Raw genomic sequence first — 144,179 nt, 5'->3', positions numbered from 1 at the left:
GGTGGGGAGAGGAGTTAGATGGTCTAGATGGTCTATATTATGCTCTCTCCTTCTCATTTTGATGGTTGGACTCTTGTGTAAGGAAGCTTTATTGTATATTGTGCATCTATTTCTGCAATTGAAGGCAAGGAAAGCCAGGGTTTTACAGACATCTTTGAGGATTCTTGTGGATCTGATTGTTGATGGTGTGTTCTCTACATGTTCTTGTAAGTTTGTTTATGTGTTTCACATCTCTCTTATGCTTCTAAATTGGACAGATGAAGTGGTAAAGTTTGAACTCATGTTTTGACATGCTCAGCTTTTTAGTTTGTTCAATTTTAATGTTTTCTACTGTCTAGAGAGGATTCGAATTGTGTGTTTGCCCTCTTTAGCTTCTCCTCTATCATCTCTGATCATCCATCTCAGATTAAGACATCAGCACTCATTCCTACCTTTCCCCTTAGATCCCCCTATGAAAACTGTGCTCAATCCCCGCACCTTGAATTGCACTTCCACCAATTGCCACCAAAACCCCCACAAATCATCAAATCAAACCCCCTATCAATTTACTAGCCTAAAATCTTTATTTTTAATTGGTCAGCCTAAACATATTGAAAGATCTATCAAATCTGACCCGAGAGAGCCTTCTCATACCTCGTAGGGCTAGCTACGAGGTGAAATGGTTTGATGTAGCCTTGATGATTTACCTTTTCAGCCTAGGGTGAAATCTCAAGCGCTAACATAGTGGCGACCATACTGGGGAGAACAAAATTGTTTGTTGATTGATGTGTTTGTTTCATAAGTCTTAGACGGAGCCTGAAGTTACGCCAGCCTTCGAAAACGCTCTTGTTTTACATCAGCGTTAGTAGATAAACGCTGCTTCAGTCAATCTCCGTGAGCTTGTGAATACGACCACTTCATTTGCATTTCACCCCAGTACATGTATCAAGTTCAGATCTGATTGTTGATAGTGGACAACGATCAGACACTTGAAAGGCTGAAATCATTCACTGGCGACTCCTTTCACTGAAGAATCCAACAACCTGTGCTTCATGGTGACTTCACTGCAGAGAGATCAGTAGCTTTGAGATTTCTCAAGATGGATCAGATTGCAAGAAGATATGCTCCCTTGAGCCGAGATCACATTCCAGGTTTTCCGAATAAGATGCCCAAGGTAGATTGGTCAAGGAATCTGCCCACATTTAACGCTGATGGTAAGAAGGATGCTGCTTTACATTTGATTAGATTTCATATGCATGTTCGCAAGTTAAAGATCAATTTTCCTGAGGACTGTTTGATGAAAATGTTTATGGCTACTCTGGAAGATGAAGCCCGATTCTGGTATGAAAGTTTGCCATCTGCTTCAATTTATTGTTTAAGGGATTTTCATACTGTGTTCTTTGAAAAGTATAAAGAATCATATCCATCTTTGATTTTAGTTCAGAACTGTTGTAGCCATGTACATAATTTTATTGAAAGCCTTGAGAAGTATTATGAAGATGATAATTTTATGGATGTTGAGATCATGGAGGCTTTGTATGAGAATCCATTTCAGCAACATGAAGAGAACCTAGAGGATTCCCATAGAGACGATCATGAAAATTTGCAGCAGGACCAAGATCTTAGTATGGTGGAAAATGAAAAAATTTCGCCTCTTGACAATCAACAGAAATTGCATGAAATGGATCAGCAGTATGAGGAAAATCTGTATACTCCTTCACTTGAAATCAATGAAGACAATCACTGTTTGAGCAGAAGAAAACAAAAGGCATTATCTCCTTTGTCCGAAGAGGAGATAGATCAGCTCTTGAGAGGTCTTGCTCCAGCTCAAGTTAATGCAGATTTGCAGTGCACACATGGTCAAGAAGATGATGGTGGACCTTCTTCCTCTTCTGAAAAGGATGACAGTCTTGTAAGCAACATTATAGATCAGCAGGTTGAAATTTGTTATATGGCTGAAGATGGTGAAAGAGAAGAGCTCATTTCAGATCTGCCCACAGAAGAAGACAGCATGCAAAGCCTGCATGAGGAGGTAATTCAGTCAGTTCATGAAAATCAAGATGAGATCTTCATTCAAGTAAGTGAAACAGTTCCTTTGGATGAATTTATGGTAGATGATAGAACTGTCATTTTTGCACCTCAAGAATCAGCTGAAGTTTCTTTCCTTATGATTGAAGAATGTAATAAGGAACTTGATAATTTGGTTGTGATATCATATGAAGATGACCTACAGCACATTCACACCATAGAAGATCATAGCATTCAGGATTTCCATTCGGATTCTTCATATGTTTCATGTGCTGAAATGTTTTTTCAAGAAGAGATCTGCTCATCCATTTGTTCGGAGTTTTTTGAAGCCCATGAGCATACTTTCACCGTAGCACATGAGGAAGGCAGATCAGAATTTGAAACAAAAGACACCTTGTTCTTTCAGCAGGAGGTGGCAATGGCAACTCTTCATGTTTTTCATGATCCTCTAGCAAGTTTGTTGCAGCCAGCAGTGATAGTGTTTATTGCAGTGTTCAGTGATGAAGGAGATCATGGTCAGCTATGTTTTTGGATGCCCGGTTACCGGTATCTATTGTTGCTCATGAGATCTGATTGGGAGAATCAGTCAAAAAGGCATTTGATTGATTGGTTACATTGGCATTATGATATAGTTTGATGTATATTGTCTTGTAAGAAACACAGGTGGTTGTCATCATGATTTCAAATCTTGATGGACTACTGCCCTTCAACAAGCTTTGTAAGTTCTTGTTTTAGTTAAGTCAGTCATGAGTCATTTGTGTTGGTCTATTGAGTGAGTTTTTCAAATTATTTCAGCTTGTCATTGAGTCGGTTTGAGTCAAGCTTAAGTTAAGTTGCAGTCAGTGTTCAGTCAAGCTTTTCATCTAATAAATGTGTCAAAGTGTTGGATCACATGTGTAAATAATGACTCCATTGCCCAATGATTGTAAGGCACTGGTCTGCTCTCCCAGAGGTCTAAGGTTCTTGGCACCTCAAAGGAGCTACCATCCCCATTGGAGCCAATGTTAGTGTCAGCCTTTCCAGCCTTCCTCCAGTGATCAAATGTGCTCTTACAAAGTGATTTTGAAGTGTCAAGGTCAAATTTTGTCATTTCAGTGAGTCTTCAAGCAAAATTTGGTCACTAGGCATTAGGTCTAGGCTTTGCCCAAAAGTCAGTCCATGTCATCATTCAGCTGAGCCTATCATCATTCAGAGGGTTTTCATTGTCATGTTAGTGTCTAATGAGTCATTTCACACCTTGTTCATGCTTCAGTTGCCACCCAGGCAAGCTCATTTCCCTCTCCTAGGGTTTTGAAGGCAATTTCTCTTGGGCGGCTAAATAACCGGCAAAACTTGTTTCCAGATGTTCATACACCTTCCCCTATCCTTAAAGTACCTTATCAAACACTTCCCATCCCTTAGATCCGCCAAATTGCTCATTTTTCCACAAACCCTAGTTTCTAGCTACAACCTGGCAATTTTCTAGGTTTGACCTGTGTTTTGTCCTTTTCGACCCCTTCCCCTCACTCAATCTCTGAGATTCCACTTTCCCTGCTTCCTAACATCCCTCCCCACTCCCAAAAATTTCCCCAAGAATTTAGAAGCCCTCTATCCCCTTCATTTCGCTCCATTTCGACAAAATCCCTTGTTTCACACATCGGGACAAGTTTCACTCAAAAGCTGTTTCTGATCAATCAAAGATGAATTTTGCAAAACTGAGAGAGGTTTTTGTCCACAACATGCCAAGGAAGAAAAACCTCTTTCACTTTTTACATAGGTGTCATGGTTTGAGAGCAATGTCAAAAATACCGGCGAGAACGAAGGTGCTCCAAGGACGGTTGGCTAAAGCACAAAAACGAAGGAAAACGCCCAATCCACTCCAAACTTTGGCCAAAGCCTCTTTGACTGAGCATGGTACTTGATTGGGGACTCCCAGCCCAAATTTCAAGAAATTTGGAGAAAATTTTGTCATTTGTGAATTTTTTGTGCAATTTACAGGTTTTGCCCACGGTTTGGTCTCACCCCGGGTGAGACCATTTTGGAGGACTGCTCGGAATTTTGAAAACTTGGCATTTTTGGAAAGGGCATGCAAAAAGAAAAATTACCAATGCTTGGGAGAAGCCTGGTTTTGAGTTTTGAGCCTCCAAAAGCTCAAAATACATCAAAAAAATGACTTTCTGCCCACTTTTTGAGTTGCAGAAAGTGACCTTGGGAGAAATGGTTTTTGAGGGGTCAAATCAACACCAAATTCAGAAATTCCACTTGGGATGGAAAGTAGACAGGCCAAGCTTTCCAATGAGCCATCTTGCACCTGATTTTGATCAGTGGAACCCACTCAAAAACAGCTGTTAAGGGGCGCGACCAGAACTTCCAGGGGCGCGACCAAAACTTCCAGATTTGCCAGAATTCACATTTTTGGTCAAAAAAACACTGTTTTGACTATGGTTGACTATTTTTACTTGTAGATGATGGATAAATGTAATATGTTCATGGCACTTTGGTAGATTTTATCTTTCTTTACCCTTCTAGAAGCTTCCATGATGTAAAAAGTGAAAAATTAATGCATGGATGAGTTAGCTAAGTAATAGAGGCAAGTTGTTTGGCTGCCTATTTTCTAGTTCTTAGTTTAGAATTTGTTCAAACTGCTCCTAGAAAGCTGAGCTCGACCCCTAGAGGTGGGGAGAGGAGTTAGATGGTCTAGATGGTCTATATTATGCTCTCTCCTTCTCATTTTGATGGTTGGACTCTTGTGTAAGGAAGCTTTATTGTATATTGTGCATCTATTTCTGCAATTGAAGGCAAGGAAAGCCAGGGTTTTACAGACATCTTTGAGGATTCTTGTGGATCTGATTGTTGATGGTGTGTTCTCTACATGTTCTTGTAAGTTTGTTTATGTGTTTCACATCTCTCTTATGCTTCTAAATTGGACAGATGAAGTGGTAAAGTTTGAACTCATGTTTTGACATGCTCAGCTTTTTAGTTTGTTCAATTTTAATGTTTTCTACTGTCTAGAGAGGATTCGAATTGTGTGTTTGCCCTCTTTAGCTTCTCCTCTATCATCTCTGATCATCCATCTCAGATTAAGACATCAGCACTCATTCCTACCTTTCCCCTTAGATCCCCCTATGAAAACTGTGCTCAATCCCCGCACCTTGAATTGCACTTCCACCAATTGCCACCAAAACCCCCACAAATCATCAAATCAAACCCCCTATCAATTTACTAGCCTAAAATCTTTATTTTTAATTGGTCAGCCTAAACATATTGAAAGATCTATCAAATCTGACCCGAGAGAGCCTTCTCATACCTCGTAGGGCTAGCTACGAGGTGAAATGGTTTGATGTAGCCTTGATGATTTACCTTTTCAGCCTAGGGTGAAATCTCAAGCGCTAACATAGTGGCGACCATACTGGGGAGAACAAAATTGTTTGTTGATTGATGTGTTTGTTTCATAAGTCTTAGACGGAGCCTGAAGTTACGCCAGCCTTCGAAAACGCTCTTGTTTTACATCAGCGTTAGTAGATAAACGCTGCTTCAGTCAATCTCCGTGAGCTTGTGAATACGACCACTTCATTTGCATTTCACCCCAGTACATGTATCAAGTTCAGATCTGATTGTTGATAGTGGACAACGATCAGACACTTGAAAGGCTGAAATCATTCACTGGCGACTCCTTTCACTGAAGAATCCAACAACCTGTGCTTCATGGTGACTTCACTGCAGAGAGATCAGTAGCTTTGAGATTTCTCAAGATGGATCAGATTGCAAGAAGATATGCTCCCTTGAGCCGAGATCACATTCCAGGTTTTCCGAATAAGATGCCCAAGGTAGATTGGTCAAGGAATCTGCCCACATTTAACGCTGATGGTAAGAAGGATGCTGCTTTACATTTGATTAGATTTCATATGCATGTTCGCAAGTTAAAGATCAATTTTCCTGAGGACTGTTTGATGAAAATGTTTATGGCTACTCTGGAAGATGAAGCCCGATTCTGGTATGAAAGTTTGCCATCTGCTTCAATTTATTGTTTAAGGGATTTTCATACTGTGTTCTTTGAAAAGTATAAAGAATCATATCCATCTTTGATTTTAGTTCAGAACTGTTGTAGCCATGTACATAATTTTATTGAAAGCCTTGAGAAGTATTATGAAGATGATAATTTTATGGATGTTGAGATCATGGAGGCTTTGTATGAGAATCCATTTCAGCAACATGAAGAGAACCTAGAGGATTCCCATAGAGACGATCATGAAAATTTGCAGCAGGACCAAGATCTTAGTATGGTGGAAAATGAAAAAATTTCGCCTCTTGACAATCAACAGAAATTGCATGAAATGGATCAGCAGTATGAGGAAAATCTGTATACTCCTTCACTTGAAATCAATGAAGACAATCACTGTTTGAGCAGAAGAAAACAAAAGGCATTATCTCCTTTGTCCGAAGAGGAGATAGATCAGCTCTTGAGAGGTCTTGCTCCAGCTCAAGTTAATGCAGATTTGCAGTGCACACATGGTCAAGAAGATGATGGTGGACCTTCTTCCTCTTCTGAAAAGGATGACAGTCTTGTAAGCAACATTATAGATCAGCAGGTTGAAATTTGTTATATGGCTGAAGATGGTGAAAGAGAAGAGCTCATTTCAGATCTGCCCACAGAAGAAGACAGCATGCAAAGCCTGCATGAGGAGGTAATTCAGTCAGTTCATGAAAATCAAGATGAGATCTTCATTCAAGTAAGTGAAACAGTTCCTTTGGATGAATTTATGGTAGATGATAGAACTGTCATTTTTGCACCTCAAGAATCAGCTGAAGTTTCTTTCCTTATGATTGAAGAATGTAATAAGGAACTTGATAATTTGGTTGTGATATCATATGAAGATGACCTACAGCACATTCACACCATAGAAGATCATAGCATTCAGGATTTCCATTCGGATTCTTCATATGTTTCATGTGCTGAAATGTTTTTTCAAGAAGAGATCTGCTCATCCATTTGTTCGGAGTTTTTTGAAGCCCATGAGCATACTTTCACCGTAGCACATGAGGAAGGCAGATCAGAATTTGAAACAAAAGACACCTTGTTCTTTCAGCAGGAGGTGGCAATGGCAACTCTTCATGTTTTTCATGATCCTCTAGCAAGTTTGTTGCAGCCAGCAGTGATAGTGTTTATTGCAGTGTTCAGTGATGAAGGAGATCATGGTCAGCTATGTTTTTGGATGCCCGGTTACCGGTATCTATTGTTGCTCATGAGATCTGATTGGGAGAATCAGTCAAAAAGGCATTTGATTGATTGGTTACATTGGCATTATGATATAGTTTGATGTATATTGTCTTGTAAGAAACACAGGTGGTTGTCATCATGATTTCAAATCTTGATGGACTACTGCCCTTCAACAAGCTTTGTAAGTTCTTGTTTTAGTTAAGTCAGTCATGAGTCATTTGTGTTGGTCTATTGAGTGAGTTTTTCAAATTATTTCAGCTTGTCATTGAGTCGGTTTGAGTCAAGCTTAAGTTAAGTTGCAGTCAGTGTTCAGTCAAGCTTTTCATCTAATAAATGTGTCAAAGTGTTGGGTCACATGTGTAAATAATGACTCCATTGCCCAATGATTGTAAGGCACTGGTCTGCTCTCCCAGAGGTCTAAGGTTCTTGGCACCTCAAAGGAGCTACCATCCCCATTGGAGCCAATGTTAGTGTCAGCCTTTCCAGCCTTCCTCCAGTGATCAAATGTGCTCTTACAAAGTGATTTTGAAGTGTCAAGGTCAAATTTTGTCATTTCAGTGAGTCTTCAAGCAAAATTTGGTCACTAGGCATTAGGTCTAGGCTTTGCCCAAAAGTCAGTCCATGTCATCATTCAGCTGAGCCTATCATCATTCAGAGGGTTTTCATTGTCATGTTAGTGTCTAATGAGTCATTTCACACCTTGTTCATGCTTCAGTTGCCACCCAGGCAAGCTCATTTCCCTCTCCTAGGGTTTTGAAGGCAATTTCTCTTGGGCGGCTAAATAATCGGCAAAACTTGTTTCCAGATGTTCATACACCTTCCCCTATCCTTAAAGTACCTTATCAAACACTTCCCATCCCTTAGATCCGCCAAATTGCTCATTTTTCCACAAACCCTAGTTTCTAGCTACAACCTGGCAATTTTCTAGGTTTGACCTGTGTTTTGTCCTTTTCGACCCCTTCCCCTCACTCAATCTCTGAGATTCCACTTTCCCCTGCTTCCTAACATCCCTCCCCACTCCCAAAAATTTCCCCAAGAATTTAGAAGCCCTCTATCCCCTTCATTTCGCTCCATTTCGACAAAATCCCTTGTTTCACACATCGGGACAAGTTTCACTCAAAAGCTGTTTTTGATCAATCAAAGATGAATTTTGCAAAACTGAGAGATGTTTTTGTCCACAACATGCCAAGGAAGAAAAACCTCTTTCACTTTTTACACAGGTGTCATGGTTTGAGAGCAATGTCAAAAATACCGGCGAGAACGAAGGTGCTCCAAGGACGGTTGGCTAAAGCACAAAAACGAAGGAAAACGCCCGATCCACTCCAAACTTTGGCCAAAGCCTCTTTGACTGAGCATGGTACTTGATTGGGGACTCCCAGCCCAAATTTCAAGAAATTTGGAGAAAATTTTGTCATTTGTGAATTTTTTGTGCAATTTACAGGTTTTGCCCACGGTTTGGTCTCACCCCGGGTGAGACCATTTTGGAGGACTGCTCGGAATTTTGAAAACTTGGCATTTTTGGAAAGGGCATGCAAAAAGAAAAATTACCAATGCTTGGGAGAAGCCTGGTTTTGAGTTTTGAGCCTCCAAAAGCTCAAAATACATCAAAAAAATGACTTTCTGCCCACTTTTTGAGTTGCAGAAAGTGACCTTGGGAGAAATGGTTTTTGAGGGGTCAAATCAACACCAAATTCAGAAATTCCACTTGGGATGGAAAGTAGACAGGCCAAGCTTTCCAATGAGCCATCTTGCACCTGATTTGGATCAGTGTAACCCACTCAAAAATAGCTGTGAAGGGGCGCGACCAAAACTTCCAGATTTGCCAGAATTCACATTTTTGGTCAAAAAAACACTGTTTTGACTATGGTTGACTATTTTTACTTGTAGATGATGGATAAATGTAATATGTTCATGGCACTTTGGTAGATTTTATCTTTCTTTACCCTTCTAGAAGCTTCCATGATGTAAAAAGTGAAAAATTAATGCATGGATGAGTTAGCTAAGTAATAGAGGCAAGTTGTTTGGCTGCCTATTTTTTAGTTCTTAGTTTAGAATTTGTTCAAACTGCTCCTAGAAAGCTGAGCTCGACCCCTAGAGGTGGGGAAAGGAGTTATATGGTCTAGATGGTCTATATTATGCTCTCTCCTTCTCATTTTGATGGTTGGACTCTTGTGTAAGGAAGCTTTATTGTATATTTTGCATCTATTTCTGCAATTGAAGGCAAGGAAAGCCAGGGTTTTACAGACATCTTTGAGGATTCTTGTGGATCTGATTGTTGATGGTGTGTTCTCTACATGTTCTTGTAAGTTTGTTTATGTGTTTCACATCTCTCTTATGCTTCTAAATTGGACAGATGAAGTGGTAAAGTTTGAACTCATGTTTTGACATGCTCAGCTTTTTAGTTTGTTCAATTTTAATGTTTTCTACTGTCTAGAGAGGATTCGAATTGTGTGTTTGCCCTCTTTAGCTTCTCCTCTATCATCTCTGATCATCCATCTCAGATTAAGACATCAGCACTCATTCCTACCTTGCCCCTTAGATCCCCCTGTGAAAACTGTGCTCAATCCCCGCACCTTGAATTGCACTTCCACCAATTGCCACCAAAACCCCCACAAATCATCAAATCAAACCCCCTATCAATTTACTAGCCTAAAATCTTTATTTTTAATTGGTCAGCCTAAACATATTGAAAGATCTATCAAATCTGACCCGAGAGAGCCTTCTCATACCTCGTAGGGCTAGCTACGAGGTGAAATGGTTTGATGTAGCCTTGATGATTTACCTTTTCAGCCTAGAGTGAAATCTCAAGCGCTAACAGGCTCTAGAGACACCCTTGGTCATTCTTCTTCTTCCCTGCTCTATTTTTCAAAATTTTGTTCATCCTCCTATTCTTCATCCTCTTTTTATTCTTATTCTTCATCCTATTTTTATTCCTCTATTTCTTCTTCTCTCTCATCCTCTTTTTCTTCTTTTGCCTCACTAGTAGTAGGGCTTCTGTCATACTCAATGACTCAAATTCCTCCTTCTTCTTGCATGTCTACAAATGTTGACCATGCAATAGGGATTCTTAAATTGTGTAGAGCATCTTCCAGGATGAGTTTGATCAACCCATGATGTGCTAGCTGCTGATGTTTTCCTTTTTGTACCTTGATGCTCATGTTTATCATGGATTGTAACAGAAAATAAGGTACACTAAGCCTATTATGAGGAGGTGTCTCCTCTCAAAATCTTAGCTCATGGAATCTAAACGGGTACCCATACACTACACTGTATCTACCTTCACAGGAAATATAGTTGATGATGTGGTAACTCACCTCATTCCAGGGATATGGAATGCTTTCCCTTCTAACCCCATTTTTGTCTTCAATTGGTTCTTCTCCTTCCAAGAAAAAAATTTTCTTTGCAAGAGTGTTGTTAGTCTTGTCCTCTTTTATCCATTGCAACCCTAGGGGGAGTGTAGTTATCTTGTTAATACTATGAGGGGTAATTGCTACTGACAAACCCTTCTCTGCAATAGTGGCACTGGCTCTAGTGAGAGGTATGAGTGACATTGCAAATTCTCTAGCCACATCATCATTGTATCCCCTTAGTAGCTCAAAGAACCCCATCCATTGATGCCTTGTAAATATTTCTACCACAGGAGGATGCTAGTGTATTCTGGCTATGTTGGTGGGCTCTCTTTTGTTGAAACCTCTTGTCATATTTTCTGCAAATTCTTGTCTGAGTGAGGTTTGGGTGGCTACAGTTTAAGAACTCTGGTAAGTGATGAGGTTTCAGACTTTATCCTTCACTAATCTTCATAGAATTATCTACTTTTATGCGTATAGCAAATACCCAAAAGAAAGGAGTTCTTCTTTTTAGATGAAAAACACAGAAGGTATGGCACATACCTCCCTTTCCTACACTCTGGTGATGAGAAATTTTGAATTGGTTTTCGTCAGTGTCCTCTTGCAACTTTGTGTGATAGTTCTCTTTGTATCCTATAGCATTCCTGTAGTTTCCTGTAGGTGCTCTTGTTTGTTGTAGATGCTGACTATTTCTTGTAGGTTGCCACTATAGCGATGTGAGAGAATTTTTCTTTCAAAGACTCCTCAAAGCTGCCTCTACCTTCATATTTTTGAAATAATTAATACTTTGCATGGGAATCCATGATTATTTCTATTTGTGGATGATTTCGTTGGGTGATATGTTGGCTGGCCGAGTACAAATACCTACTTTCAGACCATTGGTCCCACTATAGGTTTGTCATATCACCTTTCCTCGTAATCATCTCCCACTTTTATTCTTTGTAGCTTAACCACTTTTTTTATTCATTCCCCTCTTCTTTTGATGTGACCTTACCACGTGTGGACTTGACTAACCCTTTCTCTTCTCGTTATTTGACCGAGGGTGCCCAAGTTAACTGGCCATCTTCACTTATAAAATAAACTTACTGCCTCATTCCTAAAGTTTAATCATATTCATACCTATTATGAAGTATTGGTGAGATGACATACCTGTTGGTCCTTTGCTTTGTTGATGCATGCTCGAGAGTGTTGTTAATTCATTGTTCTTTGACTTGACTGCATATTCTTTAACTGTGTTTTTTTCTTCTTCTTTTGTTGATGAGTTTCTCCCTTTTTGATGTACACGTGTTGGCTTTTATTGCTGTTGAGCTCTGGAGGAGCTTCTTCATCACTCTGATCCTTGTGCTAAAGGTGGATTGGAGTTTTTGTGGTCTTTTTTATGGAACATGCTACTACAAGAATTCCTACAGGATGTCCTGTAGTTTCCCTTTTCTTGAACTTTTGCATCTCTTCTTTATTTCTGAAGTTGAATGGGTGTTGGAATGAATGGAGGATGTGGTTATGGAGTGGAAGATGAGCTATGATGTTGTGGCATGTATCTTTTTTTTTTTTTTATGGATAAAGTGGTGACATAGTCATGGAGGGTGTTGGTTGAGGTATGGTGAGGTCAATGGCACTTTTCATATCCCAAAACATGCTTGTGTCACCATTTTTCCACTGGGATTCCCTTCATGTATTTTTTCAAGATCTCCAGTAAAACCTACAGGAAACTCTTGTAGTATTACAGGGAATCCTATAGAAAACACAGAATTGCTTGGAATAAGCATCTAGAGTGGAGTATGGAGGAGATGAGATGGATGAAGGAAAATATGGTTTGTGGTAGGGCTTGTTGTTCTCTATAGCCGGTGCACATCATCTTCTTACAAACCTACAAAAAAAGAATTGTTATTTTTGTATGTTTTTCTCTTTTTTCATCTCTTTTTTCTCTTTTTTTTTTTTTTTTTGAAAATACAACTAGGCTTCCTCAAAGGAGGTTTTCATCCTTGTTTCCTACTCTGGGCGCCTCAAAAGAGGTTTTCACCTAGAGATCTTTTTTTTCTCTCTTTTTTTTTATAATACTCTTCGGCTGCCTCAATAGGTTTTCAACCCAAAAGTTGGACTCAGGTGCCTCATGGAGGTTTTCACCTAGGTCCCTTTATTTTTTCTCCTTTTTTTCTTTTTTCCTAAAAACTTGGTGAGGTGGAAGCTGAGATTTCTCCAATCACCATCACTGCATTGTTGATGCTACTGATGAATTCCTACTTTGATGAGGCCTTCTTGTAGACTTTTAATCTGTACCCATTGACAAGCAAAGGGATACCTTATGAATCGATGGTTCTTATCTAAAGAGTGCCATTGTCATGGCACTTTTTTATCACATATGGTCCCAACCATCTGGTTATTAATTTTCCTTTGAAATATTTGTACTGGGAGTCATACAACAAGGCCCGGTCGCCTTCTTGAAACAATTTGTCCTTGATATTTCTGTCATGCCATAATTTCCTTTTTATTTGAGTCACTTATGTGTGTAGGAGGGCCTGCATCCTAAATTCATCTAACCCATTCAGCTGGAGCAATCTTTCTTGTTGTGCCCTGGTGATATCTAGATCTAGTTGTGCTGCCATCCTTAAGTTGTTGTATTCAAATTCAATGGGCAACAGGGCTTTCTTACCATAGGTCATGTTATCTCAAAATCAACCCTTGAAAGGATGTTGATCAGGTAGGCCTTGAGTAACTTTTTCAAACCTACTTTTGGCTGAGGCTTAGCCTCCTCAACTTGAGAGGGCTCTCTCACAAGACTAAAGATTTTGATAATGGATATGATGGCTAACTCTATGAAACAAATGAAGAAGTCTAAATGGTTGAAACACAATTAGAAAATATTCATTGGGCTTATGGAGTCAAACATGTTTCAGTATAACAATAATGTTAGCCTTACATGGAAGTCAGGGCATCTAGAATTCAACACATGGAGAACACATCAGAAAAATATAGGACAACACAGTCTATAAATGTATGAAGGAAGTTAAAGCACAATCAGTGATTTCTAAGTAAACATACATTCATACCACTGCAGATAATGGGAAGAGAACAATACAAGACATTCTGAACATTGAATTCCTTCTGATTCCTGAGAAGTAAAGCCAAATACTGTATTACTAAAAATAGAGTCTTACACAAAGCACAATAACAAAGTTTCTCTGAAATTTTCCAACCCTTTGTACATTATATTTTCTCTTATATATAGAGCTCCTTACATAACTGAGATTCCTCCTCCAGCATGAGGGGAACTCGAATTCTTCCTACTATGACACCTATTAACACTTAAAACTAACTATTAAATGTAACTGACTGCTAACTAGCAGTTCTAGAGACCTAAAACAATTAGGAGTATAACTCCTCATCATGTTGGTAGTAGCATTATTACAATCCAAACTCATTCTCTGACAAATGGTCTTCTTCAGTTTAGCTTTTGAAATTCCTTGCTGGCCCTTGATGCCTCATCTCTTTACTGCTCCTGGAAACTAAGAAACTGCTCCCGTTTTTCTGCTTTTGGTCTCCACAAGGATCTTCGAAATCAATTATACCTGTTGTTCTTCTTAATTACATAAAAATGTATTGGACTATCTTGTTTTCCATGTACTGTAGACCTTGCCCATATACACGTAAGAAGACAAAACCTCTTTAATGCTACTTGAAGCATCATGAGAAATACTAGCTATGAATAATGATCATTTTTATAACACATAGCTTAGAGTTCATATATGTCTTTCCTCTGCTTGTTTTGCCCTTTCTAGATGCTTACACTTTGTAAATGATCTTCTTTAGAAACTCCCTTTCAAAAACATTTCCCTTTTGTCACTCAAAATTGGTCAACCGAATCATAATATGTAGCTATAGCAGTTTCGTAGCGCGCTACGAAACTGCTGTGCATTAGGCATCACCTACAGCAGTTTCGTAGCACGCTATGAACCTGCTGTGTAATTTCAAAAACATAGTTTAAGGCCAAAATTTGATTGTCTTGATCTTTCTTTTTCTTGAAATGTATTTTTCATCTGTCCTAAAGCTATTCAAAACTGAATGCATAGACACCATTCTTCAAGGTAAACTTCAAAAAGGTAATTTATCAAAATTTAGGACTTAGCCTTACTTGCTATGTGATTTCTCTTAGCTAAGGATGTCCTTCACACTGGCTTAGTTGTATCTTCAGATCCTCAATTTTCCTCTTCATAATTCTGATTCCAGCTCTTAGTTTTGTATTAACTTTCCTGATGTATCTTGCTTCCTTTATTGTGGGGACTAACCCGGTGTAGTATTGAGCATGACAGTTGACCCCTTCAGGTATCGAAATCGTTTTGTCTTCCCACAGAGCCTCCATTTTATTAAAATAAGCTTCCTTGATTGCATGTTTCCTTGAGGTTTTCCTCAGTTTGGCAATTTCAAGATTTGCTAACTTCAACTTCTTTTTCAACTGTTCAAAACTATATTCCTCTTGAGAGATAACTGCCTTACCTCTATCGTTTTTATGCAGCTATGATGATGTTTCTGATGAAGTCACATGTCCTTCATGAGATTTTTTTACCTCCCCTATTTCACTTGCTTCTGGTAGCGTCTCTTGTATCTCTTTTGAATTCCTTGTCACAGGTCTTCTTGGCTTAAGAACAAATTCATAAACTTGATCATAAAATTTGAGCTTTTTAGAGGTTTGGGCCTTTCTGGTTTTGCCTTTACCTGTTTCTATCAAGTATTCTCGAACCAGACGAGACTCCTCAATGTCAATAGTTTGAGTAAAATCATTCAGACTTCCTTTTGAAGTCGGGCTTGCATCAGTAACCATTGTCTTTCCTTTTTCTTTTGCTAATTGGCTCCTAGTTACTCTTCTTTGGACCGTTTCACCTATAGATTGCTCTTGTACCCTTTTTTTTATCTGACCTTTCCCTTTTTGTGACTATTGAGGTGTGTCTTGTAATACTAGTGATCTTGGGGGCTCCTTTACCTGTTTCCTAGCCTTCAATTTCATGAATCTCCTTGATCATGTTTCTGCACGATGACTAACTGTTGTTGGAGAACTCTTCGTAGCTTGAGGACTGAGACCAGTTTCATTATTGAAGCTAGACATAAACACGAACATGGACCATTCCCTATCTATTTTCTGGAGCTCATGAAAAACTATCAATTTGACTATGTCGTGATGAAACAACGAGGTCTCACAAGCTTCCTTCTTCAACTGAACCTTGTCACACATTTTGCCTAAGCTACGAAACAAATAGAAAGTCAAATCAAGAAATATCTTTCTAGTGAAATGAAGCAGAAGCTTGAAGTGATAAGAATACACCTTATTATACCTCCCCTCGCAGGTGAAGTATCTCTGTATGCAGGTAAGTAAATTAGCATATGAATCTTTGACAAAACTCCTGGGCACTGACCTGTTTAAGTCTGAATCATTGAACTCCGGCTTCAAAAATTCCTTGTAGGGGGTCATATCAAACTTGAAATTTTTAAACCATCTCTCCTGTCCCCTTGGAATCTCAGTCACTGTAGATATAACCTCTGGAGAGATTGGCAATTCAAGCACACCAACTTTCGAATTCAATCCTCTGAAATTTAAAGAAAATTCCTGGTGGCTTACATATGGCCTCCTTGAAGTTTTTCACAAAATCTCTAATAGCCAACCTGTTTGAAGGCTTGTTCAACTTAATTGTTCTTTAGGATTATATCTAAGCCTTCAGGTTCATTCCTCAAACACCTACCTGACCTATGATCTCTTCTTTCTGTAGACCCCTCCATGAAATTCCAACAAAGTGAAGATTTGAAAAAACTCACACTGTCTCAATCTTGATCACTGCCTCGCTTGATCTTCAAGGAATTCTAATTGAATGCCTGCCAATTTTCTCCTCATGCATGAACCCAAACATAATCATGACTGTGAATACTTGGCTTCTTTTTGAAACTTGCAACCTGAGCGTACCAAGACACTTAACGACCCTAATGATGAGAATAAGCGGTTGAATGTGATAGGCAAAGTGTATGGGCTGACAACTGATGACGTAAAAATAACGAATTTTGATAGATTTGATAACTGGATGATATTTTCTACGGATCTGCACGAATCCCTGATTTCGTAGCGCAGCCAGTGCAAATTCTGGGTTTTGCACTACGAAAACACCTAGACTAGGTTTTGCGCCATGAAAACTCCTAGACAATTTCGTAGCACATAAGAACCTTGAAACAAATTTGGCATATGGAATCCATGTGTGAGATGAGACCAATGATAGGAAAGAATAGAGTATTGACCCTATTTGACCATACCAATAAGACTCTATTCAAAATCTTAGACTCTAAAACAACCATGGAAAGACCAGACCAAGAATAACACCAATCTTTTGAAATCAAACTGATGCTTAGAAATTTGAAATTTTTCTTAAGTGATAACAGTGGCTACACTTGGGATAGTGTGCCCTTGTGGTACACTAAGAACTCGCAGGTCCATTGCTTTATCCTCTTATGGTAAACAAAAATTTATTTGATAGACATCCCCTTTAGGCTTCTTGGGTGTTCACCTCCGGCTTAAACCTTCTGTTTCAGCTTGTCATTATTATCAGAAAAGAAAAATTGATAAAATGGATATATACAATGTTATGAGAAATTGATAGTATTTCAACAATAATAATGCTTTAGGAACCTGCCATTAACAGGTCCTCCAGCATATGATTCTCCATCAATTTCCTGCAAAATGTATGTGTTGTTTCCATGGAAAGCAGCAATCTAATAAGGACCTTTCCACAAATTCTCAAACTTACCGTGCTTACCCTTTTTTCGATTCTGGGCTCCCATTTCAGCACTTTGTCATTGATCTGGAAACTAACTTCTTTGATATTTTTATCAAATGTATTCTTGATTCTGTTCTAACTATGTTGATGACTGTCATACACTTCATTTCTCTTCTCCTGCAGGGCTATCAGCTGATTGATTCTCCTTTGTACAGCATTTGGTTCCTCTTCTAATCCTTGAATTAGTTTCATTATAGGTACTCCAAGTGATGTTGGAAATATGGCTTCAGCACCGTACACTAATTCATATGGCGAACTTCCAATAGATCTCTTTGTACAAATCCTATCAGCCCACAAAGCATACTTCAATTTCAAATGCCAAGCTCTCTTGTTTTCCTACAGCACCTTCTTAATGATCCTTACAATGCTTTTGTTTGATGATTCAGTGAGGTCATTTCCTTACGGATAATAAGCAGTAGAATGTCCAAGAGTGATGTGATATTGGTGACAAAAATTAATCATTTTCTTGGACTTAAAAGCTTGAGAATTGTCAGTTATAATCTTCATTGGGCAACCAAATCTAGACAATATATTATTTTCTAAGAAAGATATAATCACTGAATCATTAGCTTGCCTTGTTGGAATCGCCTCTATCCATTTGGTGAAATAATCGGTGGCTGTGAGAATCCAGCGATGCTGTCCTGATGAAGGGGGATTAATTTCTCCAATAAAGTCCAATCCCCATTGTTGGAAAGGCGCTTCAACATATATAGGAACCAAAGGCAAAGGCACAAGTTTTCTCTTTCCTTCAAATATTTGGCATTCATGACATGTAGCTACCTTTTTGTAAATGTCTCTGAACATAGTTGGCCAAAAATATCCAGCTCTTAGGATCTTGTTTGCAGTAGCTTTCCAATAATGGTGTCCTCCAAAATCTCCTTTATGAAATTCTTCAATCACTTTATCATCTTCTTCTTCAAGAAGACAGTTTAACAAAATCCCTCTTGCATCTTTCCAAAACAAATTTTGGTCATATACAAAATAACTTAAAGATTTCAGCTTGACAAACCATGCTTTGGACTTTGTTAAATTGGCAGGGGCCTTATTATGCAAAATAACTAAAGCCACATCTTTGTACCATTCTGAAACCAAAAAATTCTCATTGATTTGGACCAGTTCCTCCTCATTTTTAGAAAATTCTGAAATTTGGGCATCCAAATTTATGTCTAGACAGTCCAGATTTGACTAAGTCATTAGCTTTGCCAAGCCTTGACCCTTCACCAATTTGGTAGGTCTGATGTCAATATCATACTCTAGCAACTTTGCTATCCATTTGCCCCTTTTTCCATCAAGATCTGCTTGTGTTAAGATATCCTTTATTACAGCACTTGGAACATAAGCAACAATATGAGAATGTAAAACATATATTCTGAAATCTTTTATGGCTTTCACCAAGGCATAAGCTTGTTTTTCTAAAATATTTTACTTCATTTCAGCATGTGCTAATGTCTTACTAAAGAAAGAAATAGGTTGTTCAATACCTTGCTTTCCTTTTTGTAGCAAAACTCCAGTAATTGTTTATTGAGAAGCAAACGTAAAAATAAGAAATTCCTTGGTAAAATCTGGGCTGATAAGTACCGGTGCTTGTGTAAGTTCCTTCTTGATTTCCTCAAAATATTTCTTTTCTTTTGATGTCCACATAAAGTCCACTCCTTTCTTCAACATCCTTGTTAAATTTTTGACTATTTCAGCAAAATTTGGAATGAAGTGCCTAAAAAAATTCACCTTACCAAGATTGAATCTCTTTCCTGCTTCTTGGTAGATCTAGCTTTAGAATTGCATTGATTCTATTAGGATCAATCTTAATTCCTTCTTCAGAAATAATATGACCAAGTAGCTTGCCTGATGTTAAAGCAAAGACACTTTTAGTGGGATTAAGAGAAATACAAAACCTTCTACATTTCAACAGAATTTTTTCAAGGTGCTTCAAATGATCTTCGTCTCTCTTTGAAAAAACTGTGATGTCATCAAGATAAACAACCACTGATTTGTCCTTCTCTTCAGCAAAGGCAATATCCATTGCTCTTTGGAAAGTGGCCCCTGCATTCATAAGACTGAAAGGCATCTTGGCGTACATGAACGTTCCCCATGGTGTTGTGAAGGCTGTCTTCTCTTGATCATCTGGATGCACAAGAATCTCATTGTACCCTGAGAAACCGTCAAGAATAGACATCCTTTGTGAACCAACAATATTTTTCAAAATTAAATCCATCTTGGGAAGAGGATAGTTATCTTCCAATGAAGCCTTATTCAAATTTCTGAAGTCTATACAAATTCTAATCTCTCCATTCTTCTTTCTAACTGGAACCAAATTTGCAAGCCAATTTGAGAATCTGATTGGAATAATGATTTTAGCATCAAAGAGTTTCTTAATTTCCCTTTCAATCAATGGCATGAGAAGAGGGTTAATTCTTCTTACCTTCTGCTTGAAAGGTTTCTCATTCTCTTTAATAGGAATAGTATGCTGAATAATAGAAGAATCATATTGTTTCAAATCAGCGTAGCTCCATGCAAAAACATCAACAAACCTTTTCATCATCTCATCATATTTAGTTTTCATCTCAGCTGAAAGAAACTTCAAGATTTTAACCATCTTAGGCATAACTGAATTCCCTAAATTGCAGCTTTCTACTTCCTCCTCATCAGTCTGTAATTTTGGAGCTTTGAACACATCATTTTGATCAAACAACTTCTCAAGAGGAATGAGACCCTTAGGTATTAAATTGTTTTTTAACTGTAAAACTTCAGACTTTTCTTTTGACTCCACAAACATATTTTGTTGATCCACTTGAGTGCTTTCAAATTCTTCTTTTAATTCAATGAAATTCTTTACATGTTGATCATCTTCAAAGACCTGCCAATTAGTGATGTTATCTGGTATAGTTGGTCGATGACGAACCTCCACCTCATACTTTTCATAAGAATGAATAGGAATAACAAATAAACTGGCGGAAACAGCAAGGGAATCTGCAATGGAGTTTTCATCTCTAGTTTTGATAGTGAAAGAATATGTTTGAAACTTTTCCAACATGTCTAACACTAAATTTATGTATGCTCTCATCCTTACATCCTTTGTTTGATAAGCACCTTCCACTTGTTTGATCACCAATTCAAAATCTCCAGAAACAAAAATGTTTCTAGCTTTTAATTTTAGCAAAACCTCTAAGCCCAAAATCAAAGATTCATATTCAGCCATATCATTTGTGCAATCAAAGTTTAGTTTGTAGGAGTAAAAACTTACAGTCATCATTTGGACTTGTGATCCAAATTCCAGCTCCTGCCCCTTCTCTTCCTACTGATCCATCAAAGTACAATGACCACCAGCTCATTGTCTCTTTTTCATCTTCTTGCTAATTTCCCAGGTGTTGATTTTCTGAAAGCATCTCCTCCGATTCACCATCAACTGACTCATTGAAAAGGATGGCTGATCCAAGTCCAGTATCAAATGAATAAATGGGAAAATTTTGAGGTTTTCCCTTACTGCTTACCATATAAGCCATTATGGTCTCCCGATACAATCTCCTTTGCTCACCAAAACAGGGATAGTAGCATAGGTAAGGTCCATCTGCATTGTGCCTTTGATTTTCGCTGCCCACGATCTTGATAGCAGCATCCCAAACTTGGGTGGAATGTCAACCACAACAATGCCCATGACAATTGCCTTTGTTGGAATTTGTGTTAGACCCACAACAACATCTTTAATTAAACCAATTCATTGAACTCTTTTTGAATCAAAAGAGAACAGATCTTTATATGGCCTTGTTACCTGTAATCCCAACCTTTCCATGATTACCTTGGGCATGAGGTTATGAGAGGCCCCCGAATCCAACATAGCATTATGTAAGGTCATATCATGAATACTAATGCTTATATAGAAAGGAGGAAATTCTTCATTCTGATCATCTTCAAGTCTTGGACCCAAGTATATAATAGGATTATCTTCTTGTACATTTAAGATATCAGCCACTCCTGGTTGTGAATTAAGCATCTCTACAATATTACTTTTGTATTTATCTACCTTGATAATTTCACTAAAAGGGACTGATATTTTGATTTTCGCAATTTCATTCTCAAGGTTGAAAACAGAAACAGTTTTCTCAATTTCTTTATTAGGAGATGGAGTTTGAATGTATTTTTTGCCAAGTGGAGAATCATTTTTTCCCTCAGTAGCCTTTGGGTTGTCCTTCTTGTCTTCAATAGCCTTTGGAGCATCATTCTTGGGTTGCATTTTGTTTGTTGTAATTGGCACATTTCTATTCCTGAGATTGTACTATTTATGCATTTCAAAGATAGCATGTTGATAACCCTTTAAATAGTCTAAAGGCTCCTCTCCTTGTTTGCTCACACTAGACTCATCATGTTCTTCCTTAGTCAAGAAAATCCCTGACACTTCTTCATCAAGACAATGGATGGATTCTTCAGGAATTTCAGGCTCATATTCTTCATCAACTAAGTTCTGCTGGAAAGGAGGTCTTACTGGAGGATCAGGCTATTGATTCCTATTTTCTCTTGGCCTTTATTGGTTTTGAGGTCTTCCAAACTGAGGATTTTTAAATTGAGGCTCCTACTGCACAGGAGGAGCAGAGGTATTTCCAAGAGCCAACCGATCCATCAGCTTCTCCATGGTCTTCATCATTGAGCCAATCTTATCTTCTGGGGCTGAAGAGGAAGGTTTCTCTTCTTCTTTCAGTTTAGCTTTTCCCATATTTGATTTTTTGGCAATGAGCATGTTTACTTATACTTTAATTGCATCATTTTTCATATCATCAAGTGTAGCAGAGTCTCTCTCTCTAAGCAACAGAGAGAAATTAGAATCAAAGGCTTCAGCATATCTCATTTGTGCCAAAGCTTCCGGAGGTTTTAAACGAACTGGGATGGAATTAAACAATTTGTTAAACCTCTTTGAGAAGTTTTGAACGGTCTCATCAGGTGCCCTTCTAAGATTATTATATTCAGAGATAGATTGAACCGGATTAGTTCTATTTCCCCACTTCCTTAGAAAGCTATCTTCATACTCTAGCCAATTATGAATGCTTCCAGCTGGAAGAGCTTTAAACCATTTTCTAACTTCTCCAATAAAGGTTTGTGCAAATAATCTTAGTTTCACATCCTCATCATCAACTTCCTCTCTGTCAACAAAATCATTGAATCTATCTACATTTTCTTCTGTTGTGATTTCTTCATCACCACCCCATGTTGGAATTCTTGCAGCATATTTGCTAGGAAGGTCATGTAAAACAGCAGGGAGTGCTAGTGGAGCATACCTAGCAGGTACGGCCATGATTAATGGAGGAACAATGATGACAGATACTGATGGGACAGAGGAAACGGAACTGATATGAGGCGGATTTCTTGGTGTTTGAAAACCACTAGGACTAGTAGAAGCAGAGGATGAGGTGCTGATATGAAAAGAAATACTTGGGCTTTGCAAACCAGTGACAAATGTACTCCAATTTGGAAGGGGTAGACCAGTTTTAGATTTGAGTAAGACTTTAGAAGGATAAAGTTATTTAAGTTTATCTAAATCTTCCCTTTCTAACAATAATTCAGAAGTAACAACTTCCCAAAATTCCTCCTTATCTTTTTGTGATACTAAAAATGAAGTATCAATCCCTCTTTTTTGCAAATCTAAAATAATTCCAATGAGTTCTTCTTCATTTTCTGATCTCAACATAACCTCATGAATCTTATCAACTATTTTATCCTCAAGACTTCTTGAAAATTCAGAGAGCAAAGATTTTGAATAAGATGGAGTACCTGGTGTTTCAGTAAATCTTTGTATGCTCCTTGGAAGTGTGTTTGGATTGTCCATAGGAGTAGGTGGATTTGGGTCAGGATTTCTCTGTGTATATCTCCCTCTCGAAGCCATCTTTTAAACTTTTGGAAAGTGTATGGAGTCACCAAGGTAGATTGCAGCCTTGAAAATTTTTCTGAGCTCCTGCTACCTTCAGAAGTTCAGCCTCTTGATTTCGCGAATGAATAATATTCAGGCTCCCGGAAGACGCAACAAAATGTCATCTCAAAATCAACCCCTGAAAGGCTGCTAATCAGGTAGACCTTGAGTAACTATTTCAAACCTACTTTTGGCTGAGGCTTAGCCTCCTCAACTTGAGAGGGCTCTCTCACAAGACTAAAGATTTTGATAATGGATAAGATGGCTAACTCTATGAAACAAATTAAGAAGTGTAAATGGCTGAAACACAATTAGAAAATATTCATTGGGCTTATGGAGTCAAACATGTTTCAATATAACAATAATGTTAGCCTTACATGGAAGTCAGGGCATCTAGAATTCAACACATGGAGAACACATTAGAAAAATATAGGACAACACAGTCTATAAATGTATGAAGGAAGTTAGAGCACAATCAGTGATTTCTAAGTAAACATACATTCATACCACTGTAGATAATGAGAAGAGAACAATACAAGACATTCTAAACATTGAATTCCTTCTGGTTCCTAAGAAGTAAAGCTAAATACTGTATTACTAAAAACAGAGTCTTACACAAAGCACAATAACAAAGTTTCTCTGAAATTTTCCAACCCTTTGTACATTATATTTTATCCTATATATAGAGCTCCTTACATAACTGAGATTCCTCCTCCAGCATGAGGGGAACTCGAATTCTTCCTACTATGACACCTATTAACACTTAAAACTAACTATTAAATGTAACTGACTGCTAACTGGCAGTTCTAGAGACCTAAAACAATTAGGAGTATAACTCCTCATCATGTTGGTAGTAGCATTTATTACAATCCAAACTCGTTCTCTGACAAATGGCCTTCTTCAGTTTAGCTTTGGTGGAGGTTTGAAATTCCTTGCTGGCCCTTGATGCCTCATCTCTTTACTGCTCCTGGAAATTAGGAAACTACTCCTGTTTTTCTGCTTTTGGTCTCCACAAGGATCTTTGAAATCAATTATCCCTGTTGTTCTTCTTAATTACACAAAAATGTATTGGACTATCTTGTTTTCCATGTATTGTAGACCTTGCCCATATACACATGAGAAGACAAAACCTCTTTAATGCTGCCTGAAGCATCATGAACAATACTAGCTATGAATAATGATCATTTTTATAACACATAGCTTAGAGTTCATATATGTCTTTCCTCTGCTTTTTTTGCCCTTGCTGGATGCTTACACTTTGTAAATGATCCTCTTCAGAAAATCCCTTTCAAAAATATTTCCCTTTTGTCTCTCAAAATTGGTCAACCGAATCATAATATGCAGCTACAACAGTTTCGTAGCGCGCTACGAAACTGCTGTGCATTAGGCATCACCTACAGCAGTTTCGTAGCGCGCTACGAAACTGCTGTGTAATTTCAAAAACATAGTTTAAGGCCAAAATTTGACTGTCTTGAGCTTTCTTTTTCTTGAAATGTCTTTTTCATCTGTCCTGAAGCTGTTCAAAACTGAATGCATAGACACCATTCTTCAAGGTAAACTTCAAAAAGGTAATTTATCAAAATTTAGGACTTAGCCTTACTTGCTATGTGATTTCTCTTAGCTAAGGATGTCCTTTATGCTGGCTTAGTTGTATCTTTAGATCCTCGATTTTCCTCTTCATAATTCTGATTCCAGCTCTTAGTTTTGTATTAACTTTCCTGATGTATCTCGCTTCCTTTATTGCACGGACTGACCAGGTGTATTATTGAGCATGACGGTTGACCACTTCGGGTATTGAAATTGTTTTGTCTTCCCATAGAGCCTCCATTTTATTAAAATAAGCTTCCTTGATTGCATGTTTCCTTGAGGTTTTCCTGGAAATTTCAAGATTTGTTAACTTAAACTTCTTTTTCAACTCTTCAAAACTATATTCCTCTTGAGATATATCTACCTTACCTCTATCGTTTTTATGCAACTGTGATGATGTTTCTGATGAAGTCACAGGTCCTTCATGAGATTTTGTTACCTCCCCTGTTTCACTTGCTTCTGGAAGCATCTCTTGTATCTCTTATGAATGCCTTGTCACAGGTCTTCTTGGCTTAAAAACAAATTCAGAAACCTAGTCATCAAATTTGAGCTTTTTAGAGGTTTTGGCCTTTCTGGTTTTGCCTTTACCTGTTTCTATCAAGTCTGCTCAAACGAGAGGAGACTCCTCAATGTCTATAGCTTGAAGCAAATCATTCAGACTTCATTTTGAAGCAGGGCTTGCCTCAGTAACCACTGTCTTTCCTTTTTATTTTGCTAACTGGTTCCTGGTTACTCTTCTTTGGACCGTTTCACCTGTAGATTGCTCTTGTACCCCCTTTTTTATCTGACCTTTCCCTTTTTGTGACTATTAAGGTGTGCCTTTGATTACTAGTGATCTTGGGAGCTCCTTTACCTATTTCCTAGACTTCAATTTCACGAATCTCCTTGATCATGTTTCTGCACGATGACTAACTACTAGTGGAGAAGTCTTCATAGCTTGAGGACTGAGACCAGTTTCATTCTTGAAGCCAGACATAAAAATGAACATGGACCATTCCCTATCTATTTTCTGGAGCTCATGCAAAACGATCAATTTGACTAACCTGTGATGAAACAATGAGGTCTCACAGGCTTCCTTCTCCAACTGAACCTTGTCACACATTTTGCCTAGGCTACGAAACAAATAGAAAGGCAAATCAAGGGATATCTTTCTAGTGAAATGAAGCAGAAGCTTGAAGTGATAAGAATACACCTTATGATACCTTCCCTCGTAGGTGAGGTATCTTTGTATGCAGGTAAGTAAATTAGCATATGAATCTTTGACAAAACTCTTGGGCACTGACTTGTTTAAGTCTGAATCAATGAACTCTGGCTTCAAAAATTCCTTGCAGGGGGTCATATCAAACTTGAAATTTTTAAACCATCTCTCTTGTCCCCTTGGAATCTCAGTGACTATAGATATAACCTCTGGAGAGATTAGCAATTCAAGCACCCCAACTTTCGAATTCAATCCTGTGAAATTTAAAGCAAATTCCCTGGTGACTTGCAAAAGGCCTCCTTGAAGTTTTTCACAAAATCTCCAACAACCAACCTATTTTAAGGCTTGTTCAACTTCATTGTTCTTTAGGATGATATCTAAGCCTTCAGGTTCATTCCTCAGACACCTGCCTGACCTATGATCTCTTCTTTCTGTAGACCCCTCCATGAAATTCCAACAAAGTGAAGATTTGAAAAAACTCGCACTGTCTCAATCTTGATCACTGCCTCGCTTGAAAACCTGCCTCGCTTGATCTTCAAGGAATTCTAATTGAACGCCTACCAATTTGCTCCTCATGCATGAACCCAAACATAATCATGACTGTGAATACTTGGCTTCTTTTTGAAACTTGCAACCTGAGCGTACCAAGACACTTAACGACCCTAATGATGAGAATAAGTGGTTGAATGTGATAGGCAAAGTGTATGGGCTGACAACTGATGATGTAAAAATAACGGATTTTGATAGATTTGACAGTTGGATGAGATTTGCTACGGATCTGCACGAATCCCTGATTTCGTGGTGCAGCCAGTGCAAATTATGGGTTTTGCACTACGAAAACACCTAGACTGGGTTTAAAGCTAGGGAAACTCCTAGACAATTTCGTAGCACATAAGAACCTTGAAACAAGTTTGACATATGGAATCCATGTGTGAGATGAGACCAATGATAGGAAAGAATAGAGTATTGACCCTATTTGACCATACCAACAAGACTCTATTCAAAATCTTAGACTCTAAAACAACCATGGAAAGACCAGACCAAGACTAACACCAATCTTTTGAAATCAAACTGATGCTCAAAAATTTGAAATTTTTCTTAAGTGATAACAGTGGCTCCACTTGGGATAGTGTGCCCTTATGGTACACTAAGAACTCCCAGGTCCAGTGCTTTATCCTCTTATGGTAAACAGAAATTTATTTGACAAGCATCCCCTTTAGGCTTCCTGGGCCTTCACCTCGGGCTTAAACCTTCTGTTTCAGTTTGTCATTATTATCAGAAAAGAAAAACTGATAAAACGGATATATACAATGTTATGAGAAACAGATTGTATTTCAACAATAATAATTCTTTAGGAACCTGCCATTAACAGGTCCTCCAGCATATGATTCTCCATCAATTTCCTACAAAATGTAAGTGTTGTTTCCATGGAAAGCAGTGATCTGATAAGGACCTTTCCACAAATTCTCAAACATATCGTGCTTACCCTTTTCTTCAATTCTGGCCTCCCATTTCATCACTTTGTCATTGATTTGGAAAATAACTTCTTTGATCTTTTTATCAAATGTATTCTTGATTCTATTCTGACTGTGTTGATGACTGTCATACACTTCATTTCTCTTCTCCTACAGGGCTATCAGCTGATTGATTCTCCTTTGTACAGCATTTGGTTCCTCTTCTAATCCTTGAATTAGTTTCATTATAGGTACTCCAAGTGATGTTGGAAATATGGCTTCAGCACCATACACTAATTCATACGGCGAACTGCCAATAGATCTCTTTGTACAAATCCTATCAGCCCACAAAGCATACTTCAATTTCAAATGCCAAGCTCTCTTGTTTTCCTGCAGCACCTTCTTAATGATCCTTACAATGTTTTTGTTTGATGATTCAACGAGGCCATTTCCTTGCAGATAATAAGAATTAGAATGTCCAAGAGTGATGTGATATTGGTGACAAAAATTAATCATTTTCTTGGACTTAAAAGCTTGAGCATTGTCAGTTATAATCTTCATTGGGCAACCAAATCTAGACAATATATTATTTTCTAGGAAAGAGATAATCACTGAATCATTAGCTTGCCTTGTTGGAATCGCCTCTATCCATTTGGTGAAATAATTGGTGGTTGTGAGAATCCAGCAATGCTGTCCTGATGAAGGGGGATGAATTTCTCCAATAAAGTCCAATCCCCATTGCTGGAAAGGCGCTTCAACATATATAGGAACGAAAGGCAAAGGCACAAGTTTCCTCTTTCCTTCAAATATTTGGCATTCATGACATCTAGCTACCTTTTTGTAAATGTCTCTGAACATAGTTGGCCAAAAATATCCAGCTCTTAGGATCTTGTTTGCAGTAGCTTTCCAATAATGGTGTCCTCCACAATCTCCTTTATGAAATTCTTCAATCACTTTATCAACTTCTTCTTCAAGGAGACAATTTAACAAAATCCCTCCTGCATCTTTCCAAAACAAATTTTGGTCATATACAAAATATCTTAAAGATTTCAGCGTGACAAACCGTGCTTTGGACTTTGTTAAATTGGCAGGGGCCTTATTATGCTGAAGAACAAAAACCACATATTTGTACGATTCTGAAACCAAAAACTTCTCATTGATTTGGACCAATTCCTCCTCATTTTCAGAAAATTCTGAAATTTGGGCATCCAAATATATGTCAAGGCAGTCCAGATTTGACTGAGTCATCAGCTTTGCCAAGCCCTGACCCTTCACCAATTTGGTATGTCTGATGTCAATATCATACTCTAGCAACTTTGCTATCCATTTTCCCCTTTTTCCATCAGGATCTACTTGTGTTAAGATATCCTTTATTACAACACTTGGAACCTAAGCGACAATATGAGAATGTAAAACATATATTCTGAAATCTTTTATGGCTTTCACCAAGGCATAAGCTTGTTTTTCTAAAATATTGTACATTAGTTCAACATGTGCTAATGTCTTACTAAAGAAAGAAATAGGTTGTTCAATACCTTGCTTTCCTTTTTGTAGCAAAACTCCAGGAATTGTTTCTTGAGAAGAAAATGTAAAAATAAGAAATTCCTTGGTAAAATCTGGGCTGATAAGTACCAGTGCTTGTGTAAGTGCCTTCTTGATTTCCTCAAAATATTTCTTTGCTTCTGATTTCCACTTAAAGTCCACTCCTTTCTTCAACATCATTGTTATATTCTTGACTATTTCAGCAAAATTTGGAATGAAGCGCCTAACAAAATTCACCTTACCAAGAAAAGATTGAATCTCTTTCCTGCTTCTTGGTAGATCTAGCTTTAGAATTGCATTGACTCTATTAGGATCAATCTTAATTCCTTCTTCAGAAATAATATGACCAAGTAGCTTGCTTGATGTTAAAGCAAAGACACTTTTAGTGGGATGAAGAGAAATACCAAACCTTCTTCATTTCAGCAGAATTTTTTCAAGGTGCTTCAAATGATATTCTTCTCTCTTTGAAAAAACTATGATGTCATCAAGATAAACAACCACTGATTTGTCCTTCTCTTTAGCAAAGGCAATATCCATTGCTCTTTGGAAAGTGGACCCTGCATTCATAAGACCGAAAGGCATCTTGGTGTACATGAACGTTCCCCATGGCGTTGTGAAGGTTGTCTTCTCTTGATCATCTGGATGCACAAGAATCTGATTGTACCCTGAGAAACCATCAAGCATAGACATCCTTTGTGAACCAACAATATTTTGCAGAATTAAATCCATCTTGGGAAGAGGATAGTTATCTTTCAATGAAGCCTTATTCAAATTTCTGAAGTCTATACAAATTCTGATCTCTCCATTCTTCTTTCTAACTGGAACCAAATTTGCAAGCCAATTTGAGAATCTGATTGGAACAATGATTTTAGCATCAAAGAGTTTCTTAATTTCCCTTTCAATCAATGGCATGAGAAGAGCGTTAATTCTTCTTAGCTTGTGCTTGAAAAGTTTCTCATTCTCTTTAATAGGAATAGTACGCTGAATAATAGAAGAATCATATTGTTTTAAATTAGCGTAGCTCCATGCAAAAACATCAACAAACCTTTTCATCATCTCAACATATTTAGTTTTCATCTCAGCTGAAAGAAACTTCGAGATTTTAACCATCTTAGGCATAACTGAATTCCCTAAATTGCAGCTCTCTACTTCCTCCTCATCAGCCTGTAATTTTGGAGCTTTGAACACATCATTTTCATGAAACAACTTCTCAAGAGGAATGAGACCCTTAGGTATTATTTTTTTTTTTAACTGTAAGACTTCAAACTTTTCTTTTGACTCCACAAACATATTTTGTTGATCCGCTTGAGTGCTTTCAAGTTCTTCTTTTAATTCAATGAAATTCTTTACCTGTTGATCATCTTCAAAGACCTGCCAATTAGTGATGTTATCTAGTATAGCTGGTCAATGACGAACCTTCACCTCATACTTTCAGAAGAATGAATAGGAATAACAAATAAACTATCGGAAACAACAAGGGAATCTGCAATGGAGTTTTCATCTCTAGTTTTGATAGTGAAAGAATATGTTTGAAACTTTTCCAACATGTGTAACACTAAATTTATGTATGCTCTCATCCTTACATCCTTTGTTTGAAAAGCACCTTCCACTTGTTTGATCACCAATTCAGAATCTCCAAAAATAGAAATGTTTCTAGCTTTCAATTTTAGCAAAACCTCTAAGCCAAAATCAGAGATTCATATTCAGCCATATTATTTGTGCAATCAAAGTTTAGTTTGTAGGAGTAAAACTTACAGTCATCATTTGGACTTGTGATCCAAATTCCAACTCCTGCCCCTTCTCTTTCTACTGATCCATCAAAGTACAATGACCACCAACTCATTGTCTCTTTTTCATCTTCTTGCTAATTTCCCAGGTGTTGATTTTCTGAAAGCATCTCCTCCGATTCACCATCAACTGACTCATTGAAAAGGATGGCTGATCCAAGTCCAGTATCAAATGAATAAATAGGAAAATTTTGAGGTTTGTCCTTGCTGCTTACCATATAATCCATTTTGGTCTCCCGATACAATCTCCTTTGCTCACCAAAAACAGGGATAGTAGCATAGGTAAGGTCCATCTGCATTATGCCTTTGATTTTCGCTGCCCACGATATTGACAGAAGCATCCCAAACTTGGGTGGAATGTTAGCCACAACAATGTCCATGACAATTGTCTTTGCTGGAATTTGTGTTAGACCCACAACAACATCTTTAATTAAACCAATGCATTGAACTCTTTTTGAATCAAAAGAAAACAAATCTTTATATGGCCTTGTTACCTGTAATCCTAACCTTTCCATGATTACCTTGGGCCTGAGGTTATGAGAGGCCCACGAATCCAACAAGGCATTATGTAAGGTCATATCATGAATACTAATGCTTATATAGAAAGGAGGAAATTCTTCATTCTGATCATCTTCAAGTCTTGGACCCAAGTATATAATAGGATTATCTTCTTGACATTTAAGATATCAGCCGCTCCTAGTTGTGAATTAAGCATCTCTACAATCTTACTTTTGTATTTATCTACCTTGATAATTTCACTAAAAGGGACTGATATTTTGATTTTCGCAATTTCATTCTCAAGGTTGAACACAGAAACAGTTTTCGCAATTTCTTTAGTAGGAGATGGAGTTTGAATGTCTTTTTTGCCAAGTGGAGAATCATTTTTTCCCTCAATAGCCTTTGGGTTGTCCTTTTTGTCTTCAACAATCTTTGGAGCATCATTCTTGGGTTGTGTTTTGTTTGTTGTAATTGGCACATTTCTATCCCTGAGATTGTACTATTTTTGCATTTCAAAGATAGCATGTTGATAAACCTTTAAAAAGTATAAAGGCTCCTCTCCTTGTTTGGTCACACTAGACTCATCATGTTCTTCCTTAGTCAAGAAAATCCCTGACACTTCTTCATCAAGACAATGGATGGATTCTTCAGGAATTTCAGGCTCATCTTCTTCATCAACTAAGTTCTGCTGAAAAGGAGGTCTTACAGGAGGATCAGGCTATTGATTCCTATTTTCTCTTGGTCTGTGTTGGTTTTGAGGTCTTCTAAATTGAGGATTTCTAAATTGAGGCTCCTGCTACACAGGAGGAGCAGAGGTATTTCCAAGAGCCAACCGATCCATCAGCTTCTCCATGGTCTTCATCAATGAGTCAATCTTATCCTCTGGGGCTGAAGAGGAAGGTTTCTCTTCTTCTTTAAGTTTAGCTTTTCCCATATTTGATTTTTTGGCAGTGACCATGTTTACTTCTTCTTTAATTGCATCATTTTGCATATCATCAAGTGTAGCAGAGTCTCTCTCTCTAAGCAACAGAGAGAAATCAGAATCAAAGGCTTCAGCATATCTCATTTGTGCCAAAGCTTCCGGAGGTTTTAAATGAACTAGGATGGAATTAAACACTTTGTTAAACCTCTTTGAGAAGTTTTGAATGGTCTCATTAGGTGCCCTTCTAAGATTATTGTATTCAGAGAGAGATTGAATCGGATTAGTTCTATTTCCCCACTTCCTTAGAAAGCTATCTTCAAACTCTAGCCAATTATGAATGCTTCCAGCTGGAAGGGCTTTAAACCATTTTCTAAATTCTCCAATAAGGGTTTGTGCAAATAATCTTAGTTTCACATCCTCATCATCAACTTCCTCTTTGTCAACAAAATCATTGAATCTATCTACATGTTCTTCTGCTGTGATTTCATCATCACCACCCCATGTTGGAATTCTTACAGCATATTTGCTAGGAAGGTCATGTAAAACAGTAGGGAGTGCTAGTGGAGCATACCTAGCAAGTACGACCATGATTAATGGAGGAATAGTGATGACAGATACTGAAGGGACAGAGGAAACAGAACGAATATGAGGTGGATTGCTTGGTGTTTGAAAACCACTAGGACTAGTAGAAGCAGAGGATGAGGTGCTGATATGAAAAGGACTACTTGGGCTTTGCAAACCAGTGACAAATGTACTCCAATTTGGAAGGGGTAGACCAGCTTTAGATTTGAGTAAGACTTCAAAAGGATCAAGTTCTTTAAGTTTATCTAAATCTTCCCTTTCTAACAATAATTCAGAAGTAACAACTTCCCAAAATTCCTCCTTATCTTTTTGTGATACTAAAGATGAAGTATCAATCCCTCTTTTTTGCAAATCTAAAATAATTCCAATGAGTTCTTCTTCATTTTCTGATCTCAAAAACACCTCATGAATCTTGTCATCCACTATTTTATCCTCAGACATCTTGAAAATTCAGAGAGCAAATATTTTAAATAAGATGGAGTACCTAGTGTTTTAGTAAATCTTTGTCTGCTCCTTGAAAGTGTGTTTGGCTTGTCCATAGGAGTAGGTGGATTTGGGTCAAGATTTCTCCATGTATATCTCCCTCTTGAAGCCACCTTTTAAACTTTTTGAAAGTGTATGGAGACACCAAGGTAGATTGCAGCCTCGAAACGTTTTCTGAGCTCCTGCTACCTTCAGAAGTTCAGCCTCTTGATTTCTGGAATGAATAATCTTCAGGCTCTCGGTAGACGCACCAAAATGTCATCTCAAAATCAACCCCTGAAAGGTTGCTTATTAGGTAGACCTTGAGTAACTATTTCAAACCTACTTTTGGCTGAGGCTTAGCCTCCTCAACCTGAGAGGGCTCTCTCACAAGACTAAAGATTTTGATAATGGATAAGATGGCTAACTCTATGAAACAAATGAAGAAGTGTAAATGGTTGAAACACAATTAGAAAATATTCATTGGGCTTATGGAGTCAAACATGTTTCAATATAACAATAATGTTAGCCTTACATGGAAGTCAGGGCATCTAGAATTCAACACATGGAGAACACATCAGAAAAATATAGGACAACACAGTCTATAAATGTATGAAGGAAGTTAGAGCACAATCAGTGATTTCTAAGTAAACATACATTCATACCACTATAGATAATGAGAAGAGAACAATACAAGACATTCTGAACCTTGAATTCCTTCTTATTCCTGAGAAGTAAAGCCAAATACTATATTACTAAAAACAGAGTCTTACACAAAGCACAATAACAAAGTTTCTCTGAAATTTTCCAACCCTTTGTACATTACATTTTCTCCTATATATATATATCTCCTTACATAACTGAGATTCCTCCTCCAGCATGATGGGAACTCGAATTCTTCCTACTATGTCACCTATTAACACTTAAAACTAACTATTAAATGTAACTGATTGCTAACTAGCAATTCTAGAGACCTAAAACAATTAGGAGTATAACTCCTCATCATGTTGGTAGTAGCATTTATTACAATCCAAACTCATTCTCTGACAAATGGCCTTCTTCAGTTTAGCTTTGGTGGAGGTTTGAAATTCCTTGCTGGCCCTTGATGCCTCATCTCTTTACTGCTCCTGGAAACTAGGAAACTGCTCTTGTTTTTCTGCTTTTGGTCTCCACAAGGATCTTCAAAATCAATTATCCCTGTTGTTCTTCTTAATTACACAAAAATGTATTGGACTATCTTGTTTTCCATGTACTGTAGACCTTGCCCATATACACGTGAGAAGACAAAACCTCTTTAATGCTGCCTAAAGCATCATGAGCAATGCTAGCTATGAATAACGATCATTTTTATAACACATAGCTTAGAGTTCATATATGTCTTTCCTCTGCTTGTTTTGCCCTTGTTGGATGCTTACACTTTGTAAATGATCTTCTTCAGAAACTCCCTTTCAAAAGGATTTCCCTTTTGTCACTCAAAATTGGTCAACCGAATCATAATATGCAGCTACAACAATTTCGTAGCGTGCTACAGCAGTTTCACCTGTAGATTTCTCTTGTACCCCCTTTTTTATCTGACCTTTCCCTTTTTGTGACTGTTGAGGTGTGTCTTGGATTACTAGTGATCTTGGGGGCTCCTTTACCTGTTTCCTAGCCTTCAATTTCACGAATCTCCTTGATCGTGTTTCTGCACGATGACTAACTGTTGGTGGAGAACTCTTCATAGCCTGAGGACTGAGACCAGTTTCATTCTTGAAGCCAGACATAAACACAAACATGGACCATTCCCTATCTATTTTCTAGAGCTCATGCAAAATGATCGATTTGACTAAGTTGTGATGAAACAACAAGGTCTCACAGGCTTCCTTCTTCAACTGAACCTTGTCACACATTTTGCCTAGGCTACGAAACAAATAGAAAGGAAAATCAAAAGATATCTTTCCAGTGAAATGAAGCAGAAGCTTGAAGTGATAAGAATACACCTTATGATGCCTCCTCTCGTAGGTGAAGTATCTTTGTATGCAAGTAAGTAAATTAGCATATGAATCTTTGACAAAACTCCTCGGCACTGACTTGTTTAAGTCTGAATCAATGAACTCCGGCTTCAAAAATTCCTTGTAGGGGGTCATATCAAACTTCAAATTTTTAAACCATCTCTCCTGTCCCCTTGGAATCTCAGTGACTGTACATTCTGGAGATATTGGAAATTCAAGCACCCCAACTTTCGAATTCAATCCTGTGAAATTTAAAGCAAATTCCCTGGTGACTTGCATATGGCCTCCTTGAAGTTTTTCACAAAATCTCCAACAGCCAACTTGTTTGAAGGCTTGTTCAACTTCATTGTTCTTTAGGATGATATCTAAACCTTTAGGTTCATTCCTCAGACACCTGCCTGGCCTATGATCTCTTCTTTTTGTAGACCCCTCCATGAAATTCTAGCAAAGTGAAGATTTGAAAAAACTTGCACTGTCTCAATCTTGATCACTGCCTCGCTTGAAAACCTGCCTCGCTTGATCTTCAAGGAATTCTAATTGAACACCTACCAATTTGCTCCTCATGCATGAACCCAAACATAATCATGACTGTGAATACTTGGCTTCTTTTTGAAACTTGCAAACTAAGCGTACAAAGACACTTAACGACCCTAATGATGAGAATAAGTGGTTAAATGTGATAGGCAAAGTGTATGGGCTGACAACTGATGATGTAAAAATAACGGATTTTGATAGATTTGACAGTTGGATGAGATTTGCTACCAATCTACATGAATCCCCGATTTCGTAGCACAGCCAGTGCAAATTCTGGGTTTTGCGCTACGAAAACACCTAGACTGGGTTTTGCGCTATGAAAACTCCTAGACAATTTCATAGCACATAAGAACCTTGAAACAAGTTTGACATATGGAATCCATGTGTGAGATGAGACAAATGATAGGCAAGAATAGAGTATTGACCCTATTTGACCATACCAACAAGACTCTATTCAAAATCTTAGACTCTAAAACAACCATGGAAAGACCAGACCAAGACTAACACCAACCTTTTGAAATCAAACTGATTCTCAAGACTTTGAAATTTTTCTTAAGTGATAACAGGCCATCTCATAAGGAGTGAAGCCAATGGTGGTCTTCCAAGTGGTATTGTAAGCCTAAGTGGCCTCAACTAATTTGTCTACTCAATCCTTTCTGCTGCTACTAATCACCTTGGTCAAAATGCTTTCCAATGCTCGGTTGGTGACTTCCACTTACCCATGAGCTTATGGGTGGTAAGGAGTGGATTTTCTGTGCTTGATCTTGTCAGACGGAAAGAGTCGATAGTGCGGACACAACCAACCTCCCTAGGAGCCTAAGACTCTCTAGTGACAAACAAGACAAACAAGAGCAATCCTTCTCTAAACATGCATTTACTATATAAGAAATCAAGTGTTTAGATCCTACCTGTAATCCAACGCTGTTGTAGTAGTCCAGCCTCGCTGATCCGGATGAGCTCCTCCTTCACTTCGAAACCTGCATTCACTAACAATCAAACGATTAAATAGCACTTGATAATCTCATAAAATAAAACATGTTTAACACATAGACCAAGGAGTACATGAAACAACTCATAAATAACAAGTTATTGAGAAGAATGGACTCATTTGCATTAATAGGAAACAAAAGGAACAATTACAACCTGAGCCTTGGTGTTGTGCAAGTCCCTCCCAGGGTCCATCAAGAGTTCTCCTTTACTTTGACAAAGCTCACCCACTTCCAAATAGAACAAGCAAAGATGGCAATCTCTCCTCACAAGCTTCTAAATGGGAGTCCTAATTCCAGCAGCATCTACCCTTAGAAATGTTTAGCTTCCAACCTCCCCTCCTTCTAGCCCAATGCCTGTATTTATAGTGCTCAAGAGGAAGTTAATCAGGTCCACCATCAATGGGATAATCCCCTCTTTGGATGGGATAGCTCCCTCATTGATGGGATAAGTTCCTCTTTGGTAGGGGTACATGAACCATCTGGAGGCACTTCATACACGTCAAACATACTTCTAGAAGCCTCTAGAAATGACCACAAGTAATTTTTTTAAAGTGAAACTTGCGCTTTTTGACCTTTACAGGGGTACGCACTTGCCCCTTTACATACAGAGCGTACAAGTACGCAGCTTTTGTGAACATTAGGTGCGTATCCGCAGGTAAGGTTGAGAGAACCTGCGTACCCAGAGATAAATACATTTATAAAGACTTTCTCTCTTTTTGGAGTTTTACATGGAGAGCAGAGGCATAAGACTTGCCCAGGAGGATAGCATGACTGTTGATAAAGCCATACTAACTGTAAATAGTCATGGTGACATTTTTTAGTGTAACAGATTGCCCCCTAAAGTGCGAAGCCTGTAGTAGATTAGGGTTTTGTATTATCTAGGAAGGGTGAAGCGCTTTATCATTTCAAGGATTATCTCATGGAGAGCCTGGTCAGAACCTGCAATTTTCAACACAAAATACATGTATAAGATTATATCATCGCTGAGGTAGGCATTCCCATACTCAGATCAAAACTTTAACTAACAGACTAACTACTCTGATACAGGAATGATCTTGCAGTACATCATAATCATAGACTTTTGTAGACACAGTATGGGCGCAGCCATCTGTTTATGATTAGTCTACTTAGATAATGAATACAAAACTCCTCGCAGCCTGGATGGTGGAAACTAGATCCAGGGTCTTCATTTCTACTTCCCGAATTGGTACGATTCTAGTCATGCGAATAAATGGGTCGATGTCGAACATGGTAGAAACCACTTGATTACCAGTCAATGATGTAAATTGTTAACAAGTGTAAGAGAGACCACCAGTAATGTCAATGGTTCTCAAAGTACCCAGTACAATCCGTGAGATGTGAATGAATGAGTTGATGTCGAACATTTCACGGAATCCTTCGATCGAAAGTCAATGATGTAAACTGACGTCAAAGGCGAGAAACCTGCCATTGATGCATGCAGACTTCAAGGTACTGACGATTTCTAAGTCATCTCTCTAGATAATGTGTTGATGTCGATAGAAAGCGACCCGTTGCAGGCAAGCCCACAACACGAAATCATTGTTCAAGTTGAAGAAATGTTGTTGTAAGGACTGACTCAGGGATGGTCAAATGGATGACAAGTATTTTGCAGATGAAAGTTTTCCTTGCAGACCTCTTGAACACATAACGACATGACAGATGGCTTGGTGATGAATGACTCCAAGTTAATCCCCAGAACCCAGCTGAAGACTTTCAATGTGGTTTGATCAACTGTGAGGTAAAGGATTTCCCAACCCAGGTGAATGAAAAGTGTCGTGTCCAAGAGTGGTAATAAAGTTTCTTCTGAGACAAAAGATAACAAATAGGCTCATTCTTCTCTCTTTTCCCCCACCATTTCTGGCAAGTACCTCTTTATTTTTAACAAGCTTGAGGAGGATAACATATGCTTGATTATAAGCTCATCCTTCGGATGAGTCCAACCTAGTTTTGATTCGAACCCTAGGAAGGAGTGGTTCATTCCTGTTTGTAATTGAACAGGTCCTTTACTGTGAAATTTTAACGAGCCCAGTATAGGAGAAACTCGGCGTTTTTCATTTTTAGAGAGTCTGAAAAACTTAAGAAGACTCCAGGTTGAACTTTTTCGTAAATTTGTGTCCCCCAAGCCCAAAAAAGTATAAAATAATACTTGGGAGAACTGCTTGATCTTGCGACCAAGGAGTACTTTCATGATTAGTGTCTCTGACCTGAAAAGTAAAAAGCGATCAAGGACACGTCGTTTTATTTCCGTATCGAGTTTGAAACGGCAAAAACCCGGCAATCTTTTCCTGATTTTACGGTCATAAAAGAGCTATAAGGGGACCGTCTTTTAATTCCGTTTTAACGAGTGTAAAAGAAACGCTCGGCAATCTTTTCATGTTTTAGGAGTCAGAAAAGAGCTTAAAAGATGACTCTGACGTGAAAAATGATAATTTACCCTAAAGTCCCTTTGTCCTGCACAGAAACAACACATTACTCATACCTGTTTAAGATGGGCAAAAATACATCGAAAATGTCCTTTCATGGTGAAAAATAAACAAATCTAGCATTTATTTATCCAAAAAACCTATAAAAAGACTTCTTACCATGTCATTTTTACCATTTTACTGTTGAGGTTGAGAAAAGGGCTTTTGACAAGAAACTTCCCGTGGAGATTGCGGAGAATCCGACCGTCAGAATCGAACGCCGTTTCACCAGGTATTCTACAACACCCCTCTCTTTATTTCCATCCGTTTAGAATTCATTTTTAAGCTTTTATTTGATTTTTTGGGGGTCTTGGGGTTTCAAGATGCGCACTTCGGGGTACGCAGGTCATGCACTGCTGACCTGCGTACCCCGATATTTTCCCAATGGGAAAATTACGGGGTGTACGCACCTGGCCTTAAGGGAAGCTGCGTCCGGGCGCTCTGTCCCTAAAGGCCGGGGTGCGTACCCCGCAAAACACAAATTGAAACCCTCATACCTCCAAAATAGACCAAAATTTTTAAATTTTATGGATCCTAACTGATGTTTTATGATTTGCAGGGAGCACACCATGCTTGATTGGCGTGAAAGAGAGCACGAGGATGTTGATTTGGCCGCGATAGGTCATCAACCTTCCATTGATGCATTAAAAGCATGCAGACTGTACAAATACTGAGCCATACCTGGCATGAGGGGCCAGGTGCCATTTCTTGAGTGGCTGGTTGAAAGGTGGAACATTCAGGAGCAATGTTTCTACATCGGAGAGCACCAGCTCGAGATAGAGCCCTCCGACATATATTTTCTCACTGGCTTGCCTAACAGGGGCGAGCAACTTTCTCTATTCGGGACTAGGCCAGGTGGACAAGCCCTTGCTAGTCTCCGGTTAGAGTGGTGCAACAACCAAAACCATGAGAAGGGGATAGAAATCAAGTACATATCCCGACCTGAACTTATGGTGATAGCCTTTACTGTTACCAGACTTTGCGGCATGGCCTCTTTGCACCAAGCCACCGGGTCCCAAATGCGGATGGCTATAGACTGCTTCCACGACACCATTTTCAACTGGTGCGATGCTGTGTTGGCTAATTTGAAGGGCCAACTAACCAGGGCAAAGAGAGGACAACTGAAGACCTTTGGATATGGGCCTTTAGTCGTGAGCTTTGCCCTATAGAGAGTTCCAATGTTGGTCCCCCAGCATCTTACAGTTCCAGTTGGGGCGCCTCGGGAGCCTAAGTTGACGAGATGGGTTGCGGTAATGGCCCGGTGTTATAGACAATTTTGTGCCTTGCAGCATCAGGCATGAATTGTCAATAATCCAAGGGATCCAAAGTCCCTAAACATGATGTTCCTACCCCTAGAGGAACAAGGTCAGCAAACCAACAGCTCTCAGATCAGTTCTCCACCTGAAAACACTCAAAAACAAGCAATCCTGAAATCAAAGCAGGTGCTCCACTAGGCTTCTGCGCTGAAACTCAACTCCTCCATGGTGTACCTGTGTTGCAAAGCAGGTAGAACAAAGGCCACCTGCGCTGAGCGAGATGGGACAAGTGGCACACTGAGTCATTGCTCTGGAATCTTCCAAAAATGACACTTGGATCAGGGATTTCGCCTTGTGATGAGTCAGAGGCTCTGTTTCTCCAAGTGGAAGCAAGGTTCTCCAAGTGGACTCAAGAACTGAAGATCAACTGAAGAGAGAGAGGACACAAGGTAGCTACACATCAATTGCAAGCTGACTCATCCTTTCTCAATTCATCTATATATTGAGCTCTCTCCTATGAGCTCAGGAGGCGGGAATTTTGTGCAAAGTAATGATATGCTGTTGGTTTCACTATAGAACTATTGGGTGATTGCTTGAAGGATGTGAAGAGGAGAAATTCTTTCTGCTGGGAGGTGTTGCTGGATTGGGACCTTCAATGGTTGTAACACTCTCAGAACTTTACTTCTTCCATTAATAAAAGCTATTGAGGTTCTTCTATATGCACTTGTTTCAATGATGTATTGTGATAATTGTATATTTGATTTATGCTAATCCTTGAATCAGTTATGATTGCATGCTTCTTGTAGTTTCCTTCTTTTTTATTTTGCAGGATCTCATTGTAGCTGGGCCAGCAAAAGAGCAAGGAGCTGGGAGCAAGCAGCAAAGAGAAGAGTTTGGATTCGACATTAAGCGCAAGGCAACGGTTAGTGCATTTCTTCATTCTCTCTTGCTTTCATAAAGAAGTAAACCTTAAGTAGTTTTCTTTACAGTTGTTGCTGAGGTACTATCACCCTTAGAGTGGGATAGGGTCATCCGAGTCGGATACTTTTCCCTACAACACCCGGCATCCTGATGAGGGCACAGCAGTTGTTCGATTTCCTGATGGTTACTTTCACTGGCTAGAGAGCCAGGTCTTTGCTATTCAGGACTTTCCTTATGCCGGAATGGATTTTCGGAATGATCCGGACATGGTTCTTCCACAGGGAGAACAGTGGGACGACAGAGGTATTTCATTTTTCACGAGTTTTCAAATTATGTATTTTTTTTGTTTTTATATATCGCCTCAAAACTGACAGCACAAATTTTCAAAATGCAGATGTAGGTCCACGGCGTCCAACCAACCTCCGGGCTTTTGAGAGGAGAGTACCAGCTGTACCAGCACCAGCCCCACAGGATGCGGCCGCAGAGACCTTAGCCGAGCTGGAACAGGATCTAGAGCGTCTGACGGCGGATATACCAGAGACCACCATAGATGATATTCCCATTCGACTTTAGCGCTATGTGGTTGCAGTCCCAGGACCTTTTAGGAGGTTCTTGTGTAGGGTAGCGCGGGCAGTGGTCTCGTATAGAGAGCACCACCAGTGATTGACTAGTCATTTTTGTAGACACATATGACATTTTGGCTTTTTGTACTTATCATTTTTGCCGATCATAAGGTGTTTTTCAACCTATGATCGAAGACGATGTATATTTTTGACACACTCCTATCTATATATATATCATTATTACCGACTCATTTTGTTTAACATATGTGATGAAATGTTTTTTAAATTTACTTGCATGATTATCGTAAATATCTGTCCAACATTCGAGAAGCAATTGCATCTGCTAATGTATTTAAAGACCTTGGAATATGTTGATATTCAATGTAATCAAATTCACGTTCCAAGAGACGCACTCTCAAAAACAACCTTAATAACACAGGATTTCTAATGGCATATACTCTATTAAGCTGTAATACAACGAGTTCAGAATCTAACCTCACTATCAAACGTCGAATTCCAAATGAAATAGATTCAGACAATAATTCAACCACTGCACTGTATTCTGCAATGTTGTTCGTCGTTTGACCGAGGCTCACCCCATGCATAGAAACTAACTCGTCAGAGGGCGAATAGATAACCCAAGCTGCGGAAGAGATATTCTGTGTACTACGACAAGCACCATCGGCAAATCCAATGTACGTTTGGAGAGGCGTCGACATCTGCAATATCAAGAGTAAAACCAAGATAAACCAGAATAACGACGAAAAACACACTTTCTAAGCTAAGCACACTATCTAAACTAACAAACATACTAGCTAGAAAGAAAACCTAACCTAACTAAAATTCTCCATACCCACCATTTAAGCATAATACCTCTTTAGGTAAAGTCCATTTCTGGGTTTACCCAAAGAGTCCCCATCAAAATCTACCAGCTCATAGGCCCCTTTTGCTAGCTTTCGCTTTACAATATAGGGTCCATGCCACATAGGAACGAATTTTCCAGCACCTAGCTTATCGTTAGCTTGATCATATAACAGTACTAGGTCTCCCTCCGAAAAACTCCGAGGGGTCACATTTCTATCATACTGAGCTTTCATTCGTTCGCATGAGTCTCGATTGCCAATGCAGCGTCACGTCGAGTCTCATCTAATTGAGCTAAGTATAATAAACGTTTCTCCTCTTCGGAAGTAGCTGGGAGTAATTCGACAGCCATTTGCAAAGCAGGTAGAACAAAGGCCACCTGCGCTGAGCGAGATGGGACAAGTGGCACACTGAGTCATTGCTCTGGAATCTTCCAAAAATGACACTTGGATCAGGGATTTCGCCTTGTGATGAGTCAGAGGCTCTGTTTCTCCAAGTGGAAGCAAGGTTCTCCAAGTGGACTCAAGAACTGAAGATCAACTGAAGAGAGAGAGGACATAAGGCAGCTACACATCAGTTGCAAGCTGACTCATCCTTTCTCAATTCATCTATATATTGAGCTCTCTCCTATGAGCTCAGGAGGCGGGAATTTTGTGCAAAGTAATGATATGTTGTTGGTTTCACTATAGAACTATTGGGTGATTGCTTGAAGGAGGTGAAGAGGAGAAATTCTTTCTGCTGGGAGGTGTTGCTGGATTGGGACCTTCAATGGTTGTAACACTCTCAGAACTTTACTTCTTCCATTAATAAAAGCTATTGAGGTTCTTCTATATGCACTTGTTTCAATGATGTATTGTGATAATTGTATATTTGATTTATGCTAATCCTTGAATCAGTTATGATTGCATGCTTCTTGTAGTTTCCTTCTTTGTTATTTTGCAGGATCTCATTGTAGTTGGGCCAGCAAAAGAGCAAGGAGCTGGGAGCAAGCAGCAAAGAGAAGAGTTTGGATTCGACATTAAGCGCAAGGCAACGGTTAGTGCATTTCTTCATTCTCTCTTGCTTTCATAAAGAAGTAAACCTTAAGTAGTTTTCTTTACAGTTGTTGCTGAGGTACTATCACCCTTAGAGTGGGATAGGGTCATCCAAGTCGGATACTTTTCCCTACAACAAACTGGCGAATCCGCTGGGGACCGTATCTGTTTGATTGTTTGTAGTATTTTGCTATTCATTTCCTGAACAAAAGAGTACCAAATCGAAAAGCTTTTGACTATATCAAAAGCGAAGTAGAGGGCAGCTACTCTAGCTCATTTCTAAGCAGGTTCATGATTTGAAGAGCTGATCTACAAGGATCCTTGTAAGCTCTTAGTGATAGCTTTTCATCTTCCTTGTCATCCCTTAGTGTGTACTTGACTGATAGCTTCTGATTTGAGCAAAAACTGTGAATTTTTGAGAAAATTGTGACCCGGAAACTGTGAAAACGCAACTTTCGTTTTCCAAAGCAGGTAGTACACAGGCTACCTGCTTTGCAACGCAGGTCCCGAAGGGGCTACCTGCGCTAAGAGCCAGACTGGCTGTGCAGCACCTGCGTTGGCCCAATTTTGCCTTGTGCATTTGGGGTTTCCTCCCTTTTTCTTGCCTGTTTTCACTATAGATTTTGCAGCCAGTTACCAGTCTTGTACCTGTTCTGAAACCAACCTTACTTGCCATCATTCCGCCTCTGTTATATAACGAAATTGTACTTGTTCTTTTGTATTTCTTACATCATTTACAATTTCCCATAACGAAAGTGAACTAGTCTTGCTTTGGCCTCTTAGATCTGAACCTGTGTTAGGCATTTTGCTGGTCTAAAGAGTTAGCTTGTTTGTTGTCCATAGCTGATTAGTCTTTTTACTCTCGTCATTATGGTTTGATTTCATGTATTTCCAGTGATTAAACAAGTAAATCTTAAGGTGTCTTTTGATTTTGGACAAGCTTGTTTGTTTTCGCTTTAAATCGAAATCAAAGTTATATAACAACTTTCTTTTTGTAATACATCAACATTAAGAAAGGGAAAAGAAAATACATGCAGTGTGCATTTTGCATTTGACTGTTTACATGCTGATTTAGGAAATTTTGCATTAGTGTGTGCTCTATGATCTGTGTGAAAAGATTTGCCTTTCTTCTCCTCAGTAGTTAAGATTTTCAAAGTTGAAAGATTGAAAAGTTTGCTTCTCATCTTAGACTGCATTCAGGAATTTGTTACATACATCTCGTGGTGATCCTTAAAGGCAAACTGCTAAGCAAGATCAACATTAAAATAAATCCAATTTACTTAACAACGCTTTGAAACATAACGCAAACACATAGAGGTCTAGGTAGAGACGTGTTCCGGCGTCGTTAAACGTAGTGACCGTCGATCTCTACGAAGGTGGGTGATTCCTCCTGAGAGTCGGTGGCACTAATACAGACTTGTGCTCCCACGTACCGTCGCGTATATATTGGGAGACCCCTATAGGAACAAAGCCTTTATCCATAGGAAGCCGTGTCGGCCGCCCTACTGATCGCGATGCAGTGAACACAGCATTCACGAAGATCGACCACCCGTACCGTAAAACGTATTCTGTGGTTTCGCGAAAAGTTTGGCACACCCTCTGCCTAGAACTCCAGAGTAGTTTCTTTTGGCCTTTTTCAAACTCTATAACTGAAAAAGTCCATCCGAGCATTTGTCACTTCGGGCTCGTTAAAACATCGAAGGAGACTAGAGTCATCTTTAGCTTTTTCTCGACTCTTAAAACATGAAAAAGCAAAGTTGCATCTAAAGCGTCGTTAATAAAATTTATTTTAAACGGAACATAATCACCTGTTATTCCCACGTTGATCTTTCAGTTGAAAAGTATGGAGCCCACCAACCAAGGAAGTCACCTTGGTGGAAGTCCCAGTCCCTTCTCCTCTTGGGGAGATGTTGGTGCGCCCCATATGGCCACATTGTCACTTCCAGGATTGACAATTGGCCTACCTGTATGGCTCTTTTCAACTAATGTAGTTCAGACCACCACAAATCCTGAGCAGTCGAATCAATAGTCAGACCAGTCTAGAGCTACCCACCAGCCTTCCACTTCTTACAATTCTTCCTCTGATCCTTCATCTTCGCAAGGTAGAGACGGCAAAAGTCAGCCTCCCATGGAGAAGAAGGAAAAGAAGAAGAGAGAAAAGAAGCAGAAGGGGCCTATGGCGAAGGCGACTGGGGGCAAGCAAAAGACATCTGACAAAAATCCACACACTGCACCGACCGGGCCTAAATCGCCATGTGTCATTTGCAAAGGGACCCACTTCCACCGTGATTGTCCTTGTATTCCCCGGATACTAAGGGACTGGTCCCCCAGGTTGCACAATCCGGTAGCATCAACCTCTGGTAGACATGTTGATTGCATTCCGTCAACTAGCGAGAGTGAAGGACAAAGAGGGAGACCAAGATCACCCTGCAGACTGTGTGAAGGCGATCACGCCATCCACCGTTGTCCATTCTTAGATGAGGCGAAGAGAGTTTTGGAAGATCGTCCGGTTTCACCGTTACGACTTCCTCCTGGATACCAAAAACTCGTGCCAAGTCCCTCGATAGTTGAAAATCCAGCTGGCCCGATCAAGTGGTCAGCTGAAGTGTCGGTCATTGAGAATGAACCTACTGAATCCAGACCAGACGAAAGTCTAAAGGTCGAAACGGCAGTTGACCCGGTTCTTCCTTCAGAGGTTTCATCCTCAAATGACACCGTCGTTGAAGATTCATCTTCGAATGACACCCTCACTGAAGAGAATAAGGATGACACCATCCAGATTCTTTTCATCAACACAGACTCTGATGAGCATCAGGGCAATGCGCCCATTCCTTTATCGCAGGAAGGAACATCGTCAGGATCGTATCCGGCCGTGTATTCGGTCCCACCACCAAGCAACCTAGTTATATCCTTTGATTGGAATCAACTAGGCAGACCCCGGTTACCAGCCAGTATCCCATTCAGAATCATCGTCCAAATCTACAGAATGGTGATGGCTAGAACTATCATTGATGAAGGGGCATCTGTGAGTATCCTTTCCTCTATTGCTTGGAAAGCACTGGGTTCCCCAGCGCTCTTACCTGAGATGAGAAATCTATCAGGTTTTGATAAAGGAACCAGTCGCCCGTTAGGGATTCTCCCCAATGTTCCCATTACATTGAGGGGGAAGATAGTTCATATGAACGTCATGGTCGTCCAGGGACCCTTGGTTTATAACTTACTCCTTGGATGAGACTATATATATTGCATGGAGGCGATAGTGTCCTCACTCTTTAGAGTTATGTGTTTTCCGCACGAAGGAAGAATGGTCAAGCTCGTAGACCAACTTTCATTTCCAGGATCACGCATCGCAAATAGTCAAATACCATCCCTTAACGGTTTATTCACTCAAGGAATGCCTCCACCCCCGGTTCTACTTCCCGATGAATGCGAGTGATTCGGAAGAAAGAACTGGGACCCAGGGGGCATGCACCCTGGCCTGCCTTGGGCAGAGGAAACCTTGGGTATAAAGTTAATTTCCGCAGAAGAATGGGACTAGTCCGTACCCCGTCCGAAAGAAGGAAGAGAGGGTTGTTCTAGGATAAAGTTCTTTTGTCAAAGTTATGTGAGTGAGATAATCAGCTTCTCGCTCCCTTTGTCTAAAAAGTAGGCTCTCCTGAGGGAGGAGATCCATTTGTGGCGGCAAGTAGCCACCATCTTTGAAGGCAAGCCTCACCCATTAAAACATATGTTTTGAAGGATAAGTAGGGGCAGCCTCCAAAGAAAGAGATGAAATTGCTGCAACAAGTAGTCACCATCCTTAGCAACCTAATGATAGACATCGCCGAAAAGAGAGTTTAGTTTGCGGCAGCGAACAAAACCATTTTTCGGATAATAAGTAAGAGGCAAGCCTCCCTCCGTAACGCCAATGTTTTATCTGTTGCGATCTTGCAAAAATCTAAAAGTGAACTGATGGGAAGACAAGTACCGTCGGCACCGAAAAATAACGAGAAGACAAGTATCGTTAAAAATATAGCAAGACGACAAGTAGAAAAAACAGAGGTGGGACAGAGGAGGGGTAGCCTTGAAATTATACTTTATACCTGGGGGCATGCGAACCTTTTGGAGTGCAAGCACGGGACGACTATTTATTTTTTAAATTTTTAGGTCCTCCCTTTAAACCTGTAGGTCTAACCCGTTAAACTCGTAGGATTAGCCGTTTCCAGCTTGCATAAAGAAAGGATGTGGGGCAAAAGTTAAAACTTGCCAAATTGGAGTAACTAGTGAGGTATAGCTCCTTAAATATGACTACCTCACCTGAGGCGTTCCTTGTATTAAGACTGGTATAATCGAGCAGTTTTAGCACATAGTTCATGCTCGTTAAAAAATAAACGCAAGATCCGAGCAGTTTTAGCACATAGTTCATGCTCGTTAAAAAATAAACATAAGTTGTGAGCAATCTTCCCCTAGAGTTCAAGCTCACCCAGAAAAAATGAACCGGTAAATAACCTTGGTAAATGTAACCTTTGACAGCCATATTAAAGCCCTTGGTCGTGTTCTTGCAGTCTCACCTCCATCCGTTCATTTGGCCAATCATTCATCTCCATATGTTTGTTTACCCATTTTGAGGAACAGCTGCGAAGAGTGATTTCACTTAGCCATCCTTGTGACACTGCCGTGATTGGAATATTCCAACCTGTACCTGGAATCTGCTGCTATCCCTGTTTATCACTCGTTCCTCAAAAGACGAGTCTTCTTTGAGCTCTTTTCTTCTGACTCGTAAAATATGAAAAGTTTGCCGAGTTTTGGCCTTCCAGCTCGTTAAACGACCGGAAGAGCTATCCCTCCTCTAGATTTTAATCTTTTTGGACCTGAGGGATTATTGCACAAAAAGATCGAGCGCTTGTTTGTTCGGCTCGTTAAAGCAATCGAAAATTCATCCCTTCTGTATTGTTTTATACTTTTTCGGACTTAAGGGATTAGATGACGAAAAAGGAATTCTGGAGTTGACTTTATGTACCTTTTCAGACTCTCTAAAAATGAAAAGGACCGAGTTATCTTTGTCGTTAGACTCGTTAAATTCATTAAATAGCGACAAACTTGTCTTTAGACGAGAACGAGTTTCCCTATCGCTAGGCTCGTTAAAACATAGCGATGGGCTTGCCCGAAGGGCAGGTTATAGAACAAGCATATGTTATCCTCCTCAAGCTTGACAAAAATAAAGAGGTACTGGTCAGCAATGACTGGGGAAAAATTGGGAGAACCTCACAGCTTTAATGGTAGCAAGTCGCTCTTGAACATGACACTTTGTCCTCCGTATCACATCGGGTTGGGTTGTTTCATTCACCGGTCTCATCACCATGGTCCTCGCCACACCATCCACATTTGGGGTAATGCTACCGATCCATCACATCAGTGTCGTTATATGTTCAAGAGATGTTGTTCTGCAAAGAGTCAACCGTGTCCCATCCACTGCCATACATTGTCCTTCATCCATTTCATGACCGCCACCCTGAATCATACATCACAGTTTGTTTTCACCTCATCACAATCACTAGCTCCGTTCCGTGTCACTGATGTGGGATTCATTAAGGCCCTCCTTTGACGGATCGCTCCTTGTCGACATCAGCTCATTATCCAAGGAGTTGATCTAGGAACAACCCCTTCAGTACTTTGAAGCTTGCATGCCTCAATGGCAAGTTTCTCACTTCCGGCGACAGGTATACATCAATGACCTTCGACCAGAAGATTTTGCATGGTGGTCGACGCCAAGTCCTTTATTCCCACCATGTGAATTGTACTGTCGTACCTTGAGGGTCATCATCCTTATCGGTGATTCCTCTCGCGCTTGTTAACGGTTTACATCATTGACCGGTAATCAAGCGATGTCTTTCCATGTTCGACTTCAAGAAATTCTCACATGGATCGACTTGTACATCGAGTGAAGATCGGAAGAGATTGAAGACCCCGGATCTAGTTCCATCCATCCGGGCTGCGATATATATTCAGGATATAAAGACATTTGATATGTACATCATTGCAGCAGATGATCATCCTTCTCAAAGGATGATAATTTCAGCAGAGAATTATCAGTCTATCATCAGACGATCGTCTGTGCTATGTACCAAAATGAATTTATAAAGCTGAGCATGGGAATGCCCGCCTCAGCTAGATCATGAAAAAGAATGAAAATTAATGTATTGTATTGTATCTTATTACAGGACACTTCTCAGCAGATTGAATGAACTTCGGATCCTCCTAATAAAGCATTTCACCCGATAAACGACCTCATACTTTAGGGGGCATCTGTTATAGACAATTTTGTGCCTTGCAGCATCAGGCATGAATTGTCAATAATCTAAGGGATCCAAAGTCCCTAAACATGATGTTCCTACCCCTAGAGGAACAAGGTCAGCAAACCAACAGCTCTCAGATCAGTTCTCCACCTGAAAACACTCAAAAACAAGCAATCCTGAAATCAAAGCAGGTGCTCCACTAGGCTTCTGCGCTGAAACTCAACTCCTCCATGGTGTACCTGCGTTGCAAAGCAGGTAGAACAAAGGCCACCTGCGCTGAGCGAGATGGGACAAGTGGCACACTGAGTCATTGCTCTGGAATCTTCCAAAAATGACACTTGGATCAGGGATTTCGCCTTGTGATGAGTCAGAGGCTCTATTTCTCCAAGTGGAAGCAAGGTTCTCCAAGTGGACTCAAGAACTGAAGATCAACTGAAGAGAGAGAGGACACAAGGCAGCTACACATCAGTTGCAAGCTGACTCATCCTTTCTCAATTCATCTATATATTGAGCTCTCTCCTATGAGCTCAGGAGGCGGGAATTTTGTGCAAAGTAATGATATGCTGTTGGTTTCACTATAGAACTATTGGGTGATTGCTTGAAGGAGGTGAAGAGGAGAAATTCTTTCTGCTGGGAGGTGTTGCTGGATTGGGACCTTCAATGGTTGTAACACTCTCAGAACTTTACTTCTTCCATTAATAAAAGCTATTGAGGTTCTTCTATATGCACTTGTTTCAATGATGTATTGTGATAATTGTATATTTGATTTATGCTAATCCTTGAATCAGTTATGATTGCATGCTTCTTGTAGTTTCCTTCTTTGTTATTTTGCAGGATCTCATTGTAGCTGGGCCAGCAAAAGAGCAAGGAGCTGGGAGCAAGCAGCAAAGAGAAGAGTTTGGATTCGACATTAAGCGCAAGGCAACGGTTAGTGCATTTCTTCATTCTCTCTTGCTTTCATAAAGAAGTAAACCTTAAGTAGTTTTCTTTATAGTTGTTGCTGAGGTACTATCACCCTTAGAGTGGGATAGGGTCATCCGAGTCAGATACTTTTCCCTACAACACCCGGCATCCTGATGAGGGCACAGCAGTTGTTCGATTTCCTGATGGTTACTTTCACTGGCTAGAGAGCCAGGTCTTTGCTATTCAGGACTTTCCTTATGCCGGAATGGATTTTCGGAATGATCCGGACATGGTTCTTCCACAGGGAGAACAGTGGGACGACAGAGGTATTTCATTTTTCACGAGTTTTCAAATTATGTATTTTTTTTTGTTTTTATATATCGCCTCAAAACTGACAGCACAAATTTTCAAAATGCAGATGTAGGTCCACGGCGTCCAACCAACCTCCGGGCTTTTGAGAGGAGAGTACCAGCTGTACCAGCACCAGCCCCACAGGATGCGGCCGCAGAGACCTTAGCTGAGCTGGAACAGGATCTAGAGCGTCTGACGGCGGATATACCAGAGACCACCATAGATGATATTCCCATTCGACTTCAGCGCTATGTGGTTGCAGTCCTAGGACCTTTTAGGAGGTTCTTGTGTAGGGTAGCGCGGGCAGTGGTCTCGTATAGAGAGCACCACCAGTGATTGACTAGTCATTTTTGTAGACACATATGACATTTTGGCTTTTTGTACTTATCATTTTTGCCGATCATAAGGTGTTTTTCAACCTATGATCGAAGACGATGTATATTTTTGACACACTCCTATCTATATATATATCATTATTACCGACTCATTTTGTTTAACATATGTGATGAAATGTTTTTTAAATTTACTTGCATGATTATCGTAAATATCTGTCCAACATTCGAGAAGCAATTGCATCTGCTAATGTATTTAAAGACCTTGGAATATGTTGATATTCAATGTAATCAAATTCACGTTCCAAGAGACGCACTCTCAAAAACAACCTTAATAACACAGGATTTCTAATGGCATATACTCTATTAAGCTGTAATACAACGAGTTCAGAATCTAACCTCACTATCAAACGTCGAATTCCAAATGAAATAGATTCAGACAATAATTCAACCACTGCACTGTATTCTGCAATGTTGTTCGTCGTTTGACCGAGGCTCACCCCATGCATAGAAACTAACTCGTCAGAGGGCGAATAGATAACCCAAGCTGCGGAAGAGATATTCTGTGTACTACGACAAGCACCATCGGCAAATCCAATGTACGTTTGGAGAGGCGTCGACATCTGCAATATCAAGAGTAAAACCAAGATAAACCAGAATAACGACGAAAAACACACTTTCTAAGCTAAGCACACTATCTAAACTAACAAACATACTAGCTAGAAAGAAAACCTAACCTAACTAAAATTCTCCATACCCACCATTTAAGCATAATACCTCTTTAGGTAAAGTCCATTTCTGGGTTTACCCAAAGAGTCCCCATCAAAATCTACCAGCTCATAGGCCCCTTTTGCTAGCTTTCGCTTTACAATATAGGGTCCATGCCACATAGGAACGAATTTTCCAGCACCTAGCTTATCGTTAGCTTGATCATATAACAGTACTAGGTCTCCCTCCGAAAAACTCCGAGGGGTCACATTTCTATCATACTGAGCTTTCATTCGTTCGCGTGAGTCTCGATTGCCAATGCAGCGTCACGTCGAGTCTCATCTAATTGAGCTAAGTATAATAAACGTTTCTCCTCTTCGGAAGTAGCTGGGAGTAATTCGACAGCCATTTGAAGTGATGGGATTTCGCATTCAATGGGTAACACAGCTTCCAAGCCATAAACTAGCTGGAAAGGGGTGAACCCTGTTGAAGTTTTCACTGAAGTTCGGTATGCCCATAGCGCTGAAAATAACATGTTGTGCCAATTCGACCGATGAATACCAATGATTCGTCGGATCATGATAACCAGAACTTTGTTGATAGACTCAACCAAACCGTTGGCTTGCGGATAATAAGGAGTAGAGCTATCGTGGCGCAAACCAAGCTGGCTTGTAAGCTCAGTCATCATGATGTTTCGAAAATGGCTCCCATGGTCAGTGATGATTGCTTGTGGGACACCAAACCTAGTTATAATGTGATTGAATACGAAAACTGCAGCTGTTTTGCCGCTTGCGTCGAATGTAGGCATCACCTCGGCCCATTTAGTAAAATAATCAACCGCGAGGATGATATACGCATGCCCCCCGGCCGAGTGAGGGTTACAAGTAATAAAATCGATACCCCATTTGGCGAAAGGACCAACGGCAATTATAGGGTGGAGAGGAGCTGGTGCGCGCATCTTGCGATCAAACACTTGACAGTTGTGGCATTTTCGGACCGCAATGATACAATCTTTAAACATGGACGGCCAGAAATAGCCAGCGCGCAACACCTTCTGAGCTGTGGCATACCCAGACATATGACTGCCACATGCTCCAGAGTGACAATCATTCAAAACCTTCTCAGCCTCTTCGTGAGTTAAACAACGTCGAAAAACTAAGTCTGCCCCCCGGCGATAAAGTGTATCTCCAATAATCTTGTATTGCTGGGATTGAAACCGAATTTTTCGACGTTCCGACTTTGAAGCTTCAGGCCGAAAGGTTTGGGTTTGGAGATAGATGATTATATCCCCGTACCACGGATCTAAAGTACTGATAAGAAACAAAGATTCATCCGCAATGGACTCCTCTGCCACAGTTTCTGTGTCAGCACGCGGGAAATCACACATCAATTCCGCAAAAACTAAGGATTTCTTAGACTTGGACTTCTCAAACTCCAAGTCGAACTCTTGCAGGATAACGATCCATTTAGAGTACTTGCCCCCTAGAAGTTGTTTTGTCAAAATATAAATCATAGGGTTGCAATCCGAAATAACTGTAGTTTTACGGAGAAGAATGTAGTGATGAAAACGTTGGACAGCTTGAACGGCTGCCAGGGCCAATTTCTCCACATGCGAATATTTTATCTCAGTGGGGTTTAATGTCCTACTAAGATAATATATCACATGTTCCGCTCCGAATTCATCTTCTTGAACTAACACCATTCCAATGGTGGAATGCGAAGCTGCGAGGTATAAGAAGTAGTCCTGGTTGTAGTTGGGAGGATGCAACAACGGTGCATGGGTCAACGTGTGCTTAAGTGCATCAAAAGATTGTTGGGCAATCTCGTCCCAAAAGAATTGAGCGTTCTATTTCAACAACCGTGTAAAACCTTTAGTGACCTCGGCGTGATTTGGAATGAATCGGCGTAAAAAGTTCGCTTTCCCTTGCAAACTTTGGAGTTGGCGCAAACTCGAAGGAGGAGGCAATTTGATGATAGCTTCGACCTTCGAGGGATCGACGTGAATGCCGGCTTTTGAAACAACAAATCCCAGCAATCGACCTGTCTCTATACAGAACACACACTTGTGGGGATTCAACCGAATTCAATAATGTCGACACCTCATAAAGATTGCTCGTAAGTGGACAAGGTGATCAGCTCGATGTAAAGAATGAGCAGGCAAATCATCGAGGTACGGTTGCACAATGTGCTTGATGTCATGAAATGCGTAAGACATCGCCCATTGAAAAGTGGCCCCGGCATTCTTAAGCCCAAAAGGTAATTTGCAATAAGCAAATGTCCCCCATGGACAAATGAATGTCGTTTTTGGTTGGTCGGAAGGTATAATATTGATTTGATTATAGCCTGAAAAACCATCCATGAAGGAAAACATTTCACTTCCGGCACAATCATCAATAATTTGATCGATATAAGGCATAGGATAGTTGTCTTTTGGACAAGCTCGATTTATATCCCTATAGTCGATACAGATTCTTATTGTTCCTTGTTTCTTGTTGACCGGAACAATATTCGATACCCAATCCGTTAACGGGATTGGATAAATGAAACCTGCTTTCAACAGCTTCTCGACTTCTGCTTTAATCGCAACCGCTTTCCGAGGGTGAATCTGACGCAACCGTTGCCAGACGGGTTTAGCATCCGGGTAGGTCTTTATTTCATGAACAACAATGGCAGGGTCAATTCCTGGCATTTCCTCGTAAGACCAGGCAAACACATCGCGGAATTCTTGGAATAGGGCCTTGTAAGTTCGAATTTCAACTGCTGTACATGAGGCACCTATATGAATGTTTTCCTCAATTCCGGGCTTCACTGAAATATCAATGGGAATAGTGCGAGAAATATTCCCTAAATTCAGCTCTGAATCAGAATGTTTCGTGGGATTCTGAGCGTTTTTGACATATTCAGCGGTAAAGATAGATGAAAAATTATTTTCAAAAGCATCATCCTTAGGTAAAAACGAAGATCTGTGATGGAGATCTTCCCATGGTAGATCGTCTACACTTAGGATTTCGCAAAGTTGTTCATCAGATGACACGACTTCGGGAAACGCTATCCATTCTAAGGTTGATGTGAAAAGTGATTCTTCACTGACCACATTCATTTGGTCGATTTGGGTTGAACTCGAGCCGGTAAAAGACATGACGGCTTCATAAGCAATTTCATATGGACTCAAAGGCATAGCATCACTGAATGAGTCTATCTCAGATTCAGATGGGACAATCCAAGGATCATCATAAATAATGTTGTCTGATGTAATCATATGAATTGATGCAAATGAAGGGTCTGCGTTGATTGGAGGGAAAGGAAAAGTTCCCAGTAAACCGGAATCTTTAACTAAACCTACGCCAACGTCCCTATAAGGGATTGTCGTCTTACCGACATGCTGGATACTCTCTGAAGAGGCTGGGTCGGATGAAAAGTATGTCAGCTGATCAATTGTCACGATCTTACCGTTATGTGGAAACTTTATTACTCTGAAGACCGATGAAACGACCGCTGTCATAGCATATGACCAACTTCGAACCAAAAGAAGGTTGTAGTCTAGAGGGGCATCAACCACTTCCACATCCAGACTAACGGTTTTACCTTCTACCCCTATAGGCAATTCCTGTAGAATACCAAACGGACGGAACCCACGGCCATCAAAGGCCTTAAGGATGGTCGGGGATTGGTTCAACGAAGGAGAACCAAGCGATCTCCAACATTGAATCGACATAATACACGTAGAAGCTCCCTCATCAATCACAGTCCGATGAATAGGCCTGTTTTTTACTATCACTGGAATTTGGAAAGCCATTTGATGGGGTAGACGTGGTGTACTATTTTCTAGATCGAAGATTATCAGATTCGGGTCCTGAACATCAACAGCTCCGATAGCCGACAAAAGTAATTTTCGTTGTGCTGGGCATGATTGCAGCACTTCTAAAGCCGACATTGCTGAGGGTGAAACAGCTAAGTCCTCAACAATGTTGTAATTCTGGGCTGCTCTTGCATGTGGATTGAAAGCAGACCTTCGAAGTACACCCTTGGCGGGCGGTTTGATTACTAAGTCCGGGTTAGGTTTTTCGATCTGTAGCGGATCGGAACCAGGAGCTGAGGTTGATGGATTAGAATGAGAAGATTCTGCTTCCTTACCATCAACAGGATTCTTACTACCATAATCTTGCGATCGAGTCGCAATCCTCACATGAGACATCATCAAAATGGGTTCTTCACTGGCAGTCGAGGAAGAACCTATCATCTTACTCTCCTGCTTTGGAAATGGATCTTTTAACACAGCAGGAGTGGGAGAACCTTTGACTATTTTCACAACCTCGGCCCGATGAGGGAAATCTCTTGTAAAATGATCCTCTTCACAAATAAGACAAGGATATCGAGGTTTGTGCTTTTCGTCATTGGTTTCCGACTTTTCCGTTTTCTCCTTCAGAGCCTTGTCTGCTTTAGCCTTCTTCTTTCCTTTCTTCTTTCCACCGTTTTTTGATTTGGCCGTAGATGACTCTACAGCGTGAATATCGGCGGAAAGTTCAGGAGAAGACTCTCCTGTCGGGGAATCAAGCAAAGTGATTATAGGAGTAGTAGAAGTCTTGGAAGATTTCTTCTTGCTCTTTGTATTCACGATGCCAATCATACCATCAGCGGCATGAGATCCCGAAGGAGCAGCAGCGATTTGATTCGATTTTGGAAGATCTGGAATCTTCTCGTGTAACGTACCCGACTGAGTATAAACTAAGTCAAGGTACTGCGCCTGAGCAATGACTTGCTCCTCAGTAACTACTCCGGCCTTAGCTACATCTTCAGTAATCTTCGGTAATAATGATTTAACAAACCATTCAGCTAAGATTTGGTCCGGAATAAAAACTTTCACTAACCTTCTTCGACGTCTCCACTCATGAATGTGATCAGAAATATACGTGGACGTTGATTGTTTTAGTGAAGTTAATAACTCCGTGCCGTTATCGTATCTGACCGGCAACTGAAAGTGAGTTAAGAACGAGGTAGCTAACTGGCTAAAATTGTAAAAAGAGGCCCGTGGTAACTCAATGTACCACTTGGCCGCGAGACCAATGAGTGTACGCTGGAAAAGACGTAAGCGGATCGAATCATCCGAGATAGAATTTGAAGCACACCAGAGATGGTAAGTCATCACATGATTGGACGGATCCTCTCCAGACTTACCTTCGAACTTGGGTATATCACTGGGCAACTTATTTGGCATTGGCGGCCAGAACGGAAGATATTGAATTGGGTCGTTCGTTAGGCGCGTCAAGTCTGGTAAATCCAAAGTTGCGATAAACGGTAATTGCCGGTTAGGATCTCTAAAACTCTGGGTCACAAGACCAGTCCCAGGAAGAGGATATCCAGGATAACTAGGAACAGGAGTCGCATTAGGGATATTATATCCTCCTGGAAAACCAGGATTAACCGGACCGTACTGGGGTTGTTGAGGTTGTTGATAAGTGTACCCAGGATACGGTTGATACTGGTAAACCGGCTATTGGACAGCTTGCCCATGTTGGTACTGTCCCTGGTATGGTTGTTGAACAAATTGAGGTTGAGTAGTGACAACCGTACTTATACCAGGCTGACCTATAGGCATCTGGACCGTGGTTTGAATCGTAGATCCAGACAACGGTAAAGATGTCTGAGGAGTGGTTGCAGAGACAGTAGAAATCGGAGCTGTCGATACTCCAGAAGTAAGTGCGGCAGATGTAGCGGTAGTTGCAGCAGCCGTTTGAGATGGAGTACTAGGTGCAATTGGCGGCTGAGTAACTACCGAAGTTACAGAAGTTTGAACATTTGACTGGACAGGTTGCGGTTGCTGGGGTGGACCAGAAACTACGGGTTGTCCAGCTTGAGGTACCAACTGTATACTTGGCTACAACACCTGTTGACCCTGTGATGGATCCCACACTATCATTCCGGGGTATTGACCCGTAACAGGTTGAGGATACTGAGATCCATAACCGGATTGAGGATAGGATTGATAATTGAAAGGTACAGTTCCCATACCTTGAACATATGACTGACCTTGAGGTGGCTGATAACCTTGACTCGAGTATTGACCTTGAGGTTGATAACCTTGAGGTAAATACGGATACTGGGGTTGACCTTGACCTTGAGGTTGATACCCTTGAGGTTGATACCCTTGGGGTTGATACCCTTGAGGTAAATATTGATACTGAGGTTGACCCTGGGGTACATATTGAGGTTGGGGTTGACCTTGAGGCATGTATTGCACCATAGGTACATACTGACCTTGACGTTGCCCCCCAGACACAATTTGTGTACCTTGAGGTTTCCCCCCAGGGGTTAATTGAGGCTGCCCCCCAGGTGGTAATTGGCCACCTTGAGGTTGAGAAACGGGAACTAAACCTGACATCATGTAAATGTCTCCTACACCCAATGGTATATTACCATTGTTTCCAGCTAATAACCCATGATCAACGGGTTGAGGAGATGCCCCCGCAAAGGTACCAGAAAGTGATTGATACCTGGTGGGAACAGAAGGACCGCCGTGTAAGAAAGATTCAGGAGTTTGAGTAAACACGGACGACTGACCAGACATATTTACAGGAGTATAAATACCTCCAGGTGGAAAAGGAGTACGAGGTGTAGAAAAACCTATCCCTGAGTTGTCTAAATAATTGGTTAACGAAAGGTACCAAGTGGTACTTCTAGGAGGACTGTAAAAGATAGATTCACGCTCCCTGAGCTCAATAGTAAGTTGATCTTCAAGGTTAGAGACGCCTATTTCTTCCTCTAGAGCAAGTTCTTCAATAGCAATCAGACCAGTAGGAAGATTTTCGGTGATAACTTGTTCTACTCTTGGTGAATCTGGAACACTAGAAGTTGGAGTAACAGGTTCAGATATTTCAGGTTCTTCGCCTGTATCACTAGTAGACGAAAAACTACCAGCAAGCTCAGAAACTGTAACAGCTTCGGGATTATAACCTGTCTCTAGACTTTGGTAATCTGGATGGACTACCAAGGAAGATTCTCCTTCTTCAGGTGAACCTACTCTATTGCCACTAGGAGGAGTTACAAGGACCTTCAAACCTTCTAGATTACTCGGGTCGTCTCGAGGAGGCTCACCCCGAAGTCTACGGGATCTCCTCAACAATTCGGCCAGAGAAACAACTTCAGGAGACTGGCCCCGAAGTCTACGGGACTGTCTCGGTAATTCCGCCACAGCTAAAAACTTTTAACTACTACACACGAAAACAAAGTAAAATCTCAAATCAAACCACCTAAAGTCTCTAAAGAACCAAACAAATTTGAAGCACACGCCTAAAGAATCTAGGGTGTCAAACCAAGCACAAACAGTAGCCTTCCAGACTGAAAACGCTAGTTGGAGATGAAACCCAACATCGCCGGATTTAGTACAGAAGTGGCGGGTGGAACAGTTACCCCGGCAACCTGCTTAATGAATAGACCGGCACAAGTTCCTCCACTTTAACCGTCTCGAGTGAAGTGAACCCCCCGGAAAATCCAAGTGAGTCTAGCCGACGTCTGTTCCAGGTACAGTGGGATCTTCCCTCCACCGTCACCTCGGTAGAATCCTAAAGATAATGGTCACTAAGGCTACCAACCGCAACAAATGCACCTGGGGGAACAGTCTACACTCCGACAGCACGCAAGGGCAGAGTATCAAGCTCAATCCCCTTGCCGGTTCCTTGACAATAATCCAAGGTTTACCGACAAGTGACCCCTGGCTCCTCGACAATGGTTAATCCGAGGTTTACCGTTTGTAATACGTGCGTGTCTGGCGTCGTTCCCAACGAGGGAGGATTGATCCCCTCACTGGTTCGGACACGAGCTCGTGCTTCTCCTTTAAGAGGAGCTTTCCCAGAGTACAAATGAGACAATTGGATTTATTCTATCACAAGATAAGCTACTTGTTTGGTTTTGTTGTCTTGGAGAGTTAATTACTCTCCTACTCCAAGACACTAGCCTGATCTAAATTGGTGTTTCAGAGCCCTAGTAAATAAAAGTTACTAAGTTGATTTTACTTTAAGCGTTAATTTTATGGTTTTTCTTAAAGACAAAAGGTAGCGGAAATGAAACCAATGGTGTGTAGACTCGACTCAAACCACTACAAAGATGCACCTAAGATGATTTATGCTACTTTTCTCTTTCAATGAAATTCCTAACTAAGAGAGTTGGAAAATGCAAATTTTATAGAAAACAACTTTCTTAGTAAAGACAATCAAAGAAACAATTCTCTTTATCTTTCCAAGCATACAAACATGACCACTCCTTACGTGCACGAAAAAATCTTTTTCTTTCAAAATCCCTCAAAGCTACTTAAAACAAAACTTTTCAAAGGAGATGTTTTTGTATTTTCTCTTATTTAATAAAGCATATAAATCTATTTTAACGAAAATCAATCTCAAAAGCTATAAAATCTATGAAAAATTGACTCACAAGCAAATCAAAAAGAAATTTACTCTAAGCAAACCTAACGAGGCAAAAAGCCTACAAGGATGATTCTAGGTTGTTTTACTTGACCACAATCAAGCCAAGGACCAGCTAATGCAGAATCAAAAGACCAGTCAAAACAAAACTCAAATCTTTTTGTTCTTTTTGTAAAATGGAATTCAATACTCAATCAACAAGCACTTCGAAATTTGCCAAAGAGACAACTCAAAGGTAAGTTGCTCTCACAGGTAGACTTTACGACAGGTCCAACTCTAAGAAGGCTGACAATACCAGAGAGATCTAAGGCTTGACAACTTCTACCGCCAAAGTCACTACAGGACCTACTCAAAAATCAAACCCTAGGGCTTAAACTTCTATGAAATCCACTAAAACACTCAATGCTATCGAAACAAGTTCAGGTGAAGATCTTTGACAAGAGACTAATGGATCTGGGCAGTAAAAACTAAGAAAAAGCAAAATCTAAGAGGAAAAATGTAAAAAATGGAAATTTCTTAATTTTTAGCAGGGTACACAGGCAACCTGTTAAGCCAGGTGCGGGCCCGCTCTGTGCACACAGCAACAGTGCGTACAAGTACGCACTGTGCAATACTCAGAGGGTGCGTACTACTGAAAAAACCAAGAAAAACTAAATTCAATCTAACCCTAAGCTAACCCACCCAAATACAAAGTCACAGAGCCAAAAACCAGAAAATAAATGACTTTTCTCAGATCAAAGTTGCATACAAAGGAAAAGACTTTCACATCAATGGATTCCCCAGCGGAGTCGCCATTTTGTCAGGCGGAAAGAGTCGATAGTGCGGACACAACCAACCTCCCTAGGAGCCTAAGACTCTCTAGTGACAAACAAGACAAACAAGAGCAATCCTTCTCTAAACATGCATTTACTATATAAGAAATCAAGTGTTTAGATCCTACCTGTAATCCAACGTTGTTGTAGTAGTCCAGCCTCGCTGATCCGGATGAGCTCCTCCTTCACTTCGAAACCTGCATTCACTAACAATCAAACGATTAAATAGCACTTGATAATCTCATAAAATAAAACATGTTTAACACATAGACCAAGGAGTACATGAAACAACTCATAAATAACAAGTTATTGAGAAGAATGGACTCATTTGCATTAATAGGAAACAAAAGGAACAATTACAACCTGAGCCTTGGTGTTGTGCAAGTCCCTCCCAGGGTCCATCAAGAGTTCTCCTTTACTTTGACAAAGCTCACCCACTTCCAAATAGAACAAGCAAAGATGGCAATCTCTCCTCACAAGCTTCTAAATGGGAGTCCTAATTCCAGCAGCATCTACCCTTAGAAATGTTTAGCTTCCAACCTCCCCTCCTTCTGGCCCAATGCCTGTATTTATAGTGCTCAAGAGGAAGTTAATCAGGTCCACCATCAATGGGATAATCCCCTCTTTGGATGGGATAGCTCCCTCATTGATGGGATAAGTTCCTCTTTGGTAGGGGTACATGAACCATCTGGAGGCGCTTCATACACGTCAAACATACTTCTAGAAGCCTCTAGAAATGACCACAAGTAACTTTTTTAAAGTGAAACTTGCGCTTTTTTACCTTTACAGGGGTACGCACTTGCCCCTTTATATACAGAGCGTACAAGTACGCAGCTTTTGTGAACATTAGGTGCGTATCTGCAGGTAAGGTTGAGAGAACCTGCGTACCCAGAGATAAATACATTTATAAAGACTTTCTCTCTTTTTGGAGTTTGACATGGAGAGCAGAGGCATAAGACTTGCCCAGGAGGATAGCATGACTGTTGATAAAGCCATACTAACTGTAAATAGTCATGGTGACATTTTTTAGTGTAACAGATCTTATGTTGGCTTAATATATTTTCAATCATGTGATATGTAAATTGACCACCTTGATTAGTGACCAACTCTCTAGGGTATCCAAACTTATAAAACAAATTCTCCCTCAATAATTCAGCCACCTTTTCTTCTATTTTTACCTTGATAGCTTTGGCTTCAGCCCATTTTTTAAGTAGTCGGTACACACAATGTTGTACTTCTTCTGTCTAGATGGAGGGTCAATGGGCCCAATGAAATCCATGCTCCACTTATCAAATGGCTAGAAATCAACTTGAGGTTGTAGGGGCATTTCGTCCCTGGGGGTAGGCTTCCCCATCCTTTGGCACCGATAACATTGGCTAGTATACCTTTTTACATCTTAGTGGAGAGTGGGCCAATAATACCCCGCTTTTAGTACCTTCAATGTTGTTCTTTTGGCTACAAAGTGACCTCCACAAGGTCCATCATGAAAATCCAGAAGGATGTCAAAGAATTCCTCCCCCCTAACACATCTTCTCAGAATGTGATTTGGACATAGCTTGAAGAGATTGCCCCCAATCCAAGTGAATGGGGTGCTTTTTCTTATGATTATGTTATTTTCCTTGGAGGAAAAATTTTGAGGGAACTGTGCAGATACCAAGTATTTTTCTATGTTAGCAAACCATGGAGAGAGAACTGAAATGGTGAATAAATGTTCATCTGGTAGTTGTTCGTCAACCATTCCTTCCTCCCCTACAGGCAAAGTAAATCTGGATAAAAAAAATTGCAACTACAATCTCTTTTCCAGGCTTATCAATAATACTTAAATCAAATTGTTGCAATAAAAGTAACCATCTAATAATCCGGTCATTTACATTAGGTTTGTTCATCAAGTATTTAATTGCATCGTGGTTAGTATATACAAATGTTCGTTAACCAGTAATGTAATGTCTAAATTTATTCAATGAATGTACAACATCTAGGAGTTCTTTTTTAGTTAATGTGTAGTTTAACTCAGCTTTTGATAGATTCTTACTGATGAAGTAAATGACATAAGGTAGCTTGTCATCTATCTGGCCTAGAGTTTCTCTTATAGATTTGTGAAAGGCATCGGCATGAATGTGAAAAGGAAGAGCCCAGTTTGGGCCTCGGAGAATAGGTGTAGTCAACTTGTCCTTTAGGGTGTCCAAGGCTTCTTGGCAACTTTTTGACCATAAAAAATCAGAGTCTTTGGCTAATAACCCAAATAAGGGAGAAGCTAACTTGTTGAAATCTTTTATAAATCTCCTATAGTATCCAACTAACCCTAAGAAACTTCTGACATTCCTATGCTTATGTGGATTTGGGACCCTTTTGATGATGGCTATCTTATTTGGGTCTACTCCAGTCCTTCCTGGAATATTGAGTGACCTAGAACAGTCCGTGTAGTCATCAAGAATTCACATTTTTCGAGACTAAGGGATAAGTTCATTTCAATGCATTTTTTTAACACCCTTCCCAGGTTAGAGGGAGCATCCTGGAAATCACACCCATAGGGTGTGAAGTCATCCATATAAATTTCTACTGCATCATGGACTAGTTCTGCAAAAATACTCAAGACTGCTCTTTGGAAAGTGGCAGGGGCATTGCATATACCAAAAGAAAGAACCCTATAAGTGAAAGTACCCCAAGGACAGGTGAAGGTTGTTTTATGTTGGTCCTCTAGGTTGATCTGGATTTGATTGTACCCACTGAATCCATCTAGGAAATAGAAGAACTTATTTCCTGCCAGACCATTTAACACTTGGTCAATGAAAGGTAGAGGAAAATGGTTATTCTTTGTGGCTTTATTTAGCTCTCAATAATCTACACAAACCCTCCACTTTCCATTTTTCTTTGGAACTAGCACCAGAGGAGACACCCACTCACTATCTGAGATAGGGTAAATGAATCCTGCATCCAACAACATCTGTAGTTCTTATTTGACTATATCCTTGAGATATGGATTCATTCTCCTTTGGGGTTGTCGGACTAGCTTGCAACCTTCCTTGATGTAAATGTGGTGAGTACACACCGAGGGGTGCACTCCCTTCATTTCTTTGTAGTTCCAAGCAAAGGCATCCAAATGCTCCCTTAGCATGTTACATAACTCTTCTTCTTGGTGTCCATAGAGAGGGGTTGATTTTCAATGCTCTTTCAGGACCAAATTCTATTGTCTTGACAAAAGTAGGGTTTGAGTCAATTAAGCATAGAACAATCCAATGGTTGTCCTTGGTTTCCTTCACTACTTCCTCTAGAGACATGGTGTTGGGAGTTTGATTTTGTATAATGTGTTCAATCAAATCATCTTCATCAAGTTGTCCCCTTCTTATGGTAGTTTCTAGAGTATAGATTTGGGAGGAGTAGAATTCATCTTCTTCCTCCTATTCTAGCCATAAAGGTAAGTAATGTTCTAGGGATGTTTGAACGAGAGGGTGCATGACCAACTGTTTGGATAGATGCCCATTTTTGTAGTCATATTTCCAGCCCCGCAGCTTATGTAGGCATCGGTAGTGGCTAACCAAGGCCTCCCATGAATTAGAGGATAACCATTGAATTTGGTCTTTGGCTAGAGAACTAAGAAGTCTGAAAGGTATTCCCAGGAATCAATGGAGACCATCACATCCTCAAAAATCCCCTTAGAGGCTGTTGTGGATCAGTTTGCAAGCTACAAGATTGTCATGGTCTTCCTTAATGATCCCTGGAGATTCAACTTGAGCATAGTGTCCTTAGTCATTACATTGATGGTAGCCCCAAGATCAATCAAGGTATGGGGAACAATGGTGCCATCGATGTGTACATCTACTATAGGGCTCCCAGGATCTAAATACTTTGGAAAATTACCCACCCCAGCATTAAGTCCGACAATTATCCAATGACTAGGGAAAATTTTAAGGATGGAAGTTTATCTTAAAGTTTAGCAACCTTGGCGAATCTTACTAGTCCCTAATATATAAATTTTAAAATGTTTGATGATAATTTTATGAAAAAGTTTATATTTCTAATTATTTTATGTTAGACAATATATAATATTAGCAGATTTTTAGGTAAAATAATTTTATACTATAAGTTTTGGGCAAATTCATTTTTAGAAAAATGGAAATTGGCTAATTTTGTTTTTTGGAAAAAACATCAAATATTAGCCCACCTGCGAATATTAGCCCCTAAAAGTTTCCCTGCCAATGACATTAATGGTAGGGGTGTCTCTCCTTTGCCTCCCTGGATATTTGAAACACTTCTCTTTGATTAGCTTGTTGTAAATGGGGACATCTTTGATAGCTTGGAGAAGTGGGATTTTGACTCATATTTTTCAACTCACCCAGAAGTTCAGTCTCTTCTGGGGTGTGCTGGACTAGATGGGTTAACCTTTTAGGGAAGGGGGGTGGATTCATTCTGGGCACACTTTCCTCTCTTTCCTCCTCACTCTCCCTAGGTGGAGATGGAGGTTGGTTATCTAGGAGCACTCTCCCAGACCTAAGCTTAATTTCATGAATTTCCATAGCATATGTAGGGTAGGATGCTTCTCCACTCTAGACCTATTGTGCTTGTCTATTGTTCAAGTTTGGGATTGGTTGGGAGGGCATTTGAGGTTGTTTAGGTCAAGTAGGGTGTAGGAGTTATGGTTGAGATGGAGGTGAAGACAATAAAGCAGGAGCTTGGTTGTATGAGGGCCTCTACCCCTAGGGTGGTGCATTCCACTGAGGTTGTGAAGGAGTATATGGCTGATATAGTTGGTCAACTGATTGGGAATGGTATTGAGGTGAAAAATACGAGGGAGAAGATGTAGAACAGGAAGGATGAGATGGGGGGCACCAAGGGGGAATGGATGTGTTTTAATTAGGGTTGTAATATGAATAGGATGACCCTTGCATGCCCTACTGGTATGGTCGAGGTCCATGAGGCCTGCCTTGATTAATGTGGCAGAGTTGTTCAGTCACCCTTTACGTTCCCTGATACACAACTTTTAATCTAGGCAGAGAAGGGTACTTCTCTATGTAGTGGTTTTCCTCACAGATCAAGCAAATTTATATAAGGATCAATGGGCATTCATTCCTAGGGTGCATCCTTGTGCATCTAGGGTAGAAGATGGCTAATGATCTCTCTTCTTCCTCCTGCTTCCGTTTGGTTTTCATAATGTCTATTTGTAGAGAAAGGGTTTGCAGTTTTTCACTCTTAAAGTCTTCCAACATGTCCACAATTTCACTTTTTATGGATGTATTGGAAGAGGATGAACTGGCCATTGCTTGACTAGCCCCACCCTTCTTTCTAGCTGCCCTAGAATGATTATTGAAAACTATCTTGATCTCATCATAGGGTAACTGGTAGATGTACCCTCCTGAGAGTAGGTTTAGGGTTTCTAGAAGGTCTTCCCTGATCTCACTGAGAAATACTAACTTAAGTGACTCAAGATCAAGCGTGCAACTAGCCCTTTTATATTTGAGCTATCATATTTCCTCATAATCCTCTAAGGATTCATCATGTCCCAAGGTCATTCTAAAAATTTCCTCTTTGGTATATTTGGGCTTGCAATAGTCCCTTGTGGTGCAGGTAAATTCTTAATGTGGACACAAATAATTCCACTAACCCGAGAGATCAATTCTAGCCACAGACAAACAATCTATGGAAAATCTCCTTAAGCTAGAATCAATTAAGAGGGCCTACCTCTTAGAATGATATTTCACTCGGTGATGATCCTGCTTCCTCACTCCAGCTATCTTCCATTTCCTTCCTTCGAATACCTAACACAAGCAAACAAAAACAACAACAAACATGATAACATACAATATTGCATTTAGCCTACTTAATAGGTCAAGGAACATTAAGCCATAAAGATGTAAAATGACACTTCATGTAGGAAATCAATCAATAGTTGCATTTATATAAATCAGAAAGAGATTACGACTGGTGCCTTGATGTTGCTAGTCTCCTCTGATGTATCCAGGTTTCCACACTTTTGGTAGCACTTCATGGATAGCCCCAACAATGGACATTTTAAGGCCTCTTTCCCTATAGTCTCAAACCAAACCAAAATCACACTATTCTCCCTCAAACATACACTAGAAAGCTACAAGCTACTTGACTTGCTAGTTATTCAAACTTGCTCCAAAACTCCAACTAGCTTTTGCTCGGAAAAAAGAGAGGTTTATATAGCTTGGATGGATGGGAGATGGTTCCTCTCATCATGGGAGAAGGTCTTATCTCTTGAGGTTGTTCCATTCTAATAGGGGAAAGGAACCCAAAATGATTTCCTTGGCTCTATCCGGCCCAACCTTCTACCAGAATTCCGTTATGGAGCTTCTAGACATGGAAGCTTTAGCTCCTTATTTGAAAAACCTTCCAAAAGAGGATCGGTGCAACTGGAAAAGGGCTTAGTCCCTTCGATCAGCATGAGGGCTAGTTTTAACCTCTGTAAATTGGCGTGAGGAGAAAACTGGTCAGTAGCATCGGTGTTGTAAAATGGGATAGAAGAAAGATTCATGAGAAATGGTGTAAAGGGGAATTATTCTGCTCATGAAGAGGGACATACTAGGAGTTTCTTCATGATGGGAAAGCATGTCAGGTGCATTGTAGAGTTCCTCTAGGATCATAGATAAGGAGTTCAGGGACAGTGACAAAATGTTGTGTAATATATGCCTCATAAAGCGTGAAAGCCGAACTAGAGTGACAGGTGAAATTCTTTATAAGTGGAAGTGGGGAACCCGAGTCTGTCATCAGAAAACCTGCAAGCAAGCATAGATACATATACATCACTGAAAAATTTGAATAATGATATATGAATCATGGTATGGATGCAACCATCCAAAGAATGATCATGTAAATGGATCCAAGGCATAGGCACAGCCATCTAGGAGAAAGGATCATAATGAAACCAAGGTATAGTTGCAACCATCCAATAATGAGAAGGATCACATGTGACAACTCATGGTATGGCTGCAACCATCCATCTGAAAGAGACATGTATATCAACATGACCATGTCACATTGCCTCACAACCTAGATTTGTGTAATCTTAGCCTAGGGTCTTGCGCTCCAAATGAACTGATCAAAGAACAAATCCTAACATGTGAATGAATGTGTTGAAGTCGAACATGCCAGGAAGTCTCTTGAGTACTGCTCAATGATGTGAACCATTAACAAGTGTGAGAGAAAACACTAATAATGACAATGGCTCTCAAGGTACTGGCAGCACAATTCGCGGAATGTGAATAAAGGAGCTGATGTCTAACACCTGTGAAATCACCTGGTCGAAAGCCAATGATGTGAACTTGTTTTCGAGTGCGAATAACTTGCCATTAGGGCATGCAAGCTCTAAGGTACTAGAAGGGAGTCTCTCGGTCAACTTCCTCAATAATGAGTTGAAGTCGACAGGAAGCGACCGTGTCGAAGGAGGGCCATGATGTATCCCACATCATCAACATGAGACAAAGGGATGTGAATGATTTCAGATGCTACAAAGAATGAAGAGTAATTGTAACTTCAAATGGATTGACTCTTGAACATATCGGTGACACGATTCCGGAGTTTGGTAGCTGTTGGATCCATAGGATCGATGGTCATCATGACATGGCAAATATCAAATGGAAGGAAAAAATGAGTGGCCCTGTTAGGTTCTTATACCAATAGGAGTCATAATTTTGAATGACTAATATTAAGCCTTGTAATATTGTACATACCTTTGCTTTCTACAAATGTTTTCCATATTAAAAAATTAAAAAATGTAAAGAGGGTATGTCCTAAAAGAATAAACAAAGGACACAAAGAATAAGATAAGGTCCAAAAATGAAAATATATGAACCGCAAAAGACAAAAAGAGACCATGAAAGTGAGCAAGTCAAAATGCCACTACTATTTACTTTTATGCATAATAAATGATTGTTTGCAGCTTGTTACTCATGCCACAATCCATGATAGTCAAATTTTTTAAACTTGTCTATTTCATGTTTTAAATTTTATGTTTATAATTAGAGAATAAAATCTAACCAAATAGTGTAATCTTGGCAAATCATTAGATAGGTAGAGTAAATAAAAGGAGCTCATCAGTTTAATCTGAGCCCTTGGATGATATAAGGTTAGAATTAGATAGTTTACTTTGTAAAGAAAAGAAAAAGATTTATAAGGGTTTGCTAGCCTAAATGCACCCTAACAAAGTGAAGAAAAAATGGTAGGATGATTGAATGGGTAAGTAGTAGAAGGTTGTAGAAATATCATGTGATTATACAAAAACACTTATGTCATTGTTTTAAATGGAATTTTCAAATATGCATAAGTAGTAAACAAAGCAAAAACAATGGTTCACAATATGGTTTATTTAACACCCCCTCATTCATTTCACCCCTTCACTTCACTAATTTCCCATAAATAAGTTCTAGTACTTAAATCCTACAAGTCAAAAAGTCTTAGAGCATTTCTCTAACTTTTGGAGGGACCGGACCCTCGGCTTAATGACTTAGGGGGACAAGTACTAGAACCCCCTTCATGAAAACACATTCCCCCTACATTTCCCTAATAAAATCACACTTTCCTATGGTTGACCTCGTTTACCTAGGACAAGTGGGAACCAAAACCCTTACACACAAAAACCCTCCAAAAAATTTTATCCTAAGTATAAATCAAAACACACAATCTCATACACTTAACCCCTTTTCCTTTAGAAAATCCACTTCACCATCACTTTCATATTAATTCAACTAACTTTATTATATAAATTTCCCGAAAACCATTAAGGCCGTATTAAAATTAAAACCCTATATAGAATATCCCAACCCCTTAGTTTTAAATCAAGACTAATATAAATTGTCCCTTATCTCGATATAATTCCACGTAATTTACCTAACCCTGGTAAAATTTAAGTTAATCCCGCATTGGCCTCGTCCAACTCCCTAATCCCTCATTAAATCTTGTCCCGATCACTTAACCCTGGATTAGTCCCTAAACTAATCCTGAAACCACCATAATTAAATCCCTAGGCCCCCCATCAATTCTTGTCATTTCCCACTGTGCAGCTTTGCCTCTCGACCACTGTTGATCATCCCTTCCCCACATCCAATGGCCCATAATCATATCGGCCACGCCTGATGACTGAACAATAGTCGCTCGATAAAGTGGTTTTCCTCCTGACCCCTGATGCTACATGTCAAATGATGTATGGAATCAGGCGACCCCTCCCAAATACTGACCACACCATAAAAGCAGTGCGATGGCCCTCCAAAAACACTTCCCCATTTAACTAAAAAACCGTCACTATTCATCGAAGGTGAACCTGCAAAAAAATTAAATGTTTTCCTATAAAATCCACGAAGCCCTCTTTTTCTCTTTTTTCGCGCATTCTCTTTGTAAACTATGTAAACCATTGCAACCACTGTAAACTTTGAAATCACCTATAGACTTCCAATTCCATCCTAGAAGACGTTGCAGACAACCATCCAACCTTTTCAGACTGTACCAAGACTACACCAACCGCTGAAACTACTATGAACCAATAATTTCAGAGCCAAATCTCCCAATTCTAGGTATTTCACCACGGAATACCTCTTACCCCTGCAAAATTTCAAAACCATTGGCCTGTGCAGTATTTTAAATTAAGAAATTAAGTAAAATACTGCCAATTTTAAGAAATTGTTTGCCTAAGCCCTCTAAAAGTCCCAAGAACCTTTGTTGAAACCCCTGAGCATAATTCAAATCCACAAGTTATGGCTACCCCTATCGCCATGGACGTAAGACCCGTTACCACTCCACACCTAGACCTGGACCACCTTCCCCTAGCTGATAGAGACTTCCAAATAAAGTACACTATTGCGCTAGAGCCCCCGCTCAAAGTGAATTGCCAAAGTAGGGACACATAACTTAACCATGCTGATGAGATTGGCCTTTGGAAGTCAAATTTTCCCAAATACCAGTTCCCCCAAGTTCATATCTTTCCAGAAATTGTTCATATGTGTTATGCATGTTGCGTCCCTAGCCATAGAGCCATAATGTTTCATGACCAGAAGGTCTTATTCACTATCATAGTTGAGTCCATTAATGAAATGCTATAGTTCCAACCAGGGCCAAACCTAACCCCATACTCAATTGGAGACATATTGGACCAGTATCCCAAGCTAAGCCCTAAAAAATTGGCCCAGTTATTCCAAACCTTCATTAGAGAGGAAAAACACATCCCCAAGGATTCTTGTCCATATGTATCAGCTATTTTCTCTCCATGGGGCCAGAACATTGTAGCCATGATATCATGTGTTTTGGGTTACACCACAAGTGAGTACATTGATGAAATTATTCTTTCTTTCATGTCCATCTATACCCCAGGACAACCTCCTACAACCATATATGACTTTGCCACATTCATAGTTGATAGAATGCATGAGAAGTTAACAAGAATGGGAAATGAGAGGGTGTTCAAATATTCCTCTATATTTTACCATCTATTTATGTATTATTAATTAGAGAAGTTTCCTTTTACCCTCCAAAAGCTTGACACCAGGGGCTAGCCCAGATCTGTTATTTTCTGGACCCCACTTTTCCATGAGTATGGGCAACCTTATACATACTTAGACTTTATAGATTCTTTTGTGCATCCATTCATGACCATGCTCATTGGGAATCCTCCACCTAAGATAAGCCCATAGATAAAGAGAGTCCTTCAGCTCTCCAAGCAAACCAAAGTAGGTGACTGGTACATTTATCAGAACCACACAGAAATCAGAATACATGGTTGCCTGCTTGCACTATATAAGTTGCCAAGATACCTTCCTATGAGGTTGTTTGCCTTAGAGTATTACAGAAAAATAATCAATGCAGATGAAATCAACTTTGTCAATGCCAAGAAGAAGGCCTATTTCAAAATCAAAGATCAATTAGGTCCTTCATATGAAATCCCAGAGAGGCAAGGAAAGAGGTAGACCTAATCCTGCAAAAAATGAAATTCCAAAGGAGTTTTATATGGAGATATGACCCTTTAGAATTCATTACCAAGAAAAGACAAAAGGTCTAGCTAGGACCTTTCATCCACCACCCCATACCAAAAATAGAGGCATATGCCAATCAAACAGAATGGGTGGAAGGTACTTTAGTAGACAAAGACAACACGAGAGTAGATGTAGAAAATGCTTTTATTGATTTGGAAAAGAAACTTGATGAAAACACTTTCCTGCAAGTACCAGAAAAGCAAGAAAGAGCCATGAGTACTCCTCTAGTCATGCAGACTCCTCAAAATGAGGAGAAAATTCCAAAAAGAAACAAAGAGGGAGCTTCCACTTCAAGAATGAACACCTCTAATTTGCAACAAGAAACAAGCAAGAGGCAAACGCTCAATCTAGCCTCTGAATAGGAATACACAGAAGAATCAGCACAGGTTACCAACACAAAGGTAGAAAGAAGTAGGCCCACTACTCCATCTGAAGGCATGCAAGAGCCTTCCACATCACAGACTTAGATGTTGGAAAGGAAGCTTAGTGTGGAAGTGTCATCCTTCAGTAGGCCTGCTGACAAAGACTAGGACGTAAAAGATAGGTACAAGGAAATCAAAGCGAGAAATGAGAGGCTTAAGGCCCAAACATATGCTCAGTACCTAAAGTTAACTCCCACAAATCAAACAAGACTAATGTCAGCCTTTGACATTAAAGAGGGAAATCTGCAAATGTCTTTCATCAAACCTACAGCTCAGCAGCCCAAGACAACATCTGATTTCAAAAAGGTTGACTTTGAAGTGTTAGCAAGGGATTTTCATCCCATAGACCAGATTGAATTGCACAAACAAGCTGGAGAAATGATATACTCCACCCTGATAGGTAAATCCATAGCTTCTCATCAGCTACAAAACTCTTTAAACAACATCTTAGCACAATTTCAGTTAGAGAAGGCCTCCTCATAGACCAAGGATACAAGGATCAAGTCCTTAGAGGACTTAGTGATTCAATTGGAGCACGATCCCAAGGATATAAAAGCTACAGAGTAGCTTATAAAGAAGAAAAATGATGATATTGCTGCACTTAAGAGGCAATTAAAAATACCCCAGCTGCAACATCCTCAAACTCTAGAACTCTTAGAGAGCCAAACCAGACATGAGGAGTTGATGGGCTTGGTCCTAAAGCTAAATGATCAATTAAAGGAGATAAAAAAGGAGTTGGACGCTTTAATTCAATTGAAGCAAAGTGACTTTGCCACAAGTTCTAAAAATGTCATCCCTACAGTATCCACAACAGCCCCTTCTACACTAGGAGTTTCACTGGCACCTACAGCTCCACCTGCCACAACATTGCTAGTCACAACAGAATCTACAACAACAAGTGCATCAGGAGAGAAAGCAACAGAATTGGTTAAAGCCATGGAAGAGATGTCTATCTAGGCTACAGAAATGAGCAAGCTGAGAGAGAAGGTGGAAAGTTTGGAAACTAACTACAAACTTTCCCAACTTAAGCAAAAGGAAGAGGCACAAAAGGCCCAAAGAATGAGTGAAAGAATCAAAGTCTTAGAGAAAGACTTAACACTGGAGAAACCCCTTGGGAAAACCAAGGAAATGTTGTGGGCCAATATCATTGACTCTGTCAATGATATTTGGCCATCAATTCAAGTTATTTTTGAACAAATAGAGTTAATAAAGATAGCTACAGAAGCTATCCAGAAAGTAAAGGAGGAGTTGGGAGACAAGCTTGAGGATGCCAATAGACTCATCCACTTCCATCACAGCAAGAATAGGTATGAGCTCCATGAGTTGGACATAGAAGATAGAACTGAGACCATTTTGGAAATAAGGAAGGTCCTTTCCAAAAGGAACCTTATGCTTAACTTAGAAGAAAAGTGCCACAACATGTAGGTAGTCATTGATAAGTTCATGGCTAAATTCCAAATTTTGAGGGAGAAAAGTCTGCCTAGTCCTTTGGTTATCAATGACAAACTCATGGCACAGTTGGACTATGGTAATAGACTCATACAGTTGGCTAAGGAACAAGCTAGCACTTCAGCAATAAAAACCCTGCCAACAAGCAAAGTTTTGTACAACACATTTGAAAACTTGTTTTTCCTTGAGCATGAGATAAAACATTTATTCCTCACCAAGCCTAATTTTTCCAAGTATACTGAAGCTGATGAGATCTATAGGAGGATGATGAATGTAAAATTACATGATGTAGAATGGTGGGAGACAATGACTGATTTACTATGATAAATTTACAACAAAAAGTTATTGCACAATAAAAATGAGAGCAGCCAGGTAAACGGATGAAAACAGGGTAACATAGTCAAATAGTATCAGGGTCAAAGAGTATCGGGTGAAAGATAAAAGTTGAAGAAGATTCTAATGTGAAACACCACAACTGCAAGCCAGAAAAAAGGGCTACAAATCCAACCATAAAAGTCAACAGTACCAAATAAAAAGGGACAGCATGAAACAGTTCAATAGTTGTCTCTATCTTCTTGCAAGAAGATATTTATATTTCCTAAATTACATCTCAAGATAGTTTGAGATATTTTGTAACAATCTTTTGTATAAATACTTCACAATTCGAAGCATGTAGTGTGGATTCTTAGACATTTCTATAGACTTTCTTGATCAAATACTATAAGCTATTGTATCATTGTTTGGACTAGCAAGTTGGATTAATGAATAAAGCCAAGACATTTCACAGGATTCATGTGTAGTGCAAAGTATAGACAAGTATTCTCTCTTGTGTTCTTATCTTTATTTAAAAAAATTTCCATAACCTTTAATGTATCTAAAATATGAATGCTATAATATGGAATGATATCTCAGAATTTTCTTCATTGCACTCTGTTTTAACTATTATGCATTTTAAGGTTTTTTGCTAATTATCTAAGTTAAGGAATTATTAATTGCTCCTTAGTTTATATAGTTTCCCTCTAATTTATAGTAAAGGATTCTTAATTTCCCTTTTCTCATGATCATCCTTTGTTCCTCATTTTAATCTTGGTTTGAGAATTCTTAAATTCTCTCTCACCCTAGTTAAGATAATTTCATCCATCCAGCCTGAAGACCTGCACTTTACTCTGTTAGCTTGCCCTTTGAACACTCCCTTTAATGCATTAATCTCAGTTCTGTTTTCCTTCTTTAACTCCATAGCCCAATAGCCCAGAGACATCATTCTATCCATTTTTTTAAGGATTCCACCCTCCAACCTTCAATACAACTCAGAATCCCCTGAACTTTAAGAACTAGCCTAAAATTCCAGCAAACAAAGCTAAATCATATAGAGAGAGCCCTCTTTGAGTCATAGGTTTGCTAGAGCCTATACTTAAAAGATTGGTTTGTGGTTACCCCGGTCCTTTCCTTCTTCTGATAACTTCTAGGGAAAAATTTTGAGTGATAACATAGTGGCGACCATACTGGGGAATCAAACCCTTAGTCCTAATAAATCTTTAAGAAATTTTTAAATGTGTAATTTGAGCCTCTTAAATTAATTTATTAGAAATTCTTTAAAAAAAAAAACTAGCAAAAAGAAAAAAATCAGAACAATTTTTAAATTCTGGCTTCAAGGAGAACTCATTATACTAGGGCTAGCCCAGATCCAAACCTAGCCCTAGTAGTTGATAATCCCAACCTGATTTCAAGAAAATCCAAAAAAGAAGAAAGTTCAGCTAGTCACACACCCTTAGTTAAAGTTAATTCATGTCCTGATGAGTGGTTTTTTTTACAAGGTCTTCCCTTTGATGAGCAATTTGATTTGTCATTATTTAAAGCAAAGTCTAAAAGTGAAATATACGATATTGTTCTAGACCCTGATTTCATTGCAGACCTTGAAGTCCAAAAGGCCAACCAGTCAATTGATGAATACATTCTGAATTCTCCACAATCATCCCTTAGTACTACTAAGATCCATGATCTTTCTGAACAATTGTCAACTACTCTTAGTTCACCATTGTTCCCTTCAACTTCTAAAGTCCATTCTCCACCACCATTTATACCTTCACTCCCTCACCAACCTATCATTTCTCATTCACCATATACTAGTTCTGGTCCATCCTCCACTATTGCATCATCTTCCAATACCTCAACCCCACATCTTAGCCACTCCCAACTTACAGCCATGGCTAATAGATATGCTCCTCTTGTTTTACCCGCCCCACTTGGTGCTATGCCAGCAGACTACCAAAGCAAAATTGTTTAATTTGATGGCATAGGACCCTACACTGCACAACACCATGTCAATAAGATGACAGATTACTTTGAATTACATGAAATTGATATTAGGGATGTTCAAATGAGACTATTTGCTCAGACTTTAGCTGGTGATGTTAGGAAATGGTTTAGAGGGTTACCTGCTAATAGTATTGACAATTTAGATGTGTTTTATCAATAATTTTTAAATAGATGGGAAAAGAAAAAGAACCCCTTACAGATCCTTTCATAGTATGAAAATATTAGGAGAGGACCCATGAAATTGTACAAGATTACTGCACTAGATTCAATAATATATACAATGCAATTCTAGTTAACCTTATACCCCCACCTGATTTAGAATTAATAAAGCTCCCTGATGGTTTTGACATGGACATGGAATATGAACTCAGGGAAAGAAACCCCCCAACCTTAGAGGAAATGCAAAGTGTAGCAATTAGTGTAGAAGCCAATTTGTTAGCAAAAAGAGCCAAAGATAGGAATGAAAGGAGAGGAACTTCAAAAGATGAAACTTCACCATCTCACCTCAAAATCGATGGTTTAGCCAAAAGTATGGAGGAACTAATGGATAAAATAGAAAATATGGAGAGGAAGCCTTAATGGCATAACCAACAAGCACCTCTAGTTAGAAACCCAAATTTTAGGAAAAACCAAAACTAAAACACTGGAAAAAATGGACCTGATCAGAATATTAGGCCTCCTTTTCAAGAAAATTATGCAGAAACATCCCAACCAAATGATCCAAAGCAAGATACACAAATTAATCTGATGGGATTAGATGATGAAGATACTGTTTTTCTAACCCAAGATGAGCAGGAACTGCATATGCTGCAGCAATTGCAAATCTAGTCCGGAAAGTCATTTGATTATAAACAAGGATATGATTATGCCATCTTTGAAGTGCATAAACAATATAACCTACGGAGTAAAAATAACTCTGATATCCCCGAACAAACCAAGAAAACAATGCTAAATCAACCTAAGAAAATCAAAGAAGCCCCATTTCTAAAATCCTCCAGATTCTCCCCAAACAAAACCAGAATCCTTCTGGCCCCACCATTGTAGATATAACCCCTAATCAACCTTATGATGATCAGACATCCACTTCAATTCCCCCTAAAAAAGCAGTGGTGTTAGGATATTCTGACACGTAGGAAATAGTTAAGTATAACTTGGTCTTGTAGAGTTAGGTAAAATGTGTTTCTTTACTAAGTACTTTTGTAACTTACAATCCGACGATCACGATATGTAGTGATCCGACGGTTCATTCTCTCCTCGGTATTACTTACACTTGATCCATGGATTAACACCTGATTGGTCCCTAATCTCTATTTAAAGAGCATGGAGGGTCATTTGTAGGGTAACCGTTCATAAGAGAATCTTATGTAAATTTTCATTCTTTTATTAATAAATTGCCTGAAGTGGCTGCATTGGCTCAGGCCGTGGACTATTTCCCTCTTTGAGGGTTTTAACCACGTCAACAATACTGGTGTATTGATTTGTGATCTATTTGTGAGCGGGAAACTTACCTTGTAAATTCCTACATGGTATTAGAGCCAAGTTGAGGGCCGCATCCATTGGTGATCCAAATCTGAAGCTAGAAGAACTGCATTCGACTGTCGTTTCCTAGGTCTACTATTTCTGACTGCTTTCAAGTCATGAGGACTACTCTACTATGTTAGGAGCATCTTTTCCAACGAGGAACCCCTTTCGTTTCACATGAAAAGATTTCTGGTAGCTCTAGCTATGTCATTTTTCTGGCCCCACCATTGTAGATATAACCCCTAATCAACCTTATGATGATCAGACATCCACTTCAATTCCCCCTAAAAAAGCAGTGGTGTTAGGATATTCTGACACGTAGGAAATAGTTAAGTATAACTTGGTCTTGTAGAGTTAGGTAAAATGTGTTTCTTTACTAAGTACTTTTGTAACTTACAATCCGACGATCACGATATGTAGTGATCCGACGGTTCATTCTCTCCTCGGTATTACTTACACTTGATCCATGGATTAACACCTGATTGGTCCCTAATCTCTATTTAAAGAGCATGGAGGGTCATTTGTAGGGTAATCGTTCATAAGAGAATCTTATGTAAATTTTCATTCTTTTATTAATAAATTGCCTGAAGTGGCTGCATTGGCTCAGGCCGTGGACTATTTCCCTCTTTGAGGGTTTTAACCACGTCAACAATACTGGTGTATTGATCTGTGATCTATTTGTGAGCGGTGTCCTTTGCTGTTCTATTTGAGAAACTTACCTTGTAAATTCCTACATGGTATTAGAGCCAAGTTGAGGGCCGCATCCATTGGTGATCCAAATCTGAAGCTAGAAGAACTGCATTCGACTGTCGTTTCCTAGGTCTACTATTTCTGACTGCTTTCAAGTCATGAGGACTACTCTACTATGTTAGGATCATCTTTTCCAACGAGGAACCCCTTTCGTTTCACATGAAAAGATTTCTGGTAGCTCTAGCTATGTCATTTTTAAGATCTGGAGGTATACAGTGTTTATTTGCAATTTTTAGTTATTTTCTCTCCATATATTTCGGTTTATTTAGCTCTTTGTTTTTTAATTACCAGATCTATACCTTTCATTTATGTGTATGCTCTTTTCCCTGCGACTCTGTGTGATCTGGGCAAATCAAAAACAGAAAGGAAGGATTTTTCTTACGTGTATGCTCTTTTCCGCCGTGCCTTAGTGTGATCTCGGAAAATCAAAAACATTGAAGAAAATATTTAGTTTCTGGCTAAAGCTAACTTCAAGCCGTAAGGTTTGTTTTTTTTGTATGTCCCTGTTGGGTTTTGTGTTTTTTGTTTTTTAGTAAAAAAAGAGCTTTCTCAAGTAAGCACGCACCCCAAAGCTTTAGTGACTAAAAAAAAAAAACCCACCTCTTTTCCAAAAATTTATAACCTTTTAATCTAACTCACTTGGTCCAAAGCTACTTTATGAGAATAGAGGTCTTAAGTTCAGTTCTTTCTTTTTGTTGAGATAATTAGATTAAGTTTGGAAATGGGATGGATTTTTTTAAATATAACATTATCATTCATTTTCGCACATTCTCGCACTTCGTCAACATCTTCAACAACTTTTCTTCAAAAAGCCATGTAACTTCTTCATCCGGAAGCCGTTTTCAGAGCTGTTTTTTTTAATCAGCCTATTTTTTATATATATTTCCATTAGAACACTTATTTTCAGCATCTACAACTTCAGTTTATGTTAAAATGGAAATTCCATGCCAAGTTATTCTTGACAGCACCAACTACTTCCAATGATGGTCCTACATTGTGAATTTACTTAGAAGTAAAGGTCTTTACAGAATAGCCTTAGGCCAAGAAACTAAACCGAAAGATGAAGATAAGGTAGCCAAATGGGAAAATCGGCAAGATCAGTCATGTGGGTTGATAGGGATTTCTATTTCTCCAGACCTTAGATTCCATATTGTAGAACTTGATACTCCTAATGAAGCAATGAAACAGATCACTAAAGTTTTTGGAATTAAAAATTAATTTAGAGCCCATCACTACAAGAAAAAAGGACATTGGTGAGGGGTGAAAAATGTCACCATAAGCTCATTGGTGACGGTCAAAAGAGCATTCGTCACCAAAAACTAAACATCACCAAATGTGGGGTCAGCAAAAGTATAGTGTTGTAGTGACATACAAAGTCTATCACCAATAATGATTTATAATGACAGATAACGACTGTCACCATTTCATATGAGCAATGGTGATGGACCATAGCCTCCGTCACCAAAAGGTGAACATCACCAAAGGTGGCGTCGCCAAAAGTATAGGTGTTGTAGTGACATTCAAAGTTCATCAACAATAATGAATTATAATGACGAATAGTGACCGTCACCATTGCATATGAGAAATGGTGACGGACCATAGCCTCAGTCACCAAAAATTGAACGCCACCAAAGGTGGTGTCGCTAAAAGTATAGGTGTTATGGTGACCTTCAATGTCCATCATGAATATTGATTATAATGACAGATAGTGACCATCACCATTTCATATGAACAATAATGATTTATTGTGATGGATATTTAATGGCCATCACTATTGGTGCATATATATGGTGACGTTCATTGACCGTCACCAAAAGCCACAATGCTAGAAGTATAGGTGTTGTGGTGACATTCAATGTCCATCATGAATAATGACTATAATAACAGACAATGACCGTCACCATTTCATATCAACAACAATGATTTATGGTTACAGACCTTTGAGGGTCTGTTGCACAAAATATTGTCACCATGACATTTTGCAATCGGTGTGAGTCTATCACCACTCATACTTTTGTCCTTTGCAAGTCTTAAACCTCAGTTCTTCATGTCAAGCCTTGAAAATAAGAGAAAGCACTTAAAAGTATCTAAAACTCTGGTTCTGCACTTTCTCTTAGCATTACCTGCGGTCCCGCACCTACTGGTCATGTTCCCTGCATACCTGACCGCTCTGTCTCTGTGTAATGGGTGCGGACCCCTGTAAAAGTCAAAAATGTGCAAGTACATTCTTAAAAACTCATTTTGAGTCATTTCTGGAAGCTTCTAGAAGGAATCTTGAGGTGACAAGTTTGCTCCTTTAAGGTTCATGCATCCCATACCTTAAGGAGCTAACCCCTTGATGTGAGGAGCTTATCCCTTTGAAGGAAGACTCTATCCCTTCATAGGTGGACCTGTAACCTCCTTCCTTTGCACTATAAAATGAAGCATTGGGTTGGTTACTGGGGAGGTTGAAAGCGGAAGATTTTTGAGGTGAAATGTTGTTGGAACTTAGTCTTCCTAATTCAGCTTTAGTGAGGAAAGATTACATACCTTATTGACCTCATTTGGAAGAGTGTGAGGCTTGTCAAAGTAGAGGAGATTCTTGTTTTAGACCCTGGGAGGAGCTTGTACAACATCAAGGCACCAAAGGTTGTAAAGTTCTTCTATTTTCAAAGTCAATACAATCAAGTTTATTTTTCTCAATAAGCTGTTTTTTATGGTTTATTTCATGGATTCCTGGATCACCATGATGAATATGATTTATTATATTGGCTATGCAGGTGTTATTTGATGTGTGCTTGTTTGTGATTGTAGGTTCTCAAAAGGAAACTCCTTTGGATGATCGAAGCGTGGCTACCACAAACTAGCATTAGACTTAAGGTAGGGTCTAACACGCCTCTTAGTTTTTATTAATGAATCACAACATATTTAGAGAAATGTAGATTTGCTTGTCCTGCTTGTCACTAGATATCTGTTGATACTAGGGAGATCGGTCTTGTCCGCAAGAACAATTTATCCGGCTGACAGGGTCGTCATTATTGATGCGTATATATGGTGGCAGTCATTGATCGTCACCATTCCATATTTTTTGTGAGGGTTGAAAAATGTCACCAGAGCTCATTGGTGATGGTCGAAAGAGCCTCCATCACCAAAAATTGATCATCGCCATTCCATATGGATGTCAAGGAATGATGGAATCGAACCACCAACCTCCTGCTTGTAAAGCAAGTGCTCTTCCATTGAGCTAGCACCCTTTAAAGAATATATTTTTTAAAACTAGACCTTGAAACTTCATAAATTGTAAATTATACAACTTTCAATAAATTAAAGTCTCAGCAATATTTTACTAAACAAGCAAAGCAACATCGAAGATGTAGGTCCCTACCTAATGGTTATTGAAGTTATGAAAATTGGGTAGAGGGAAAAATAGTTATGTATAAGAGAATCAATATCTTCAATTTAATACTCAATTAAAAGTGAAACTCTGAAGACATCTATAACCTATAAATGACCTATAACTATCAAATGCACCAACTATTGCAAAGGAAATGTCATAAGTGGATATCATATGGAAGAAGAGGAGGCAGGGACTTGGAACCCTTGTACATCTTGGCATGCCTTAGCACTTGGCACATGTTAGCTTGGTTGACATGTCTTCGTACTATCTGGCACATCTTAGCTTGCCCTAGCATTCCCTAACACACCTTGCCAATCATGACCTCACAACTAACATTTCATTTTTCCATGTCTTGGGAACCTTACATTCACTAGAACACCTTGGCACTCCCTAGTTGTCATGCCCTCTGTTATCCTCCATTATGTCCCAGGATAATGAAGAGATCGACGAAGGTAACCACATACCAAGATTTTAGTTTGGTAGCTAGCCCTACCAAACCAGAGATGGCTCTCTCTATGAAATCACAGCCAAGAGATGACTGTAATGTAAAGGATTTTAGGCTAGATATCTAGGGTCATGTGGTTTTTCAGAAAATTTAGGGACTTGGAACTCTATCCACCAGTGTCTTGTCTGGCAAGGACTTTGTCAAGGAGGCAAGGGCTTGGAACTCTATCTAGGATAAAGCACCTAACATGCATGATAGAAACTCCCTAGAATAGAGTACCTCCTACCTAGAAGAGTGTCCTCTGCTCAAAATATAGAACCCTTCTCTATTGTGCACTTTTCTTAAAGATAAATTTGTGCATAAATAGTACTAAGAAAAACACCTAAATTAAGAAAAGTGAGCATCTAAGTCAAACTATAAAAGTATAATAAATATGGCTCTATATAAGTTTGGGAAACACTAGACAAGCATGCTTTCATACAACAACAATAAGATGCCTAAAATCGATGTGATTCTTTCATTGTTGCTATACCCTCACAGCAAAACTGGAACCTATAGCATGTACCCCAAGGCTATATGCATTTGCTGAAGGTGTAGATTGAAAGGATTTGTTGAGATGAATTATTATTGAAGGAGAAACACCTTCAAAACAATAGATAAATTCCATTGTGAATTCAACCCATTTGCATACAGACCAAGGCTACTACTGGGTACAATTCTCTGTTGAATGGAAACTACAATGTATTGTAGTGTTGTTGAAGGAAAAACACCTTTAGTGCGATATGGATAAAACTCTAATAGATATTGTCAATGTGGCCTCGATTGTCGATGATCTCATTAATATAGGTAACAACTTCGATAATTGAAAAACCAAAAGGTGAGTTGCATAGATAATTTGAAATGACATATTTGGACATACTTTATTATTGTTTAGGAGTGTTAATATAGAAAATGCAAGGTAACTTGTTGCATCTTTATTTCATATGCCAAGGATGCGAAGAAATACATAAAATATTAAATAGCATGGTATAAGCCAATTGCAGGTTATTTTGAAACGGGAATGGAATTCTCCTTGTGCGGGTTCTAATCTAGTGGGTATAACTTTAAATAAGAAACTGATAGTTATGGGGTTTAAATTTTCTCACAATTCATGAAAAGTCCCAAATTTGTTCACTAGAAAGAAGTAGAGTGATTCGTCAGGTTTATGAAAGGGAACACCCTATTCGTAGGAAGATAACATGAAATTAGTCGGGCATATTATTTCTCGTCTTCTTGTACATGTGTGCTTTGAAAAGATAACCACATCCAAAGAGTCAATAACAACTCTGGTAAAGTTTATAGATGTGAAGCACTTCTGAGAAAACCCATCGCTTAATGACAATTGAGCGAGGAATATGTTGAAGGATTCAATCTTGCACTCAGTCATAAAAAGGAAGTTGGGGTATCCAGTATCTTGCCAAGAAACCAACTCCAACCATAATGTGAAAGGCAAGTTAACTATGAAGCCTCTTTCCCACTTTGTAGTATTGTTCTCTCTTGAATTCCAACAGGTATTTGGCTACTTAGATCCACAAAACTCATGCCAAATAAACTCTGCATGATACAATTGTGACGTACAAGCTTGACACACACTCTAGTTTCCCTCTAAAAGAGGGTAAGTCAAAATATTATGACAATCTTAATTGTAATTTGATCATACAACATTGAGGTATTGCATGGAATAAACAATATACTATCAATTCACTAATGAAGAACTCAAAATAAATGAATTTCTTATTGCTACAATAGCACCTCTTGGGATTCTCAGATAAAGCACCTAACTTGCATGGCAAGAGCCTCCTAGAATAGAGTACTTCCTACCTAGAAGTGTGTCCCCTACTCAAAATATAAAACCCTTCTGTACTATGCACTTTTCTTAAAGATAAATCTATGCATAAAAAAATATAAAAAAAATATAAAAAAAAAACTAAGAAAAACACCTAAATTAAGAAAAGTGAGCATCTAAGTCAAACTATAAAAGCATATTAAATATGGTAGTATACAATATTGAGGTATTGCATGGAATAAAAAATATACTATCAATGCACTAATGAAGAACTCAAAATAAACGAATTTCTTATTGCTACAATAGTGCCTCTTGGGATTCTCAGATAAAGCACCTAACTTGCATGGCAAAAGCTTCCTAGAATAGAGTACCTCCTACCTAGAAGTGTGCCCCCTGCTCAAAATATAGAACCCTTCTCTACTGTGCACTTTTCTTAAAGATAAATATGTGCATAAAACAAAACTAAGAAAAACACCTAAATTAAGAAAAGTGAGCATCTAAGTCAAACTATAAAAGCATACTAAATATGCCTAAAATCGATGCACTTCTTTCATCGCTACTACAACCTCATAGGAAAACTATAATCTACAACATGTATCCCAAGGTTGCATGCATCTACTAAAGGTGCAAACCGAAAGTATCTACTAAGATGAAGTATTGTTGAAGGAGAAACACCTTCAAAACAACAGATAGAGTCTAATGTGCATTCAACCCATCTGCACATAGGCCAAGGTTGCTACTGGGTACACTTCTCCCCTAAATGGAAACTACAGTGTATTGCTGCTCTACTGAAGGAGAAACACCTTCAGAGAAACACGGATAAAACTATAACATATATTGTCATTGTGGTATCGGTTGTAGAAGTTCTCATCAATATAGGTAACAACTTCGATAATTGAAAAACCAAAAGGTGAGCTACATAGATCATTTGAAATGATATATTTGGGCATACTTTATTATTTTTTAGGAGTGTTAGTATAGAAAATGCAAGGTAGCTTGTTGCATATTTATGTCACAGACCAAGGATGCGAATAAATACAGAAAATATTAAATAGCATGGTACAAGTCGATTGCAGGTTCTTTCGAAACAAGAATGGAGTTCTCCTTGTGCAGATTCTAATCTATTGGGTATAGATTTAAATAATAAATTTATAGTTATGGGGTTAGAATTTTCTCACGATTCATGGCAAGTCCCAAAGTTGTTCACTAGAAAGAAGTAGAGTGAGTCGTCAGGTTGATGAATGGGAATACCCTATTCACAAGTAGATAACTTCAAATTAGCCAGGCATATTATTTCTCCTATTCTTGTACGTGTGTGCTTTGAAAAGCTAACCACCTCCTAAGACTCAAGAACAACTCTAGTAAAGTTTACAGGTGTGTAGCACTTCTAAGAAAACCCATTACTTAATGACAATTGAACGAGGAATATGTTGAAGGATTCAATCTTGCACTTAGTCATAAAAATGAAGTTGGGGTATCCAACATCTTGCCAACAAACCGACTCCAACCATAATGTGAAATCCAGGTTAATTGTGAAACCTCTTTCACACTTTGTAGTATTGTTGCCTCTTTAATTCGAATAGGTATCTTGCTACTTAGATCCACAAAACTTGTCACAAGTAAACTTTGCATAATACAATTGTGATGTGCAAGCTTGACACACACTCTAGTTTCCCTCTAAAAGAGGGTAAGTCAAAATATTATGACAAGCTTAACTGTAATTTGATCATACACTGTTGAGGTATTGTATGGAATAAACAATATACTATCAATGCACTAATGAAGAACTCAAAATAAACAAATTTCTTGTTGCTACAATAGTGCCACTCTTGGGATTCTCCAAGGAGCCACTAATTTATACACATTTGGAATCTTTACTTGGTCTGCAGAAAGATTAAGCAATGGTAGTGATCACTCTTTGCCCTCCCATGGAAGGTCTATACAGAGTCAGCAATAAATTGATTTAAAAGTGAGGTATATGCCTGAAAAATAGGAGTCTGACTCTTCAACTCTAATTTAGTGGCAAGGAAATATTCAACTGTAAATGCTTGATCTTCTACAGTGTAAATTTCTAGATAAATGGTTACCGTAAATATATCCATTGTCCACATATCCCAAAAAACCATGTATGTCTAGACTCTGGTTCTGTGTAAGAGAGGGGAGATCACATAAATAATTCATATCAAAAGAAAAAAGTTAAAGCACAACATTTTATGGATAATTTTTTCAAAATTTTATTACATACCTTAGAAAGTTTGAAAGGACATAACTGAAGCTTCCCTCTCCTTCCACACCTCATTAAATATGCCCCTTTTCCAATGCAGATGTGGCCTGCAGAATCAAAATCAACAAATAGAATATGAAAAGTAAGTTTAATAAATTAAAGTAGCTTTGTTATACCTCAAGCAAATGGACTATGAGAAATTCGATTCATTCTCTACAAAAGATGATATAGCAAAATCTAATTACATTTTTAACTGAAACAAAGGTAAATTGGATTCATGCTCTGCAATAGACGATATAATGAGATCTAATGACATTTTCAACTGAAACAACGGTAAGTTGAGTAAGCTCAAGCTCCAAAATGATGGCATCCAACTTCTGAGTGGCAGTTACTATATATATCTAGATAAAGGCTATAACATAAAGATATTTGTTATATTTGAAGATAAAAAAATGAAAGGAATGTGAAATTTTGACCATCAACTATAAGTTCCTTTCAAGGACTAGATCAAACCATAACATTGTTATCAAGATAATCAACTTACCCATTCTAGTATGCTTCTAGTAGTTTCATGATAAAACTCAAACTCAATAAACTTCAAACAAGATAAATTAACTAACAATATGTCTGAGGTTGGTTACCTAAGGATTATATCATACTAAATTACCTTTTGCATATAACATTGAAAATGTTTGTGAAAGAAATGAAGACAAATCAATGATTATGATGGATGCATGTGATAAAATAAAAATAAAAAATACCTTTCTTCTTGCTACTGATGAGCCTTCTAGGGGATTCTTGGATGAATTTGATCTTGATCTGCTTTCTGAAATCAAAGAGACACTTTCTAGCTACTCTGATTTGGTGCACGAAAACCCTAATGCTTATGAAAATGAATATGGAAAGAAATAAGCACCGATGAACCTGGTCTTGAAGAAGGTGTCTCAAAGTCTAATATGGCTAGTATTTTAAATTTCTACAACTAGCAAAGGGTTTTCCCAGTTGGGTTCCCTAGAAAATTTTGTTTTTTTTTTTTTTTTTCTATAGTGTGATTGTGTTTTATTTCTATTCTATTCCACTACAAATTGGTAGAGATATTTTTTGTCTTCATGCAACAATTAGTTTCAGATTTATTCATTCAAGCAATAGCAGAATTTCAAGGAAATTCTACACAAGGGACAATTAATCTATATTTCCACTTATATCTTTTGCAAGTAAAATTCACAACTAAATTTTCATCCAAAGTGTTTAAGTTACTAGCAAGTGGTATCACAACATATCTCAACATTGCAAGGCATAAATCATATTATTCAATAAGGTTGAGACTTGAGATACAAAAATCTTCCCAAGTTATGCAAGCAAGAAAACTGCTGACTTTTAGTTCTAAATCTATCCAACCAGAACAAAATTATGCCATTTTCAACACCCTCTAGTCAAAGTTATTCCTGGCCTCATTCAACTCAATTAAGAATATGTCAATCTCGTTGAGATTTCTTCTTCATTTCATGCTGCTAAGTTAGATATTTATGCAACCTAATATATCATTTATGTTAAGTGATTATTCATTAAAAGTTATTTAGTCTGTCCAGTGCATCTATCTAATTTTTTGATTAGTTTCTGGGAAGATTCTATCAGACATTTGCAGCAGAAAATAGAAGACTGTTTTAGTACCTAGTGTTATAAAACTCTAATCTGGAAAAAGTATTTTGGGTTGTTTGCCTAAAAATATTTACAAAATTTTCAATCCCAAAGCTATTTCAGGGAGAATTTTAGTCGGGGAGAAATTTAGTATCATTTTTGGAAAATTTGAATGCAACTAAAAGAAATTATTCCAGTTTGCTCAAAAGATTCCAGCACCAAATATGAGTGAATTCACAGAACTTAAGATTTGGAAATAATTAAATTTCACTTCGCTTTTCCAGGACCATATATGATTGAATTCACAAAACCTGAGATTTTGATTCTAGAAACACTTAAATTTCACCTCATTTATTAGGATTGGAAGTTCCCTAAGATACAAACATGTAGCATTAAGGATCTACTTTGCTTGTTTAAGGACAATGTTCAATTTATAAATAGTGATACAAGAATCCTTGTATACATGTTTGACACAATTCTTTGGTCACAACCAATGAAACTGAACTCCATCAATACATAACAGATAAGGTAGAATGTAAGACAGCATCTACTTTTCAACATATACTTTGACAAAAATAAACATCTATACAGTCATATAAAGTTGTCACCACACCAAAGAAGGGATTAAAAACCAAAATAAAAATAGGAACAGGCTTGGATTTTTATGGTTACTCTAACAAAATGTTAAATAGGATCAATATGTTAATATGGAAAATAGTGTAGTTGATTATGATTTATTAAGCCCAAGGGGTTAGCCCAACCAAATTTCATTAATGTTACTGTGTATTTGGCTAGTTCTGTGCTAGCAAGTGCCCTGTTTGAAATCCCTTGGGTGAGGTGCACTAATCAATACTATTGGGTTTACCAGGGATGCCATCCATGAATGTGGGGAAACATCCATTGGGATTCCCTAGAGAGTTTTTCTTGGAAAGAATAAAAATAGGATTTCCTAAAGAGAAATTTTGAGATGCATACAATGTACACCCAGTAAAATCAACTCTATAGATACAAACCATAAAAGAAGGAAAAATGCATAGGCTTTTACCTATGTTCCCTCGTTTTCCCTCCCGCCCTGTGAAAAGTGAAAATATGCTACTCTTAAACTTAAAAGAAAGGATGAAAAAAATAGTGAATTTTGAACTAGTCCTCCTTGTGTGGAAGAAGACTAAAAGTGGGGTGGAAATGCAGTGAGGTTAGAAATGAAACATACTTGGGAGCCATTAATGGATTGAAGAGGTAAAACCTTAATTCACAACTCTCTTCAATCTTGTTTTCACTCCCGCCATGTGAAATGTGAAAATATGCTACTCGTAAACTTAAAAGCAAGGATGAAAAAAATAGTGAATTTTGAACGAGAGATCTGAGGTGTGTGTACTCTTCCCTGTGTGGAAGAAGACTAAAAGTGGGGTGTAAATGCAACGATGCTATAAATGAAACATACCCGGGTGCCATTAATGGATTGAAGATCCAATGGTGGGGGATCTGAGATGTGTGTACTCCTCCCTGTGTGGAAGAAGACTAAAAGTGGGGTGGAAATGTAGCGAGGTTAGAAATGAAACATACCTGGGCTCCATTAATGGATTGAAGATCCAATGGTGGGGTTCGATATCAGTTTGCTACTGGTAAAATCTTAATTCACAACACTCTTCAATCTCGTTTTCCCTCCCGCCCTGTGAAAAGTGAAAATATGCTACTCTTAAACTTAAAAAAAGGATGAAAAAAAACCTCCTTCTGTGGAAGAAGACTAAACGTGGTGTGGAAATGCAATTAGGTTAGAAATGAAACATACATGAGCACCATCAATGGATTGAAGATCCAATGGTGGGGTTCGATATTAGTCTACTACTGGTAAAACATTAATTCACAACTCTCTTCAATCTCGTTTTCCCTCCCGCCCTGTGAAAAGAAATATGCTACTCGTAAACTTAAAAGAAAGGATGAAAAAAATAGTGAATTTTGAACCAGAGATCTGAGGTGTGTGTACTCCTCCATGTGTGGCAGAAGAATAAAAGTGGGGTGTAAATGCAAAGAGGTTAGAAATGAAACATACCTGAGCACCATTAATGGATTGAAGATCTAATGGTGGGGTTCGATATCAATTTGCTACTGGTAAAACCTTAATTCACAACTCTCTTCAATCTCATTTTCCCTCCCGCCCTGTGAAAAGTGAAAATATGCTACTAGTTTTCCCTCCCTCTGCCTTATGAAAAGTGAAAATTTAATTTACAACTCTCTTCAATCTCATTTTCCCTCCTGCCCTGTGAAAAGTGAAAATATCTACTAGTTTTCCCTCCGCCGTATGAAAATTGAAAATATACTACTTCTTTTAGAAAGTAAATGAAGATTGGAATTAGGAGGGCTTTGTTACATCAAAATTAAGGCTCAATTTTTTCAAAAATGTTAAAATTTCCCTCCCTAAGAAACAATAAATACAATATTTATAGAGTATAGAGTAGATGTGTAGGTGTAATGTAAGTACGTAAACAATTCTAAATATGGTCTTATTTAAATAATAACAGTAATAATAATAATAATAATAGTTAAAAGTATGGGGATGAGTGTAAAAATCTAAATGTTGGCTCAATTAATAATAAAAATAATAAAATTCAATTTGTTATATTTTGATTTTGTTATTAACTTGTGAATAGGTTTTGTTACAATACCATGAGCCAATACCATGGCTTATCAATACCTCAACCCCAAAAACCATAACTTATTTCACAACCAAAATATTTTATAACAATATGAGAAGATTCTTTACCATGGATATTGACCCCCAACTTTACAGTGGATATTATTAACTTGTAAAAAATTGGTTTTGTTATAATACCATGGGCCAATACTATGGCTTATCAATACCACATGCTCTAAAAGCATAACTTGTTTCACAACCAAAATATTTTATAACAATATGAGAAGATTCTTAACCATGGATATTGACCCCCAACTTTACAGTGGATATTATTAACTTGTAAAAAATTGGTTTTGTTATAATACCATGGGCCAATACTATGGCTTATCAATACCACATGCTCTAAAAGCATAACTTGTTTCACAATCAAAATATTTTATAACAATATGAAAATATTCTTAACCATGAATATTCATTCTCACTTTACCATGGATATTATTAACTTGGAAATAGACTTTGTTACAATACCATGGGCCAATACCATGGCTTATCAATATCACATGCCAAAAAAACATAACCTTTTTCAAAATCAAAATATTTTATAAGAATATGACAGGATTCTTAATCATGGATATTCACCCCCGCTTTGTCATTGATATTATGAACTTGTGAATAGGCTTTGTTACAATAACAAGGGCTAATACCATGGCTTATCAATACCACATGCCAAAAAATCATATCTTATTTCACAATCTAAATATTTTATAACAATATGACAAGATTCTTAACCACCGATATTCACCCCCACTTTACCATGGATATTATTAACTTGTAAATAGTCTTAGTTACAATACCATGGGCCAATATCATGCCTTATCAATACCACATGCCCAAAAACCATAACTTATTTCACAATAAAAATATTTTAATTTAATTTAATTTTATAACATTTTCTATTTGAAGCTAATAGGAAAATGGTTTTAATTAGTTTTGAGATATATATAAACCATCTATCCTCACAACTACTAAAATTGTTCCCATATAAATTAAATTAAGGTTTTAATAAAATTAAAAATGAGAATACTTTTGTATTTAAAGATGTCAAATTTATATAATACAAATATTAGTAAGAACCAATATAAATCTATCTTAACTAAGGATCCAAGTGATGATAGCAAGCAAAGTGAAGGGAAGAGAGGGGGAGGGAGATAGTGACAAAGAAGGAGGGTGGAGAGAGAGTGAGAGAGTGATGGGGGGATACAGAGAGAAGGAGGTAGGAAGAGAGAGAGGAAGAGAGTGGGGGAGAGAGATATGGAGTTGGAGGGGGAGAGAGAGGGAGGAAAGAACTAAGGCATAGGGAGATAGATGTGGAGAGAGAGGGAGGAAAGAACTAAGGCATAGGGAGATAGTGGTGGAGAGAGAGAGGGAGTGACAAGGGATAGATGGATAGAGAGAGAGGGAGAGAAGAGAGGAGGGGAGAGAGAGAATAGGTGGGGATAAAGATAGGGAGAGAAGGGAAAGAGAGAGAGAGGGAGGCACAAAGATGGAGGGGGGAGAGAGAGAGAGAGAGTGATGGGGGGGGACAGAGGGAGGTGAGAGAGAAAGGGAGAGAGAGGACTAAGAGAGAGGTGAAAGAGATGAAGTTAGATGGGGAGAGAGAGGGAAGGAAGAAGAAAGACATAGACGGAGAAAGGTAGAGAGAGAGGGAGTGACAAGGGAGGGACGGAGAGAGGAGAGATAGAGGGAATAGAGAGAGTCAGAGAGAAAGAGGGAGGGAGAGAGAGTGTGTATGTTTGGGGGGTGAGATAGAGAGATGGAATAAGAAAGAGACACATAGATACAAATATCGATATTATATAGTATTATATAACCAGCCTAGATCCATCTTAACATGGATCTACCAATCGCCAAAAGAGAGGTTTTCACATTGAGAGATTGGATCCCTCTCGACGCTTGATAGATCTGGGTTAAGATGGATCTAGGGCGGCTTAATAAGATTGTAGTTGCATTTGATAAACTAACACTTTTTTTTATGGTTGTGTTTGAAAACAAATTTTCCATATTTGGTGTATTTATCATAATAACAATAATCTAATTTTAATTTCATTTTAAGCTTACCTTTTTTATGCAATGATTTTGTTGTTAGTTTATAGAGATAGACATGTTATACTTTGGAATTTGAAAAGGAAAAACGTGCTCTTAACTTGGTTGTATTGAAAACATTTAAGTGTAAGAAAGAAACATGCCCTCTTAACTTGGTTGTATTAAAAACATAAGTGTTCTTGTATACTAGGTGGGTGCAAACAAGAGAGAGTATATGGTAAGTGGATTAAATAGTTAAAAACAAATGTTAGTTAAGGAGAAAGTTACAAAAATCTAACAAATAGGCTAGGGTTAGGATATTACTATTTTGGGACATCTAAAGTTGAAGGTACATTTTATGGAGGTGTAGTCTAAGCCCTTGGGTGTAGGGCACATATTATGGGTATCTTGGACTTTTGGTGTGTGTTAGTGGTGTCAACTAGTGGTGGAGTGTCCAACCAATGAGTAGGCAAAGTTTTTCATTTACAAGGTTGGCATCAATCAAGTATTCTCCCTCTCTATCCAAATCTAAGATGAGGAGTGTGCATAATGGACTTATTATTGTAACAAATTGAAAATATTTGATTATATTTAAGTTCAAGGGCTTGAAGTGGCTGCCTCAACCTACAAATCTTTAAAGGAACTATGTGTTTTTCAATTAAACCCTTGTGGTCAAGGAGCTGCAAAAGAGGAAGGCCTTATGGCTATTTTTAAGGGGTTGTAATGACCCTAGTCTTGTGGTAAATATGTATATATGATGCTAATGATCCTGATCTTAGTACATTCACGTATATAATGTAAATGTTTTCCTATAACCTCGCATTATGTAAATATGATAAATATTTTGTGGTTACCCTGATGTACTTGTTGAAGTTCCACTTGCATGATTATGGGAAACACTTCTCAGTTATCCTTGTGTACATGGGGCAGATCATAATTACTCAACGCAATAAAAACGCCTAGTAATATTTTCACACTAAACACTATACAATAAACTTAACCCTAATATCTTAGTCAAGAACAAGTAAGTAGCTAGACTCTAAAAGGGATTTTGGATTGACTGCTAGTGAAACTCATTGCAGTTAGGTGTGCCAATGTGTGGTGAGTGTTAGTGAGTGCTAGGGAAACCTAAGGGAGCACTAGGTCAAAATGCATGGAAATGAATGAATATGAGTGTGTGATAGGGAGTGTCAGTGAGTTCCAGGTGTGGTAAGAGGGGAGTGAAATGGTATGCTAAGCAGTGCTAAGTCATTCTAGCATGCCAAAGCAACATGAAGCCAATATGTGCTAGGTGCCAAGGTGTGCCAAATAGTGCTAGGAAGTGTTAGAGAGCATTAGGGAAACACAAGGGAGCACTAGGTGAAAATATGCATGCAAATGAATGATTAAGAGTTTGTGACAGGAAGTGTGAGTGATTTCAAGGTGTGCCAAGGAGGGACTGACAAGGTATTCTAGGCAGTGCTAAGCCATTCCAGAGGCTAGGGAAACATGAAAAGATGTGCTAGGTGCTAAGGTGTGCCAATGAATGCCAGGGTGAGTGTTGGAGTGTTAGGGAAAAACAAGAGAGAACTAGTTTCAAATGCATGGAAATGAATGAATAAGAGCACGTGACAAGGATTGTCAGTGAATTCTAGGTGTGCTAAGGAGGGAGTGACAAGGTATGCTAGGTAGTTCCAAGGAATGCTAGAGTGCCAGGGCGAAATGCCAAGATGTGCCAAGTCCTATGGCATGCCAATGTGTGTCAGGGAGTGCCATGAGAACACAAGGGAGAACTAGTTCAAATTGCATGGAAATGAATAGATAAGAGTGTGTGATAGGGAGCGTTAGCAAGTTCCAATTGTGTTAAGGAGGGAGTGAGAAGGGTATATGCTAGGCAGTGCCAAGGCATGCTAGAGTGTCAAGGCATGTTAGGGAGTGGTAGGGTCTATTAGGGAGTGTAAAATCATGCCAAGGAATGCAGGGGATGATAATGTGTGCCATGTAGTGCCAATGGATTTTTAGTCGTGTCAGATGCTATGGCATGTGAAGATGTAAACTATGTTGCTTAGTCGTTTTATGGGCACTGTTGGATGTGAGCCTTGACTTGGTAACTTGTTAAGTGGGATGAGTTAATATTGGACATGACAAGCCTAATATGATTTATAGTCCATTAGGGGAACAAGGAATAGTCTAGTTGTAGTAAATGTAACTTGGTAAAGTTGTTGTAGTCGAGGCAAGACTTGGTTGGGTTCCTAAGTCTAAAAGAAAATAAGGTTAGTTATGAGGGAATGATAATTAAGGAGTGCCATGGCATGCCAAGGAATGAAAAGGCATGCTAACATATGCGAGACAGTGTCAATGTATGTCAATTACTGTTTAGGAGTGTCAGGGAAACATAAGGGAGAACTACGTCAAAGTGCATGCAAATGAATGAATAAGAGATTATGCCAGGGAGTGTCAGTGAATTCTAGGTCTCCCATGGATGAAGTGTGTTAGGAGAATTTCATATTAGGACTTGTAGGAGGAAATACTACGATTGTGATAAGAGGATGGAAAAAGAATTTTGAGACAAAGGGAGACTTTGGTCTAGGCACAACACTATTTTTCAATGACTTGGTTGGGTTCCCAAGTCGCAAAAAAAGTAAGGTTATCTATGAGGGCATGAAAACTAGGGAGTGCCAAGGTGTGCAGGGAATTTCAGGAAGTGATAACACATGTTATAAAGTTCCAAGGAATGTTAGGCATGTCAAGACATGCCAAGTGCTAAGACATGCCAATTTGTGCTAGGTCCTAGGATGTGGGGCCAACACATGCTAAGGATTGCCAAGGAAACACAAGGGAGGACTCGTTTCAATTACATGTAAATGAATGAATGTACGTGTGTGATAGGGAGTGTTAACAAGTTATAGGTGTGCTAAGGAGGGAGTGACAACATATGATAAGCAGTGCCAATAGATGATAGAGTGCTAGGAAATCCTACTAAGATGTGACAAGTGCCATGGTGTCCCATTGTGTGCCAAGAAGTGTTAGGGAGTGTTAGGAAAACACAAGGGAGCACTAGGTCATAATGCATGGAAATGAAGGAATAAGAGTGTGTGGCATGGAGTTGTTAGGACCCTATAATGTACCTTTTTGCTCATACTTTTTGCTATCATTACATCCTTTTCCTACTCACATTTAAGCCTACATTATCACATTAATCTATTTTTCCGAAGGTATAAAATGTTTCTTCTCTTTTCTATATGTTTAACTTGTTTTACATGAAAATTTACATTACTTTCATACTTAGCCACTAATTGGAAATATATAGTTGCTAAAATAGTTTGAAGACTACAGTTAATATATTGTTGCTGCTTGAAGACCACGTTGCTAAAACAGTAAACAGTACGCAAATCCTGATGTTGAAATAGTGCGTGATCTACGATGCTGAAACAATCTGTGATCTGCAATGCTGAAATAGTCCATGATTTACGATGCTAAAATAGTATTTCATATACAGTGATAACAAGAAAGGATAATTAAAGGAGCTGTTACACTGGCCGCAATAGTTGTACCTCAAAGCCAACACCATTACAACCACTGTAATAGCATTTTGCTATGGAAGATTGGAATATCCTATTCCAGCATAGAAGATTAGATCAGACTAAGAATAGGATTTGTATGTACACATGTAATCATTGTATTAAGAGGATTTCTCCTCTTTAAATAGAGGAGAAATCAGCATTAGGGGGGGACGACAGAATACAGAAGGCTTAGCTAGAAGGGAATTACAAAGAAGGGTGTGTTTATTCTTATTGTAACATGTTACATTTGACAGATGAATAAAAGATCACTTTGAGCACTTCTTCTTAGTTCCCGTTCATTTCTGGGGAATCTTGTGAGAAGGAGAGGGCCCACCTTCCTCACAAGATTCACCCATTAGTTCTATAGTGTGTTAATTATTGTTTTTATTCATGCCTTGTTAGAACTCTACTATCTGTTGCTGAAACTCTGTTTCAACTTATTGTTGCATCATTTTCATACAATTCACTCCTAGGTAATTGTTGTTCAGTTCGATTGGTGATTCTGTTTGCCAAATGAGTTGATGAAAGTGTGATGGTCGAAGATAGGTGTTGAAGATTCCTACTTTGGGGAATAGGGTCCTATTCTCTGTTACAGCATAGTTAGTCTTTTCTTTTGCATATTGCTTAAAGGTTCCTTTTTCCTAGGTTGTTGTTTCTTAATATAATCTAGGATTCTTTTGATAATTGTTTTCCTTTGAATCTTGAATTCTGTAATAGAAAGATTTCTTTTACTGTAATTCAAAGTAGAGCTTCAGTCTGATTCAAAGCAAGGTGTGATTAGTGTAAATTTTACTACAACTTTGGATTGCTTTTGAGATTGAGCATATATAGTGTGTGATTGCCTTTGAAATAAACAGACTTCCCTGGTGTGTTTATTCTTATTGTAACATGTTACATTCGACAGATGAATAAAAGATCACTTTGAGCACTTCTTCTTAGTTCCCGTTCATTTCTGGGGAATCTTGTGAGAAGGAAAGGGCCCACCTTCCTCACAAGATTCACCCATTAGTTCTATAGTGTGTTAATTATTGTTTTTATTCATGCCTTGTTAGAACTCTACTATCTGTTGCTGAAACTCTGTTTCAACTTATTGTTGCATCATTTTCATACAATTCACCCCTAGGTAATTGTTGTTTAGCTCGATTGGTGATTCTGTTTGCCAAAGGAGTTGATGAAAGTGTGATGGTCGAAGATAGGTGTTGAAGATTCCTACTTTGGGGAATAGGGTCCTATTCTCTGTTACAGCATAGTTAGTCTTTTCTTTTGCATATTGCTGAAAGGTTCCTTTTTCCTAGGTTGTTGTTTCTTAATATAATCTAGGATTCTTTTGATAATTGTTTTCCTTTGAATCTTGAATTCTGTAATAGAAAGATTTCTTTTACTGTAATTCAAAGTAGAGCTTCAGTCTGATTCAAAGCAAGGTGTGATTAGTGTAAATTTTACTACAACTTTGGATTGCTTTTGAGATTGAGCATATATAGTGTGTGATTGCCTTTGAAATAAATAGACTTCCCTGGGTTGACAATTTATGTAGCACTTGATTGTTTAATTAAATAAGCAATTATAGTGACCAACATTTTGGCATCATTGCCGAGGAAAGCAATTATAGATTTCAAAAGCCTTTATACTTTTCTTTCAGATGTACAGATTGCATGAGAGGACGCGAAGTCCCCAAGAAAACTAACCCTATAGGTGGCAGGGGCAAAGGAAGGGTAGGAGGAAGAAAGACTTTTATCGATGAGATTATATTAAAATTTGAATTTTCTGTTCCTGGGTTGACAATTAAGTGTAAGAAAGAAACACGCCCTCTTAACTTGGTTGTATTAAAAACATAAGTGTTCTTGTATACTAGGTGGGTGCAAACAAGAGAGAGTATAATAGTTAAAAACAAATGTTAGTTAAGGATAAAGTTACAAAAATCTAACAAATAGGCTAGGGTTAGGATATTACTGTTTTGGGACATCTAAAGTTGAAGGTACATTTTATGGAGGTGTAGTCTAAAACCTTGGGTGTAGGGCACATATTATGGGTATCTTGGACTTTTGGTGTGTGTTAGTGGTGTCAACTAGTGGTGGAGTGTCCAACCAATGAGTAGGCAAAGTTTTTCATTTACAAGGTTGGCATCAATCAAGCATTCTCCTTCTCTACCCAAACCTAAGATGAGGAGTGTGCATAATAGACTTATTATTGTAACAAATTGCAAATATTTGATTATATTTAAGTTCAAGGGCTTGAAGTGGCTTCCTAAACCTACAAATCTTTAAAGGAACTATGTGTTTTTCAATTAAACCCTTATGGTCAAGGAGCTACAAAAGAGGAAGGCCTTATGGCTATTTTTAAGGGGCTGTAATGACCCTCGTCTTGTGGTAAATATGTAGATATGATGCTAATGGTCCTGATCTTAGTACATTCACGTATATAATGTAAATGTTTTCCTATAACCTTGCATTGTGTAAATATGATAAATATTTTGTGGTTACCCTGATGTACATGTTGAAGTTCCACTTGCATGATTATGGGAAACACTTCTTAGTTATCCTTGTGTACATGGGGAAGATCATAATTACTCAATGCGATAAAAACACCTAGTAATATTTTCACACTGAACACTATACAACAAAATTAACCCTAATATATTAGTGAAGAACAAGTAACTAGCTAGACTCTAGAAGGCTTTTTCGATTGACTGCTAGTGAAACTCATTGCAGTTAGGTGTGCTAATGTGTGGTGAGTGTTAGTGAGTGCTAGGGAAACATAAGGGATCACTAGGTCAAAATGCATGGAAATGAATGAATAAGAGTGTGTGATAGGGAGTATCAATGAGTTCCAGGTGTGGTAAGAGGGTAGTGAAATGGCATGCTAATCAGTGCTAAGTCATTCTAGCATACCAAAGCAACATGAAGCCAATATGTGCTAGGTGACAAGGTGTGCCAAATAGTGCTAGGAAGTGTTAGAGAGTGTTAGGGAAACACAAGGGAGCACTATGTGGAAATAATGCATGAAAATGAATGATTAAGAGTTTGTGACAGGAAGTGTCAGTGATTTCAGGGTGTGCTAAGGAGGGAGTGACAAGGTATGTTAAGCAGTGCTAAGCCATTCTAGAGGCTAGGGAAACATGACAAGATGTGCTAGGTGCTAAGGTGTGCCAATGCATGCTAGGGTGAGTGTTGGAGTGTCAAGGAAAAACAAGGGAGAACTAGTTTCAAATGCATGGAAATGAATGAATAAGAGTGTGTGACAGGGATTGTCAGCAAATTCTAGGTGTGCTAAGGAGGGAGTGACAAGGTTTTCTAGGTAGTTCTAAGGAATGCTAGAGTGCCAGGGTGACATGCCAAGATGTTCCAAGTCCTAAGGCATGCCAATGTGTGTCAAGGAGTGCCATGAGAACACAAGGGAGAACTAGTTCAAATTGCATGGAAATGAATAGATAAGAGTGTGTGATAGGGAGTGTCAGCAAGTTCCAATTGTGTTAAGGAGGGAGTGACAAGGGGATATGCTAGGCAGTGCCAAGGCATGCTAGAGTGTCAAGGCATGTTAGGGAGTGGTAGGGTCTATTAGGGAGTGTAAAATCATGCCAAGGAATACAGGGGATGATAATGTGTGCCATGTAGTGCCAATGGATTTTTATACATGCCAGATGTTATGGCATGTGAAGATGTAAACTATGTTACTTAGTTGTTTTATGGGCACTGCTGAATGTGAGCCTTGACTTGGTAACTTGTTAAGTGGGATGAGTTAATATTGGACATGAAAAGCCTAATATGATTTATACTCCATTAGGGGAACATGGAATAGTCTAGTTGTAGTAAATGTAACCTGGTAAAGTTTTTGTAGTCGAGGCAAGACTTGGTTGGGTTCCTAAGTCTAAAAGAAAATAAGGGTAGTTATGAGGGAATGATAATTAAGGAGTGCCATGGCATGCCAAGGAATGAAAAGGCGTGCTGACATATGCGAGACAGTGTCAATGTATGTCAAGGAGTTTTTGGGAGTGTCAGGGAATCATAAGGGAGAACTAGGTCAAAGTGCATGGAAATGAATGAATAAGAGATTATGCCAAGGAGTGTCAGTAAATTCTAGGCATCCCATGGACAAAGTATGTTAGGAGAATTTCATATTAGGACTTGTAGGAGGAAAGACTACAATTGTGATAAGAGGATGGAAAAAGAAGTTTGAGACAAAGGGAGACTTTGGTCTAGGCACAACACTATTTTTCAGTGACTTGGTTGGGTTCCCAAGTCACAAAAAAAGTAAGGTTATCTATGAGGGCATGAAAACTAGGGAGTGCCAAGGTGTGCAGGGAATTTCAGAAAGTGATAACACATGTTATAAAGTTCCAAGGAATGTTAGGAATGTCAAGACATGCCAAGTGCTAAGACATGCCAATGTGTGCTAGGTCCTAGGATGTGGGGCCAACACATGTTAGGGATTGCCAAGGAAACACAAGGGAGGGCTCGTTTCAATTACATGTAAATGAATGAATGTGTGTGTGTGATAGGGAGGGTTAACAAGTTATAGGTGTGCTAAGGAGGGAGTGACAACATATGATAAGCAGTGCCAATAGATCATAGAGTGCTAGGAAATCCTACTAAGATGTGATAAGTGCCATGGTGTGCCAATGTGTGCCAAGGAGTGTTAGGAAAACATAAGGGAGCACTAGGTCATAATGCATGGAAATGAAGGAATAAGAGTGTGTGGCATGGAGTTGTTAGGACCCTATAATGTACCTTTTTGCTCATACTTTTTGTTATCATTACATCCTTTTCCTACTCACATTTAAGCCTACATTATCACATTAATCTATTTTTCCAAAGGTATAAAATGTTTCTTCTCTTTGCTATATGTTTAACTTGTTTTACATGAAAATTTACATTACTTTCATACTTAGCCACCAATTAGAAATATACAGTTGCTAAAACAGTTTGAAGACTACAGTTAATATATTGTTGCTGCTTGAAGACCACGTTGCTGAAACAGTAAACATTATGCAAATCTCAATGCTGAAACAATCCGTGATCTGCGATGCTGAAATAGCCTGTGATCTGCGACGCTGAAACAGTCCATGATTTACTATGCTGAAACAATATTTCATATACAATAGTAACAAGAAAGGATAATTAAAGGAGCTGTTACACTGGCCGCAATAGCTGAACCTCAGAGCTAGCACCATTACAACCATTGTAACAACATTTTTCTATGGAAGATCGGAATATCCTATTCCATCATAGAATATTAGATCAGATTAAGAATAGGATTTGTATGTACACATGTAATAATTGTATTAAGAGGATTTCTCCTCTTTAAATAGAGGAGAAATCAGCATTAGGGGGGGACAAGAGAATACAGAAGGCTTAGCTAGAAGGGAATTATAGAGAAGGGCGTGTTTATTCTTATTGTAACATGTTACATTTGATAGATGAATAAAAGATCACTTTGAGCACTTCTTCTTAGTTCTCGTTCATTTCTTGGGAATCTTGGGAGAAGGAAAGGGCCCACCTTCCTCACAAGATTCACCCGTTAGTTTTGTAGTGTGTTAATTATTGTTTTTGTTCATGCCTTGTTAGAACTCTGTTATCTGTTGTTGAAACTCTGTTTCAACTGATTGTCGCATCGTTTTCATACAATTCACCCCTAGGTAATTGTTGTTCAGTTCGATTAGTGATTCTGTTTTCCGAATGAGTTGATGTAAGTGTGATGGTTGGAGACAGGTGCTGAAGATTCCTACTTTGGGGAATAGGTTCTTGTTCTCTATTATAGCATAGTTAGTCTTTCCTTTTGCAGATTGTTGAAAGGTTCCTTTTTCCTAGGTTGTTATTTCTTAATATAATCTAGGATTCTTTTGATAATTGTTTTCCTTTGAATCTTGAATTCTATAATAGAAAGATTGCTTTTACTGTAATTCAATGTAGAGCTTCATTCTGATTCAAAGCAAGGTGTGATTAGTGTAACTTTAACTACAACTTTGGATTTCTTTTGAGATTGAGCATATACAGTGTGTGATTGCCTTGAAATAAACAGACTTCCCTGGGTTGACAATTTATGTAGCACTTGATTGTTTAATTAAATAAGCAATAATAGTGACCAACAGGAGTGTTAGTGAGTTCCAAGTGTGTTCAGGAGGAGTTACAAGGCATGCTTGGCAATGCTAAGGAATGCTAGAGTTCTAGTGATCCAGGTGGATCTCCAGACATAGTGGCATGGAAAAAGGTTAACATTCAAAGTGGTGGAAAGGTGATGAACTTGACATTAGATCAAATTGCTCATCGCCTTGATTCTAATGGTGCAAATGACACTCCAATCCGAGTCCAGATGAAGGAGATAGAGACAGTCAAAGTCGGGTTGACTTTTGATGACTGGGCAGGTTTAATGAGGACACAATTTTCACTTTTCTAGCAGATGGAATCTGGCCAACTCTGGCCAGATTCTGGGTGAAATCATGGCCTAGTTGAAAATTCTCCTTCGGCTTAAAAACATAATTTTTAAAAATGGCCCATTTTGTTATCATAACAAAAAAATGTATATAAAAAAGGGGGTGGGGGCCACCAACCACACCACCCCACAACCCTCATAAACGCACATATTATAAATTTGGTGGAGGGGCCGACCACGACCCCCAACCCCCTCCCACGGAACCACCACAACCGTCCCACCAAACGAGGCTCACCAAACAACAAACATCATAAATGGGTGGGCTGGCCCTTGGGGCACGGACCCAACCCAAAACACACCCAACATGAAACTAAATGAAACAACCATGGTAGAGATGGGTATGGTGGACAAGCCACCTAAGGCAGGCCCGACCCAACCAAAAAAATTATTTTAAAAAAAAATTGGTTTATAATGTGTAAAAAAAGGAGGTGGGGTTTGACCCCCGACCTCCTCCCTATTAAACAGATCTCAAACCAACTCCACCAAAAAAATTCTTGAGAAATCCGTCAGCCATTTTTTATTTAACACTCAATTCATCAGTGCCCCCAGGTAGAGGAGGTAGTGCACGCAGTTTGAGGCAGAATTTTGTAGGAGGACCGAATTTTCACTTTGTCAAAATTTGACAAATTTTATATGGTTTTAGCACTTCTCAACACCACAAATGCAATGGCAATGTTCGTTTCTCCATTAGAGTTTTGCATTTTTCGGCCATTTTTCAGTATGGAGGTATACAACTCCTTTTTGTAAGTGATGCTTGTAATCTTCTTTCTCATGCCACTTAATGAATGAAGGCCTCCCCATTGATCAAGCAGGGCCCGAAGACGTAGTCCAAGTCAGACGAACTCTGTTATCAAGTCTTGTTGTCTTATTTCATGCTTTATGTGTTTCTCCTCTTCTCTCATGTGTACATTAAGTTTTCTATGTTAAGCTACAATTTATACATGTAATTCTTTAACACATCTATAAGAAAAAGATTTTGGATCAAGTAGTATCACAACAGGTATTTTTTAGATGTGAATTGCATGTTTGTATGCTAACAAGAAACAGGCTCTGAAGAGGTGAAGGGAAAATAAAGTCTTTCGATCCCGAAGCAGGGCATGCACATCGAAGGAGAAACATGGCATATGAAGAGGCTCGTCATGAAGAGGAGCGCAATTTCCACAAAACCTTCTATACAATGGAAGAGCATGTTGATCAGTTGCATTCAAGGCTGGAGAAAGTAGAAGAGAAAAATCCAGAAGAACAAGGTTCAGTGCATGCAAATGGTGGAGAAGAACCCCCTCCTTCTCCTTCCACAAGTGAAAGTTCTTCTTCCTCTCTTCACCATCATCATAGAAATTCAAGGGATGCATCTATGAAACCTTTCTTTAAATTAGATGTCAAATTTTATCTTCCCATGTTTAACGGTGAAAGTAATGCAAAAAAGCTTAATAACTGGATTAGGCAGATTGAAATCTACTGCAGGATTCAGCAGATCGAAGAGGACGAGGCAAAGATTCAGTTGGCCTCTCTTCGGCTGAGTAGCACCACTCTCGTTTGGTGGGAGAGAAAATTGTGAAGCAGTAAGAGTGTGGGTAATCTTTTTTCCTCATGGCCTAATTTCATTTCTGCATTAAAGGAACAATTCTATCCCTTGGGTTATAAACAAAAATCCCTAACAGATTGGCAATACTTAAGGCAAGGCAGAGGTTAGGATGTTCAAAGCTTTACAGAGGAATTTAGAAAACAGGCACTTAATTTGGACATTGCACTTGACTCACCTGAAGTAGTAACTAAGTATATTGGATCATTACATAGTTACCTTAGACATTCATTATTATTGTTTGAACCAACTACTATTGACTCCGCCAATGTGAAGGCAATTCATCTTGAGAACATGGGCAAAAATGAAAGAGATGATCATTTCAAGAAACCACCTTTCAAAACTCTAAATGGCAAACCCAAAGTGAAAGGAAAAGGAAAGGAGAAGAGGATGACATCAACCAAGAAAGATGAAGCAGAAAGATCTTATTGCAATCACTACAAAAAGGAAGGTCATGACAACGATCATTGTTACCTAGAAAAGAGACCAAAGAAGTATGGAGGAAAAGGCAAGCAGAAGACAGTGGCAATTGTGCAGCAAGACCTTGGATCTGATTTGGGAGATGAAGCATTGATCACAGCAGCAGGAACAAAAGGTACTCTTACACCTCATGTTAATTCTGAATCACATGAAGGCACTAGTTCAATAGATGAGTCTCTTCCTAATGAATGAAAGAGAATTGAGCTATTTCATATTAGAGTTATCATAAATCATACAAAAGTGGAAACTCTATTTGATACTGGATCCCAAGCAAACTTAATTTCAGAGTCCTTGGTAAAGAAGCTAGGCTTGGAAACTAAACCACATCCAAAACATTACCCACTTGGATGGATACATGATAAAGAAAAACTGAATGTAACTAAGTAGTGTAAGGTTAAATTTGTGATCACTTCTAAGTTAATGGATGAGGTAAAACTTGATGTGATACCATTGGATATCTATGGCATGGTGTTAGGGAGTCCATATCTATATGATAGGAAGGAAATATTCTTCCGTCATGAAAACAAATACCAAATCACAAAAGATGGGGTAGAATATATTGTAAGGGCTCATTAAACTAAAATTAAGGCCAGCCTTGTAAGAGCAAGACCAATGAAGAGGTTGGTGAATTCCACTAAGGGTTGCATGCTTATGATTGTAAGGGGAAAGGATGTAGAATTATTGATGCTTTCCACAGTTGTGATCAGGTGCATAAAAAGGAATTATGTGAATTAATTTCTAACTATGATGAGATGTTTCAGGAACCAAAGGGATTACCTCCAACGAGGGAAATCCAACATGAGATCCATTTGCAACATGATGCTCCTTTACTGAATATTGGAATGTACAGGATGTTGACCATTGAGATGGAGGAGATAAAAAATCAGGTGCGGGAACTATTGAACCAAGGGGTCATCAGACCGAGTACTTCTCCATGTGACTCACCGATTGTCTTAGTGTTGAAAAAAGATGGCACATGGAGGATGTGCATCAATTACCGAGCACTAAACAAAATCACAGTGAAAAATCGTTACCCTCTTCCCCACATTGATGACTTATTAGATCAGTTAAAGAATGCTATCTATTTCACCAAATTGGATTTGCGTAGTGGTTATCACCAGGTCCGAATTGCAAAGTAGGATGTGTGGAAAACTGCCTTCAAGACCAAACAGGGGTTGTTCGAATGGATGGTGATGCCATTCGGACTTTGCAATGCTCCAACCACTTTCATGAGGGTCATGAATGATCTCTTTAGGCATTTCATTGATGAATTTGTTCTTGTATATCTAGATGATATCCTTGTCTTTAGTAAAAGTTGGAATGAACATGTATGTCATGTGAAGAAAGTGTTTGATGTATTGAAAAATGAAAAACTCTATGTAAAATTGTCAAAGTATGTGTTTGGGAAAACCTCTTTGGTTTACCTAGGTCATATTGCTGGTCATGGTCAGCTAAAAATTGATCCTTCTAAAGTTGAAGCAATTGTAAATTGGCCTAAAACTATTAGTGTGATCGAGGTTCACAACTTTTTGGACGCAGTACAGTATTGGAGAATATTTATTGCCAATTTCTCTATTATTGTAGCACCTTTACACGCATTGACAAGTGTAAAGCAAGTATTTCAATGGGGAGGAAAGCAGCAGAAGTCCTTTGGAACATTGAAAGAAGATATCAACACCGCACCAATCTTGGCCTTACCAGATCTCCAACAGCCATTCGAGATCGAGATAGACACCAACAGATATGCCATGAGAGCTATACTGATGCAGCAAAAGAATCTGATATGTTACCATTCAGAGAAGTTCTCTCGGGTTGTGATAAACTATTCCACTTATGACAAGGAAGTATATGCCTTGGTCCGGAGTGTGAAAAAGTGGAAACACTACCTGATCGGCAAGGAGACCATCATCCATACGGATCATCAGCCCTTGTAGTATCTTCAATCATAGACCAAGTTGTAGCAGTCTCATCATTTGAGGTGGATGTGTGTTCTGCAGTAGTTTCATCTAGTAATAAAGTATAAGAAGGGCACTAGCAATAAAGTGGCTAATATGCTATCTCACCATCCTATTTCTGCTTTTTTTATTTTGCATAATGCTTCATTATCTTTTGAAAGTTATGCTAAATAGTATGCTAATGATGATGACGTTAAGGAGATTTATGCAAAACTAACCCATGGTTCATAGGTGAACAAATATCACTTGCAAGGGAAACTGTTGTATCACCTTGGCAAATTATGCATCCCACGGGAGAAAGGGTACATGTAATCTGGGAGGGCCACATGTCCCTTGTGTCTGGTCATTTTGGTATTGAAAAAACTTTGTGTCATGTACAAAGATTTTGTTTTTGGCCACATATGAAGAACATTGTGACTCGCTATGTAAAGGGTTGTCTGATGTTTTCTATTTCAAAGCCCCCTAATAGAAAACTTAGGCTCTGCACACCACTCCCTATTCTGAGTCATCCATTGGAAAGTGTGTCAATGGATTTTGAAGGAGGTTTGCCTTTTCCTAGAAAAATCCACAACTATTTGTATGTTGTCGTTGACCGTTTTAGTAAGATATGTATTTTAATGCCTTGTAAAAAGCAGATCACTACAGAGTAGACTTCTTATATTTTTTTTCAGCATGTTTGGGTCCATTTTGGGTTGCCCACATCGATTCTATCAAATCGGGACTCTCACTTTCTCAGAGAGTTTTGGACCAGCTTGTGGAAGATGATGGACACCAAGTTGAAAAGAAGCATGACATTCCATCCACATATGGACGGACAGACAGAGGTTGTCAACCACACTGTGGTACACTTGTTGCGAGGCTATTGTGGGAAACATCCTAAGTTGTGGGATAAGCATCTTCCATATGTGTAGCATTCCTACAATCGAGCAGTGCACTCTTCTACGCATCATTCACCATTTGAGACATGTTTTGGCTACCTACCAAAAGACCCTTTTGATATGGTCTTTGGAAGGGAAGATGACTCCAGTGGATGTGATGACAGGGACAAAGTGCAGCAGTTCATTCAATGGATCTAGTTGATTCACCAAGCAGTACAGGAGTAGTTGGAGAAAAGTTGAGCCCAATACAAGGCTCGACATGACAAGCACTGAGTCGACCATCAATTTAAAGTGGGCGAAAAAGTGTGGTTCCGTATCAGCAAGGACAGGATAAAGGGAGAAGGGAAGAAGTTGTGACCAATCTGGTATGTTCCATTCACCATTTTGGAGAACATTTGAAACAATGCCTACCGTCTTGATTTTTCGATATATATGCAAATGTACTCCGTAGTGAATGTGGAGAACTTAAAGCTGTATGAGCCACAATTGATTATGGACACCGAGGAAGTGGGCACAGTTCCTACAGTTGATGACTTTGCACCAGAGTATCTCGATGAGTTACCAGAAGACATCATCCTTGACTTAAGAACCAGGATTTCACGACATGCAGATGTAGAATACATTCGATTTGGTTTCAAGCAGATGCACCCTAGCAAGGAAAAATGGCTGGAAAAAAAGAGTGAGGGAAAAATTCCCTCACTTGCTAATTGACTGATAAAGCTTTTGGCAGTCCAAAAGCTCCTCAATGGGGAGGATTGATCCAAGTGGATCTCCAGACATAGTGGCATGGAAAAAGCTCAAAATTCAAAGTGGCAGAAAGGTGATTAACTTGACATCAGATCGAACTGCTCGCCGCCCTGATTCCAACAGTGCAAACGACAATCCAATCTAAGTTTGGATGAAGGAGATAGAGGCAGTAAAGTTGGGTTGACTTTTGATGACTAGGCAATTTTAACAAGGACACAATTTGCACTTTTTTGGTAGACAGAATCTGGCCAACTCCAGCCAGATTCCAGGAAAAATCGTGGCCTAGTTAAAAAGACTCCTTCATCTTAAAAACATAATTTTAAAAATGGCCCATTTTGTTATCATAACAAAAAATAAATTAAAAAGGGGGTGGGGGCCACCAACCCCGCCATCCCCCAACCCTCATAACCACACATATTATAAATTTGGTGGAGGGGTGGGCCACATCCCCCAGCCCCCTCCCATGGAACCACCACAACCGTCCCACGGAATGGGGCCCACCAAACAACAAACATCATAAATGGGTGGGCCTGCCCTTGGCGCACAGACCCAACCCAAAACAAACCCAACATGCAACTAAATGCAATGACCATGGCGGAGATGGGTATGGTGGGCGGGCCACCCAAGGCGAGCCTAACCCAACCAAAAAAAAATATTTAAAAAAAAGGTTGGTTTATAATGTGTAAAAAAAGGAGGTGGGGTTTGACCACCCAACCTCCTCCCTATTAAACAGATCTCAAACCAACTCCACCAACAACATTCTTGAGAAATCCATCAACCATTTTTTATTTAACACTCAATTCATCAGTGCCCAGCAGAGGAGGCAGTGCATGTAGTTTGAGGCATAATTTTGCAGGAGGGTCAAATTTTCACGTTGTCAGAATTTGACAAATTTTATATGGTTTTAGCACTTCTCGATGCCACGAACACAATGGAACTGTCCATTTCTCCATCAGAGTTCTGCATTTTTTGGCCTTTTTTCAGTATGGAGGCATAAAACTCCTTTTTGTAACTAATGCTTGTACTCTTCTTTCTCATGCCACTTAATGAATGAAGGCCTTCCCATTGATCGAGTAGGGCCTAGAGACATAGTCCAAGGTGGATGAACTCCATTATCAAGTCTTGTTGTCTTCTTTCATGCTTTATGTGTTTCTCCTCTTCTCTCATTTGTACATTAATTTTTCTATGTTAAGCTACAATTTATGCATGTAATTCTTTAACACATCTATAAGCAAAAGCTTTTGGTCATCTAGGGTGACATGCAGCCAATATGTGCCAACGCATGTAAGGAAGTGTTAGCTGGGAGTGCCAGGGAAACACAAGGGAGAACTATGTCAAATGAATGGAAATGAAAAAATTAGAGTTTGTGATTAGAAGTTTCAATGAGTTCTAGGTGTGCTAAGGACAAATTGAGAAGGTATGCTAGGCAGTGTTAAGGCATGCTAGAGGCTAGGGCGACATGCCAAGATGTCATAGGTGCTAGGGTGTAACAACACATGTCAAGGAGTGATAAGGATTGCTAGGGAAACATAAGGGAGAACTAGGTAAAAATGCATGGAAATGAACGAATAAAATTTTGTGACCAAGAGTGACAGTGATGTCTAGGTGTGCTAAGGAGAGAGTGACAAGGTATACTATGTAGTTCCAAGGAATGCTAGAGTGTTAAGGTGGTAGGCCAAGATGTGTCAGGTGCTAGGGTGAGCTAGGGAATGTTAGGCGGTTTCAAGGAAACATAAGGAAGCACTAGTTCAAAATGCATGGAAATTAATGAATAAGAGTGTGTGAGAGGGAGTTTCAATGAGTTCTAAGTGTGTTAAGGAGGGAGTGACAAGGTTATATGATAGGAAATGCCAAGGTATGCTAAACTACCATGGCATGTTAGGAAGTGCCATACTGTGCTAGGGAGTGTCAAAGCATGCCAAGGAATGTAGGGGATGTTAACAAATGCCACATAGTGCCAAGGCATTCTAAGACATGTCAAGTGCTATGGTATGTCAAGATGTAAATTGTGTTGCTTAATTGTTTTAGACTAAGTTTGGATGTGATAAGCCTTGTATTAGTAACTTGTTAAGTGGGATGAGTGAGATTGTACATGAGTACCCTAGGATGAGTTACAAGTAGTTCTTATGTGAACAAGGCATATGTTGAATTTCCATGACACATGAGAATCCGAGTTTGGCCTTAGAATTTTTTATGCGAACACACTCAAATTCCACAACACATCTACTATGCAGAATGAAATCTACCATGAAAGAAAAAGTAATGGATTAAATGCACATAGTTTAGGGTCTACACATCTTCATATGTTAATGCTTATTATTGTGATATATAATAGCCATTTATATGTCTGGTGTAAGACTCCTCTGGAGATTTCTATCCAACAACAACATCTCTATGGTAAAAGGTGTACTGTCAGAGGTTTCTCCATCAAAAATAGCAACCAAAAGGGACCTTATTGTGCACACAGATGAAGAATTAAGAATATTTTTATCTATGAGTGCTGATGTGGAGTTATGGGACAAAATTACACAGGCATCGAACCTTTTTGTTCAACCAATCAAGATCTAAAAAGGAAAATGTGTGATTATATATACATGTGTGATAGTATTTGGAGAAATGCCAACCTAACCCACAAATTTGTTGACATTTTGTTGGAGCTGACCTATAATTGTTCCTAAATTTAATAAACATGTAAAATAGGACTTAGTTTTCAATACAAAATATAAATTTATAGGAACATGGCCAAATTGTGAAAGTGTAAAAACTGGTATGGTTTAAAGGGACCGATCCCTTTGAAAAGTATTAAATGTGGTAATGAAGGTTGAGCCTTGTTCTAGAACCCCTTTGGGCATCCATCTTAGGAATTGGTGTGGGATGCAACACTTCAGAATAATTTTTGTAGCAGTGATGTCAACACTTGTATAGTGACATGGGGTTGGAGTTGGCCTGTTAAAGCTCATTGGTCTACTTTGGAACTTCTCTAGGGTGATGACTTAGATGATTTGGAGTACAAGGGCATGATTTTATATTTAGTTTGCATTGAAGAAGCTTTGGAGGCTAGATACTGTAGAAAACCCCCTTGTTCTGAATAGGGAAGCACATGCCACTAAAGAAAGTAATAGCAAGTACATGGATTTGAAACTCAAATCACGTCACTATTTATTACTCTTTGAAACAAGAAATAACTAAAAATTTCAAACACTACTATTCACTTTTCCTTTAGTCTAGAAGGTACATTGAATCTGGAAACATATACAACAATGCCTCAAATTTCTTAACTCCTAATACTAATGCACCTTCCTTGCATAGATAGATAAGACAATTAAAGTCTATCACTAGTGAATATGATGTGAGATATGAAAACATGCTTCCTTAGCTAAGGCTAAGAATTAATAACTAGGGAAGTGCTCCTTTTAACTGTGCATGCAAAAACTAAATAATGCAAAGAGTTTTGCTACTCCAGGTGCCAGAAACGAATCCACTGCCTAAGGTAAGTGCTTTCCCCAGAAAATGATATTAAGGACTAAAAAACTTTGTTGCTTCCTTCAAGAGAGGTGTATGCCAAACAGAACTAAGCTATCATGCACTATCCTCCAAATTCATTCACCTTTAACAGAAATCTTGTGCCCAAAAAAAGACAAGAGACCAATATCCAACAGAATTCGCTGACTAGCCAGAGACCCTTGTGCTCAAAGAGTGAGATAATAAGGGAATGTCAACTAGGGTGGAATATTTCACCACTAAAATTGACAAGAGATAGAAGGGGTCAAAAACTATCAGACCTACTTCTCAAGAACAAATGAATTAATCCACACTTGGTGATCCAAAATGAATTCAATCCTTCTTTACTCATAGATTTTGCAGAGGGGTTTCATATTCTTAAGTGATTGAGTAAACCTTACTCCAAACCCCAAATTTGGGTTTTTTAAGCCCAGTTTCGCCAAAAATTTCCCAACAATGGGTATTTTGGGGTTTTTTCCCCTTTATGGAGGACTACAATCTACGGGAATGGATAGGATATTACGTCCCATTCGTCCTCAATTTGTAGAGGACGTTACATGCCACCTAATAAAAGAAACAATGCTTTAGTTTAGGAGGCAATAACTAAATGCTTATTTCTTTCCACATAGGACATACATCTTGCAAAAATGATGATGGGGTACAAATACTACAAAAGGCCTAAATCTTACTAGCATTATCAGAGTCCAAGAATAAAAACCCTTTCAAGTGAAACAAGGTCAGTACCACATACTACAAGCACAAATGAAAAATTCAAAAACAATATACTTATTCAATGAAAGAATGACCAATCATATTAGTGCACTTCAAATTTAATAGCTCTTGAGTTGTAGTGTCAATCAAAATTTCTCAGGTTGGATCATAATTAAGTACTCAATGTTGTTTTGGGTCCAATTTGGGGAAAAGGAGGTGCTCTTGGTGACAATGGGATGATCAGGCTTTTCATAAGGGAGCTCTGCTATACTTTTCAACATAAAACCCATTCATTCTAGTGGAGGAGATATAGAGAAGCCTCTAATAAGGACTTTTCCAAGGTCAATATGGAGGGAAATCCATTTTCAAAGCTTAAACATAGTTCTAGATTCAAACAAGAGTAGTCGTTTTTCAAAACAATTATTAATTCCCAAGAAATTGGAGCCAAGTTGACATGTTGACCATTTATTCTTTTACTGGACAAGAAAGCATTTATGAAAAGTCCTTGGCCCTTTGATCCAGTATTTGATGTAAATAGCTTGATTAGAAATGTAATAAGAGATGTAGTTTATATTAAGGAAAAGGGAAAAGTAGAGGGCTAGTTAATAATTATCTCTAAAAAACTCTCAATAGAATCCTAACATATTTTAAATGGAAAAGGATAACTCCATCGTTATTTTTTTCTTTAGAAACTTTGCTAATTTCCATGATTGAAGCATGTATTCATGCCTTGAAAGAAGCTCACAAATGCTTTTGATATTGGTTGAAGTAAAGAAAATGTGCAAAGTTACACTCACATAGAGGTATGGAAAAAATGTATGTGGAGCTTGTTGTCCCAGACTCCAAACAAAGAATGGACAAAGGGTGAAAAAACCAAGTCAAAAGGTATGTGTAGCTTTTTTCATGCAGAGGTAGGTGTTAACTCCACACTCTATAGCGAAGGCTTTGTGGCACAAGTGACACAAAGGTTTGCATGCAGAACCTTAGATTAAAAGGAGTGGAGCTTGATGCTACATGTCCACTATTACCCCACTTTCTGTATGACTTACAGGAGATAAAAATAATGAGATACGGGAGATACAGAGTAGATACTATTGTTACTCAAATTTAATAAAAAATATTACTATGTCTTCCTCGACATAAAAGAAACATCTTCCATAAAATCTTTTCCCCATGAACCTGATTTAAAATGAGTCTCTTCCATTGACATGCCCAACTGAAAATAGAAACGATGCCGATGGACCAATTTTAGTTTAGAAAATTCACAATTAGTTTCAATTGTAAGATCTCCTATTTTCAGTTCAGATCTCAGTTATAAGCAATTAAAAAAGACTCCACGATCAATCGCAATTAATCACAAGTTGGAATATGCTCTCTCTCCAAACAATCTGATCTAAATATTTGCAATTCTAACTCACATTGACCAAGTTTAACTCATGGTCAATGCAAGTTTGACTTGAGACTTGTCGATTAAAGCAGATTCCTGTAATTGATTCCAATTTATTCGATTTTCAGCCTGACTCGATGAGCACGATTTTTTAAAGTTTAGGTATGCCACATTGCTAAAAACTAAACGTCAATCGTTCAAAAATTTATTTCTCATTTTTCAGGCCCAAAACTCATACATTGAGACCTTCAGTAATCAATCACTACTCACTATTACATAGTCCATACTCAATATTGGGGAACCGCCAAGGTGAGCATAAGTCCAGACTCCATATCGGGCAGTCACCAACGTGTGCTCTATCCATACTCAATATCGACCCTTGGGCAGTCATGCGTCACCTTCAGCATGTGTTACCTTTAGGCTTAGCCGCTTCACTATTCAACAATCGAGGTACATTGGCCCTTGGCTTAAATAATAGGTATATTACTATATTGGAGTTTCAATGTCGTTTCAATGGAAAGTTTCAAGTTTCACTATTCAGTAATCGAATGTTCGGCATATTCCTTTGTTTATGGCTTTTCAACCCTATAAATGGGGCTTAAATAGTTTTAAAAAATGCACTAAGAAATGGTTTCATACCAAGTCATCAAGAATTCCTTCCTTGGTTGATGTCTTACTGACTTCAAAGGATTTAACCATGCATTCACAACTTTAGGTATTTTTGTTCTTCCAGAATTTATTATTGATGTATTGGTTTAGTTGTCTTATGCTAAACGAACTTGCAAATTCAAGATTACAATGCAATATATGTTGATAATATTTCCTTTAGGTATAATTTACTCATATATACCTAATTGTGCTTCAAGTTCATAATGATATATTAGGTCGAAACGTGCTTGTGTTGTTGGACAGACTCCTCTTTGATCCTTAACAAAACCTCATATCATTTAAAACCAACCCTCTTTTTTGTGAAGTTATATATGGAAGTTTTAATTTTAATTTTTTTATTGTATTCTACAAAAGCTAAATTAAATAGAAGGCACAACCCAAAATCTAAACAGAAGCCGCAATTTAAACACAAGTCCAAAACAACAACAATGCCAAGGGAGAAGGACTTTGCTTGGGCTTATTGTGAGAAGACTCTTGGAGACCCTAAGCTCCTTTGTAAATTTTTCAGTGTGAAATGTAGTGGAAGCATTTATAGATTCAAATACCACCTTGCACAAATACCTGACCATGATATAGGTCTCTGCAAAAACGTTGAAGAAAATGTCAAACACCAAGCAACCTTGGCCATTGATATGTTGAGTCAGCATAATGCAAAGAAAGAAAAGAAAAAAACAGAAACAAGAACTCCTGGAGTTGACATTTTTTCTTCCACTACCCCATTGTGATCTCCCTTTGTTGAATCCTCAATGCAGTTCCCAAGTTTCCCACACATGCCTCCAAGTCCAAATCAAACTCAAGGCCAAATGAATCCTCATGCATTCAACATTAGAGGTGGAAACATTGATGAGCCCTAATTTTTGGTACAATTTGGGCTCATATTGGCCTACTTACCTTGTTCAACCATTCACATTTTACCACTTATGCATTCATTTCTTAGTATATTCGTGTTGTTTGTAGGAAGAAGGGCAGGCATTATATCTATGTGACTAATACATGATGATTTTAGGTTCTTGGCATTAAAAAGAGCAAAAGACCACGCAAAAGGAGACAAGGAGACAGCAAAGGTGGCATTGCATGTTTATAGGGAGGTTGTCTACAGCTTTAAATGACTTCCCTCGTGCTTTTCACCTTAACTCCGAGCTCTAACAGCTCTCCCCACCGAGCTCAAAGGCAGCCAACACGTTCTACAGGATCAGCAGTTTTACAGCACTTTGACTTTCAGTTGGACAGCCAAGCTCCACGAATGAAGGCAGCCAGCTTGATCCTCATTCTGTATAAATATGGAGGCCGTAGCCTTTGTTAGAAGCTTTTTGAACTTTTGGAATTACTATTGTAATCTCTGAGCACGAGTTACAGCTCGGTTTTTGTTATTTTGTAAGCCAGTTTTGGCATGACATTAGACTTTTGATTATGAATAAAGGCAAGCAGATTTGGATCTAATTCTGAGTTTTTAAGGGAGCTATAGCTCTCAGGTTAGGGCCCAACCTGAGAGCAATAGACCTCCTCTGTTTTGTAGTGTTATTTGCCTTTCGTTCCAGCACTTTGTTTCTTTACTTTGACATGCAATTCGAATTTACAGTCTGCTGATTTAGTTTTCGTGTGATTGAGTAGGATTAGCTTATGGTTACTTTGCTTTCAGCTGCTTAGATTCGATAGGAGGTTTGTAATACACAGGAGCTCCAAGAAAAGGTTGTTAGAGATCACTGCCATCTCTGTGTAGGGATTGGGGTGCAGTCCATATCAACCACCAAAAAGAAACGCAGTCTTTTACTTCCATGCAAGCTGCAACATAGTCATTTCCATTGAAGATCCATCCATGCACTTTTGATATTGAACCATACTTCTACATTTTTCATTCAATGCACGGCTTCTTTTCTTGGTTTTACATTGTTGTTCATAGGTTCAATGGCACAGGTATCATAGGTTAATGAATTCCCGTTTTTGGTGCAAGACATAAGTAATTTGTTTTATTTACACTGCTCCATATCCTTCTACTTCCTTTTTCTTCTTCTTAACCTCTCCTCAAGCCACCTACTCGACCTCTGTTCAGCTCGTTCACCTTCCAACTCTTTCATTGCCCACGTAGCTTCATCTTTTTGACCTTTCGTTGCTGCCATCCTTCTATCCCCCAATCAACTCCATACACTCTCTCTCCATCTTATTCCTCTGCCCCTGAGCCATCACCAGTTCCATCTCCACCTCACCTATCCACCCAAACCATTTCATCCCTTCACCATAACCCAAAACTTCCACTTACAGCACATCCTGTAGAAGTTAGCAGACTTCCTGTAGAATTCCTTAGTTTCCTGTAGGATCCCCTGCAGACATCCTGTAGAAGACTGCAAACTTGGTTGCGAGCATCCGAATGTTGTAGACCTCTATGGACTAATGCTAGGGACCCTCTGGGACCTCTCCTAGCTCCCCTGACCTTTCCCAAGCTTTCCTCCCTTTCGCACCACCTCTGCACAACCAAACCCTAATAAGAAACAAAATCATCATCACTCCAACCAATTAAGCAAAAATCCAAAAACATGTTCTTTTCAATCAAAGTAGTTTAAGTTCATGCATTTCACATCATTATAAGTAATGGCATCATTTCCAGACACTTGCACTCCACCCATTGCATCCTAGAGGTTAAGCTAGTCAGATTAGGGTTTATTAGGGTTTCCATGTTTTGGTTGGCTTTCAGCTCATTTTTGCAAAATAGATTAATTTCCTTTGAGATAGCCTTCTTCCATCATTTAGAAAGCTTCTTCTGAGAGCATATAAAAGTTGGCTTGAGCCCTAGCGTACTTGTGCCAGCTGACCAAGTGACAGCTACGACAAGAGCTAGTACTTGTGCATACAGCACCGTCGCTTCCAAGTTTGTACGAACTACCGGGTTGATAAAATTAGAGATAGGAAGCTCCAAGAGTTGTAGCATTATTGCTACAATACTGGAGCCCACCATCTTTTTGGCGCCGTTGCCGAGGAAGCGTTAGAGTATTAGTAATTGTTGCTTTTCTTCTATTTTCTTACTCTTGCCTTCTGCTAAGTAGTTTATTTCATTTCCATTCTGCAAAAGTAGCATAGACATTTCTTGCTTTCATAGATTAGCATTTCCTGCTTTCATAGATTAGCATTTCCTGCTTTCATAGATTAGCCTTTCATTTCTGCAAGCGTAGACTAGTGTTTCATTTCTGCAATTTCATTTGAGCAGAGTAGATTAGTTTTTTCCTGCTTTCAGTTTAATTCTGCATCTTTATAGTTAGCTGTAGATCAATGTGTTTCAGTTTTGCAGGTACAAAAGAAAAAGCAAAAACAATCAAAAAGAAAGTCTTTTTCCTTTCATGCCTCGTAGGAACCAAGATAAATCAGGCAAATTCCTACCCAACACCCCCACCACATCACTGAGTCACCCTTCTCTCTTCTTTGGTGACAGTGACCCAGAAGAACCTCTAGGTGAACATCCAGAGATATACAAAGATCCTATAGTAGAAGAAGAGTTAGAGACCACTCCATCTGAAGCTATGGCTGACAATAGAAGAGAAGATGAGAGAATAGAAGGTGCCTTCCCCATCCGAGAGACCAATGGAGAAATGAAAATGAAGAACATCAGCCCCTCCGCCTTACCTCACTTCCATGGACTGACTACTGAAGATCCTGATACCTTCCTGTTTGAGTTTGTTGTCCTTTGTAGAACCTATGACTATACTGAAGATGAGCAAAAGCTGAAACTCTTCCCTTCAACTCTTAAAGATGCAGCATTACGTTGGTTCATGGGATTACCTGGGAATAGTATCACCACTTGGGCTCAGATGCAGCAAGCTTTCAATACCAAGTACAGGGATTATTGTAGGTCTAAGGAAACCAAGGGAGAAATCTTTCGGATGACCATGGGAAATGATGAGTCCTTAGAGGATTATGAGGAGAGGTTCCAACTAAGCTATAAGCGGGCCAGGTGCACACTTGACCCTGAATCCCTCAAGTTGGTCCTGCTCCGAGGAGTCCCTGAAGACCTCTTAGATACCCTTCACATGTTAGCTGGGGGGACATTTACCAACTGCCTTATGAGGACATCAAGACTGTGTTTAGAAACCACTCCAGGGCAGCTAGGAAACGAGGTAGGGGAAACCTCCTCTCAACTAGTGTCCCTTTCTCCAAACATGAGCTTGCAAATCAATTAGAAGATCTCAAGAGTGAGGTGAGACAGACCATTACCATGCAGCTGGACACATTCAGAATCCAGCAGAAGAAAGAAGAAGCTGAAAGAGCCTTGGCTGTCTTCTGCCCTAGGTGCACAAGGAGACACCCTAAGAACGAATGCCCATTGCATTCGGTTGAAGTATGTTTCGTTTGTGAGGAGGACCATCCCACAAATCAGTGTCCAACCTTACCTGGGTTTAAAGCCATGTACCAAGGGACAGAAGCTCCCACTGAACCTCTCTATTACCTCAACCAAAGGAGGCCACAAGGATCTAGACCTTATCAGCAGGGGATGCAAGGGGCACCTCAAGCTTATTACAGCCCCAACCAATCGACTCCTATGCCTTCCTGGGGTCCCCCTGCTCATCTTTCATGGTCCATGCCTCCTCCATGGTCTTATCCACCTCAGTACCCCACTCAACCTACTTCTCATTCATATCATTCACATGCCCAGCCACAGCCTCAATGGAATGCACCTCAGTCGGGGTGGAGGCCCCAATACAACACTCCTCCTGCCATCTTGCCTCCACCACCAGTTCAACCTCAGCCATTACCTCCTTCTCCTCCAAGGCAACCTCAAATGCCTGCTCAACCGAACCCGAACCCCAACAATAGACAGGCCCAGCAGGTATACACTGGGGAAACCTCATGCCCTACCTATGCTGTGGAGATCCAGGAGATCAATCTTCGATCTGGAAAGACTCTACCAGATCGCCAACCTCCTCCCCCAGAGGATGAGGAAGATAAACAGGAAAGTGAACCAAAGGCTATTCCACCCTTTCCTGAGAGACTAACAGCCACCACACAACCCAACCCAGAGGAGGATGAGCTTCTGGGTGAGCTCAAGGAGTTGTGTGTAAAAATACCACTTCTCCAAGCCATCAAGGATGTGCCAATATACAACAAACTGGTTAAGGAAAAGTGCTTCAAACACCCAGGCAGGCGGAAGAAAGATGCTTCAACCATTAATGTCATAGGACAACTGTCTGACCTGATGCTAGGACAAGTCATCTGCCCAAAGTACCTAGATCCTGGAAGTCCTGTAGTAGATGTCCACATCAATGGCACCATCATACCTCACACCTTGATTGATCTGGGGCTGCCATTAATGTGATGACCAGGGATACCATGCTCAAACTCAATCTTCAGGGTTCCTTGAGGAAGACCTCGACAGTACTGCAACTAGCAAATCGCTCCACCGTGACTCCCGAAGGGATTGTGGAGGATGTCTTGGTCTCTATTGACTCTTGGGAATACCCTGCAGACTTCCTGGTTCTGCAACCAAAGGCAAAGCTTACCGGATATCCTCTCATTTTGGGAAGGCCTTGGTTAGCTACTGCAGATGCTTACATAAGTTGTCGTGCAGGAAACATGACCATCAAAAATGGTCCCATGTCCAAGCAGCTAGTCCTATACCCTCCTACCCAACCCTCCTTAGAGAATGACTTACCACTCTGGTTGGAAGAAGGAGAGGAAGACGAGGTGTACTCAGCACCTCTGTGCACCTTAGATACCACTAGAAGAGACCCCCCAACCGAGGATGACTTGATCGAAACCTTGATCTAGAATCCACCTTCCAGTGCACTACCCTTAGAGAAATTGGTGGAGGATGCCCAAGCTAGCACCTTAGTGGATCTTTGTACAACCAACCCTGTTACTTCCAGAATCAAGAATGTGGAGTTTGGCCCTGAGAAAGCATTGAAGATCAGCTCCTCCCTATCTCCTTCCCAGGAAAAGGAGCTGTGTAGTCTGTTGGCCAACCACCTAGATGCTTTTGCTTGGAGCTATAAGGAAATGAAAGGAGTCCATCCTTCGGTCTGTACCCATCATATATACATCAAAGAGGATTGTAAACCGGTTAGGCAACCCCAGAGGAGAATGAATCCAGCTCTTAAGGACATTGTCAAGGAAGAATTGCAAAAACTGTTGGATGCAGGATTCATCTACCCCATCTCAGATAGTGAATGGGTGTCCCCTCTGGTGTTGGTTCCCAAGAAAAATGGGAAATGGAGAATCTGTGTGGACTACCGAGAATTGAACAAAGCTACCAAGAAAGACCATTTCCCTCTACCTTTCATAGATCAAGTGTTAGATGGACTGGCAGGAAAGAAGTTCTTCTCTTTTCTGGATGGGTTTAGCGGGTACAACCAAATCCAAATCAGCCCGGAAGACCAAGATAAGACCACCTTCACTTGTCCTTGGGGTACCTTTGCCTACCGAGTTCTTCCCTTTGGGCTATGCAATGCTCCTGCTACCTTCCAGAGAGCTGTCTTGAGCATCTTCTCGGAGCTGGTCCATGATGCAGTGGAAATCTATATGGATGACTTTACTCCTTATGGGGCCAACTTCCAGGAAGCATTGTCCAATCTGGGAAAAGTCCTAACCAAATGCATCGAGATGAACTTGTCCCTTAGTCCTGAAAAATGTGAATTCCTAATGACTGAAGGGACCGTGCTAGGCCATACCATTTCTTGCCAAGGGTTACAAGTGGATCCTAACAAAATTGCTCTCATCAAGAAGGTTCCACCTCCTCAAAAGGTAAGGGATGTCCGGAGTTTCTTGGGATTAGCAGGATATTACCGGAGATTCATTAAAGATTTCAGCAAGCTAGCCTCGCCATTGTTTGGCATGTTGGCAAAAGATGTGGAGTTTAATTGGACTGACGATTGTCAGAGGGCTTTAAATGAATTGAAGGACAAGTTGGTGTCAGCCCCGATCCTGAGAGGTCCAAACTGGGCCCTACCTTTCCACATCCACACTAATGCCTCGAACAAAGCCATAGGTGCAGCTTTAGGACAGGTTGAGCAAAAACTTCCATATGCCATTTACTTTGTTAGCAAAAACTTGTCCAAAGCTTAGCTGAATTACACTGTAACCGAGAAAGAATTCTTGGCTGTGGTCCATGCACTGAACAAGTTCCGACATTATATTACTGGTTACCAGACCTTTGTACATACAGACCATGCTGCAATTATATATTTAATGAATAAACCAGATGTGAATGCTCGTATTATTAGATGGTTACTTTTATTGCAGCAGTTTGATTTGACCATTGTTGACAAACCAGGTAGAGAAAATGTTGTTGCTGACTTTTTATCTAGATTGGATTTGTCTGCAGATGAGGATGGAACAGTGGATGACCAGATGCCCGATGAACATCTGTTTGCTATTTCAGTACTCTCTCCATGGTTTGCTGATATAGCAAACTACCTTGTTTCAGCACAGTTCCCTCCGCACCTATCTTCCAGAGAGAAGAGCAGAATCATCAGAAAAAGTGCCTCATTTACTTGGATCGGGGGCAATCTGTTCAAGCTTGGCCCCGATCAGATCTTAAGGCGTTGTGTAAGGGAGGAGGAAGTCTTTGATATCCTCCTCACTTGTCATGATGGGCCTTGTGGAGGACATTTTGCAGCAAAGAGAACTGCCTTCAAAATCCTGCAGGCAGGCTACTATTGGCCCACACTTCATCAAGATGTCAGAAGATATGTCAGTCAGTGTGACCAATGCCAAAGAATGGGGAAACCGACCCAAAGGGATGAGATGCCTCTCCAACCTCAAGTGACTCTTGAGCCATTTGAGAAGTGGGGCATGGACTTTGTGGGCCCAATCAACCCTCCTTCGAGGCAAAGGTCTTACATCATTGTGTGTACTGACTATTTGACAAAGTGGGCAGAGACTAAAGCAATCAAAGCAGCAACAGAAGAAAAGGTGGCCGAGTTCCTAAGAGAAAACATCTTCTATAAGTTTGGCTATCCAAGAGAGCTGGTCACCGATCAAGGGAGCCAGTTCACCTCCAACCTGGTTGAAGATCTACTAGCTCATCACAAGATCAAGCATAGGACTTCCACCCCCTATCACCCTCAAGCAAATGGGCAGGTGGAAGTCACCAATAGAGCATTAGAAGGGATCTTGACTAAGGTGGTGAGCAGCAGCAGAAAGGACTGGGCAGATCGCCTGGTTGAAGCCACATGGGCTTACAACACCACTTGGAAGACCACCACCGGCTTCACACCTTATGAGCTGGTCTATGGGAAGAAAGCTTTGCTGTCCACTGAGTTTGAATACAACACTTTGAGGATGGTAGCTCAGCTGGACCTAGATCTCAACCATGCACAACAAGAAAGGCTATTGCAGCTGAATGGCCTGGATGAGCACCGAATGCAGGCCCTCCTTCACTCAGAAGTGGTTCAACTTCAGAGAAAGGTGTGGCATGACCAACATCTCCATGACAAGCAATTTCAGCCGGGAGATTGGGCTTTGTTGTATGACTCCAGATACAAAGATTTCAAAGGGAAGCTGAGAACCAGATGGCTAGGGCCATATTCAGTGGAAAAATGTCATGACAATGGATCTGTGCTTATTAGGACCATTGATGAGGAAGCCATCCCCATGCTTGTCAATGGGCATCGATTGAAGATCTACAGGAAGCCTCCCTCAAGACAAGAGTTCATCAAAACTATGGAGAAGGCAGTGTTGGTCATAGAGAAGGGTTCTGCCGCTGCTTTGGGCATACCCTGAAGAATCTAAAAAAAAAAAATAATAATAATAATAAATATCCTTGGGTGAAAACCTTTCTGAGGCGCCCAAGGCAGGTAATAGGGGTGAAAACCTCATTGAGGCGCCCCTATTGTCTTTTCAATCAAAAAAAAAAAGGAGATTGGAAAAAGATCCTTGAGTGAAAACCTCTTTGAGGCGCTCAAGGCAGATGGCAAGGGTGAAAACCTCAATGAGGCGCCCCTGTTATCTTTCAAAAAAAAAAAAAGAGAGAAAAAAAAAAACAAAAGAAAAACAAAGTCAGCAGATTCATTATGTAAAATTGCATGCAGGTGTTCTATGGAGGAGAGGAAGCCTCTCAACTCAAAGCCAAGGGTCCTCATCATGCAGCAAGGACACCTTACCAGCACCTCCTCCAAGAATCCTCATTTTCTCCAAGGTATGTGCAATTTTATTCTAGCTTGAGTCTTCTACAGGAAGACGCAGATTTTCTACAGGAAAATGCAGAGTTTCTACAGGAAGATGCAGATCTTCTACAGGAAGGTGCAGACTCTCTACAGGAACGCATCCTTTCTACAGGAAACGGTGTATTTCTACAGGAAGCTTCCTGTAGAAGCTCAGAACGGGCCAGAATTCATTTCATGAGGCGATCTAACGGCTAAGGATCGGTTTGGACGCATGCATGCCACGGTTGTCAACCATGCACATTGCTGTTATCTTGCTCCACCGTCCTTGTCGACATGCAACCAAGCACCTGCACCAGCAAAGCAAATCGATGAGTCTAGAAAAAAAGCAACCTGTAAATGGAAAAAGCGCTAGATATCTCACACCATATTCATCACAGTCAGCCCGAGGCTCCGAGAGCATGATCGTGAGGCCATCCATAGTCGTGCAGCATGCACCCAAGGAGGAAGAACTGTTCTAAGACATCCCGCGGGAGTCCTGTAACAGTTAAACCTGCTAGAGTGGATACCATTCACCGCGCAGGCCATCTGAAGGGAAACGTGGGCGCATGCAACTGAAGCATCCCATCCATCGACGGCAGCTCGTGAACATAGACCTCTGGGCCTGTGTAAGTTCGCCAGCAGCAGGTAAATCGACTCATCAGCGTCCAAAGAGCCGAAACAACATGTACAGCCACGCAGGTAAGTGTCTCGACCCTTCCTTCCATCAGACGGCATGAATGTTACTTTGATTGATTGCTAAGTGTAAAGGTGAATTGGTTGAGCGACTGTGTGGCCATTTGGCCGGCCACGTCGGCCAGTTAATGGTCTAGTTGGATGTGTGGGTGGCGGCCATGACAAAGAGAATGGGCAGCATGCACGTGAGAACGATCCCGTCGAGGAAACGAGTTCAACAGGAGAGGCGGCGGTAGATCCGCAGGAATTGATGCGGCAGCAAGTGAACGCACAATTGAATGATGGGGTGACGTCACCCAACGGTCCGGCGGGGACAGCTCACCCCCCGCGCCACAGATTCCGCCGAATTTGAAATCTAATCGGCTCGATCGCATTCATGCATTTATCACCCACCGGTTTGAACTCGAGCGGCTATCCTGATCCTTCTGCAGTGTGATACGCCGAGCTTTTGGCTATCAGAGCGATTGAGAAGCACGCTCAAGGCGCAGACCGACTGCAATCTCTCCCGAAATCCGCACGCTGCATTCTACAGGATCACTGTCATTCTACAGGAACGCTGCATTCTACAGGAACGCTGTCATCCTACAGGAACGCAGTTTTCTACAGGAAAGCGGGTGCCTCACATAAAAAGGTGGCCAATTAAAGAGGTAACCCTGAACTCTTCATGCAACTGGTTATTAAAGGTGGCAAGATTGTCGTCCACAGTCCGGTCATAGAAAAACGGTGAAATTGTTGTCTGATGTGCCTATACTGTCATTCTACAGGATGTCGAGTAATTAAATTGTGTTAAAGTTCCTCAGGGATAAGTTTGTGGGTTATGTGCATGATATCCTACGCTCTGTCTCAGTAAACCAAAACCTCTTCCACAATCACCACCTCTGGTTAACAAAACTGTGTTATCATGCCGGGTGGGTTTATTAGACGAGAACCCACTGATTCAGCCAAATTAAGGGAAAACCAGGAAGTGGTAGAGCTCTTCACACGGGTTCAATGGATATCTTTTTGTGATAAGCTGCAGGGTTACGATGATGAAGTGGCCGAAGAATTCTTGCAGGCTCTGAGGCCGAAATCCAAGACACTGGCCACAGTGAACTTCAGAGGTCTAAGCCTCAAGCTCACCCCGCAATATATCAGTCGGATCACTGAACTTCCGATGGGTTTGCCATGGGATAGGGAAGAAAGAAAGTTGAGCCAGCAAGCCAAGAAGGAATTCTTTCCACCTGAGGAGGAATTCTCAGAGGACAAAAATGGGGTGCGAAGAACCAGCTTGCTGCCACCATGGAATGAAGTCAGTTTGCAAATCATGAAATATATCACTTGTGAAGGCCGTTTTAGCATCGTGTATGCATATCACTTTCGGTTGCTCACTGAATTGAGGCACCGGATTGATCTTCCTGTAGAACAAAAACTGAGCATCCCTTATTTCCTGTTGCAGTCTCTAATGGAGTGTGCCACAAAGCTAAAAGAGGGCATACCGGATCAGATAGCCCACCATGGGCTGATCAAGCTTCTTGTGGAGGATGCGCTGCATTCATATAAGGTTCCCCTCTCATGGGAATCATTCCGGAATTCGACAAGAGATGGAGACATTAAAATGTTGATTGAAGAAACGGGGTCCTCCAGCAGGGAGGAACAAGAAGCAGTGGCCGAGGGAAAGAGAGAAAAAGGCCAGAAGACCCCGACCACAGTGCAGAAGACAGAGCAAAAGAAGAAGCATGAGGAAAAGGATGACAAAGAAAAAGGTGGCACACCCATCTTGTCAGCAAGAGAAAAGAGGTTGAAGAGCAGAATGGACAAAGCTGAGGTAGTCCACGTCAGCCCAAGTACCTCATCAGCACCTGCAAACAAAGCAAAAAGCAAAACCCATGCGGCTAAGGAAGAAAAGGTGGTGACACCCGTGTCTACAGGAAAGCAGAAACAGGCTTCTACAGGAAGCCCGAAAACAGAGACAAGGGCTTCTAAGGGAAGCCCGAAATTGGAAAAAGGGGCTTCTACAGGAAGCCCGAAAATCATTGAGAAACAGGCTTCTACAGGAAGCCTGAAGACAGAGAAAGGGTCTTCTACAGGAAGCCCGAAAATTACCAAAGCAGGGGCTTCTACAGGAAGCCCGAGAGTGGCTAAAACTGGGTCTTCTACAGGAAGCCCAAAATTGGTAAAGAAAGGATCTTCTACAGAAGGCCCGGAAGTGGGCAAAGCAGGGTCTTCTACAGGAAGCCCAAATTCACAAAAGAAGGGGCTCTCTACAAGGAGCTCTGAGAAAGCAAAACGCAAGAAAGAGAAGGCTGGTATTCTCGAAAAGGAGGCAGCAGCTGCGCTGGCCGCCCTCAGTACACCTCCAAAGCCGAAGGAGAAGAGAGAGAGGGAGACCCCTCTACCATCTGAAGCCAGGAGAAGTAAGAGGATAAACACGGGCAAGCCGCAGCCTCCACCCAGCAGCCAAACCATTTTAGGGGATGTCCCTACTTCACCCAGTGCAAGAACCCCCTCTAAAACATTAGCCACCCCCGAGAGGGGAAGCCCAAAAATAACTTCCTGGACACGAAAAATAGGCCAATCGCCTTCCGAAGCCCGGCTCAAGGAAATAGAGAAGGGGGAAGAAGCGCCACCCTCGTCACCACCAGGGGCAGAAAAGGCAGCGCCACCCAAAACAGGAAAGGAAGAGCATGCTCCGGTCTCTAGTTCTCGGCCAAAGACGAGGAGCCAGAGCAAAGTTGCTCAAGGATGAGCAAATAGTTTAGCTGGGGGGTGATGATGAGCCCCAATTTTTGGTACAAATTGGGCTCATATTGGCCTACTTACCTTGTTCAACCATTCACATTTTACCACTTATGCATTCATTTCTTAGTATATTCGTGTTGTTTGTAGGAAGAAGGGCAGGCATTATATCTATGTCACTAATACATGATGATTTCAGGTTCTTGGCATTAAAGAGAGCAAAAGACCACGCAAAAGGAGACAAGGAGACAGAAAAGGTGGCATTGCATGTTTATAGGGAGGTTGTCTACAGCTTTAAATGACTTCCCTCGTGCTTTTCACCTTAACTCCAAGCTCTAACAGCTCTCCCCACCGAGCTCAAAGGTAGCCAACACGTTCTACAGGATCAGCAGTTTGACTTTCAATTGGACAGCCAAGCTCCACGAATGAAGGCAGCCAGTTTGATGCTCATTCTGTATAAATATGGAGGTCGTAGCCTTTGTTAGAAGCTTTTTGAACTTTTGGAATTACTATTGTAATCTCTGAGCACGAGTTACAGCTCGGTTTTTGTTATTTTGTAAGCCAGTTTTGGCATGACATTAGACTTTTGATTATGAATAAAGGCAAGCAGATTTGGATCTAATTCTGAGTTTTTAAGGGAGCTATAGCTCTTAGGTTAGGGCCCAACCTGAGAGCAATAGACCTCCTCTGTTTTGTAGTGTTATTTGCCTTTCGTTCCAGCACTTTGTTTCTTTACTTTGACATGCAATTCGAATTTACAGTCTGCTGATTTAGTTTTCGTGTGATTGAGTAGGATTAGCTTATGGTTACTTTGCTTTCAACTGCTTAGATTCGATAGGAGGTTTGTAATACACAGGATCTCCAAGAAAAGGTTGTTAGAGATCACTGCCATCTCTGTGTAGGGATTGGGGTGCAGTCCATATCAACCACCAAAAAGAAATGCAGTCTTTTACTTCCATGCAAGCTGCAACATAGTCATTTCCATTGAAGATCCATCCATGCACTTTTGATATTGAACCATACTTCTACATTTTTCATTCAATGCATGGCTTCTTTTCTTGGTTTTACATTGTTGTTCATAGGTTCAATGGCACAGGTATCATAGGTTAATGAATTCTCGTTTTTGGTGCAAGACATAAGTAATTTGTTTTATTTACACTGCTCCATATCCTTCTACTTCCTTTTTCTTCTTCTTAACCTCTCCTCAAGCCACCTACTCGACCTCTGTTCAGCTCGTTCACCTTCCAACTCTTTCATTGCCCACGTAGCTTCATCTTTTTGACCTTTCATTGCTGCCATCCTTCTATCCCCCAATCAACTCCATACACTCTCTCTCCATCTTATTCCTCTGCCCCTGAGCCATCACCAGTTCCATCTCCACCTCACCTATCCACCCAAACCATTCCATCCCTTCACCATCACCCAAAACTTCCACTTACAGCACATCCTGTAGAAGTTAGCAGACTTCCTGTAGAATTCCTTAGTTTCCTGTAGGATCCCCTGCAGACATCCTGTAGAAGCCTGCAAACTTGGTTGCCGAGCATCCGAATGTTGTAGACCTCTGTGGACTAATGCTAGGGACCCTCTGGGACCTCTCCTAGCCCCCCTGACCTTTCCCAAGCTTTCCTCCCTTTCGCACCACCTCTGCACAACCAAACCCTAATAAGAAACAAAATCATCATCACTCCAACCAATTAAGCAAAAATCCAAAAACATGTTCTTTTCAATCAAAGTAGTTTAATTTCATGCATTTCACATCATTAGAAGTAATGGCATCATTTCCAGACACTTGCACTCCACCCATTGCATCCTAGAGGTTAAGCTAGTCAGATTAGGGTTTACTAGGGTTTCCATGTTTTGGTTGGCTTTCAGCTCATTTTTGCAAAATAGATTAATTTCCTTTGAGATAGCCTTCGTCCATCATTTAGAAAGCTTCTTCTAAGAGCATATAGAAGTTGGCTTGAGCCCTAGCGGACTTGTGCCAGCTGACCAAGTGACAGCTGCAACAAGAGCTAGTACTTGTGCATACAGCACTGTCGCTTCCAAGTTTGTACGAACTACTGGGTTGATAAAATTAGAGATAGGAAGCTCCAGGAGTTGTAGCATTATTGCTACAATACTGGAGCCCACCATCTTTTTGGCGCCGTTGCCGGGGAAGCGTCAGAGTATTAGTAATTGTTGCTTTTCTTCTATTTTCTTACTCTTGCCTTCTGCTAAGTAGTTTATTTCATTTCCATTCTGCAAAAGTAGCATAGACATTTCTTGCTTTCATAGATTAGCATTTCCTGCTTTCATAGATTAGCATTTCCTGCTTTCATAGAATAGCCTTTCATTTCTGCAAGCGTAGACTAGTGTTTCATTTCTGCAATTTCATTTGAGCAGAGTAGATTAGTTCTTTCCTGCTTTCAGTTTAATTCTGCATCTTTATAGTTAGCTGTAGATCAATGTGTTTCAGTTTTGCAGGTACAAAAGAAAAAGCAAAAACAATCAAAAAGAAAGTCTTTTCCCTTTCATGCCTCGTAGGAACCGAGATAAATCAGGCAAATTCCTACCCAACACCCCCACCACATCACTGAGTCACCCTTCTCTCTTCTTTGGTGACAGTGACCCAGAAGAACCTATAGGTGAACATCCAGAGATATACAAAGATCCTATAGTAGAAGAAGAGTTAGAGACCACTCCATCTGAAGCTATGGCTGACAATAGAAGAGAAGATGAGAGAATAGAAGGTGCCTTCCCCATCCGAGAGACCAATGGAGAAATGAAAATGAAGAACATCAGCCCCTCCGCCTTACCTCACTTCCATGGACTGACTACTGAAGATCCTGATACCTTCCTGTTTGAGTTTGCTGTCCTTTGTAGAACCTATGACTATACTGAAGATGAGCAAAAGCTGAAACTCTTCCCTTCAACTCTTAAAGATGCAGCATTACGTTGGTTCATGGGATTACCTGGGAATAGTATCACCACTTGGGCTCAGATGCAGCAAGCTTTCAATACCAAGTACAGGGATTATTGTAGGTCTAAGGAAACCAAGGGAGAAATCTTTCGGATGATCATGGGAAATGATGAGTCCTTAGAGGATTATGAGGAGAGGTTCCAACTAAGCTATAAGCGAGCCAGGTGCACACTTGACCCTGAATCCCTCAAGTTGGTCCTGCTCCGAGGAGTCCCTGAAGACCTCTTAGATACCCTTCACATGTTAGCTGGGGGGACATTTACCAACTGCCTTATGAGGACATCAAGATTGTGTTTAGAAACCACTCCAGGGCAGCTAGGAAACGAGGTAGGGGAAACCTCCTCTCAACTAGTGTCCCTTTCTCCAAACATGAGCTTGCAAATCAATTAGAAGATCTCAAGAGTGAGGTGAGACAGACCATTGCCATGCAGCTGGACACATTCAGAATCCAGCAGAAGAAAGAAGAAGCTGAAAGAGCCTTGGCTGTCTTCTGCCCTAGGTGCACAAGGAGACACCCTAAGAACGAATGCCCATTGCATTCAGTTGAAGTATGTTTCGTTTGTGAGGAGGACCATCCCACAAATCAGTGTCCAACCTTACCTGGGTTTAAAGCCATGTACCAAGGGACAGAAGCTCCCACTGAACCTCTCTATTACCTCAACCAAAGGAGGCCACAAGGATCTAGACCTTATCAGGAGGGGATGCAAGGGGCACCTCAAGCTTATTACAGCCCCAACCAATCGACTCCTATGCCTTCCTGGGGTCCCCCTACTCATCCTTCATGGTCCATGCCTCCTCCATGGTCTTATCCACCTCAGTACCCCACTCAACCTACTTCTCATTCATATCATTCACATGCCCAGCCACAGCCTCAATGGAATGCACCTCAGTCGGGGTGGAGGCCCCAATACAACACTCCTCCTGCCATCTTGCCTCCACCACCAGTTCAACCTCAGCCATTACCTCCTGCTCCTCCAAGGCAACCTCAAATGCCTACTCAACTGAACCCGAACCCCAACAATAGACAGGCCCAGCAGGTATACACTGGGGAAACCTCATGCCCTACCTATGCTGTGGAGATCCAGGAGATCAATCTTCAATCTGGAAAGACTCTACCAGATCGCCAACCTCCTCCCCTAGAGGATGAGGAAGATAAACAGGAAAGTGAACCAAAGGCTATTCCACCCTTTCCTGAGAGACTAACAGCCACCACACAACCCAACCCAGAGGAGGATGAGCTTCTGGGTGAGCTCAAGCAGTTGTGTGTAAAAATACCACTTCTCCAAGCCATCAAGGATGTGCCAATATACAACAAACTGGTTAAGAAAAAGTGCTTCAAACACCCAGGCAGGCGGAAGAAAGATGCTTCAACCATTAATGTCATAGGACAACTATCTGACCTGATGCTAGGACAAGTCATCTGCCCAAAGTACCTAGATCCTGGAAGTCCTGTAGTAGATGTCCACATCAATGGCACCATCATACCTCACACCTTGATTGATCTGGGGGCTGCCATTAATGTGATGACCAGGGATACCATGCTCAAACTCAATCTTCAGGGTTCCTTGAGGAAGACCTCGACAGTACTGCAATTAGCAGATCGCTCCACCGTGACTCCCGAAGGGATTGTGGAGGATGTCTTGGTCTCTATTGACTCTTGGGAATACCCTGCAGACTTCCTGGTTCTGTAACCAAAGGCAAAGCTTACTGGATATCCTCTCATTTTGGGAAGGCCTTGGTTAGCTACTGCAGATGCTTACATAAGTTGTCGTGCAGGAAACATGACCATCAAAAATGGTCCCATGTCCAAGCAGCTAGTCCTATACCCTCCTGCCCAACCCTCCTTAGAGCATGACTTACCACTCTGGTTGGAAGAAGGAGAGGAAGACGAGGTGTACTCAGCACCTCTGTGCACCTTAGATACCACTAGAAGAGACCCCCCAACCGAGGATGACTTGATCGAAACCTTGATCCAGAATCCACCTTCCAGTGCACTACCCTTAGAGAAATTGGTGGAGGATGCCCAAGCTAGCACCTTAGTGGATCTTTGTACAACCAACCCTGTTACTTCCAGAATCAAGAATGTGGAGTTCGGCCCTGAGAAAGCATTGAAGATCAGCTCCTCCCTATCTCCTTCCCAGGAAAAGGAGCTGTGTAGTCTGTTGGCCAACCACCTAGATGCTTTTGCTTGGAGCTATAAGGAAATGAAAGGAGTCCATCCTTCGGTCTGTACCCATCATATATACATCAAAGACGATTGTAAACCGGTTAGGCAACCCCAGAGGAGAATGAATCCAGCTCTTAAGGACATTGTCAAGGAAGAATTGCAAAAACTGTTGGATGCAGGATTCATCTACCCCATCTCAGATAGTGAATGGGTGTCCCCTCTGGTGTTGGTTCCCAAGAAAAATGGGAAATGGAGAATCTGTGTGGACTACCGAGAACTGAACAAAGCTACCAAGAAAGACCATTTCCCTCTACCTTTCATAGATCAAGTGTTAGATGGACTGGCAGGAAAGAAGTTCTTCTCTTTCCTGGATGGGTTTAGCGGATACAACCAAATCCAAATCAGCCCGGAAGACCAAGATAAGACCACCTTCACTTGTCCTTGGGGTACCTTTGCCTACCGAGTTCTTCCCTTTGGGCTATGCAATGCTCCTGCTACCTTCCAGAGAGCTGTCTTGAGCATCTTCTCGGAGCTGGTCCATGATGCAGTGGAAATCTATATGGATGACTTTACTCCTTATGGGGCCAACTTCCAGGAAGCATTGTCCAATCTGGGAAAAGTCCTAACCAAATGCATCGAGATGAACTTGTCCCTTAGTCCTGAAAAATGTGAATTCCTAATGACTGAAGGGACCGTGCTAGGCCATACCATTTCTTGCCAAGGGTTACAAGTGGATCCTAACAAAATTGCTCTCATCAAGAAGGTTCCACCTCCTCAAAAGGTAAGGGATGTCCGGAGTTTCTTGGGATTAGCAGGATATTACCGGAGATTCATTAAAGATTTCAGCAAGCTAGCCTCGCCATTGTTTGGCCTGTTGGCAAAAGATGTGGAGTTTAATTGGACTGACGATTGTCAGAGGGCTTTAAATGAATTGAAGGACAAGTTGGTGTCAGCCCCAATCTTGAGAGGTCCAAACTGGGCCCTACCTTTCCACATCCACACTGATGCCTCGAACAAAGCCATAGGTGCAGCTTTAGGACAGGTTGAGCAAAAACTTCCATATGCCATTTATTTTGTTAGCAAAAACTTGTCCAAAGCTTAGCTGAATTACACTGTAACCGAGAAAGAATTCTTGGCTGTGGTCCATGCACTGAACAAGTTCCGACATTATATTACTGGTTACCAGACCTTTGTACATACAGACCATGCTGCAATTAGATATTTAATGAATAAACCAGATGTGAATGCTCGTATTATTAGATGGTTACTTTTATTGCAGCAGTTTGATTTGACCATTGTTGACAAACCAAGTAGAGAAAATGTGGTTGCTGACTTTTTATCTAGATTGGATTTGTCTGCAGATGAGGATGGAACAGTGGATGACCAGATGCCTGATGAACGTCTGTTTGCTATTTCAGTACTCTCTCCATGGTTTGCTGATATAGCAAACTACCTTGTTTCAGCACAGTTCCCTCCGCACCTATCTTCCAGAGAGAAGAGCAGAATCATCAGAAAAAGTGCCTCATTTACTTGGATCGGGGGCAATCTGTTCAAGCTTGGCCCCGATCAGATCTTAAGGCGTTGTGTAAGGGAGGAGGAAGTCTTTGATATCCTCCTCACTTGTCATGATGGGCCTTGTGGAGGACATTTTGCAGCAAAGAGAACTGCCTTCAAAATCCTGCAGGCAGGCTACTATTGGCCCACACTTCATCAAGATGTCAGAAGATATGTCAGTCAGTGTGACCAATGCCAAAGAATGGGGAAACCGACCCAAAGGGATGAGATGCCTCTCCAACCTCAAGTGACTCTTGAGCCATTTGAGAAGTGGGGCATGGACTTTGTGGGCCCAATCAACCCTCCTTCGAGGCAAAGGTCTTACATCATTGTGTGTACTGACTATTTGACAAAGTGGGCAGAGACTAAAGCAATCAAAGCAGCAACAGAAGAAAAGGTGGCCGAGTTCCTAAGAGAAAACATCTTCTATAAGTTTGGCTATCCAAGAGAGCTGGTCACCGATCAAGGGAGCCAGTTCACCTCCAACCTGGTTGAAGATCTACTAGCTCATCACAAGATCAAGCATAGGACTTCCACCCCCTATCACCCTCAAGCAAATGGGCAGGTGGAAGTCACCAATAGAGCATTAGAAGGGATCTTGAATAAGGTGGTGAGCAGCAGCAGAAAGGACTGGGCAGATCGCCTGGTTGAAGCCACATGGGCTTACAACACCACTTGGAAGACCACCACCGGCTTCACACCTTATGAGCTGGTCTATGGGAAGAAAGCTTTGTTGTCCACTGAGTTTGAATACAACACTTTGAGGATGGCAGCTCAGCTGGACCTAGATCTCAACCATGCACAACAAGAAAGGCTATTGCAGCTGAATGGCCTGGATGAGCACCGAATGCAGGCCCTCCTTCACTCAGAAGTGGTTCAACTTCAGAGAAAGGTGTGGCATGACCAACATCTCCATGACAAGCAATTTCAGCCGGGAGATTGGGCTTTGTTGTATGACTCCAGATACAAAGATTTCAAAGGGAAGCTGAGAACCAGATGGCTAGGGCCATATTCAGTGGAAAAATGTCATGACAATGGATCTGTGCTTATTAGGACCATTGATGAGGAAGCCATCCCCATGCTTGTCAATGGGCATCGATTGAAGATCTACAGGAAGCCTCCCTCAAGACAAGAGTTCATCAAAACTATGGAGAAGGCAGTGTTGGTCATAGAGAAGGGTTTTGCCTCTGCTTTGGGCATACCCTGAAGAATCTAAAAAAAAAAATAATAATAATAATAAAGATCCTTGGGTGAAAACCTTTCTGAGGCGCCCAAGGCAGGTAATAGGGGTGAAAACCTCATTGAGGCGCCCCTATTGTCTTTTCAATAAAAAAAAAAAAAAGGAGATTGGAAAAAGATCCTTGAGTGAAAACCTCTTTGAGGCGCTCAAGGCAGATGGCAAGGGTGAAAACCTCAATGAGGCGCCCCTGTTATCTTTCAAAAAAAAAAAAAAGAGAGAGAAAAAAAACAAAAGAAAAACAAAGTCAGTAGATTCATTATGTAAAATTGCATGCAGGTGTTCTATGGAGGAGAGGAAGCCTCTCAACTCAAAGCCAAGGGTCCTCATCATGCAGCAAGGACACCTTACCAGCACCTCCTCCAAGAATCCTCATTTTCTCCAAGGTATGTGCAATTTTATTCCAGCTTGAGTCTTCTACAGGAAGACGCAGATTTTCTACAGGAAAATGCAGAGTTTCTACAGGAAGATGCAGATCTTCTACAGGAAGGTGCAGACTCTCTACAGGAACGCATCCTTTCTACAGGAAACAGTGTATTTCTAGAGGAAGCTTCCTGTAGAAGCTCAGAACGGGCCAGAATTCATTTCATGAGGCGATCTAACGGCTAAGGATCGGTTTGGACGCATGCATGCCACGGTTGTCAACCATGCACATTGCTGTTATCTTGCTCCACCGTCCTTGTCGACATGCAACCAAGCACCTGCACCAGCAAAGCAGATCGATGAGTCTAGAAAAAAAGCAACCTGTAAATGGAAAAAGCGCTAGATATCTCACACCATATTCATCACAGTCAGCCCGAGGCTCCGACAGCATGATCGTGAGGCCATCCATAGTCGTGCAGCATGCACCCAAGGAGGAAGAACTGTTCCAAGACATCCTGCGGGAGTCCTGTAACAGTTAAACCTGCTAGAGTGGATACCATTCACCGCGCAGGCCATCTGAAGGGAAACGTGGGCGCATGCAACTGAAGCATCCCATCCATCGACGGCAGCTCGTGAACATAGACCTCCGGGCCTGTGTAAGTTCGCCAGCAGCAGGTAAATCGACTCATCAGCGTCCAAAGAGCCGAAACAACGTGTACAGCCACGCAGGTAAGTGTCTCGACCCTTCCTTCCATCAGACGGCATGAATGTTACTTTAATTGATTGCTAAGTGTAAAGGTGAATTGGTTGAGCGACTGTGTGGCCATTTGGCCGGCCACGTCGGCCAGTTAATGGTCTAGTTGGATGTGTGGGTGGCGGCCGTGACAAAGAGAATGGGCAGCATGCACGTGAGAACGATCCCGTCGAGGAAACGAGTTCAACAGGAGAGGCGGCGGTAGATCCGCGGGAATTGATGCGGCAGCAAGTGAACGCACAGTTGAATGATGGGGTGACGTCACCCAACGGTCCGGCGGGGACAGCTCACCCCCCGCGCCACGGATTCCGCCGAATTTGAAATCTAATCGGCTCGATCGCATTCATGCATTTATCACCCACCGGTTTGAACTCGAGCGGCTATCCTGATCCTTCTGCAGTGTGATACGCCGAGCTTTTGGCTATCAGAGCGATTGAGAAGCACGCTCAAGGCGCAGACCGACTGCAATCTCTCCCGAAATCCGCGCGCTGCATTCTACAGGATCGCTGTCATTCTACAGGAACGCTGCATTCTACAGGAACGTAGTTTTCTACAGGAAAGTGGGTGCCTCACATAAAAAGGTGGCCAATTAAAGAGGTAACCCTGAACTCTTCATGCAACTGGTTATTAAAGGTGGCAAGATTGTCGTCCACAGTCCGGTCATAGAAAAACGGTGAAATCACTTCTAGTTCTCACTCTTACGAGTCTTAGACTCTTAGTTACTGATTTTTTCTAATTAGTATGGAGTTGTTTGTAAACTTTTAGAAGCAGTTTCTTCTAGTTCTATGTAGTCACTAGTTAGGAGTCATGACTCAGTACTTTGGATCATGTTTGGAATCATAACATATATGAGATGCTTATTCATTCATGATATTTTTGACATCTATTGATATTATGAATTGTTTGGACATGGCTTTACTGAATATCAATGAAAAATATTTTTTTTTTAGTTCAATATATGTGTATATTTTTATTTATTGAATTCACTCATTTTTGCCCGATTTTTTTTTTCCAATTTTTCCTTAATCTGATTAAAACTCTTATCTCTTTTGCCTCACCGATTTATTGTCTATTCCATGTCTGGTAACATTGGTTACATGTTTCATTCTTCACTTATGAGTACTAAGGTGTGCTAGAGAGTGCCAATGCATGCTAAGGAGTGTTAGGGAGTACTAGGACAACACAAGGGAGCACTAGGTCAAAATGCATGGAAGTGAATGAATATGAGGGTGTGTTGGGGAGTGTCAATCAATGCTAGTTTTCATGCCAAGGAGGGAGTGACAAGGTATGCTAAGAATGGGTAAGGCATGGCAGGGAATATCAGGGAATGTCAAGAAGTACTATAGTGTGCTAGGTAGTTCCGAGGTGTGCTAACATGTGCCAAATAGTGCCAAGGCATTCCGGGTGCTAAGACATGCTAGGATGTGCAGGGTTCCAGAGTATGCCAATATGCGTCAAGGAGTTTCAAGGCAACAAAAGGAATAACCAAGCTAAAATGAAAGGAAATGAACACATAAGAGGGTTAATAAGTCGGGAATTTATATTTTTCAAAAGGGACATGCTAGGCACACTAATAATATGTTCCAATAATACATGCCAAGTGCCAATGTGTGCCAAGTGCTAATTTTTATCAATGCAATATCATGCCAAGGAGTTCCAGGGCATGATAGGGACTACAGGGAATGCCAACACATGATAGGGGAGTGCTAGGCTATGCTATGGCATGCCAACATGTGCTTTGGTGTCCTACTCATGGCAAGATGTTCTAGGTACAAATGTTCCAAGACATGCGAGGTGCCAAGGAATGTTAATGTATTCTTCCAAAGCATGTTAAGGTGTGGCATGAATGTTGAGGAGTGCTAGGTCTCTTTCATTAATAGAATTGACAGAGATTGATTATGTATTAAATAATATAGTTCCTACACACACTAGTAGAACTTTATTTAAAGGAAATTTGCTAGATAATAAACCTAATAGAGATTAATCATGTGTTGACTCATAGGAATACTATATTCTTATGAATTGAGGGAAATGATACACTCTAATTACTTCTTAACAAATTGACTGGCTATTATAACCACTATTACCTTGGACACATAATGAAAAAGACTCCACAACAATGGTCTTAAATCATTATATTTTGACAAAAAATATAGTAATAGGTACATAGCATCATAAAAAACTCATTGGAATGATCAATGATGACGAACATATTTTTACCATAACCAAAAGTAACCAAAAAGAGCATTGGTGAGGGTCAATAAAAGATCATCACTCGAAGTGTCACCAAAGAGAGAATTAGTGATGGGAAATTAACGACCCTCACCAAAAGTTTCATTGAAAATGGCTTTGGTGACAAACCTTAAAGGACCATCACTATATACACTTACAACAGCGATTTTTTAAAGACCGTCACCGTATGTGACATTGTTGATGGACCTTAAAGGTCCGTCACAGGCATGAAGAATCATTAAAAACTCATTGGAATGATAAATGATGACGAACATTTATTGACCATCACCAAAAGTAACCAAAAACATCATTGGAGACAGTCAATAAAAGATCGTCACTAGAAGTGTCACCAAAGAGAGAATTAGTGATGGGCCTTTAACGACCCTCACCAAAAGTGTCACCAAAGAGAGAATTAGTGGTGGACTTTAACGATCCTCACCAAAAGTGTCATTGAAAATGGATTTGGTGACAAACCGTACAGGAACATCACTTTATACACTTACAACAATGTTTTTTTAAAGACCGTCACCATATGCGATATTGGTGATGGACCTTAAAGGTTTGTCACAAGCATGACCCTCACCAATGACCATTTTTCTTGTAGTGCATCAACTCGAAAATGAGTTTCTTACATTGGATCCCAATAATTTTTCTTCCATTGAAGATTTTCTGTCCAAGTTCAAGACCCTTAGACTTCTCTTGGAAGGTGTTAAGGTTAAGAAAGAAGATGGTAACCTTATGTATTCCATTCTTACTAAGTTGAGACCAGCCTACTCTGTGTTTGTTTCCACCTTCCTTTCTACAAGATAAGCCTTCATTTCTTAAGGATAAGACTACAAGTCCCCTTCCTTTGATTCCTTTGTGATTCTTTAATAAGAGAACAAGAAAAACTCTTACACCTTGATCTTCTTAATCTTGGAAACTCTTATAAGAAAGCCTTAGCCACCCAGTAGCAACCAAATTCTAAGAAGATGTATCCTAAAAAGAATGGTCCTAAACCAAACAAGGGTCCTAAGCAATTTCAGCCTCAAAATGAAAAATCATTTCAACAAAATGATAAGGCAAATAAAAACAAAGGGAAGAAGATTGATCGACATTGCCACTTTTGTAATCAAGATGGCCACTTAGAATCCAAATGCTTTAAGAAGATGGAAGCCTTGGAAGCAAAATTGAAGAAGCATAACATCCATGTGGAGCACTCTTCAACTTCAACTTCATCTTCAGGAATAACACTTTATGCATGTGGTTGTCAAACATCTCAGTCTGGATATGCACTAAATGTATCTTCTTCTTCTAATTCTCATGAGTCACTCGTTGATTCTGGAGCTTCTTATCATATGGCCAAAAACGAAGCCATGTTTTCTTCTTTAAATGATTGTAACACCAAAAATATATATGTTGGTGATGATAGATCTCTTAGTGTTGTAGGGACTGGAACTGTTCATATAGACAATGGTCAATTTAATGATGTATTATGTGTTCCAACCTTATCCTGCAACCTTCTATCTGTATATCAGATAACTCATTCAGGTGAAGGTAAAATTGTTGAATTTTCACCTCACGATGTTGTAATTAAGGATCTAAGAGATCCTAAACAGATTTTAGTTACTGGAATTGTTTATGATTCTACAAGGTTGCATAAGTTTAACAACTTTGGGTCATCAAATCTTCCCTCGGTATTGGTTGCTCATAATGATGAAGTGAGCAAACTTTGGCGTGAGAAATTTGGTCACTTAAACTATCACACCCTTCAGAATCTATGTAAAGAAAATATGGTGACAGGTCTTCCAATGGTATCTTGAAGAGATGGTGTTTGTTTTGGATGTGTACTCGGAAAACATCATCGGGATAGTTTTGAAAAATGTGCCTCTTGGCATGCCTTAGCCCCTTTACAGCTTGTGCATAGTGATTTATGTGGTCCACTTCCAATTGTTTCATTCTATGGATACAAGTATTTCTTAACTTTCATTGACAATTTCTCCAGATGCACTTGGGTATACTTCTTAAAACTCAAGAGTGAAGTATTTAACATGTTCTTGGCCTTTAAGGCCTTTGTTGAAAAACAATATGGACATCAAATTCTTAAGCTAAGATATGATAATGGCAGAGAATATGTTAACAACAAATTCAACAACTTTTGCACTGAGAATGGAATTCAAATGCAACATATTGTTCCAAATACTCCACAACAAAATGGTGTAGCTGAAAGGAAGAATCGTACCTTAAAGGAAATGGCTAATTGTATGCTTCAATCTAAAGGACTTAGTCTTAATTTTTGGGAAGAAGTAATAAACTGTGCAAATTACATAATAAATCGCACTCCTACTAAGATTTTAAAGAATATCACTCCAGAAGAAACATGGAGCTCAATTAAACTAGATGTAAGTCACTTTCGTGTTTTTGGAAGTGAAGCATGGGCCCATATTCCAAATAAGAAACATAAAGCTTTAGAACCTAAGAGTGAAAAATGTATTTTTGTTGGATATTCTGAAGATGTCAAAGGATATAGACTTATTCCACTTAAGTCCAAAAATGTTATCATTAGAAGAGATGTAAAGTTTGCTGAAAATATATTGGCCTACGAGCCTAGTTCGGTGGATGTGCCACCTCTCTCTATCTCTTCTACTTTTGAAAATATTTCTTCTTCAGATGATGAAAGCGAGGATGACAATCCTCCCCCACCTTCTCAGGATCCTCCTCCAACTCCTTAGCCTCCAAAATGGGTCCATGCTACTCGGGATACAGCAAGCGCTCTTACCAGTGATCCTGCAGATCAGCGACGTACATGTCCTCAGTTCGATAGAGCCTCTTATTTGTAGAATTTTCTCTACAAATTAGCTAGCTCACTGATATCATGTAGAAATTTCACCTACAAATCCAACTGATATATGCAATGTACTAAAGCATAATACTAGATTTACATCTACCATAAACTTAGCAGAAGTTTAATTGAACATGAGCAACATCAAGCATGAACACATATAACTGATAAGAAGGAATCAATCACACATAACACATAATATATCACCGGGGAAAGCACCAACATAAAACCCCAACACTATATTATCAATCAAGTGGAAATCCTCAACAACATACAAAAGGAATCAGCTCAAAGGCTATTTTGCTCTCTCTGTACTCTGATGATCATAGACAGTCAAAGGCTTCTAACAAACCTTCTCCTCTACCCTCCAAGCCTCCTATTTCTATGCATAGTTTTTCCAGGGTCCTCCAGCTACAACCTGTGCGATTCTCACCTCACACACAACATTGACCTCTGAAATAACTGCAAAAACGTAAAGGAGATAAATCCTCATCATGGATTACCTTCCTTTATCAGAAAAATATTCATCCAACTGATAGTACACTGTCCCTTCTCTAATCTCAACTGGGTCTCTGACAAAACTGACATGCATTAGTTATCCATGAGTGAATACTCAGATATCTAAAAATAACAGTTGTCACATGCATGCAAGCATCAACAAACTGAATCTAATTAATTTAACAACTTGTTAAATTAATCTAACTGAACTTGACTAGTTAAACTAAGTCAACTAATCCTCTCAATATAGAACTCATCCTTCATTCCTCAATCATTGGAGCAAATCAAGGACACATTCCCCAATAAGTGGAGAAACTATTGCATGTTCTCACAAAGGCTTCAAGTTTGATTTTCCTTAACTAATTAACTCATGGAGAATTAATTAATTAATATTCAAACTGTTGGTAAGACCAAATTCAAAATACGAATCCAATCTAAACTGCTAAAAATAGAACTTCTATTTTTAGCACTTACATTTTTCATTCCCTGTTGCCCAATCCAGCACTGATACCCAAACTTCTATTTTTAGCAGTGTTATTTTTAGAACTTCTATTTTTAGCAATTTATTGTTGCCAATTTTCAACACTCCCTCTCAACAAGAAAGGCTTCCTCTCGAACCTGATCCTATACCTTCAGAATTTTCTGCATGCAACACTTCTACCAAGTGTGGTTGCTCTAGAAACTCTCTAAAAAAAAAAAATCCCAACTAACCTCTCTTTTGGGCTAGAAACATACTCTAATGTTGAAGCTCTACCTGCAGCTGACAAGTGCTCCCTCTCTGATCTCTGCTCTATTGCAACATCTCCATGCATCTCACACCGTTGCACCCTTCTCTGTGCTACCCTACACTGTGCAACACACTTGTGCCTCTCGCATTGCTGCAACTTGCATGCTCTGTGTTGTCCTGGGATTCCCTGCACTATAGCTCTCTCTACCATTCCATCCACATCTATCTCTACCCAATCAGTCAGTTCCTGCTACTCCACATCGGGGCTCCTGTAGCAAAGTCGAATCAAAGAGGTTGGGTACCTCAAGGATCCTGCCCCTCGTCCTTGGAACGATCACTCCACATTGCCCCACCTCCTACTTGGAGGTATGGCTGCATGTGATCCCTCTGCCCACCTGGCTCGAAGTTTCCCCCTACTAGAGATCTCTACATGAGTAGATTTCTCTACTCGATCTCCTCTCAGCTTCTCTAATTATGGTTGCTACACAACCTCCTGAAGTTGCTGCACCAATCGTGGCTCCTCCACAATCTTCTGAGACTTCTTCTGGCGTTGCATGTTGAAAGGTAATTTACTCTCCCTCTCAACCACCAAGTATATAACCTTTTCCTTGCTCCTCAAGGCTTTGCATGCATCTTGTACCTCAAGTGCATACAGGTTCTTGGCTAGCACAACAATCTATTTCCACTTTCTCGCTATCACGAAATTTTCTAGAAGAAAAGCTGATTTTAAATCAGCGATATCTCCCTCATTCGAACTCCAATTCAGCCGATTTTTTTTTTTGGGTATTTTTCTGCAAGGAATCCAAATCTGTTATTTATTTCTAAAAATTTTGTAAATAAATTTTCAGATCTGTTCTGAAAAATCTCGGCCCAAAACTCAAAACTTTGAAATCTCCTCTCAATATACTGTTCTCTCCTTGATAACCTGTGCTCTGATACCATGTAGAATTTTCTCTACAAATCAACTAGCTCACTGATATCATGTAGATCCAACTGATATATGCAATGTACTAAAGCATAATACTAGATCTACATCTACCATAAACTTAGTGGAAGCTTAATTGAACATGAGCAACATCAAGCATGAA

The sequence above is a fragment of the Pinus tabuliformis genome, chromosome J (assembly GCF_031772625.1).
Source record: "Pinus tabuliformis cultivar Carrire ecotype Pingquan chromosome J, CPIR1, whole genome shotgun sequence".
Lineage (NCBI taxonomy): Eukaryota > Viridiplantae > Streptophyta > Pinopsida > Pinales > Pinaceae > Pinus > Pinus tabuliformis.
The sequence above is the reverse complement of the archived record's forward strand: the minus strand, read 5'-3'. Positions refer to the sequence as shown.